The sequence below is a fragment of the Enoplosus armatus genome, chromosome 15 (genome assembly GCF_043641665.1).
Source record: "Enoplosus armatus isolate fEnoArm2 chromosome 15, fEnoArm2.hap1, whole genome shotgun sequence".
NCBI classification, from domain to species: Eukaryota; Metazoa; Chordata; class Actinopteri; order Centrarchiformes; family Enoplosidae; genus Enoplosus; species Enoplosus armatus.
Window position 1 is genome coordinate 11,987,662 of NC_092194.1, and position 121,981 is coordinate 12,109,642.

The 121,981-nt window shown below is 40.0% G+C and overlaps 7 protein-coding genes across 9 annotated transcripts in view; 2 read left to right on the plus strand and 5 right to left on the minus strand.

The window, feature by feature from the left end:
• LOC139298167 (doublecortin domain-containing protein 2C) overlaps positions 1-1,168 on the minus strand; it is a 12,384-nt gene extending 11,216 nt beyond the window's left edge. Inside the window, exons 1-2 of the mRNA XM_070921060.1 lie at positions 891-1,168; positions 326-374 (exon numbers count right to left, since the gene is read on the minus strand). Coding sequence (XP_070777161.1) covers positions 326-374; positions 891-1,168 — 327 coding nt within the window. The remainder of the gene's footprint in view (positions 1-325; positions 375-890) is intronic.
• Positions 1,169-4,451: 3,283 nt separating this feature from the next.
• On the minus strand, positions 4,452-6,259 carry colec11 (collectin sub-family member 11). The gene is made up of 6 exons (XM_070919798.1): positions 6,127-6,259; positions 5,961-6,032; positions 5,418-5,489; positions 5,257-5,310; positions 5,032-5,127; positions 4,452-4,843 (listed from the first exon to the last, which is right to left on the minus strand). The coding sequence occupies exons 1-6, from the start codon at positions 6,257-6,259 to the stop codon at positions 4,452-4,454; spliced, it is 819 nt and encodes a 272-aa protein (XP_070775899.1).
• Positions 6,260-12,679: 6,420 nt separating this feature from the next.
• Positions 12,680-45,768, plus strand: myo6b (myosin VIb). Of its 3 annotated transcripts, none has more exons than XM_070919797.1 (32): positions 12,680-12,796; positions 15,117-15,186; positions 15,293-15,366; positions 15,802-15,931; positions 16,371-16,476; positions 16,824-16,879; positions 16,987-17,084; positions 17,194-17,358; positions 18,060-18,140; positions 19,161-19,169; positions 20,129-20,309; positions 21,248-21,392; positions 22,759-22,916; positions 23,297-23,388; positions 23,795-23,867; positions 25,228-25,355; positions 26,346-26,441; positions 26,964-27,134; positions 28,988-29,026; positions 29,238-29,331; positions 30,237-30,367; positions 30,605-30,682; positions 30,812-30,941; positions 32,245-32,335; positions 34,529-34,679; positions 35,924-36,132; positions 36,246-36,324; positions 38,790-38,950; positions 41,764-41,867; positions 43,198-43,332; positions 44,333-44,551; positions 45,569-45,768. In XM_070919797.1, the coding sequence occupies exons 1-32, from the start codon at positions 12,680-12,682 to the stop codon at positions 45,766-45,768; spliced, it is 3,771 nt and encodes a 1,256-aa protein (XP_070775898.1). The 3 variants fall into 3 exon arrangements, with proteins under 3 accessions (XP_070775898.1, XP_070775896.1, XP_070775897.1); XM_070919795.1 differs by lacking the exon at positions 19,161-19,169 and adding an exon at positions 39,047-39,097; XM_070919796.1 differs by lacking the exon at positions 19,161-19,169.
• A 2,362-nt stretch (positions 45,769-48,130) lies between these two features.
• impg1b (interphotoreceptor matrix proteoglycan 1b) lies at positions 48,131-68,530 on the minus strand. The gene is made up of 18 exons (XM_070921014.1): positions 68,464-68,530; positions 64,614-64,829; positions 63,217-63,383; positions 63,049-63,077; positions 62,651-62,685; positions 62,496-62,542; positions 62,239-62,388; positions 60,856-60,914; positions 60,369-60,568; positions 59,896-60,267; positions 57,280-57,923; positions 56,721-56,810; positions 51,505-51,724; positions 50,845-51,055; positions 49,722-49,907; positions 49,419-49,602; positions 48,748-48,831; positions 48,131-48,214 (listed from the first exon to the last, which is right to left on the minus strand). The coding sequence occupies exons 1-18, from the start codon at positions 68,528-68,530 to the stop codon at positions 48,131-48,133; spliced, it is 3,045 nt and encodes a 1,014-aa protein (XP_070777115.1).
• Positions 68,531-84,374: 15,844 nt separating this feature from the next.
• htr1b (5-hydroxytryptamine (serotonin) receptor 1B) lies at positions 84,375-85,508 on the minus strand. The gene has a single exon (XM_070920233.1). It carries the CDS (start codon positions 85,506-85,508, stop codon positions 84,375-84,377), a length of 1,134 nt encoding a protein of 377 aa, XP_070776334.1.
• Positions 85,509-96,387: 10,879 nt separating this feature from the next.
• Positions 96,388-102,349, plus strand: LOC139297975 (snake venom 5'-nucleotidase-like). The gene is made up of 9 exons (XM_070920788.1): positions 96,388-96,732; positions 96,867-97,089; positions 97,362-97,550; positions 97,806-98,003; positions 98,470-98,624; positions 99,000-99,108; positions 99,203-99,352; positions 100,268-100,468; positions 101,888-102,349. Exons 1-9 carry the CDS (start codon positions 96,388-96,390, stop codon positions 102,043-102,045), a joined length of 1,728 nt encoding a protein of 575 aa, XP_070776889.1. The 3' UTR covers positions 102,046-102,349.
• Positions 102,350-104,238: 1,889 nt separating this feature from the next.
• Positions 104,239-120,378, minus strand: LOC139297685 (sorting nexin-14-like). Its single transcript, XM_070920455.1, has 29 exons — positions 120,283-120,378; positions 120,067-120,187; positions 119,565-119,638; positions 119,106-119,184; positions 118,980-119,023; positions 118,802-118,889; positions 118,635-118,719; positions 118,382-118,538; positions 118,107-118,182; positions 117,838-117,882; positions 117,633-117,713; positions 117,265-117,379; positions 116,735-116,890; positions 116,489-116,613; positions 115,728-115,786; positions 115,141-115,167; positions 113,321-113,453; positions 111,795-111,981; positions 110,628-110,711; positions 110,220-110,320; positions 108,631-108,742; positions 108,403-108,443; positions 108,074-108,193; positions 106,818-106,941; positions 105,825-105,989; positions 105,637-105,732; positions 105,422-105,513; positions 105,043-105,099; positions 104,239-104,515 (listed from the first exon to the last, which is right to left on the minus strand). Exons 1-29 carry the CDS (start codon positions 120,375-120,377, stop codon positions 104,477-104,479), a joined length of 2,778 nt encoding a protein of 925 aa, XP_070776556.1. The 5' UTR covers position 120,378; the 3' UTR covers positions 104,239-104,476.
• Positions 120,379-121,981: the final 1,603 nt, after the last annotated feature.

Consider the following 121,981-nt stretch of genomic DNA (forward strand, 5'->3'; position numbering starts at 1 on the left):
AAAGTTTAAAACTAGGGGTCAGAAAATGTATATGGACCAGTGGTAAATAAGGAATGACGCATTTTTAAGTCTCTGACTCAAACACTGATGTTATGTGTGATAACTTGTGTTTATTATCACTGTTTGGTATGATTATTGTCATTTAGACCACTGTAAAGGAAACTTTGTTGCACTAGTAGGTTTTAGGCTTCAGGCACCTGCGACCTCCCAAAAAAGCTCCGTATAAGACAATATGGTCATATACAATATAGCACCTGAAAATAAAGGTTATACTTAATTTAATCGTTTTCAGTATAACTGATCAGACATAAAAAAGTGGCATTACCTGTTTTTTCTTCTTATTCTGTGGCTTCTTGGTTGTTATCTCACAGTAGCTGGAAGGCATTAAAAAATCATGTAAATGACTCAAACCCAGGCCTCAGGTGCTGCAGTTACTGATGGCCTATAAAGATAGATGGAAGACATCTCTTGACCTGATAATGCCAATTAAATTAAAACACTTACCTATAAAAAAAAAAAATCAGGTTATACAGCTGAAGGTCGAATAGAAAGTGATTTAGGCATTTTGCTAACTGACGTTACACTTTATTATGTTAACGTTATACTATAAGCATACTGGACGGCACCTTAAACTGCAACAGCAGACTGTAAACCCACATTTACACTTTCTTTAAGACACGTCAAACCCTTAAGCACTTATGTTAATGAAATGGAGATATGTTTTAAGGACCATGGAGTAAGTTACCAAGCCAGTCAAATGCCCACCCAACAAAACAATCAAACATATAGCGTTTTAAAGTTAGCTAGCTTAAAGACACCTTCTCAGGGGCCAGGGTGGAGCCCGTCCCCACACACACACACACACACACACCTTACAGCATGGTACCTACTCCAGCTTTTTGTACTGCTCGTTTCCGGCTGCTACATACACACTCCCATGCTTCAGGTCGTCCAAATGCTGAACCTTGTGGCCCTCTGTGGGAGTGTACAGCTTCCTCACAGCGCCAAACGGAGCCTCAATCCCTCTGGTCAAATAGGTCAACAAGTTGTCAAAGGTCGACACCTGCCGCGGATTCACAACTACTTTCCTTCCGGGAAAGAAAGCATCTCCGTTCCTGTAGACAATTATTGTTTTTGTCGGCGGCGTATCACCTGTTGTACCCGGCATAATTATATCTAGCTAACAGAAGTCGTTTAAACCATAATGGCTGCCTGGTGTTTAAAGTAAATGTGTCGCTGGCAGGTGTGTTGAGCCTCCAGAGACGTAACTGGAGATAGCATCTGATATGGAAACCACTTCTTCCACGAGAGGTGTAGCATCAAGAAACCTATCCACTATCCGTCTGTATTGTTGTTTGCTAGTTTCTTCCTTCTGAATGCAGCTAACGTTAATTTAGTGTTTGGTTCCAAAATTTAAGTGTTACCAAGGCAACCAGGAGGGAAAATAAATCAAGAATTAAGATCAAGACTATTTTAATTAGACTTCTGTTATGTACAGGGTATCAAATGTCCAACAAGCTAACATATTTGACCTATATTTAATGTTTTTATTTCTTTGCATTCTTTGTTTATTTATGGCTGTGATTTTTATTTATTTTAACAGGTGTTTGGGGCCATTTTATTTTGTCAGTGGCCCTGAGTCCATATTTCTGGACCTCCATTAAGTGAACCAGAATACTTGATGATCTGCAGTTTTGAGTACTGACGTTGGCATCATGTGCTGGAACATGGGGTGAGTTAGTGCTTTGCAAGATAACCTTATTATTGTATTAAAGTTGCAATAGATGATAAATCAGTTTGACCATTTTGGAACAGAAAGACAGCAACACGCCTCGATATAACATACCCTCTATTGCCAACTGAATAAGGTTACAGTAGGGCTACTTTACACTTCAACACCACCTTTGTCCAACCCCTCCTTTGGTATGTTTTATATGTATGTTTTATATATACTTTATCTACACTGAATACCTTTTTACCCCTTTACCACTGTAGCCATGTGCTGTAGCCATATCTCCCATTTGCAGGCCAGTTTTTCATCACAGATTATGTGCCAGTCCACTTCTAGACAGAGCTGTCCAAATTGTTTACCACAAAGGTAACCAGAGATTGCACCAACAATGGCACCTAATTGGTTTATGCCAGACAACTCCTGGTCAATTAAATGCATAATTCATCTCAGCATTAATTATTCATTTCTTAAGGGACTGGTGCTGTGCTTTATTAGGAGAACTGCATCATGCATATTCAAATTCCTCTTTTTAGAGGGACTCAATAGGATATCATCTCAGCTGGGATGCCCATCCTAAAAAACAATAGCAGCCAGGGCTGTAAGACAACTTCTATTAATCACTAAACCATAGAGGATTTACAATGATGAAAATGTCATATTAACCTAAAGTATGTAATGTCTTGTTTTTGTCATTCAGGAAAAAATGTTGCCTTATTGTTACCAAGTGTAATTTATTATTATTTTAAACTCTCTTGTGTTTATACAGTACATTATTTTTAAATGATAGTCATGTCACAGTGAAACTGTGTGCTAATTTAACTCAACACTGTATGCCAGTGTGTTTAGTCCACACCATCAGATTTAAATCACTGCTTAAGATACATTTCAGCATTTCCTTAAAGGAATATTAATATAGAAAAATCACCAATAATTATGTCCAAATAAATATCCCTTAAAAAAATCAGTTAAATCTGCTGTGCAGCTTTAAAGTCCATATGGTGTTTTGTTCAAGTGGTCGCATTTTGTTCTTACTGATGTTCTTCCAATATAACAGTAACACATGTGTGACTATTCAAAGGAAAGACTCCTGTGTCTTGTCAAGTGGAGAATCGAGGAGTAGCAGTGGGTGAGTTTCCTTTGTCACATTATGTAATCACTGTGCTGTGGTGGGTAAAAGTTCCCTGTGGAGTTTTATTGTAAACAAACCAGAGTTGTGTTTACATTCACTATTACTCACCCAAACACATTGTGTGTGTCCATGAGGTCTAACAGATGTGATGAATGCATTTTTCCTTCCTCACAAAACACTTGCAAAGCAGATTTTTCTTTAAAAGTTTTAATCCTGAATTGTTCACGTCCATGTTTACTAGCAAACTGTCTTCTTCGTTCCTGCCTTTGCGTGCCATTGCTGCTTGTCTTGGTGCATTACCTGTCGATCAGTAGAATAGTGTCAGACAAGACACACAAAACAGGAACCTACTCACAGAAAAACGGCTCCCTAGCGCTACTAGAGGTCAAAAAGAGGTCACTGTTTAAAGCTAGAAACTGGAAAGTGGCTGTTGTAAGATGTTGGATGTAATTGCGCTGCTCCCTAGACAACACATGAGACAGAGATTTTGTTCACTCATAAGATCTTTTGCATGCTCCAGTGGGGGGAGGTCTTATCTATTGACAGTGGGTTAGGGTTTGGAAATGTAGCCATGTTTTCGGAGTTGTGGTTATATGCTTGAACTTATATCCAGTATGTGTATAACTTAGTTTGGCAGAATATAACATATACACAGTATTTATGCAATACCACATAACAGCTTTAAAAACGTAATAACTAAGGTAACATAACAGCTGTAAATAATTAAATGAATGGCTGAATTTTCTACTGCTTCAATTTCAGGGCCCTGGTATTGTGCATACTGTCACACTGTCATGGCGTACCGGAACACTTGAATAGAGCGGAGCCATCATTAATATTTTTCTGCTATGACAAGTCAAAATGTCTCGGGTGAAAAAGGCCCATGTAGCAGTCACAGCCACTAACGGTACGTCCCATTACAATGCAATACAGTTTTCATCCACTGGGTGGAGGCTGTCTCACACTGCTGGATGTGGTTCAGCTGCTGCACTACATTAATGAAGTCCGCTCAGGGGCAGAAAATAGTACATTGACACTGTTTCTCCTTTTCAAATCATTAGTGAAAATTTATTTTACAACAACCACCACATAACTTATTATATGAATATGAATATAGAATGAATATTGCTTTCCATTTCTCTGATTAAAAGCCCCCAACTGGAACCAAAATCCTTCTTTAATTTCATGTTTTATGCACAGCTTTCTACGTTTGCTTATTTGTCTTGCATGTTCATGGCACTGTTGCAAATATTGCTTAGTAGATAGTTTGCATAACATAAAAACTCAATACATTGCCTGGCATGCTGTCTGAAACACTAATGAATCACAGAGTATAAGAATAAGGGTGTACTTGAAATGAGTAAAATTCTCACACAAAATAACAAAACCTCTGGATGTTTTGTGAGTTAAGAAAATAAATAGCTGACAAGGTTAGCCTATAAGGGAAGGAGAAAGTAGAAAATATACTAGTTTGCACAACTTGCATGTCATTTTGTCGTCCTATTCACAGATAGAATATATACCAACAAATACCTTTTGTTCCGTTATATTTATCTGTTCTTTAAGCAGCATCTTTAGCATAGACTGAACTCAGGCACTGTCTTTGTCAAATTCACAAATAAAATACATGGTAGGGTGGCACGCCACATCAGTCCACTCCCCAGAGGCCACCATTTCAGCACAGTCCTCATCGTCATAGGCGTTGTTGGGCTCCCCTTTTCTCCATTTGCTGAAAGTGGTCATGGGGGAGAGATCCACGTAGGTGAAAACACCCTCACGGTGCAGGTCATGAATGCCGATGTAGACTCTGTTCAGGCCTGCTTCAGTTATGTACCCAGCGATGGCCGTGTTGGCTCCCTCATCCTTGGGCATGGCCAGGTGCCCCCCCCTCGTCTGACAGTAGACCTCAGCGTCGGAGTAGCGTTTCTCCTCCTTCACCAACAGATAGACCTTACTGTCTGTCTCTTTTATGCCAGCAACAGCTGCAGGGGAGGGCAGTGCTGAAAAATGAGCACTTGTATTTCTATACATTTCACATTGACATGCCCAGCATTTGAGGATAACAGGTGAAGCAATAGCATGGATACAAGAACTGATAATGATGGAGATTAAATGTCAAAATGTTTTCAAAACACACAAGTAGAATGAATGAAGAATGCTACGATCATACCATTTTTAATGAATTTCAGCTCAGAGGAGAGCTGGGTCACAAGAATGTCCATTTCTCCAATCATCTTTCTCATTGGTGTGCACTCACATGATACACCTGATAAGGCAAAAATGTGGGGGATTACCACACGGCTGTCTTCATTAGTCCTCAAATTCCACCAAATGTGTCTGTCTAATCCTGGAATAATCTGTTTGACAAATGGAACAACACGGTATAATATCTCACCTGGATCTCCGTTAGGGCCCCTTGGACCTGGATCCCCCATGTCTCCCTTTACCCCTGAGATATGAAATGTAATTATTCATAAAACATGAAATATATATAAATACACTTCATTCATTCCTAAACAACTACATATGAAGTACATTCCTGCGTGTTCGAATTACCTTTCATTCCACTTGGTCCCACTTTTCCATAACGTCCCATTATGCCTTTCTGACCTTTGAGCCCAGGTTGACCTGAAAAGAAAAATATGTAGTTACTGTGCAATCTATTTAAAAATCTATTCATGTTAGACAACATTTCTGTACCTTAAAAGACCACAAATTACTTTTAGTGCAAATAATAACTGAAATCTGTGTAATCTCCTTTTAAATAGTATGTCAACACCCTCCACTCCTCATTAAGTTCTTCAGTAAACACTTGTCCACAGCAGTGGATTCTGCAAACCATTTCTCCTCCAACTTCTCACCCAAATGTAAACACTTGGCCATCTCTGGATGGCCTGGTAGTGATGTAACAGCACATTATCAGCCCAAGCAATGTGATCTTTACCCTTGTTGTTCTTTTTCTTTCAGCTTAGTGGTAGTGGTAGTGAAGAAATAAGGAGCATGCATAAGTTTAGGTGTGTGGTAAATGTTTTTTTTCCCCCCTGCATCGGGAAACAAAAGTATTCTGCAGTTGACTCCCTTTGTTGCAAAAAACTATACCAATCTCTCCAGGAGGGCCAACTCTTCCCGGTCTCCCCGGTGCGCCTTTTTGTCCTTTCTCTCCTGGTTCTCCTTTTGCAGAAGAACAAGAAAAATATGAAGACAGATTCCATATTTTTGTTTTCTCTGTATGGTGTGCGTAAAGAAAGTGTGTAGAGCAGCATGCCTTTGAGTCCAGGGACCAGGATCTGAACAGTGCAGGGCTCCTCTGCCAAGTGCTCTCCATACGATGTCTGTAGCGTTAGTAAACTCAGCACAAACATAAGTATCATGGGCAATAACTGCTTCTCTCCTATCATCCTTTACATGGGCTGGTTGGTGGGTTACACTTGAGAAACAAGAGAGATAATACAAATACAAATCATTTCACAAAATAACTAAAGAGGTAGTAAAGATATCTTCATGAAAAATACAGTATTTCACAACTGTAACAGACTAATTGTTTCAGCAGCAAAACGGTAATGCTGTTAAATCCATAATATATTACTTTAAAGTCATTATCCATTACATCCAGTTTGCAGGCTGCTGAATTCCTGAGAGAACATGCCTCACTTGCAAAAACCCCCATCACAGATTTGAAGCCATTTAAGAAAGAAAATAATTTTTTTAAACCCATCCATACATATCCCTCTAGATGAGTTCATGCTTGATATAGATAGTTAAGGATGGAAGCAACATCCAGAATCACATTTGCCTAAACCAAAGACATATTCAGCTATTCAGCATATTTTTTGTTATAAACTTTGCCACCCCTATAACAGGAATAAATATAAGCCCAGAGAAAATAGGTTTAACGGTATATTGCATTTCAAAATCTGGACAGCCTACCTGTAGAGGTATTTCCACACAGAAGTAGAGAAGTATTGCCAGCTTGCAAAGACTTGCAGGAGCTTTGAACACTGGTGGTCCTACAGAAACATTTCATGTTCCTCCACAGGCACAACAGAATGTGTGTGATAGGACATTTCATAAACAGTTCACAGATAAAGTCCAAAGCAGCTGGGGCCCCACAGATAATTGGCTGGGAAAGTAGTCGAGTGATTGACAGTGGAGGGGCCTGATAAATATACTGACACAACTTCAAACTAACTTCAAACCAGAAATTCAGAGAAACAAGTTAATCTACAAAACCTCTTAAATAATTTCACAGAATTTTTCCAAGATTCGTAATAACTGTATAACATTTTAACATAGCCACCCTAAACTTCTCTACCCATGTAGCTGTAGTATTGATTTATGCGTGCTTCAGTTCATTTGGGGTGTCTGAATTCTTTCATGAAAGTAAAAATGTATTATGGGTTGTGTGACACTGGCTGATGCGTTTCACTGTAGAAACTGAGAGTGCCAGTTCCATGTATGTATCCTATGTATTTTATGGTCTTTACTAGCTATGTTCTTTTAAAGTGCACTATATTTTGTGTGTCTCTGCAAGTTCTTACTAAAACACCATTGTGATGTGTCAAGAAAGATTATTCCTAAATTGCAGTTTTTGACTGTCCTAGAGTCAATCCAAGTTAAGCATTAAGGATTTCACATGAATACGATACTTCGCTTATATAGCATTTCTGCCACTATCTTTTCTCCAGAGTGCGCTGGTTCCTTGTGATGATCAACTCTCCAGTGCATCTCCTCTCTTCTCTCCTCTGCCTTCCTATAAGCAAGTTAATTGGTTTGGGATTTGGCTTCACATGTACAGATCTGCTTATCCCCCTTGTGGCCACCTGAGGGAGCCATTGTCCGTGCAAGTAGTGGTATTAGTTGGAATTCCACAAAACTACTGCTCTGGATCTTAAATATACAATTACTTTTTCCAATACATTGATTAGAATTACTGTGACTAACATACTACATGATCAAAATGACAAAATAAATATTTGTAGGCTTTAAATAGACTTTAATTCTAATATTTGTCTTGACCAGAGTAAAGAAGAATGAGCAAAAATACAAAATGGTGGATGATGAATAATTCCTGTTCATATTTATGCAATAGTTGTGGTTTGGAGACTAGGATGCACTGTAGGATCCCAAAATAAAATATGTAAGTGGTGCTCGTCTTTGTTGTGCATGTAGGATGTCATGCAAGAACGAACTTGGACGTTTAACGAGTGAACAAAATATGTCATGTTAATGTTTACATGCTGTCAACTAGAGTCAGTAAGCAGATATGGTCCAATACAGGAGTGTCAGATATCCTAATTAGATTTGCAAACCCAGTGGCAGCTTTCAATGGTGGATTGGGTGTCTCCTTCAAAAATCCCCCCAAAAGTTTTAGATTACCTGCCTCTCAAATATTCATGAGTCTCAAGGCAACATTTGCTGTCTTTTCATTGCAGCCAGTGATGTAGTTGTGTGTGTGTGTGTGTGTGTGTGTTTGTGTGTGTGTTTGTTTGTGTACTCAATGTATCCTCTAACTCCAGTTTTACGATTAAACAACAATACTGTTCAAGCACACAGTTACCAGAGGTGAGTCAATATGTTAGATTTATTTCATTTTTTTACCGTATCTCACTAAAAGATTTTTTTTTAAAGTGGATGTTAGAACAAAGTCACGTGCATAGCCCCACTTGTAAATGGGTTTAAAATGGCACATCACTGTGTTCGCCGTTGCTATGAAGGGGAAAATGCCACATTTTGGAATTTGGTGATAGTTTGGAGACTAAAACACAGCCAGTAAAAAAAATAACCCGACACATGATCTTACGAGCAGCACTTCAACGCACCTTCAGTAGAGTACAGTCAGAGTGACGTCACCCGGACTCACCGGTGCGCGAGCACAGCCTGTCATCCAGTCAGCCTGCAGCTCCGTCCCTCCTGTCCGTCCTGTCCTGCGCCGGGAAGAGAGACAGAGAAAGTTGGACTGCGGCTTCAACTACGCATCCGTATGAAGGACTTAAAACTCATTACTGTCGCCCTGAACGTGAAGTTGGCTCTCTGAAGCATACGAGTTGTAAGTGTCCCCGCTTTTGTCTAACTTTTACAGTTTTTAGCGAATATCCAGGGTCAGAAACGGCTTGAGGCACTTTGTATTATCTGTACAGTAACGTGGATGGAGTGAGTACCGTTGCTGGGTATGCTAACTAGCTATAATTCTAGTGGGACTTTACTTCTATAGTAGTCATAATGGCTTATTTACAGTTTAAGGGTCTTAGTACCGTTACCCTCTTATACAGAGGGTGTTGATATTTAAGACAGGAAAATATTCTACCTCTTTTCACCTGCATGGCATCACAAAAAATGTTACTGGTTTGTCTTAATAGAAACTCATAGTTTTCTTGTAATATATTTATAGTAGCCTATCCATGATACTGGATAACCTCATAAACATGATTACATAAGGCGTATTTATTTTATTTTTCATTTGACTGTCTAATCTACTCTGGGTGCTTAATTCTACTATTTCTGACATGTTGCCACCCCTCAGCCAAGTCAGCCCCTCTTAAACCAAAACTCTATCTTGTCTGACCATGTTTTTTAAAGATAGGCCTCTGACAGTGTGACCTCTCTGTAGTTGGCCTGTTGTCAATATCCAATGCATTTTCCAAGTCCCCGTTTGCCTGGTAGAGAACAGGAAACAAGAGGCAGGAAACAAGAGGCGTGTTTGTGTGTCCTGCTTTAACTCTGAGCCGGTGTTCATACATGTATGTGTGTTTCCTTCTCTCTGTACTATGTGGGACTCTGTGTTTCATGGGACACTCTTCTGATTTGCTTTGTCTTGCAACTGATCACTTACTTTTATTTGTTAGGCTTAGATCTCACTTGATGCGTCTCACCTTTCCTGTCTGGATTAAGGTCAAACACTAAGAGGATTTAGGGCTGCAGAGTCAAAGTTACTCGTGAGGGACTGGTCTCTGTTTTGTTGAGAGGAGTCAGTGGTGCCTTTGCTTTGTGATGTAGACGTTTAGGCTGAAGGCCATCTGCCTAAGTGATATACCAGATTGGTTGGAGGTTTTCTTTGAAAGTAGCATGAGAATCCCAAAGCTGTCGGTACATTGCGAAGTACTGTATATTATGAAGGCAGATGTGTTGTGTGTGTGCAGACCTGCATAGACTGCTCTTGGTGTATGACTAATAAGCATGAGTTTTGTCTTAATTGTACAGTATGTGGAGCATTTCCATTATAGCAAAATGTGTGTCGTCATGTAGGCTTTTGGTGGTTATGTAGTTTGAACTGAGTGTATTTCCCATGTGCACATACTGTAATTACACTTGGACTGAAGTAGGGAACTGTGGGAAAGCTTTGTGGTTATCAGTCACTGAAATAGTCGGCCAATGGCAGGCTTATCCCAACAGCCTACTTCCTGTGAGTCAGACTATCAGTCATCTAACACAGACAGTCTTGAGGATCCCTCCATCCTTGATCTCACAAGATAACAGACTGGGAACGTAATCTCACCCTCCCTCCTTCTGGTGCATTTCCCGATTATGTTTGAATGTGGTTGAATGCTGCGTCAATTCGCAGTTGACAAACCTACAGTTTTAATGTTTGATTATCAATGGTTACTACAAGATGGAGCCTTTCCACTTGTTGCAGCCTGCTCTAGTGAATGTTGTAGAATCAGATTTGTGTATTGGCCTTGAGGTCAATAGTTGGCATCCTGTGAGTGTGGAGACAATTCTTTGGCTCTGCTTTCTATAACCAATGTTCAAGAAGCTTCTAGTATCTTACTGAATCAAATTCTACTATTATGGACCCAACAGACTGCATTTATGAGCAGCCATGAAGTTTCCCTCTCAGTGAATTGTCTTTTGTGCTAGTTTTGGCCTTGACAGTGGGTCGGTCCTTTGATGTGTGAAATCATTGTCTTGGCAATGGCCCACACTGGGCAAAGACATCTATTGTGAACAAAGTTTATTCCACTAATAATAGATGGGCCGTATAACAATATCTTGAGATAACGGCATGTCATTTGTCTTAATAAGTTCACTTTAAGTGGAAGCATTCAGCCCTAATTAAAGATAATTTACTTTAGATGCAAAGCAGATTTTCATTCATTCATACTTGTATAAATAAGTTGATTAATAAGATATTTAATACATTCTTGAATTTGGTTATTTTGCATTCATGCTGGTAGGCATTCCCCCAAATCATCCCATTTTTGTTGAAATTCCTAACATACCTGCATTCTGTCCAGAAATAAAGCATTTGAATAATTTCCCACAACTGTAACTTATATCTCCATTTGGGTGTGTTTACCATCTGAGCCTCATGTTACAAGGTTGATGTGAGTATGTGACTGGAAATTGCTGTAGCGTATTGACAAAAGCCAGATGGAGGTGTGTTGAACAGACATGACGTGCTTGATAACAAAGCAATAAAAGTCTGACTGCTGTCACCTTGGTACTGTCAGCACTTTTTTATAACACAAAGGAATCAAATATTCCAAAAAGTCTTTCAGTTTTTGTTTCTTGTCAACTGCGCTGTAGAAGTACTATCATGAACAATACCCGGAATATTATCTAACAAAAATGTTGCATAATGCAACATCATTGTTTTGCCTCATCTAGGTCCAAAAGAGAGACAGAAAAGCAACAGAGATGGTCAATGGTGATTGGATCCACCATTATGCTGAGTTAACGTACCTACATCAGCAGTCTCCAGCACCTATCCTCGCTGACATTTGACCCCAGTCCCTGAAGCTAATGGGATACTCAAGCAAAACGTCAGCACTGTTGCTTTGAAGATCTCTGTGGTTGTAGGATTAGCTGTCAAGAACCGCTAATGACACAGGCGCAAACACAGCTTTCACATTTGACTGAAGATGCTCTGAGATTGTCAATACAAGACTCAGGCAGAAATGTGGATTGTACTCTGCATCTGACAGGGTTCAACTGTTGTCAGTTACAGAATTAAGTCTGGTGACTTGGAATATCTATACTCAACTTTAGAAACTAATAAATCAAATACAAAATGATTTGATAGCAGTATCTCAGGACTAGCTGCTTTAGCTTGGACACTGCACAGTCCAAATATACACCGACAGACTTGAGATGCTCCCTACTGGATTGTTTGGCTGGGCAGTTTATGTCAGGTCACTTGGGGTAGTGTTCACTCACTAGAGATTGCAGGAATCCCTCAGGATCCTCTCTTACAGGATCAGTAGGAGGAATAACAGGTTAATGGAAAGTGAAGCAGACAGCAGGTCAGGTCCCAATCACATCATGCGAATGACTGAGGAATGTCACTGTGCATCACATTCCCATCTTGTTTTTTTCAGTCATACCTAGCTGCTTTAATATTAGTCTCCATGTCAAGGAAAAGGTAATGTTTACTGACAAAATGTTATTGAGTTAAAATAATTTTCATGACTTGGAGAGTGTAGTTAAGACTGTGACGATATGAAGGGGTGAAGGAAAATGTTACAGTGTAAATCAGGTTCAGGTACTCAACAAAAAAAACAGAACAGTGGCACTGAGAAATTACCCTCACGAGGGACTAATGCTTTCTCAGTTGTTAAATTACCAGTGCTGATATCAGCTTTTGTTTGTCAGCTGTGAAGAAAAGGTGAAATACATATTGCGTAGCTGTACAAGGCTTGGGGGGCAGGCAGTGGGACTTAGCTTAGAAGCAAATTCAGTAGTAAAAATGCAAAACTGTGTATTGTACTTTGCATTTCTATTTTAAGCCACGTATGTGCTTTCCTGTGTTCATGTTGCCGCTCTTCCCCTTTTTGTCTTTCCTCCTCTCCCAGTTGCGTGGTCGTGCTGACTGGAGGTAAGCCATGGAGGATGGGAAGCCAGTGTGGGCGCCCCACCCCACAGACGGGTTCCAGCTGGGCATGATCGTTGACATAGGAGCCGACACACTCACCATAGAACCACTGAACCAGAAGGGCAAGGTGGGTCATCACACACAAACACACATGCACATGCACACACCCCGGCTTTCTGGGCGGTGTGTAAAGCAAGGCCAACTGGGAAAATGTGAGGGTGAGGGGCTGATGCTTGTTTTCCTTTCATGTAGCTCTGCAAGTTGATGTGAGAATTGCACATTCATTAAGTGGGTCACATAAATGGGACGTTGTTTGCCTTAATCCCAGGAGGGTGCTCGCAACATACACAAATACATTCATGTACAATACTTTCATGGAGAATTACAATACAGTGTGTAAGAAATGAAAACGTGTATTTTCTGTAATTTTGTCGCCGTTGGTCTGAAGTAGAAAGGCGTTAGCACAACAATGTGTAAAATGTGAGAAACATGAGAGACCACATGTACAGAGGCATGAATAAATAAAGAGAGCAGCAGCAGGTGCGCTGATAGTGTTGCCTAGAGGGAGAGCTGCTCATTAGGAGGTAAAGTCCACCTGTTACACCTGAGCTGTCACGTGTCCCCAGCTAGCAGGCCTCTGATGTTTACAACAGACATATACTCGAGCAGTAGTCTCTGCATTTGTTTTGTCTGAAGTGTTCTCACTACAGCTACTGTGTAGACCTTTCTCACCTCAGAACTCGTAACATTAATGACAGCACTTTTTCATACGCCTTTATCACAGCAAGCTTTGTGACTTGTCATAGTGGGAAAAGCACATTTGTTACTAATAACACCTAATAACAATGTCTCTCAAGTGTCCCAGTCAGCCATGACAGTGTGACAGTGAGCCAGCATGGGCAATACCAGGACACTGAAACTGCAGTGGTGTTACCTGTGTTTGACCAGTCAATATGTCCATTATAAGAACGTTCTATTACTAAATTTGATCGATTAACGTTTCTCTTGATCTTTTATGCAGAATAGCTTTATGTTGCTCTGGTAAAGTCATGTTTATATACTGCAAAAATATTTGCCCTGATTAAAATACGTTAGTAGGTCCTCAGAAAACTTTGTGTTTGTATTGCAATACAGTCTCGCCTTTTTTGAGAATAATTTTGTAGAAATATTGTGACGTTTTTAAAATTGTTACTGTACTTCATTCTTATCTCAAGATGTCACCAGTTACGAGGGACCTGCTGAATCAAAGTTGCATTGGAAATGAGCAATTATCTTACCCAACTGACAAACAACTACATAATATGAAGACTCCGCACCACACTAAATGACTCGTGAAGATAAATATTTAAAGTTGTGCTACACTGAGCTGGAGATGATTTGAATGAGTTTGAAGTGAATCTCATTTGGAATAGCTGTGTACTTTGAATGATCATGATCAGTTTGTGTCTCATTGCGAGGCAAGAACTATACCCATTCAGTGAGGGTATAAAAGGCCCATTGAGTGTTTTTATTTTACTGCAGTGTGGAGCTCATTAGTGCCTCAGTTCAGTACACGACCCGCGGCCTGGATACCTCTTCTTCTTTGTCAATTTTATTGGTTAGACATTTCTCACATGGTTATTATTGTGGGCATGGGCATGTCCAGATTGAGCCAAGGCACTGTAGCAGGCACACAAAGCAGATTCTGTTTATGCTTACAGCCTGTTTGTGGTAATAAACCATGCATCATAGCACAGACTGGGTCACACACACACAAACACACACAAGCAGGGGTATTGATATAGGGAATGTAATGACATGTAAAGAGAGCAAAACAGTGCTTATTATATTGATATATAATGTAGGGAATAACCAGACACAGTCATTGTTCTGCTTTAATAATGTCACTTGGTCTGATTGACTTGATTGGTTCCTACAAGATCAGCGCAGAGCACCACTATCGTTTCTTCTCCACACACACACACACACACACACACACACATACACACACACTTACTCACTCAGGTGTTCAGATCCAGTTGCTCTCCTACCAAATTATTCATTACCCTGCCATGTCTCCCCTTGTTTCTCTCACAGCCGGCTTGTTCCATTGAGTTTATTTCCATTAACTCAGACTCTTAAACAATAGAGGGAGAATATCAGTAACTAATTTAGCCTGGGAACATGTCGCACCAAACATCATTACTGTGATCTTTAAGCATGATGAATGATTCATGTTTATGCATGCTTGCTTAGCTTTTTATATCTAATATGTCTCCCTTTTTCGGATGCTAATAAACAATTGCTTTGTGTCGTAAGCTTGTCAAAAAACAAGAAGTAAACAATGAATAATCTTGTACATAAAGTTGGCAAGGATAGGTAGAGACAGTGTCACTTGTAGCATGTCTATCTGTCCTGGAGATTACATCATGTGACTGTTACAATAAGGAAAACTGTTCGTGTTACAGACCTTTCTTGCTCCGATGAGCCAAGTCTTCCCAGCAGAGGATGATGTCAACAAACATGTCGATGACAACTGTAAGTCAACACTCAAATGACTGTTATGACATTTTTACAATCATTTTTTTTCTCCAAGAAATAATTTCTTTTTATTTGTCTTGTTTGTTTTTTCTTCTCTTTTCAGGTTCCCTTATGTACTTGAATGAAGCCACTCTTCTCAACAATGTCAGAGTGCGGTACAATAAAGACCACATCTATGTATGTTTTCTTCTCCTTCTACACTTCTAAGTATAAATCCTTTTATATATGTGCTCTTGTCACTATCCATTTGCATCATAAGGAGATACAGTAACAGGTTGGAAGGCAGAAGGAGAGAGGATCCCTATCCTTGTTTCCCTGAGGGAGGAGAGTACCAGGTGGTAAAGAGGGAAGGGAAGCTAGAAAAGGGTCATAAAGTCAGACTGGCAAACCCAATCCTGATCCCAGTCACTCACTTAGGAAATGAGGGACAGCTGCTAGATGGGAAAAGCAAGACAGGGAAACAAGTAAAGGTGTGTCTCAACAGCCTCCACTGGGCTAATTTTCACCTCTGTTGTCTCTCATTATTCAATAATTTACATGTATTTTTTGCTATTTCTTGACTTTTTCTGAATGCAGTGACTCTAATCACACCTGTATTTATTACTCTTACAGACTTATGTGGCCAATATCTTGATAGCTGTGAATCCTTACTATGACATCCCCAAACTGTATGGCCCTGACGCCATCAAGTCGTACCAGGGGAAGTCGCTGGGAACTCTGCCGCCTCACGTCTATGCTATAGGTGAGAGCTCAACACCTTCTAATCACCGTTTAGTAAGGGGGTAACGTATATAAGCTGAAGGACTTAAAAAAGAGTAAGACAATTGTATTTGAAATGCATTATTTTTTTTAAACTGATGAGAGGCTGTAATAGTACTTTCCAAAGAGGCTTTGGTGCTGGGTGTTCCAAATGTATTATCCAAAAGAGGAAATTATTTTGGTCAGAGGTGGAAATAATACAGTACTAAATAAAAAAAGAAACCTGCTAAGTCACCTTGTTGTTTTGTGAGCCTACTTGTATAAGTAATTCAAACATACAGTAATTCTCAGTGTCATCTTGAAGAAGAAACCTCCTAAAGACTTTCAAATTTCTTAAGATAATTTAAAAGCTATTTCATTACGCATAATTTGATCCTTGATTATTATACTACAACGTGAAGTGATTTTCTTTTTTGTTTTAGCCGACAAAGCCTACAGGGACATGAAGGTTCTCAAGATGAGCCAGTCCATCATAGTTTCTGGTGAATCTGGTGCTGGAAAGACTGAAAACACCAAGTTTGTTCTCAGGTATGAGCGCACATGAATCATGCTGCATCCCATCTTCATCTTCCCTTCACACTCACCTTTGGTCCTCGTCCTTCTGATCGTGTGTTTGGTGTTGAACCTTCCCCTTTCTTTCCAAACCAAGATATTTTACCACCATACTTTGACTGCAACACATTGCAAGTTACTGATATAGATGAATAGATGAACAGCTGTTTGCAAAGGAAAACTATTGTAGTGACCATTAAACTGTAAACTGTGGATTGGGTTTTAGTGTGAGTGCCTGTTTGTCTTTTAAACTTTTTTTAGCTTCTGGTGATTTAGTATACATATTCATCATTGTTTATGACAATTTCATCCCCATCCTGTAGATATCTCACCACAACATATGGAAGTGGTCAAGATATTGACGAGAGAATTGTGGAAGGTAACAAATAACATCCAAAAACCACAGCTAGTAGTAACTATCGATACTGTCTGTACTATATGAGGGCAGTGTGATGCTGATTCTGTTTTTCCCATTTCATATCCCAGCAAATCCCCTCCTTGAGGCCTTTGGAAATGCAAAGACAGTCCGGAATAATAACAGTAGTCGCTTTGGGAAGTTTGTGGAAATCCACTTTAATGAGAAGGTAATAGATGATCTCTGATTACGTTGTAGGTTGGTCTATAATTTGCTGTGTGTGGACCATGAATTTTAAAATCTGATTTTAAGACCTGATTCTTCTCTTGTGTCATCAGAATGCAGTTGTGGGCGGATTTGTCTCCCATTACTTGCTAGAGAAGTCAAGGATTTGCATGCAAAGTAACGACGAGAGGAACTACCACATCTTCTACAGGCTGTGTGCCGGGGCCTCCGAGGACATTAAGAAGAAACTGCACCTGGACTCTCCGGACAGCTTCAGGGTCAGTGGGCTTAGACAGACACCAGGGTGTCCACTCTGAATATTTCTCAGAAAAAGATCACATATCATACTGTATTGTGCAATGCAGGAGTTTTTGAAAGAGACAGAAATAAGCATTTTGAGAGCAGTTTTTTATGTAATTAAATGGACTTTACCATTTTTATTTCTTAGTATTTTTGGAGTAGAGATTGGTTAGCAGTTCTTTGAAAGCCCACTAGTCACATGAGCTTATTTTTAGTGATGTAAGGAGGTCCTCCCAAGTGAAATCAATATCCCCCCAGTAACAAAATATTTCACAATTTAATTATTTCCCTTTTGAATGCAGTTATCAACTCAGCAGGGGCAAAGTCAGAGAGCATAAAGGTGTTTACCCCACTCTTCATTTTCTTCTACAAGCTCTAGAAAACAACATTTAACGGAACAACAAGCAGCTCAAGCTGTTCCTTTAGATGTTTATCATAGTGTCATTATATCAGGTCCCTGAGGTGACACCCACATCAACAGAGGCAATTACTTCATGTGATTCACTACTAGTCAGCTGTGGAGCAATATTGGAAGACAGCAAAGTAAATCTTTTAGATGATAAAAATCAATACAAATATCCCCAGTAGGTTTGAAATGTTTTCATACTGTGTCTGTATTTAATTTATCAAAATATTAATTATGCTGAAATGTTCTAAGGCTGATTTTTCTCTGTTGCAGTACCTGAACCGAGGATGCACCAGATACTTTGCCAGTAAGGACTCTGATAAACAAATCATGCAGAACCGCAAGAGTCCTGAGGTAATGTCACGTTCAGTTGTAACCCATTACATGATCAGTCTGGACACTTGTGTTACACTTGCCTACTGCATGGCAACACATTTTATGTCAAGGAGCAAAGCTAAAGAATGTATTGTAATGCAACACTTTTGGATTTGTTCCTGTGCGATAAATCATTTGGATAGTTTTTGATCCTACATTATTCTTTCCCCAACAATAATGAGGAAGCACTAGACTGAAAGCTAATCCCAGACCATATTCAACAAAATCAGCTGCAAATGTGAAATGATACGCAGGAAACTGGTCAATAAGAATAGTTCAAGAATTGAGTTCAGGAAGTTCATGAGTTATGTATGACATGAAAAAGAACCAGTGCCCTGTTGAGTTGCGCTGCAAAGCCTTCAGGAGATGTGTAATTAATATCATGAAACAATTAGAATAAGTGTGACTCTGTTGCTCTCTCAGGGACTAATTATACACGTTCATTTCACTTCTTGTTTGCTAAGATAGAAAAATATCTTCCTTTTTGCTCATCAAAGTTTCAGGAAATTCAGGTGAGATAGTGGTAAACAAAGGAGGTGCTTTCAGTTCTCTGTTAATTAATTTACTCAGAATGAGTTTATTTATGTATATATGCTTTTGCACTGAAATGCTGCAATCATACAGAGGAAGCTGGTGCTGTGCTTCGGTTTCATTGTCACCCTACTCGCCCAGCTTTTTAACTGCTCTATCTTTCAGAACAGCATGTAGTTTGTATGTTCCTCTTTAAATAATATGCTGATCAAAATTTGTTCCATTTCCCCTTTTTATAGTTGTAAGAGGTATTATTTTACACCAACATTGTTTTGTTTTTTATTGTAGATGTCACTTATATATTGTATGTGAAAGGGTCTTTATTTAACATGCTTACTATGTGCTTACAAAATCAATAACAGTACCTTAATGATGGAAGCACTTTGTAAGTACATTGTGTGTTATTGATATGTTGCTAATGAAGTCATTGTACATCTGTCTGTCCCGCCACGTGTCTGTGTTATATAGGACAATAAGGTGACGTTTCCTTTCTTATCAGAGATTTGTGCTTCCTGCTCTTCATCCCGTATTTTTCCTAAAGTAAACACTGAGAGACTATCAGCTTTTACGTGCTGCTGTTTGTTGTGCAAACAGGAAATAAGAGCGCATGCTTCCTCTCTGTCTGCATGTGTCTGCCAGATTGGATTGGGACTGGGTGGTGCTTAGATAGAAACATACAATGGGTGTTTGCTTATTCAGCTTTTTTCTGTCACACATTGCAGGACTGCACAACTATTGTATATTTTCCATAGTTTATAACCCATATTTAATTGACATTTTATTTTGAAGGCTCACTGTTTTTGAAAATGGTCAGCATGTAAATAAAACATGAAAAACATCTGTCCACCTCAATACAAGAACTGTGAATGGTCTCTTAACTTACAGTATAATCAGGAGCAAATATTTAGCAATAATTGTGCAGCCCTCGTTAATTTTCACTGTGTGATTAATCTACAGACTTGACTCCTAATGAATCTTGAAGTGCTCTGTTCCAGTTACGTTTCACATTGCATGTCTGTTTTTTCTGCTTTCATCATCGCTGAGATATTGCTAGATATTACATTGGCTCTGTTTTTTCTTTAATTGTATAAATACAGTACTTGTCAAGACATTTGGAGATGAGGCTACTGTAGCAGAGCAGCCTTATAGTAGTTCATAGGATGGTCTGTGTGCTGTGGGAGTTTTTTTTTTTTTTTGGTTTGTCAAAAGTGCAAAGTCCATGTTAAACATGTGGCTTTTATAGTTTGGTGTGGGCTCCTCCAATTCAATTTAGAATCAGATTTACTCAATATTTAAAGAATATTTAATGAAATTGCTAAAATTTAAAACATAGATTGCCATCTTGTTTGAGTAAATCATGATTTGAATTGAATTCTCACTCGTTGTTGTTTCTCTCTTGATCTCAACTTTTTCTGACTCGCTCGTGTGTTTTATAGCATGTAAAGGTCGGCGCTCTGAAGGACCCTCTTCTTGATGACCAGGGTGACTTCAACAGGATGTGTGTGGCCATGAAGAAGATTGGTCTGGACGACACTGAGAAGCTGGACCTGTTCAGGGTGGTTGCTGGCGTTCTGCATCTGGGCAACATTGACTTTGAAGAAACAGGAAGCTCCTCAGGTTAGACAGATGCTGTAATTACAAATAGATCCAACCTTTTTAGAATAATCTGTGAGATTCTCAATGTTTTGGTACCGGAAAGATCTTTCTTGAGAACATTTATTACTGTTCATGCAAACCACCAAGGTCTTCTGTTTTTTTCTGCAAGAAATAAAACTTTACTTCCTCTATGCCAGAGATGCAGCCCATTTAGATGAACATAACAAGTTGGTATCAATTTGGTTTATTGATTACTAATATTGATACGAATATTTAATTTTTTTCATTACATGTGAGCACATAGAATTCCACAGATTTGTGTTACAGTATTAGATCAATATGAAAATATTGAAGAATAGATCTACTGTGTTTGGATATCACCACCATTTAGTCTCAAACGGTGATAAAGAGAACCCCTGTTACCCTGGTAACCAAATCCACGTCTCTCTCTATTTTTTCTGGCTCTTTCTGTTACAAACAAAGTCTCTGTGGATTAAATAAGTCAACTTTCAGCAGTTTCTCCCTCACTGTGGCTTACACCCAGTCAACCTGAATCTGTATCAGGCTCCTTCATTCTCCCGCCTGTATAAGACTCTCTGCTTGTTTTTGGTTGGAAAAAACATGACTATGCATGTTACATTGTGGGGCAAAGCTACATAACTCTGTGCATAATCATTTAATGATGGCTTGTAAAGTGTAGATTCATGACTGCAAGACCCTGAGTTCTGATCTTTACTAAGTCAAACTAGTGCTAAAATGGATCCAGCTTCTCTTCATGTACAGTGCTTGAATCATGTGAGCACATTGTTGTTTTGGAGGTGATATGAAATGTGTTTGTAATGATTTCCCTTAAAGTATGGTTGATACAAAGAGAAAGAAATTATCTTGCATATTTTCAGAACCACAGATTGTAGTAGGATGATTTTTTTAAGGCTTGTGTGCCTTACTGTATGTTTCAGGTGGTTGTGTCCTGAAGAACCAGTCAGGCCAGACTCTGGAGTACTGTGCTGATCTGCTGGGTCTGGACCAGGATGATTTGCGTGTCAGCCTCACAACCAGGGTCATGCTCACTACAGCAGGGGGCGCCAAAGGAACGGTTATCAAGTAAGAACAACTGCACTCGGCTTCAAAGATCTTTGCAACTTGTTTTTAAAATTGTTTTGTCTCTCTTAGTTCCTGCAGATGTCACTGTCATTGTTTCTGACTACTGAACTCTCTGAGTGAAGGCAGGAAGTTCATGGCTAATAATCCTACACAGAGATTAACCAACTAATTTAATTCAATTGACACGGGCAGTTGTTGCTGTTATTGTCGGTAGTATCCTGCAAAGTATTAAAATGTCTTTTTATTATAAACAGTAAATGATAGATCTGATCATTCCCTGCAGGCAAGTGGTCTACAAGCAGTAACACAAATATAGATATTTTGCTTAGGTAAACTGTAGTTATACATGATTGCATTTGGTGCAGTATTGGCACTGCTCCTGTGTACTTTGGTGGTGATGTGGTGTTTGAGTGATGGGGCCAGGTTTGATAGATTAATATTTCAGAAGGGCCAGATGCTGGCCTGGCCTGGAAGTGTTTTCTCCACATAAATAATGCAGCCTGTATCTGAGCAGGCAGGCGAGCATGGCTGCAGTACAGTAAAGGCCTGGTATCTGGGGAGCAGGTGGAGCAGAGGGGGCCTGGCTTTGTCATTAAGCCCCAGACAGATCCACCCTACCCCTGGGAGGTTGAGTGTTACAGAGGGGGTGGTGGACGTGGTGTTATCAGGGATGAGTCTCTAACTAGTGCATGTGGAACATTGCAGTGGATAAAAATGCCTGTCACTGAGATGAATTGTAAAGATCTCATGTGTTTTACTGCATTTAACTCATGTCAGTGAAATGGAGAAAAGGTTGCCTATTGTCTGGCTGAAAAGGCTACTTTAGCCTTAACAAAGGTGGACTATTCCTGTGTGTAATGGATGAGATTTTTTTTTTTTTTTGTATGCAGGCTGGGTAGGTGGAATATCAAAAGTGGGTAACAATCTATCATAGCAAAAGACAGACCTTTAATTTAAAATTCACCTTTTTTCCCAGCTGGGACGGCTGAGTTGAACCCTGGGTCACTGTGGAACTGCACTTTGTCCATACACTCAACCCCTGTAAATAATTTAAAAATAAGTTGTGTTAAAGCGCCATTAGAGAGCCTAGTAGAGTTCAAGGTTCATATTTTAGTTTTAATACCTCATCTTTGGCTCAGAAACCCTCATTTTAAAACGATCGCCTAGCTTGACTGTAGAGATCAGAAGGGGAACGGCACTATGCGGCAAAAAGTGTCACATCAACACAACAAAACTTTTGCTGCCACATGAAAATTGGGTTGATTAGGGGAAAAAAAAAGAGAGGGAGAGAGAGAGGTTTAATAAGAGACTAGCTTGTCCCAGTTTCGGACTGTCTTTCACTGCCCCACTTTGTTTTTCCCTCCAGGGTGCCTCTAAAGGTGGAACAAGCAAACAATGCCCGCGATGCCCTGGCCAAGGCTGTGTACAGCCGCCTCTTTGATCATGTGGTCAAACGAGTAAACCAGTGTTTCCCATTCGAGACTTCCTCCAACTTCATCGGGGTGTTGGACATTGCTGGGTTTGGTAATAAAATGCTGCTAAAGTGTTCGATAAAATGTGGAAGTTTCAATTAAACTTAATACACTTAATACACACATTTAGCCCAACATCACTGACAATATAATGGACTAACTGAAAATATTTGTTTCTGCAACTTCCCAGATGCATTTTGCTGTTGTGTTTTTTCATTGGTTTGTTTAGAATTCAGACTACTAAAGAGACACTTGTCTGTGCAGCCTGTTTCTTAATATAAGTACCCTAATGCATACATACACTTCATTACCAGGACTCTTGCTTGAGAATTAATTTCCCCCGACTGCCTTAATTAACACAGGCTTTGCAAAAATTTTCATTTTGGAAAATTAATTGAAATATATGTTTTTTTTCTGCTTCTCTCCTCTTAGAGTATTTTGAACACAACAGCTTTGAGCAGTTCTGTATCAATTACTGCAATGAGAAACTTCAGCAGTTCTTCAACGAGCGGATTCTGAAAGAGGTGGGTGTGGATTAAGGTGATTTGGTGTGGTTTACTTCTTCATCCCTGGAAACCTGCCATGTCATGTCACTCGCAAGCCAAACTTACTGACTCTTTCACGAGCCAGGAGGAAGTGTTTGGCACACTAAGCTTCTCTGTTTCCTCACGTATATTTTCCCTCCGTCTCTCCTGCGGTCTCTCATTAGAATGCTAATTTCTCAAGGGACGTGATGGGGCTTGTTTCTCCTGTGATCTCTTAATGTTATTTTCTTCCAAGGTCTCCAATTAATGCGCCACAATTCTGGTTTAAGCCTCTTTCTCATTATCTGAATCGTGTGTTATCGGTTTGATGGGGTTTGTTTTTTGAGGTGGATGATGTTCTGAAGCCACTAGTTTTGATTTTTGACATTTGGCCATGTCTGTGCAGGAGCAAGAGCTGTATCAAAGGGAAGGGCTGGGAGTGAATGAGGTGCACTATGTTGACAACCAGGACTGCATAGGTAAGTCTCCATGTCAGCTTCCCTCCTAGCACCCTGTTCATCCCCAAACAGTTTTTAAAGTTTCACTCCTACCCTGTGTGCACAGTCGAAAGTTTGAGAAGTTTTCCTGAAAAATGTCACAGTTGAAATTGAAAAATGTACAAAATAAAAGTAAAAAAACTTAATGTAGGACTTTGATCATATTTCTTTTTAAAGCTGATAATTTGTCTGACTTGAGCTGGTTTCAAATGACCAGAATTAATGGTATTTGTGTGTAGGAGTATATGTATTGATATCTACGTGCATCTGTACCTTGGGTGATCTTTGGAAGTGAAAACAGGGCCGATCGAGTGACACTCAGGGACATCATTAAGATGAAGTGTTGCCTTTGAGGGCTTGTGTTGCAAAACACAAAATTGACTGACAGAGGCTGTCTGTTGAGCCCACACACCACAAATGTACTGAGGTTGGTTCAAGTGTAACATCATCTCACCCACATGGCATTCATTTGGGCCATTCCTTGTGCTCAGGGCTACACGTCGGAGCAGCGAAAATACACCTGTCAGAGGGACAAAAATACAGACTTCTCATTATCCAAGAAGCTGCCATATCCACGTGTCTGAAGGGAGCAAGAGTAATGAGTATTTGTGGGTTTTATGGCCTCTTTTGTGCAACGAGAAGCCGGAGAAATAATGCCCCCTTGTTTTTGTTGTATCTGTCCTCAAATGAATCCTCGAATTAATGGGATGAAGTAGTCAGTGTATCAAGGTGAAGCAGTTTGATTTGTATTTCAAAGGCTGTGATTATTCAGGTGCGAGGTTAACTGACAGCCGTGAATAACATTTATGACTTGCAAATGACCGTTTGGGTTGGCCATTAATTCACTCATCAATCTTCAGGATTTATGCACAGGTGCTTGTTCATGCAAATTTTTTCCGAGGTCCTTGGCTATTAGATTATATTCTAAACACAGCATGCCGTATGAATAATTCAGGTATATGGCTAAATGAGCATCTTGATGAACATGTTTTCTGCTTTGAATATTCACATCCAGAAACGGTAAACAGTGGAAAGTTCCAATAAATGTCATATTCAGAACCTGAATGTTAAGTAATTTTATAACTTCTGTATCATAATGGCCACCGTGATTCCCCCATAACCCCTTCCTTAATACCTTAGTAGAGATTCATGTGTTTTATCGTTGTCCCTAAAAAAGCATTTGATGAAACTTGTGGATTGGAAATACTGCAAGTTTGGACATAAGAAGAAGTATTTCAGGTTTTGTCAACATGTGGCATCTTAGGCATTAGGATTACTTACTACTGGGCTTAAACATGAATCCTAACACTGTTGCTGATACACATATAATTGTTGTTTCCAGACCTAGTGGAAGCAAAGCTGGTGGGAGTCCTGGACATTTTGGATGAAGAGAACCGTCTCCCTCAGCCCAGCGACCAACACTTCGCACTGGCTGTTCACAGCAAGCATAAAGACCACTTCAGACTGACGGTCAGTCCCCTTAGCTGTGCTCTCTTCCCCTCTCCCTCCTTCTTCTTTCACCATGTTTCTTATTCTCTCTCTCCTTCTGTCTTTGCTTTCTCTTCAGTATTCTGCCATTATTCCCTGTCTTTGTGTGCTAAGTTCTTTTGTCAGGCCAGGCAGCGATGCTACTGCACACTGGTTTTGTCATTGTGATCATTTTTTACTCTGCCTGTTTGTAACAGCGGTTATGTGAGTGACGCACAGTCCCAGTCCCTCCCTCTGTCTCTGTCATTGTCCCTATTGTTTATCCCTCTGCCTGTATTTCTGCAAGCATGAAATCCTTTTAGAACTGCAGCCTTGACACCAATTCAAGCTTAAGATTAGAGGTGGCTGGCTGCAACCACACTCTACCGCAGGGAGAGTTATTATTCAAATAAAGACGATTCTATAGATTTAATAGGGCGAAAGACATTAATTTTAATCTAAAGTGCTTGAATGTTGAACATTTCTGCTATACAGTGTTCACAATTTAAGGATGATTTATGTTGGTTCTCCTCACCGATGAAGTAAATGGAGCTTAAAAATGCTGGGTGCTACATTTTATTTTTTATCCTAAAGAATAATGCTGGTAATGGGTTTGATAATGGTAAGGGTCCTTTTATTTAATACCTGAGCCAGATAAGAGGAAAAAAAATATATCTCGACTGTGTGCAGTTGTTATTTCCTTTTATATCCATGCAAGTAAACATGTTAAATATCTACAAATTACTCTGTGCAGAGTTTGTGAGAACATGCCTGTATTTATTACATAATTTCTGGCTTTTTTTGTTGGATTTCACTGCATTTCATTGATCCAAATGTTTCATTCTGCAAAGCAGCCCTCCTCATTCAATAGTGGTGTGGATAAACAAGATTCTGCTGTAGAGATGGTGATGGATAGAATTAGAGTGAAATCAATACATATGTGTTTTAGCACTGTCATTAAATTTGATTTGCTTGCTTCCCTCCCCCACTTAGGTTCCCAGGAAGTCGAAGTTGACCATTCACAGGAATCTCCGGGATGACGAGGGCTTTATCATCAGGCACTTTGCTGGAGCAGTTTGCTATGAAACGGTAATGCTTAACACAGATCTTATCATATAGGGATGTTGGGTGTTTACAAAATCCAGTAGGAGAATATTTTTCACAAAACACCTTTTTTTTATAATATGTCCTACATAGTTACCAGCTACATACAACAGTGGAGTTACTCGTTTTTTGGGTTAAAGCTAACTAAAACTCGATAGTCAATGAAGCCAATCACAGGTTAAACACATTTTCAGCCGCCAACTCATGATTATTTTTGTTGTTGATGAATCTTCTGATTATTTTCTCAGTGAATCTATTATTTGTTCCATCACAATTTCCTAAGGTGATGTCTTTAAACTGTTTGCTTTGGCTCGCAAACAGTCCAAATAGTTGCAAATTGATTGTCTGTCAGCTAATCAATTAATGAACTAATCATTCCAGCTCCAACACATTTGTTGCCCTGGTACAAATGTCACAACAACACATCACTTACACTTATAAAAAGTTGCTTTGGTGAAGTGTATGGTACGCTACATAAATGTAATGCATTTGCATGTGTGTCCGCAGACTCGGTTTGTGGAGAAGAACAATGATGCCCTCCACATGTCCTTGGAGAGTTTAGTGTGCGAATCGAAAGACAAATTTGTTCGAGAGCTGTTTGAGAACTCCAACACCACCAAGGACTCCAAACAGAAGGCGGGCAAACTCAGCTTCATTAGCGTCGGCAACAAGTTCAAGGTCAGAGTGGCTGTTAAAGTTTGTCAGACAAAGTCCCTGAACATAAATACAGCTTAATAAAACCTCATTTTAGTTTATGGTAATACTTCTTAATTTCACTATCGCAAATAATAATAAATAAAATGTTATTTTTTCAAACTAATGATGAATTCACTGAATCTAAACACTTAGATGCTACAATACTTTGTGTGATGGTAGATCCTAATGTCTGTTATTGTCAGAGACATGTAAATTATAATTAGAATAGCTTTATTTAATTTTATTCACTTTGTCCAACTGGATTGGTGAGAAACTGTTAAGTGCGTTGTCCAAATTAAAGATGGAATACATAAAACCAATTTAAATTTAGTTTAATATTTGGTTGTCCAGGAATTTTGCAAAAATGCGATTATGAAGATGTATTATTTGAAATACACTAATTTGCTGTATTATTAAATGTACTGTTTTCCTATTTAAAAGTGTAAAGTGTAGAATATTTCTCAACACTCTTAGCTTTAGCTTAGCTTTTTCGCTTCTTTTCAGACTTTTCTAACTCTAATCTCTAGACTTCTGTAACTTTTCACCTTTCCACTCTTCTTCTTCCCATTTCTCTTTTTCCTCCTTATTCAGAGATCCCCTCTTTTAGATTTCCTTCAGTCTCCCACCTCTTTCCTCTGAGAAAACCTTCCTTGGTGGATAAAGCTGGATAAAGTCAGCTTGAGGTATAATAGAGAGGAGTTAGAAAACAGGGGGAGTGAAGGAAATAAAAGGGAAAAAGAATGAAACTGTGTTGAGTGACCCAGAAGTACACAACTTTCAGCCACATGTCAGCAGTCTTATTTTGGCTTGAAGTTTCTTTATCACTGAAGTAGCTTCTTTGCTTGCATCACTAATTCACCTGGAATGGACTCAAGCACAAAGATGATGTGTGTGTTTAAAATATTTACTAAAAGCTGGAAAGTGTTATATGAGGAGGACACGTGGGACTAGTTGTTTTAATTTTCTACATTTGGAAACATGTTAAGATAATCTAGCAGTATTAAGCTGCTTTACAAGTATTTGTATCTTCCATTCATACACAGTATGCCCTATTTGCAAAGTTATTTTTATGGTAAGATTGTGCTTGTCGGTGCAGGCAGATATCTTATGGAAAATTTGCCTCTATGCACCATATATGTGGAAATTGAAATTGAAATTAAAACACACACACACATGACCATAGACATGCAACTGGGGGAGAGATGTTTGAGTGATGGGGCTGCCACGTAGCGGCGCCCCTCGACACTGAGCTCCTTCCATCCCGACAATTGACAAATACTCTTTATTTACATTGCGCTTTTTTTACAGCAGAGCATTGATGCATTGCAAACACATACTAAACCAGGAAATGTTGTCAAAGTAACAGGCCTGTCATATGAGGGAAATGTAGGCTATGCTTCAGCCTGTAACTTTACAATTTAAAATGTTCTCCAGCGGAGCATGCCCCCGGACCCCCCTATCTGGCTACTTTTTCCCCACTGGCTGGCTACTCCATATCCTTGTGAAAAGCCCTCATCTATTTTAGTTTATTTTATTCTTTAATCTTTAATCTTTGTTTTAACACTTGTATGTGTTTCTTTTTATATTGTCTTTTACATTGCCTTGTGTGTCTTTTATATCTTGTCCTACATTTTATGTAAAGCACTTGGAATTGCCTTGTTGTTAAAAGGTGCTATATAAAGAAGTTTGCCTGCCTTGTCCTTGCATGACTGTTAACTCTGGTTGCTCCCTTCCCTCATCTATGACGAGGAGGCATTTCACTGCTGCCTGATTTGAAATGTCTGTCTGTGCTCACAAATCATTAAACATTTCCTTTTGTCTGCTTGCACACACAGACCCAGCTGAACCTGCTGCTGGAAAAGCTTCGTAGTACAGTGAGTAATATGTCTGTCAGTTTCATTAGACATTTTCTAGAAAACTTTTTTTAAATCACCCTTTAATATATGCAGTGTGTACAGGAATGTTTCAACTTATTGCAGCCCTACATTTACATACATGTTTTTATTCAGATGCCAATTATAAAGATGGCAGTCTGAGAAGTACTGTGCCGACACAGGTTTTCCTGACTAATCTTTGTGTGTGTAGGGCTCAAGTTTCATCCGCTGTGTAAAACCCAACCTGAAGATGGTCAGCCACCAGTTTGAAGGAGCACATATTCTCTCACAGCTGCAGTGCTCAGGTAGGACCAAAATCAGTTTGTACAAGATGTACTGTGGAATTAAAAAAAAATATGTTATATTCACAATATATATTATCTTTAGGATGAGTAATTATACTAATGATACATTCATCCAACATAGCTCTGCTGTTAGTGGAGCAATTTAAGTAGAAGACCAGAATTGAAACTAAATTACTAAACTTTCCTCAAAAAGGAAAGCCTCCAGTCTTGAGGGAATGCAGGGTATGTAAATATTAGATTTCTTCCTATTGCTTCCCACAAATGTTAAATTATGTTAAACTCTAGTGACTGGAAAGACCTTGTAAGGCATTTATTTATTATACTATTTCAGTGCAGTTTGTCCTCGTTTGGCATACTGCACTGCACACTGTCATGACTTTTTAGACGTTTTTGTAAATGTTTCACCTGGACTTGGGGCAAGAACTACAATGAAAGTGGAAGTCTGCTTCATGGTGCTTTAAAAAATCATATGAAACGGTGCTAAATTATGTATTTTGACACCAATGCATACTGTTAATGGATGCAGAAGTTAATATGATCCTGCAACAGCCTTTGTGATTACATGAAAGTAACATTGATCTTTCATGCAGTGTGCTGTTATTTTATCCCTCTCCTGTAGAACTTTATCTTTATAACACACACATAAGACATTGATAAGGTACTTGTCACGGATGAAACAGAATAGTGTATGCTATGTAAACAAACAGATTTCTGCTTGCATCCATTGATGCTCATAATGTTCCTTTGATAGTCTGTCAGTAGTGCACATTTTACAGTGTGCTGTAATTCCTCAGACAATCCTGTTTGTCTTTAATAGCGCTTTATATATATATATATATATATATATATATATATATAGATGTGAAGACCATTGTTGTCTTTGTTTGTGTGTTTCTCTTGATTAGGAATGGTGTCGGTGTTGGACCTGATGCAGGGGGGTTTCCCCTCCAGAGCCCCGTTCCATGAGCTCTACAACATGTATAAACAGTATATGCCTGACAAGCTCACACGCCTGAATCCACGACTCTTCTGCAAGGTGGGATTACATAAACTGAATAGTTTTCTCCTTCACTGGATAAATACAAAGTGTACTGTTAGATTTAAATAATTAGCTAATCTGTTTAAAATAAAGCCTAATTAGTTGTGTAAAAAGCCTATAGCAACACTGACCCATTTGGGAACTGATTAACTAACATGAACAGTTAAGTGCCCTACATTCTCACCACATATACAGGGCTGCTGCGTCGCTAAATGTGAATTTGTTCCTCTGTAGGCTTTGTTCAAAGCTCTGGGACTAAACGACAATGACTTCAAGTTTGGTTTGACCAGAGTGTTCTTTCGCCCTGGAAAGGTACAGAGAAGTCAACAGATTTTACTCATTAATGCTGCAGGTTTTTTTGCGGAACTCTAGAGAACACAAATATGCCTTAAACTACAAGGATCATAGCTTAACTTGTGCATTTGTGACTGTGTGCATCAGTTTGCTGAGTTTGACCAGATCATGAAGTCTGATCCAGACCACCTCGCAGAGCTGCTGAAGAAAGTCAACACGTGGTTGGTGTGCAGCCGCTGGAAGAAGGTCCAGTGGTGCAGCCTGTCTGTCATCAAGCGTAGGTTGAATCCACTGAACAGCAGAACTTGTGATGTGTAACTCAAGCAGCCTCAAGATTCTGCCGTGTAGATTAAGAATGATTCAGATTGTCTTTCTGTTTTATCAGTTCTCTAATGGAAATTATGTTGTCAAACTTTAGTGTATTTTAGTGTGTTTTGGGATTGAGATCATTTACCACTTGGTCAGGATATTGAATATAATATGTAATGATTATTTAACATTATGTCTGTTTCAGATAGAGACCGTACCTATAAAGTCATGATTTAACTTCCATCTTTTAGATTTTAGCACTTATACAATATACAGCCCGATCTGTGTATCTGTCATTATGCTGCCAGATGACACTTGGCCTGAGTCAGTTCTTTCTAATAGAGAGGTGACAAGCAATAAAACCATTTCTGAAAAAAGTCTCCAATATGCCCCCATATTGGAAAATCAGCCACTTCACATGAGACACAAAAACTGCAAATGAATCAAAAAATGAATGATTGCGAAAAGGCCAGCAGCATAACTTTTTGTTAGTTAATCTTTTTCACTTTCCGGTGGTTGACTATAAGATGCTTTGTCATTTCCTCACAGTTTATTATACAGCTCTGATAGCTATACTAAATCATATTTCACACTTTTCCATTCATTCTGAATATTGAAAGCTGCAGCCTCTAGCAGTATGGAATAGTACTCTAAAAGCAGTTCCTTGAACCATTACACTCTGTGCCAAGTTATTGATTTCCACCATGTAACAGTGCAGGCTGGCTTCTGCTCATTTGTGTAAAAGCATCGAATGAAATTACATTAAAGTTATAACAGAACACTGCCTCTGCTTTACCAAACATTTCTTGCATAAGTGACCGGGGGGGATTTATGTCCCTGGTCCTGGTCATTTATTTCTTTCAACACTTCACCTAATTATTGCAGTTTCATATGTGTGTGAGTGTGAGAGAGAGCATGTAAGTGTTTATACGATATTCTGCACTACTTGTTTTTGTGCATGCCTGATCAGCAGTACCCATTATAGCAGTTTAGCTATATTAACAGTTTCATCATGTGAGCTTTAACTTTTCAGGTACATTTTCCTCATGCCTTTCTGATAATATATATAATTATCTTATACTAAAATGTTTTACATTGTTTTTGAATCTAAAGAGGGCATTGCTGAACTATTTCCATGGAATACCCTTTTTTTTGCAGATAAGCATCTTCATTTACTGAAGAACAAATAAGTATGTGAATTATATAAGAGTAGACCACGCTATAAGTATTTTTATACGTCTTTGTTCTTTTTTTCTTCTCGTCTTCAACAGTTCGGAACAAGATGAGTTACAGAGCTTTGGCCTGCATTAAGATTCAGAAGACTGTCCGCATGTGGTTGTGTAAGAGAAAGCATAAGCCACGGTGAGTCTCCTCCTGGTTCTTGCACCCAACACATTGTTCTTTTTGTCTTATTTTTGGCTGGACCACAGCAAAGCGGACGCAAAAGTCTGTCCGTGACTTAATGAGTGAGTGATGAAGTTGACCATTGGTCAGTAGAGTGTTGGGAGTTTCCCCACTGGGAAAAATGAACAGGCGTTAGTTATGTACCGGAACTCCAGATTCTGTGAGTATAGCCTGTCGCTAGTGGGTTCATCCACCGCTCACGCAGCCTTGAAGACTTTTAGTCTAGGTCCACTTACAACGTGGGCCCCACCTCGGTCTCACCTTGTGTGTAAGTTTAGCGGAGACCAGACACTCGCAGGGGCGCACAGCTCAGACGGCTATGCCTGTACTCTGGAGTTACAATACATAACTAATGTGCTATTTTGTATAGGCTTCTCCCTCTAAGGCTATAGCTAGTGGGATAAGGGATAAGTCCTCGGTGGTCTATGCCCCACTGAGTCCGTCCAGTACCCACAAGCACAAACACACACCCACACACTCCACACCTCGCCAATGAGTCACAGCCCAATGGTGCATCACAGTAGGCTACATCATATACGCACAGATGGCACAGAGTCAGTACAATACTTGATATTCACCATGAGGGAATGAAACCAGAAAACACCATAAAACCTACTGCTGTAGAGTAGGTAAGTAGAGACGATGGTTACGCACTGTAACAGTCCAGCAGAGAGCAGAGTTGGAGAGAAAACAGCTCTCCATGCGCTGAGAGGCATGAGGGAGAGCGCACAGTTAAAGCACCCCAAATAACCATCACTCTGACAAAACACTCAAAACAGAGTGAGGCATAGAAAAACGAGAGACATCCCGCAGATAGAAACAAATGAAAGAGCAGGGGGAGTTAATAGATAATCAAAATAGTTATAATTAGAATAAGTTCTCTTTCAAATCAAACATCTTAAGATGTGAGTGGAAAGTTTTGTTCTTGTAACTGTACTTATAAAATGTTTTGACTCAAATGTTAATCATGTCACGTGATATTCTACTTCAGTGCACTTTAAGAACAAGTATTACTGGGACCACTACAGAAAATTGCAGATGAACATTTAATATCCAGGAATTCACATTATAGACACTACCGCTGGCTATCCGTGTAACAATTTGGCAGCATATCACATTGGCCATACACGGTCCAGCCATATACTAGCCTTGTTTTCTTTCACCCTCTACTCTCTGTGTGCTTTTTATTTAAACTGATTCACGCTTGGTGGGTTTTGATGGCTTCCCCACATTGTGCATTTAGGAGTTCAAATCAATCTAGAAAGTCTTGATGTCTCACTGTACTGCTTTGGGAAATACCGCATGTCTTGCTGTATTGGGTTGCATTTGGAAAATGGCTCTGGTGAAAGCAGCCATCCAGATGATGTGTTTTCTGAATCATATTTTGATTGTGAGTGGCAGTATGTGTATGGATGCATGAGGAAATGTTTTATACCAGCAGACCCACATGTAGTCCAATATGAAGGGTGTTATTTCTAACAGTAATATGTCTATTTTTGGTGAAAAGTAAAAAAGGAAAAAGGTACCTAAGGTGTCTTTTAAATTGTATAAAATCCCTACAAAGGCCAAACGTTTCTTTTAAAGTCACGATAACGCAGGGCTTAGCGAATATGGAACGATACAGAGCTGTAAAGGAATGTTGGCGTTCTCCCTCACCCGCTTTATAGTCAGGAGGTGGACGATGGGGGGAAAATGAACCACACTTTCCTGGAAATATAAACAAAAAATATAAAGTTTTTGTGGTTTTGAGATTTAAACACACATCTCTGACCCATGACCTTGCTCTGGTAGCTACTATGACCCACAAGCTCACAGTGAAGTGCGATTTTATATGATGGGCACGGTTAGCTTGTCGTCCCAAATCACATCTGATTGAAATAATTGATGTTCATGCTGAGTTCAAGATAACTCCTCAAACATGTTTTAATGTCAAGAGAATAGAGAGGGATTTTCCCCAATAAAATGTTATTATTATTATTATTATTATTATATTTGTGTATAATATAAGACATAAATGAACAATTAAGGACACAGGATTAGAACTATGTTGTTATTTGCCTCAGTTGCATTTTTTTTGTTGTCATAAAATCATAAGCTCTCATTTGTTTATGACATGCTTATGAGTAAGTTTGCATTTTTCACTTCTCTTAGCATTGACGGTATGGTGAAGGTTCGACACCTGAAGAAACACATGGAACGGTTCAACGAGGTGGTGAACGGGCTGAAGGAGGGCAAGCAGGAGATGGCCAAACAGGTTCAGGAGCTGGCTGCCTCCATAGACGCTCTGTTAGCAAAGATAAAGGTGAGTCGTATAACCCAACGATTATTGCTCTGGTGATTTTAAAGCTGCTCATGTCAACAGTGTGATACAGTGTGGGCAATAGGGTGTCCAGGGAAGACTTTTCAGAGCACATACCTTGCTTTAAGCATGAATGCCTCACATTTATATGGTTCTCTACATTCATCCCTGTAGCTCCCCGGCACAACCAGTCTTCTCCTGTTGTACGCTTTGCCCTTTCCTACGTGTGCTGTGCCCTTTTCTCATTCTTTCTCTCAGGATCAATACTTTCAATCACCCCAGGATAAAAAAGAAGAGCTAGGTGAAGAAGAAATCCTCTCCTCTTCAATAATATAATTTAGTGAGGCTGTTTCTCTAAATTATCAAACTTGGTTAGTGAAATCCCAGCTCTCCCTGAGCAATAAGCACCCATCTTATTGGACCCTGTAGGTACAGGAAGTCATCATAAACACATCCAGACATTGAATTCCCCAATAGTGTTGATTTTCTTGAAATTTTGTACTCTGCCGTAAACTGTACACGATCAACAGGTATGATTAGAGCTCATAGGTTCCTCGAGGTATCCTGTTTGACGCTGATGCACCTGTGACTCCTGAGCCTTTCTCTCCCCTCTACCCCAATCAGCCTCTCCACCTCCCCTACGTTCCTCTTTTAGCCTATTAGCAGCCCCGCTGTCCACACTCATGGCGTCCTGAGTGCTTAGAAATTGCTCCTGGCATGGCTTCTGAGTGAATAATGCATGAGATGCCAATGGTTGTCATTCAGACCTCTATACGTTGGGGACAAGACCTTGTCATCTTCCCTCACTGTGTCACTGTTAGAGACTCCCTCTAATGAATCTTCACAATACGGTGACCTCTTCTCCCCCCGCTGATTGTCTGACAAGTATTGCAGGGAATTGAGCACTGTGGCTGTGATGTGCAAGTGACAGACACACTGTCAGTCTTCCCTTGTTGCCACATGGGACGGTTGTGCCATGGTAACAGTGGAGTGTATGCCAACTCAAATGTTCCCTCCCCAGATCGAAAGTTGTTATTCAGACAAATTCAGAATAACATCCTGAGGGAATGTCATCAGTTTTTATTATTAATAAACACCTGGTAGTAATGGTGTTCAAAGCAACCCATGGCTTTGAGCTCCACTGAGGCTTAAGGCTGAGGATTGATTGAACAGTTGGATAAAGAAAAAAGCATTTCTTCATTTTGTGACCATGACCCGCCAGTATGATCTTTCTCTTGACCCCGCAGGCCACAGTGATGACCCGTAAAGAGATAGACACGGAGTACCAGGGGCTGGTGAAACGCTCAGAGCAGCTGCTCTCCTCAATGCAAAAGAAGAAGCAGGAGGAGGAGGAGAGAGAGAGGCTGAAACACATCGAGGAGGAGATGGAGAAAGAGAGGAAGGGGAGGGAGAAAGAAGAGCAACGACGCAAACAGGAGGAAGAGGACAGAAGACTGTAAGTGGTGGCGAGGGGGGAGATTATCTGTAGAAGTTTTAGTAAATGTAAAGGCTGGAAAGTATAAGTAAAGTTTTCTCTCAGTAAAGATTTCCTTTCTCCAAACACTTTAGGAAAGCAGAGATGGAACTGAAGAGGAAGCAGGAGGAGGAGGATAGAAAAAAGAGAGAGGAGGAAGAGAAAGTAATACAGGTTTGTACCATCCTCAAATGTTAGATTCTTCCATGGTCTACTGTTTTACTCTCCTGATATAAAGTTTAAGAAGATGACCTTGGAAAATCATGAAAACTACCATATATTAGTTTGAATATCAAGTTGTGTACACAGTATGCCTCCTTTTAAGATTTCTACTGGAAGTAGATTTAATTTATTTTTAGGTGCACATGACTATGAACTCATGGCTCCCTGCAGTCTCATCTAAGCTTCATGTTTACCCCCCATGAGGTAGCTGACCCCTGCAGCGACTGAGAGCTCATACCCTGCCATTATAATCACATTTAAGCAAGATGGTTTCCTCGACTTAATCCTAATCCTAGACTGAGCAGGACCTTCACTGGGTCAGTTTCTACAGTATAATGTGCAGTATTGTTTCTGGAAAATTGAACCCTGTCACTGAATTGTTTTGGTTTCTCCTTCCATTTCCAGGTTAAACACATGAAGACATGAGTCTTATACTGAGTTATTTCAAAAAAACGATGACTAATTTCAAACCAAATCTCTGTTCCTCTAAAATAGGTTTCTGTGCTAGTGTATAGTGTATAGTATAAGTGTTAGTGTTGTTGTAGAGTGTGTGATTGTGTACATAATGGCAATAAATCTAAAACAACTATTCAATTAATGGATTAGTAAATCAACAGAAAATTAACCTGCAACAATTTTGATAATCCATTAATGGTTTGAATCATTTCTTAAGCAAAAAAGCCAAAAGTTGGCTGGTTCCAGCATTTTCATTTTCTCCGAATCTCTTTGGGTTTTGGACAGTATTGATGTCACTGTGGACTCATCAAACATTCAATGTGCATTTCAATGTCTTCTGACCTTTTTAGAGACCACTTACTAAGGTTAATTGATTAATCAAGAAAATCTGTATATTAACTGAGATTGAAAATACATTATAATCGTTAGTTGTCCACAAGCATTAGCAAATTTCATGTCACTTGAGGTTGATCTTCATACAATACCATAATGGCCTTACAAGTGAATCCCATGGCTTCTAATGGCTTCTATGGATGTAGTATAAAGTATGTGTGTTTTGTAGTTAATGGTCAGGAAAAAGAAATCATACAAAACCACCAGTGTGGTTCTTATGTCTCCTCTCAGGCTCTGTCTGCTCTCCCTTCTGAGTGAAACACTCATTAGCTCTCTGGTCTCCCACGGCAACAGCGGGGTCATGACATTGGTCAGATTCCCAGAGGGTTACCCGCAGGGTCTTGATTGATGATTCTACTTCCTGCCAAGTTTCTCCTAACTAAATTATTTTATCCCTCTGTGTTCTGTCCCGTGTTTTATTATTATGCCTTTTACTCATCTCCACTTTGTCACCTTTTATCTATCTCTGCCTGTTTCACTCACTCACATTTTTTTGTTTCATGGCTATTTCTTTCCTTAGTTTTTCTCCTCTGGCCTTTTCACTACACTCACCTGTTCCTCTTCAATTTTGCCTTCATGTCTCACCTTTCCTAACCATCCATACATCCATCTGTTACACGTACATCACACCTTCTGTACATCTATAGCCCTTTTTATTCACCCAAGGCCAGTTGGACATTTGCATGCTGTCATTTTTTTTCTTTCTAGTAGGGAGACAGTTGACACCAGGCTGTCATAAGCCGCATGTCTCAGGAGGCTCTTTGCAAAGTTTGTTTACTCACAGCTTTAAGGCTGAAAGCTGCAGCAGCAAACTTTCAGGGTGTCAGCTGTGACTTCGATTGCATTTTACTCTGTGTTCTTTGCTATTTTCTGCTGTGTCAAAGGTTAGTCTAGCACTGTATCCTGCTCCCTTCAAACTATGTATCCTGGTGTCTTTCAGCCTAACCTTATTTATTGTACCCCACCCAGGCTCTGCAGTATTTATTTTCTTAAAGGGGAACAACACTCAATTGAAGACTTCCAATGTGTCATACCATCAGTCACAGTAGTGTAATGAATATTTGTGAACATGAATAACTTATGGAGCTGTTTTTATGTCTTATTTTACAGCATCCTCTGGCCACGTATCACGGCTACTATGGGCTCATAGTATGAATAATATATTGTCAACATTCATATTTAACGCTCCTCAGGGAAAAGTATCCATTGTGGACTTCATTAGTGGCTTTCTGTTAGGAGATGGATATATATAGATACACATACAAATAAAAACCTGGAGTTTGAATCTGGGTCAAGCCTATAAGAAATGTTCCTACTGATTGTTGTTGAGTGTTTGTCTGTTGTATGCCCTGTTGTGTCTAGACAAAGTGAAGTGAAAGCTTCATTAGCAGCCCTACAACCTGGATAAAGAGGTGTAATCACACTTGGGCACATAGCAGAGCTCTAATGGCTATGATTTTCTGGCGCACAGGGCAGCATTAGTATTTGGACAGGATCTAGGTTTATTTAGATTTTTTTGGAAAATCACATTAAAAGAGGAAGTGTTGTGTGTTTGTGTGTGTTTCCAGGCAGAATTGGAGATTGAGCTGGCTCTGCAGCGTGAGGAGCAGGTCCAGCGTTCCACCATACTGGAGCAGGAGAGAAGAGACAGGGAGTTAGCCATGAGAATCGCTCAGAGTGAAGCGGAGCTCATCACTGAGGAGGGGCAGATGGACGCAGGCCTGCGCAGGTATTGTATACGTGAACACAATGCACATCTTTGATTATATATTCCTCAGCATGCGTGTATAACTGCATTTTTTTCTGTTGCTGTGTTTTCTCCCAGTGATGAGTCTTTTTCAGATCTTCCTATCTCTTCATCCTCAGCCAGAGCCATGTAAGATATCAGCTTAGGTTTCTGTTTCTGCCCGAGTCCAAATGTGCCTAACACAATCAACAACCAAAAATAATCACTCACTCACTCCCTCGCTGTCTGTCTTAATCTCTGCCGTAGTCCCAAATGTCTCCGCTCCTTAATAGAGATGCAGGATTATACCAGCAATGCAAAGCCAACATAAAAACCCTTTTGGTTTTAAGAAATCATCAGTCAAATTTAGTGTGTGTTATGTTATGTGGTATGAATCATAAGATAAGCCATTTAGAGGATAATTATGTGTGATCGTTGGTTACTCAGAAATGAAGACACCAAATCATAAATGAGCGGTGGATCAGAATGTGCAGTACGTTCATTGGCTCTGCATGAGCTCATCTGTGTCCTTTGCAGTGCTGGTGCACAGCACAAGCTCATGGGATGAGCTTGACTATCTATGTGCTTCTGCTTGAATATCTACGTGCTTCTCCTGACACCTACATTGAGTTTTATTAACTTGTTAGATGTTTATGTCCCCTGGATACATGTATAGTTTATAACTGTCTGATAGTTACATAAGAAATGTTATTGTCTTATCTTATCTCACTCACTCTACTGTACCTCTAGCTTAAATCTCATTAATGATGTCAGTGGCTTTCAATTACCAGGTGTTTAGAGTCTTACCTATTAGTGAAGATACTGTAGCTGTTAGCAAATGTTTCCTTTATTCTTACCACTGCAATAAAATAGGCAGTTTACAATATTTATAATGGTTCAAAATAGTACTATATTTATTCACTAGAGTGAGCTCAGTACTAGAGTTGACATACTCTACTGTGTGTAATACAAGAGGTGTCCTGATAGAGACAAAAACAACTGACAAGGTGAACGAAAAGAAGGCTTCATTATCTTCTATATCAGGACACCTCAGGTTGGAAACCACTAGTTTAACTCATGGGGATTTGGTCTTTGGTTTAATGCAGGTGAAGCCATTGTAGTTTCACTAAAGAGGGTTAACAGGTTATGTACAGGAACACAATGTGTAGTACTGCTCCCATGGTTATCTACAGTTTAATGTACCTTGTGCACTAGCTGTGTTTGAAATCACTCCCTTGTCCACTCATTCCTTAGTCCTTATATAACAGACACTCAGTAGTTTACTCTATGTGGAGCAGTAAATTGACTATGTAGAGAATAGGGAGTAATTTGGGACACACTCATTGATTGAGAACAATGTTTAAACTGTTAACTGTTTAACAGATACGTCTGACACCTGAAGTATATCACTACCCACTGCATACTGCTAAACCTTCCTCTTAATTTGAACCCCATGGTGTAATTGGGACAGAATTTCCACAACCCCACTCTGTGTTTGAAGCCAGGAGAAGTTCTCTCAAAACCTGCATGAGCCTTATCTGCAAGTCCAGTGAGCACAAATGTACATTTGATCCAAATAGCCTGTAATCTTGTCAGTGTTGGCTCGGGCATCCAGGGGCCACATTGCATGTCTCCTACTGTCCCTGCGAGTCAGCTGACTCCTGGAAACCAAAAGGAGATCTGTTGCAAGAAAGAAGCTCTGAAGGCCACGTGTGTTACATGTGCACGCCGCAGAGCTTAAGCAGATGAAAGCATGCGCACAGTAGAAGTGTACACACTGGCTGGCATTGCTGGCGTAGTAGTAGAGGACCACCTCCCTCTTTCTACAACCACCCATTTCCTGTTCACCTGCTGCCAAAAGCAGAGTCCTGGCCATCGCTTCACTTCCTTTTTTCCTGGATGCAGCAAAAGTAAAGCCTCAGCCCTGGTTCATCACCATCACACACTGGCACATGTCTCAGCCGGAATGATCCTGAATCAGTTTCATCTTCCCAGTCAGTATGAATTATAAATGGTAATGGTAATCTGGCTAATGATTCGTAGATCAGTAATCCTCTACTCTGAAACATTAGCAGCTATGCCGACTGTAAATAGAAGAGCTAAATCCTAAGTATTATTGAATTAGCAGCCTCCACTCAGCAGGGTTGCTGGAGACGCAGCTGACATGAGCTCAGACTACGTAGCTTACACTCTGCGCCACCAGTTTGATTCATATGTTATGCTGCTGCATAATTTCATTCATCTCTCTTTCTTGTTAAAATAAATCTGGAAATACTCAAAAAGCCAGCAGATGTAAGATGGCATCTGGCAAGTTGTAACATTAGAAGAGCTTTGCATCATTTTAAGTGGAGTTGAAACAGTAGGCTGCAGGGATATGGACAAACTCCCCTGCTGACCGGCCTCTAATGTGAAATTAATCGGCTGAGACAATGAGGAGGGCTTGAAAGAAGTGAGGCATCTGTTTTAATTTCTCACTAAGGGCAGTATACTTAAATCCTGTTTTCCTTTTAATATTCATGTATTTTGTCTGCCATTGAAATTCCACATCACACTACGCTTGAAAATTATTAGATCCAGTATAATTACACATCAAATGTTGCTTCACTGTCACTGTAAATTCTGGATTTTGTTTTCAAGTAAAGCACTTAGTGCTGTATTTATTGCATGTGGTGTTTCTGCTGTTCTTTTGCACTTGAATCACCTGCAGCGTTGAAAATTAAGAAACATCAAGCCCTTAAACTTTGTTACTCCCACCTTGTCGTACACTCACCTTTCTTTCCTCTCACACACCCACGTTCATCTGGTCCTTGCTACAGGGGTCCTCAGGTGCAGGCAACCAAAGCCGCTGCTGGTGTGAAAAAGTATGACCTCAGCAAGTGGAAGTATGCTGAGCTGCGAGATGTCATCAACACTTCCTGTGGTGAGAAATCCCAAACACACCCAAGTTCAGCACGATGCCGCCTTTATCAACTCAACAGTGTGTGTGCTACAGCCTCCTCCATTCAACATTTATTTACAGTTTTCAGCCCCCACGATAAATAATTCAACAGCAGCTCATGTTTTGACACTTTTGGTACCTAAAGTCACATGCGGTACCATCTCCATACATGCAAGTTTTTCATCTGTACTCTGTGTCATTTTTCTCTCCGTAATCTTTTGAGGAGCCAGAGCGAATGTTTAAAAAGCTGAGACTGCAGCTGTACAGAGTGTGGACACGACATGTCTTGCCTGAAAAGTTAAAAGACCGATCTGAGGATGATCCCACAGCTGCTGCAGCTCATCTGCATGTGTTTTAGTGGTGGAGAGAGGAAATGATCACCACTATGGAGGATGGCAGACTTCTGCCCTTCTTAGTCATTCCCAGCCAACCCTCTCCTCAGTCAGCATGAAAAGCAGATGCCTTTCTGCTGGCACACTTGTCGATGCCTTTGTAATTGCCACTGTATACAGTACTCTGATCAGTATTAGTGGCTCTGATATCCCCTGTGGGATTCCAAGGACATCTGGCTAATTTGTGGAACCCATTTGCTTCGGTGGTGGTGATACCAAAAAGCTGTGTTTGAAGTCTAACTGATTATAGCCTTATGCTCACTAAAGGACTGTGTGTTGTGAGTGTTTTCTTTGTGTGTCATCATAGAGATACAAACATGGCCTCTAAACACTTGTCTCCAATATATTATGCTTTATCCCCAGAATGTTTCCGTCTGTTTTGCCTTCATCAGGGTGGTATATGAGGTTGTTTCCAGTTCCTTTTATATACAATCCATCAATTAGTCATGTGGCTTCCAAATATTATAAACAATATTACAATCATCCTTTTACAGAGAGTTATATGAGAAGATACCACTCTTGTATCTGTCCATTCAATACAAAGCCATAGCCAGCTGCTGGTTAGCTTAGCTTAGCATAAAGACTGGAAACAGGGGGAAACAGCTAGCCTGGCTCTGTCCAAAGGTGACACAATTCGCCTACCAGCACCTCTAAAGCTCATTAATCAACACGTTATATCTCGTTTGTTAGGGCTAGGTTAATCTCTGCTGGATTATGGGAATTGTTATTTTCAAGATGGTAATATCACATTTTACTCGTCCAGAATTGGACTTTGTCTTGTGACAGATGTAGAGTAAATCTCTTGAGACCAGTCAACATAGGATAGCGTTTCACCATGTTGTCATCAAGTTCAGTCACTTATTTATTTATTTATTTAATCATTTATGTGAGCACTCACTGGTGTCATGTGGTGTGCACAGACATCGACCTACTGGCGGCCTGCAGAGAGGAGTTCCACCGTCGTCTGAAGGTCTATCACGCATGGAAGTCCAAGAACAAGAAGCGTAATGATGACGGAAGTGATCAGAGGGCTCCTAAATCTGTCACTGACTACGGTTAGTAGAGAGATTATTCCCTGTGTTATCTTTTTGCTCTTTAATGCTCCACCAGTGGATATGAGCACAAATCTATATATTTACCAACACAGCACATAAACGTACTGTACATTTCACACCTCACCCCAGGAACAGCAGGTTACAGGTGACAAGTGTTTAGTTTCTCCACTTCTCGCCTCTTGCTGTCATTGGCAGGAATTAATTACCTGCACACAAATAACCTGCCTGTGTTTCCTAACATTCAATTAGCTGATGAAAACTCCAGCGCCTAAAAATGCAGCCGCCTTCTGTCTGGCTCTGTCAGAAATATTTGTTCTAATTAGCAAATAACTGCCAGCCATGCCTTGTCAGGTTCAGTAGCTGTGAGTATGACAGCTCGCTGCTTTGCTCATTTCATTCTCAACTCATCCAAGCATGGGCTGTGCCACAAACACACACACACATACACAAATGTTATTTAGCTGCTTGAAAGCTTACCGGTGCTCTGCATTTCCCCTCTTTTTCATACAAACAAACAAATATTAAATTTGATGGGAATGGGAACATTAGATTCACTGTTGCTTCTGCTTGCACTATATTTACTCGCCTTTCTCTTTTGATATGATGGCTCCTGAAAGCCGTACTGGCTGTGCTTTGTTTGCCTTTATATTTGGATCTTGTTCTTGGCCTCAGCTGATGCAGCAGGGGTCTTATCAAGGCCATTTCATAAGAGGCTAAAAGCTGCTTCACCTGGCTTTTCCATGTGATGTTTACTTGAGCATTTCCTGGATCCTCTTTGATCTCGTATGTTTTGAAAGCTGTTTTCTGCCTCAATCAGTGTGTTAGCAAAACATGCAAACATATGAGTATAAGGTACATTTATTAGATTTCCCCGCTGTGGGATTAATAAAGTCTAAGTCAAAGACCAAATGATAGATTCTTTGTACTCTGGAGATAAACAGTAATCTCCACTTTTAATACAAATTAAGTGTTTTAATGATCACACTCTGTCCCACTGCAGCTGAACAGAACCCAGCTCCTCCGATGACGGCCCAGCATCAGGAAGTGGCCATGAACCGACAGCAGCGTTATTTCCGCATTCCTTTCATCCGGCCCGCCGACCAGTACAAAGACCCCCAGAATAAAAAGAAGGGCTGGTGGTACGCCCACTTCGATGGGCCCTGGATAGCCAGACAGATGGAGCTTCACCCGGACAAACGACCTATTGTGTTGGTTGCAGGTGAGTCAGCAGCTTTTACTTCTTTCTTTTTTTTGCCATATTGTAAAAAAAGAAAGCATCTCTAGAAAATCCTGTTCATGCATTGCTTTACATTAGGGCTGCAACTAACCCTAACCCATTATTCAATTCATCATTTAGTCTAGTGGTTCCAAACCTTTTTGGCTTGTGACCCCTTAAAATTAAGCAATGTCTATTTGTGACCTCATCTCAGGTCACGGTTCAACCAAATACTGACCTGAATCATAAAAGTATCTATTCATTCACCAGAGAAATGCAAAAATAAAGAAAAGTTAAAGATACATTTACATAAAACATTTGTTTTCCCTTTAATGTGATCCCTGAGATTTATCTTTGGACGCTGAAACCCAAGTTGAGAAACTTTTGCTTTAGCGTGTAAATTGTCAGAAAACAGTGAAAAACTGAGAAACATCCACATTTGAGATGTTGGAACCAATTAACATTTTGCATTTTTGCTTGACTCATAAATATAAATATATTAGATTGTAGATTAATTCTCTGTTGATTGTTTCAGCCCCATTATAGTGTATTCTTTTTGCACAGGTGTGAGTGAATGTACTTTTAACTGTAAATTAAAGTGTTGTGAGCAAATACAGTTTTTTCCCCTGCTCAGATTGTTTAATTTGAAGGATTTTTGAAGACATGGATCATAAAAGTATGTAGTATTTCACAAGAAAAATGAAAAAGTCAGAGAAAATAGTTTTACAGAGTAAAAAATGCCTGTGGGTGAAGGTGACGTCTTCGAACCACTCGTTTTGTCTGACAAATAGTCAAACCCAAAATATACATTAATTTATGAAAATGTATAAATCAAAGGAAAGTAGCAAAATCTTAACATTTTAGATTATGTCAATGAAACAATTGATATGCTTTACATGCAGGTGTTTGTTGAGTAAATGCACAGTAAATGAATGACTCTGGTTTAAGATGTTTGTGTTCAGGTATCTGTAAGTACACGTCCTTTAAGTAAACCTCTGTCCTTATTCGACCACCACTCAGGGAAAGACGATATGGAGATGTGCGAGCTGAGTCTGGAGGAGACGGGTCTGACCAGGAAGAGGGGCGCCGAGATCCTGCCCAGGCAGTTTGAAGAAATCTGGGAACGCTGCGACGGAATTCAGTACCTGAAGAAAGCCATCGAGAACAAGCAGGCCCGCCCCACGCACGCCACCGCCATGCTCCAGAGTCTCCTCAAGTGAAGCACGGCGGCAAGATAAGAGCACGACCTCGAGTTTGGTCCTGAGACTCGACACTGATACACAGACTCACAAATATAAACATGCACATTCAAGGGCAGCACGGTGTACCTGCGGTTTGTAACCACAGAGAAAGCTCCCGATACATTCTTACTGTTTCAGTCACTGAATCATCTCCTTTTTAAATACCTGCTGTTTATTTTCCTTATTTTGCTGTGTAACACCTTATTGGTGCATTATTTGTGTTCAATCTTCTTCTCAATCTATGCTTGAATGGATAAAATCCTACTGTGAGGCCTTAAATTGCAATATCACTGCACTACACCAAGGACGTCTTAACTGCAGCCTATCTAGCTATTAACCTGAAACCTGAAACAGTCTGAAATAGAGACAATAATTTAGACTTTTAGAGAAAATACCTAGAGAAGCTTTTAATAACAATCTTATCTTTCAAGTCATGCTTTGTGGTCGTCTGGATATTAAGGCTCTAATTACTGCATTCAGCATGTACAGCTGACTTGATTAGTAAGATTTTAATTTTTCACATATGCAGCTTAAAAGGGAAGAAAAAGCTTCTTTTCCCCGGTATTGCTTAGAGCACTGAAAGAAGACTTTAATCATGAATAGAATATCATACAACTAAGAGACAGTGATTATATTTTATACATATTTATATTATTATATATATTATTATATAAAAGTTATTATATTTCAGTCCTCCATCTACTACAAGTTCGACAAAAAATGGGACAAAGTCACGTGATGACTACATTTTCCAAACTTTTTCATGTATTTTTGCATTAAGAAAGATTAATTCCTCGAAAGAAGGTTATTACAGTCTTAGAAGTTTCCTCTTTTTATCCGTCCATTATTGTCTTGTTGCGTATATATACGACTCTGTTAACTGTTGAAATGTTTCTTTTTTTGTAATGTTGATTTGTTATGCAAGAGGAAAATGTAGACGTTTGTTTTCATGTTTGCAGTTTTGTGGGTTTGGGGTTGTTTTACAGACAATAATGTCATTTGTGTGTGTGTGTGTGTGTGTGTGTTGCGTGTGTGTTTTGTTCATGTAATATTTTATTAAGCTGATTACTTGATTCCTCTGTTGGAACAGTTCAGTCATCTCATTGGACAATCATGCAATACCTTTTATTTAGGCTCACACTAGCCTACTGTAACTAATGATGACGCTTCCTCCTGGATCTGGTTGTAAGTTGGCCTTTGCACTTGAATACTGTAGAAAATAAATGTGTGCCCCCATTGCTTTTTGTGGTTGAGTTACTGCAGATAATAGACGAGTTAATTCACAAACTTAGTGAGATAGCTGTTAGTGGTCAGTGCTCTGTAAATGGATCTAACGATAACAGCAGCAACAAGATTAGAGTGCAGATTAATTAAACAACAAAGGCTAATGTGCTGCTGGTGTCGTGACTGAGCCGAGGCTCGCTCCCAGTGAGTGATCAACTGGATTAAAACAGATTTGAAGTTCTCTTTGCTACATATTTGTTTTTCTGCTTTTTCTGTAAATCAACACCAACACACTGCAATGTATAATTTTAGCTATTCTAGTGAATTTACAGTAACAATCAGTACCCAACACTAATAAACAATAAGTAGATGAGTCCTTGATTTGACTGCAAACACTTTTTTTACTTTCATCCCACACAAAATGGTTGACTTCAGCCTTTAACTCATCAATTAGACCTAACCGACTTTGAGCCTTCAAAAACAAACAAAATGCATTTTTTAATGCAAAAAAAACATTTTATTCTTTGCCTTTAAATGCAAAATGTGTATAAAAAAAAAAAAAAAAAAAAATCCAAAAAAGTCCACATCTCCAAAGACAGATGATTCATGGAAAGAGTTGTTTTGAATAGGACAGACTGGTGGAAATAGCAGCCAATATTTCTATAAACAACATGTCATGACCCAAGTCAACAGCTTATACATTCATTCTCTTTTTGGGACACAACAATGGTTACGCATTAAAATAAACAATATTTTACAGTCTAGACTGAAGATACCACCACGTGTATCAGTTTGTAAATAATAAATACCTCATTGTGAGGAAAGAACAACCTTTGCCAAGGGTATACAGGAAATGTTCCTACCATTCAATACATAAAATAAATATTAGGTTCCACTTTAAGACAACCTAAGTCCACCTTAACATCCATAGCTCTCTGTCTAACAAGACACTTTCATCACTATGAACAATTGACATCAATCAACACTTATAACACCATTTGACTGGTCTACTGTACCATGCATCCCGCATACAGTTAAACAGCAACTTCAGTCTCTGCTAACTCGTGTTTTGCACTGTGTCAGCGCGTTGGCTGCCCCTCAGACGAGCAAGGTGTCATCAAAGAACGGTTACTTCGAAACATTCGTTATCTGATGCCCTTAAAACACAGCATGTTCTGTATTCATTTGGCCGTCGCCACGTCTAGAAAGAGACAGGGAGAATGAAAAATGGCTCACTTCAGATGGAATTATACAATAAATGACAGAATACCCTTGTAACTACGTCTACAAGATGAGATCTTTGTATAAATCAATCAAATTTTTACTGAAACTCAAGAAAGGGACTATTTTCCATTGCTCCAAGTACTGATCAACACTGAGCACAGAGTCGTTTCTACATGGAAATTATTTCAAGGCTAATATTTGATTTGATATTTTCCCATAATGGTGTTTTTAGATCATGTTAAAGCTATTGTTTAAATGCTTAAAAGTCAACAGTGATTTGGTTTGTAAGTGAAAAATCAGCGAGGGTTACAGTACATGAACAGATGTTTTACCTTTGCACACATCATAGAGCTGTAAAATATTTCATGTAAAGGTTATTATTATTATTGAATATCAGCAACTCATAGACCATACAGTAGGATACCATACGTTTCTCCCTTTAACTGTTCTGGCAGGATCTTTAAATACACTACAAACTCAACAATCTGATTGTGCTCTCTGGGTCCTCACCTCATTGTGTGGTATACAGTGATGGAAGTCCACCATTTCTGAGACTAACTTTTCGGATCTTGTTGTGTAGAGTTGTCTGGGGATCTGTGGAGAGAGAGAGCAGACGGGGCTCAGTGTTTACGGTGTGCTTCATTAATATATTATAGAAACCAGAGGCACTTCAACCAGATAAACAGATGCAATGTGAATAAAAACAGGCAGCACACTGACACCAGAGAGAAAGATCCACTACAAGAGATTATACCTCCAGTATAGTTCAGTGTTAAAACTCTGCACCTTTGTTGGATTTGGCACAAAGCCTCTTCAAGGTTGTGGATTGTTTTTACCCTAAAATGTTTAAACTGCATTTGATTCTGTGGATCAAGGCCTTTGAGAAACTACTGAAGCTACCCGAGAACCTTGAGCATTACACTACATTTAATTGCCATTAAAGAAGAGTTTCAAACATTGTTTAAGTGATACTAAGAGATACATCAGACAGATTGTCAACTTCGATGGAGAACTTAAAGTTCTAAAGATGAAATATGGAAGATAAGAGCTACACAAAGTTTGCTGCAAGGAAAAGAAGACGAGTATTTACAGAGAGTTTGTTAGAGCGTATTAGTTTATATTTCTGTTTGGTTTTAGTCGTTTAGTCAGTTTAGTCATTTGTGCTGTGCAGCACAGTGTACCTCAATACTCAGATGTATATTTTCAATTGAGGCAAAATGTTCTTGCTCAGACTGTTGGGATTGGGAAGAAGCAGAACTTGAAGGACATGGCAATGTGGACACTTGAGTTAAGACACCATCGTCATTCTCAAACACTGGGTTCACCCTCAAAGTATTCTCAAAGGCATAGGGAGCAAGGGTGTGCCTACAATGTAAGGGGAGAGGAGGTGGTGAATGAAATGCAATACAAAACATCACTGCAAAAACAACACCCTGCGACAAAAAATGGTTCAAAATATAGATAATGAAAGAGCTCGTACTTACACTAAAGTCACAGCCTTTCTGGTGTTTATACATTTCTTGTTAATGAAAATCAAAATGCCAATGACGGCACACACGAGGCAGAGGCTTCCCACGAGGCAGGTTACAATTAAGGGAGGGTCTACCGGCATAGACACCAGCTCGTTGCAGTGTTCTCCATGGTAGTGCCAGTATTTACCTACAGGGCACCTGAAAGAGAAAAATATATATCTATATATCACCCTGAATACACTTCAAGAAAACTGTTTCACTTTGACTTGACCTTTTTAATAATAAGTAATACATTTTTTCTTTCACATTTTCAAGCTTTCCAATTCAAATAAATCCACTAATTATCAACTGAAGGATCAATGCATTAAGTCTTGCCCCAACATCCTGTTTCAACATGAATATATCAAACTAGGGAGGCAAGATGATCTCTGGATGCTTTTTCATTGAGACTTTAAATACACATTGCAGCTGCAAGCTACTCTTGGCTAATATATTCAAGTACTAGAGTTTTGATTGGTTTCCGAACAGTTTGCACATTGGACAACACCCGTCGTATGCCGAATTCAACTGTAAACCAGGAATGAAAACAACACCGAAGGAGTATATAGGAAGCCGTTTTGGTTAGTTAGATTCAGATATGTCATTTTCGGGGCTATATGCAGAGTCACTACATTTGCCAGACAAGTTAGCTGACCTCACTGTTTAATTCTTATTGGTGTATTCAAGAGAAGTCAGTCATCCGTGCTTTAAAAGTTGAAACTAATAGATAGTCATGATCCTCTCCACGGCATCAATATTTGCTTAACGTTTATCTTCTGGGTGTGATAACATAGTTCAAGAATGCAATGTTTTCCAGCAGTCAACTCTCTAAACTTGAATGTCCTTGAATGCACCATCAAGGAAGGGTTTTAAATACAGTCCCTGCTTGTGCTTACAACTGTATTACAACACAATAAAGGTAGAGAAAGTCTAGTAGTGAAACGAATGCAAAGTAATGGCTGCCAAACAGAAAGGAATTTGTAAAGACTCAAGGTATGCTTTCTGAAATGATTAGCAGTAAAAAAAAAAATCAAAACCTCTAAACAAGCCAAGGTCATGTTGTTTCTTTTTCTGTCTTTCGGCAGCTTTTGTGTACCTGCAGGTGGCTCCATGCCCTGGGATTATTTCACACTGGCCTCCATTCAGGCAGTAGTTTGGCTGCACAGTGCAGGTACTCTGACACGGCAGACCGTCCACGGTGCTGTATCCCGGATCGCACAGACACTCGGCCTCCTCAGTCCAGCTGTTCACCACGCAGCGTGAAAACTCATTGCAGGCCAAGAACTTGCAGGGGTCTGCCTGGTCAGCTGAAACCAACAGAGGCAAGAGAGGAGAGGGAAGGTGGGAGGGGTGAAGCAGACGGAAAGAGAGGCGTAGAGGAAACACAGAGCAGAGGGGTCACAGCTCATTTACATTAATGCAGAGTCCGCCTGTCTCTCACTGTCTGAAGATTCAGAGGAGAAATTAAAGGGCACTTTTGATTGATGGGAATGAAGGTGTCTGCTTTCAATAAGGTGTGTTTAATGAGGTCACACACCGTCGTGAACTCTCCCTAGCAAAGAGATGCATCAGATTTACACTGCAAGAGACAGCAGAGTGAGTGTGTGTGCTGTGGACAGGTACTCTGACCTTGTGGCATGAATGAGCATGTCACTGCAAGAACAGTATGGATTTTTTTTTCTTTTTTATGCATGAAGTACTGTGAATGTTTTTAGGGCACAACAGTGATTATACAACATAAGCAAGGACATTTCACCTGGCTCTACTTCCAAGGAGCGACTGTCAATCTCAATGTCGAGCCGCTTGGATGCGGCGCTGCAGAAGTCTTCGAGCACACAGTGAACAGCTTCTGTGACGTTATAAGGTACGGGTTTGTCCAGTTTCATCCTGCTGTTCACCACAACACTGCCGTTCCTAAAGTTGAGAATTTCCAGCTGCTTAAATCCAGTCAAATTGGATTGTAGATATGGCAGAAGCTGCGGGGGGGAAGGAAGAGGAAACAAAATTAATTCAGATGTAATTAGTTTATTCAACTATTCTCTTTTAATTTTTCAGAAGATGCACTGAATTTTCTAATTTCTCATAGAATATAGCGTTCCTTGAAAGCAACACTCATACAAGATTGGTTTCATCATCCAGGGTAAAAAGGGAATCATTCTGGATCTTAGGAGGACAAAGATTTCCACTTGGATGTTTGGGTTAATGAAACGATGTCAGATTCATGTCAGTGTCAAGTGTCAGTAAAGATCTGTGTCCTCCTGAGAGGAAGGCCAGAGACCACATTTACCTGTGGTTGTACTTCCACAACGACAAGGACTGAGGTTGTCGTAGCACGGCTGATTTTGAATTATTCAGGTCACATTTTACAGTGTGAATGCTATGAATAGTTCATAATTAAATTTTGATGCAAGCATGAAATCCTGCCATTACTGCGCTGACTGTGTAATTAGATCCAGAACAAAATTAGGGTTTGGTTTATAAGCATTACTATAGGAACACAGAACGTGCTAATTCTAGTCACCGAAGAGCCCCGAGAACACATAATGAAAAAAGATCAGACACTTAAAAAAGACTTGCATGACATCAAAGCTGTCACAAGTCCAAAAGAAATACATAATGTATGCTGTTTGGTGAAGGCTTTCAGCAGTAACACATGCATGCTATATTGTTGGGTCAAGTATCTCTGCATTATCCTACCTATGCTGCTCTGCAAAGCTAAAACGCAGGAACTACATAGGTGTTCAAGAGAAACAGAAATGTGGAAGTTTGGGGGAAAAAAAGTAAAAACCAAATTGCAGCAAGACTCCGGCTACAGGCTACCTGGTGAGCTAGCCCTAGCTAATGCTAACTTAACCACCTTTCCCCACCCGTTTCCTGCAATTGATGCACAGCATCACCAACACCTGGTTAAAAAACATCTGTGCCATAAAAACAAACCTATACAGCCACATTTTACCTCACATCTTACCATGTTCCACATGGTTGTGTTTAAAAAATATTCCCACAGACTCAGACTTGCAGCTCAGAGAACTGAGAAACCAATCTATGAAGACTATGGACTTGGACTGATGACAGGGATATTTAGGCGGGGAGGAAGTCAACCAGCTCAAGTAATGGACCTGCATCAATGTTCATCGATCTGTACCGCTCTCCTTCCAGCCACTCCATGTTCACTACAGACGAGGCAAACATCAAACTGCAGCAGTGTGAGGGGGAGAGATTACGGTGCTTTAGCTGGCCTGGCTGTCGAGGGGGAGATAAGAGGCCTTAAGGAGCTCTGCTCTGATCGGGTTACTTCACTTATCACTTGCAGACAGTTTACTGAGGGCTAGTTCCCTATAGCTAATAGTCTCTGAGAAAAAGAGGGGAGTACAAGAGGGTTCGACATCCCGAACAGTCTGTAGTACGACTGGGCACACGGCTTGCTGTTTGGTCATCCATTTGTCTCAATGCAGAATGTCAAGTATTACATGTATACTGTAGATTAGATACTTATCAGTAGCTCTGTTGTCTTCCACACAAGGTCAAAGCCGAGTTCTTTCGCAACAAACCTCAGTGCAGTCTGTTATGTGGACTAAGGAATGATAGAGATACTGTAGATTTCTTTCTCGCCTATATAGGCTACAATTTAATTTAAAGAAATGTGGACAGCATGGCACAAACACAACCATAATTTCAGTCTCTGACACAATCACATATGCTTCTCCGAGGTTACACATGTATCTACTGGTTCTTGTTTTGGAAAAACCTGATGAAACATCCCGTCTCTGATGTCAAAAAAAGAAAAGTCACAAGGAATATTCTGCTGCCGTGAAAATGTTAAATAAAATAAAGTCATTCCAACCTCCATGTCCAATTTTATTGGTTGCTTCACAAACCAGTAGGTACAGGAGTAATGGTGGCAAAGGCAAACAGGGGGGACTGCAAGCCACTGGAGGCTAATGGTTCATATATATATATATATATATATATATACATGAGCGACAGCGAATGTACAGTATCACAAATGGGATCCAATATCCAGCAAAACATTATGTCCATTTAAATGGGCTGCAGAATATATATTATTTAACATTTCTTCATTATTGTTCCTGCTATTTTTCTGTGATTTATAAACCAGCTTGGACCAGCTTTAAATATTTGTCTAAAAGTGTCCCTTCTCTACCTACATAGCCCATTTAAAGGAAGATATATTGACTATTCCTACTGGAATAGTGACATTAGACAGTATACGGCAAATACTCACCAGTTCAAACGTCTGACCACATTTGTTTTGCCAGGAAGCTAAATACATTGATTAATGAGGAGAACTGCAGAAACCACGGTTTGGGCAACCATTAAAGATTGGAGATGGAGTGTTATTTTCATTATTGCTTTGGATTTCTGTCTGTAATATTTATATGTGCATGTAATATGTGTCTATGTCTCCCTACTACTTCATATTGTATTCTCTGCTCCAGTGCAGACATTGATTTTTTCTACATCTGCAAATGGTAATCAATCAAAACAGATACAATTCATATCATGAGCCATCAAACCTAAACTCTATTATTGAGAAAATTATCAAAATATAACACATTATTACCAGTTTATCTTAACGCAGAATGCTGGTCACTCTCTATGAGAAAACTAAGCCCACCTGCCCCAGTAGCTCACATTCCCTCTGCTCCTTGGCAGTGCAGCAAACACACAATCCAATTTGTATCGACGCACCTCCTCAGTTTGAGGCTGAGGCCTTTACGTAACTCGGAGCGCAGGGCACCTCTGAGCGAGCCTAAAAATATGTCCTCTCCGTCAACCTCGGGGTAAGCTTTGAAACTAAATGGGGATGTCAAGTGATGCTTCTTGCTTTGATGTACGCTAATAGGTGCAGGTTTAAAGAGACACAGTCCTCACTTGCTTGCCAGCAGCTAATGCAAATTTAAAACTCTTACTTAGAGAAAAAGAGCCACGTAGCCTATTAGTCATAACTAATGGAACAAAAGCATTGATTACAAGTATGTGCATTGGGTTCATACTCAAATTCTCCAAAACAAAATTACCTTGACCAATCTGGGATCTATTTTATTATTTTATTTCATTGTCTTGTTGCCTTTCGGAGGAAATACAAATAGTATGTCTATAATACCAGATAACCAACACAGTAATACTACTGCAACATGCATACAGATGTCCACACAAGCCTGACTGATGTCGCACTAAGCAGATTGGAACCATTAATAGCACGATGTGTGTGGTGCTGGAACTGACCAGAATTACTTAAAGCTTCTTACCACAAGTCACAAACCTACAATGACAAAGGCAGACCCAGGTCTCATGATTCAGACTATCCCTGGGCTAGTTTGCACTCTACCATGTACAAAGCATCACAGTTTTAGCAACACAAAATGCATAAAGCTGCATGACTTTCCTCTTAGGTTTACTAAGCCTATTATCACATTATTCTGCTCCGCATTGATTTATTTATTCATTCATTCCCTGTGCAAGTTTATAAGGCTTCAAACATGTACAAACACTGTTATAACAATCATCAGTACATGCTACATTATGATACAATGCAACTTCTACAAGCAGCATCTCTATAGTTTATCACACCAGAGAGCTTGTCTGTACAAAGAAATGACAGCAGATGTTTTGCTTACAGTGTTGTTCTTTAAAGGAATATTTCAACATTTTCTGAAATAAGCTTATTTGCTTTCTTGCCGAGAGTTAGATGAGAGTGTTGATACCACTTAATATAAGGCTACTTCAAGCAGCCAGTTAGCTTAGCTTAGTATAAAGGCTGGAAACAGGGGGAAACAGCTCATCTGGCTCTATCAAAAGGCAACAAAATCCACCTACCAGCACCTCTAAAGCTCAATTTTTTCAATCCACACAAAAATCAAAGTGTAAACACGACAATTTGTGATTTTACAAGTGGGTTGTGGGAATGTGTCTGATCATTTCTTGGCCAGGCATTTCCCTGAGTCTTGTTGCCATTGTTAGGTTCCTGGCAACTTGTGGTGACGCTATCAGAGACGAGTAAAGAGCTTTAGAGGTACTGGTAGGGAGATTTTGATAATCTTTGGATAGAGCCACGCTAGCTGTTTCCCATTGTTTCCAGTGTTTATGCTATACTAACCTAACTGGCTGCTGGCTCCAGCTACATATTGAATGAACAGATATGACAGTGGTATCAATATTATCATCTAAATATATGTGTCCAGACAGAATGCGGGGCGAAACGCATGATTGGATATGAGGTCGATGGTAGGATGCGAGTGGGCACAAATAGACACAAATTTGCCCGAGGTGGCGCAAACTGAGGCGTATATGCATCTGTGTGAGTTGGAAACGTTTCAACTTGAGAGAAAAATATGCACTTATTCCGGTATGAATCTAGTGCTACTTCATAAATGTACAGAGAAGGAAAAGGAGAAAGACTGGAGTAAAGTAAGAGAAAGAACTCGAGCACGAACAAAAAATCATGCACCGACCACAGACATGATCGGATGCTACTGTAGCTACCGTACAGCTAATACTTGTATAAACAGCTACAAACGGCCCAATTGTCAGATTTGCGTGAATAACACGAGGCAAAAATTAACTTTGCTTTCTGTCTGTTTTTATTTTTCACAGCCTGAACTTTAGGCAAATCCCTTTCAGACACTTTACAAAATGACTTGCTGAAATATGAGTCAAACAGAATCTAAACAGTCCCTGAAAAAGCAAAAACAATTCAAAAAATTAAGGCAAAACACGCCATAGCAAGCAATATCAGAACCAGACTCAAAGATAAAACCAATGGACAGCTGCAGCATGAAGATCTAATGCCTAGTGTAAGGACAAAAGCAAAGCTGAGTATTTCAGAAATGTTAGGTGCTTTCAGATTGTTAGATACTGCATTTCGGAAAGGTTAGTTAAGAAATAGAAAGGTCATATGCTCTCTCTGAGGCATTGGAGATGTAGTTCCAATATGGAAAAAAAAAATACCGGTATGGAGGCTAAAGTCGTCTGTCTCCTAAGCCCAGATTTACTGGAAGCTCCAGGGTTTGGCGAGTTTCTGGACCCAGAGTGCTGTGTCTGAGTGGAACAGAATCATTCTTTACACTGCTGACACAATGGCTCCTCTGAAATTAAAGCATTAGCATACTGCAAATTTGATCAAGAATTTGCTCATTGCTAAAAAGCCTTATCACACTTTTTTTTATTTTTTTTTTTTAAAAAATGAAGAATTGAAGAAAAAATATATAGATTTATCATAATTTACTTTAAATTTTAGGATTTAAAAAAAGCAGCAGTGAGGATAAGGCTTACTGCAAAGTGCATCCTCACTGTGAAGGACAACAAGATTTAGACTAAGCAACAACCAGGGGCTACAACTAAAATGTTTTTACTCTTACTGAACTATAATCTAAAACCAAAGTTTAACAGTAAACTGTATATTGCACCAGTGTACTTATATCACACATTTCAGCTTGGACTACAAAAGCAAATATGAGAATGAAGCATGCAAAAATATGATATCCAGCACAAAAGCTTGTGTACCTACCAGCTCAAGAAAGGTATTCTCCAGTGATTTATACTCTGGGGAGCTCTTGTTGAACAGGTCATCAGAAAACATCATGTTAGTGACCCTCAAGCTAAAGAAAACCACTAACTCTTTGTTTTTATCCATTGCGGTCATCAGAGGGGTGCTGGCTTGTCTCATGGCCGGTGCGGCCGTGGATTCGTACGGGCGTTCGTCGGACTCTGAGGGGAATCCACTACCACTCTCTTCTTCCAGAGGTTCGGTCACTTCCGCCTCTGTCCCATTCTGACTTGACCCTACATCCTCTTGAATGTTTGAGTTCTCAGGAGGCAGGTCTGTTGAGGCCAGGGTCGCTCCACTGTGCCCTCCACTAGACTGATCTCTGTCTTCAGGAGCTTCACCGCTCTCTGCAGGGGATGGCCAAGGCTCCACATCTGTTTCTGGTTCAATGCCCTGAACAGCATCCTCATGAGATGACGAGACTGAGACTGCTGCTTCTGTGACAGATATTTCAGTAACTGTGGGATCTGTAGACTCTGGCAGGTCAAGGTTAACCTCAGGAGGTCTATTAGTAATTACTTCTTCTGGTTGAGAGTCTGGAGTTGCCAGGGGAAGGTCCTCATTCTGTGGCTCTGAAAGTTCATCAGGGACATCTGGTTCAGGTCCTTGTAAAATAAAACATATCAGAAAATAAGTTTTATATCCAGAGGGAGCTACTTTGTGCATGAAAGAAATTTACAGGTACACTATTGTTATGTACAGCTAAGATTGCAAATGTAGCCAGGACACATCTGTTTCAGCTGATAGTTAGCTTACCAGAACCCATTATATCTCACTGCTTGGATGATGCCTCCACTGCAGCCATTGTGCTATGTATTCCATGTTAACCCATTGATGCACAGTTTCCACATTTTGTTTCCCTTGAAAGATATAGTTCGACATTTTTCCAAAAGTCAGATAAGAAGATTGACACCACTCTCATGTTTGTGAGTTAAGTAAAGAGCTAGAGTCAGGAAGCAATAAGCCTAGCATAGCATAAAGACTGGAGGCAGACTCTCTCTAAAGTTCAAAAATACTCTCACCAGCACCTCTAAAGCTGAATAGTTAGCATGTTTTAATGGTGTTTGTTTAATCCACACACAAACAGAAATGTGTATTTTTGGGAAGTAGTGTGCTGTAACTATTTCTTAGCAAACAATATCCAAATGGCATTATTAATGCGGAGTCTTGCTGTCAGAGTGAGGTTGCCGGCCAACTAGCACCTCTGCTACTTACACAAATAGTGACACAATGTAACTCAACGTTTTTACATTACTGTATGTCTACAGATTGACAGATGAGAACAGTGGGTGGATTTTTGAATTTTTCCCCCCTGCTTCCAGCCTTTATGCTAAGGTAAGCTAAGTTGCTAAGAGTGGTATCGACCTTCTCATCTAACTCTCACAAAGAAAGAGAGAAAGCTTATTTCCCAAAACTATTCCTTTAAGGTTCTTCTAATAATCTCATGTCACTGCACCGATCTATCAAATTAAAATACTGTAGATGTCTTGAGCATCATTTTAAACACATTTCCCAAAAATTCAGCTTCACAAGCCACATTTGGAAACTCCCCTAGAATTTAAATTGAAGTCCTGCAGGTTTGAACAAAATTTGGCTGCACAGCAGGAGTTTGTAATGACTCGACCACCAGCAGGCCGCTGCTTTTTAATGGGTTTTAATATGATGTATTGCCCCAGCAGGGAGCATCTCCATGCCCAAAACCAAACCACCAAGTCTAATATTACTGCCATTTCTATTTCCTATGAGAGGTGAGTGTTCAGTGCAGATATGTATGGGTAAAAGAAAAAAAGAAATAGGTCACTCTTTATTTGGACAGTCCGGTGCTGTTACTCACTATCGAGTCTGGAGTTTCACGAGTAGAATAAAGTTTACAAACATGTATTACACAGTTAAAGTTACTCTCAGGGTTGGGGTCAATATCAAAAAATGGGCAGGTGTTGATGCATAATGTGTAGATATAGACAAAAAAAGGGAAAAGATACTTTTTCATCACCCAGTAAGTGTGGATCAATACTTGACTAATCAAATAAAGCGTTGTTAAATTGTAATACAATAAAATGAAGCACAATTTAAGTTCAATCACTAAGTTAATTGTTTACTCTTTAATGCTCCACTCCCTCTTTCAATAAGTTACTTTCTGGCTTTTTTCTATTGTCCTGCTTTTATCCAATTACTTTTAGATATTTAGAATTTTCTTTGCTCAACTTCTTACCTTCTTACTTTTCTAGATCAGAGATGTTTTCACTTTGTATACCCTGATCAGCTGTATTTTTGTGTCTCCTGTCCATAACAACAATGAGCTCATCCTCCCACCGCTTTCCCACCATCAGCAGAATCAAGACCAGACCATGATGGAAAAGTGTGGGTTAAGTTGCGGTTAAATCCTGAGGTTCTCTCTGTTTTCTGTCAATAGCTCTAAATCGAGTCCACACCACAATCTAAAGTTTTGTTAATCAATAAAGCTTTGAATTCTTAGACATGTCTCTCCTGATTGAACGTCAACATCCTGCTTTAAAAACAAGATTTAACGTGAAGTAACCTTACCGTCTGTCACCTGCTCTTCAGGTTCAGCCTCACCTCCATCATCATGTTCAGTTGGTGGTGTCTCCTCCATCTCTGGCTTTGCTTCCTCTTCTTGCTCTGTGATAGTTTCCAGTGTTGTGCCAGGCGTTATAATGCCGCCGGGCTCCTCAGCAATATACTCTGTGGATTCCTCCTCTGCTGCTGCCATCAAAGGAGTCTCATCAGTGGCAGCAGAAGTGGTTTCTGGGAGGATGTTTGGGATGAAAGGCACAAAGGTGTGTGTTTCAGGTTTGATTGTAGAAGCTTCCAAAGAGTTTTCTATCACTGCCACAGTGGGGAAGAAACTTTGGGTGGGGGTACTGTCCTCAGATACAACGCTCTCAACAGGGTTCATGCCGAGCTCCCCAACTGGATACACTGTGGTTACTGAAAAGGACGAGTTAAAACATTTATACAGCTTTAAAATCATACTCTGAGCACTAATTTATTACTTATTCAGTTGAATGTGAGTATAATATTGTGCTTACCAGCCTCAAAGCTGAGTGTCTGTATGTCCAGCGGTAGTGACGGCTCCTGTTTTAAGGCCTTCACGATGATTTGCTTCAGTTTAGGAGCGTTTACGTCCTCGTGTGCCTCTGTGTCAGGCTCCTCAAGACCATCAGGTTCATCATTGAGCTCTGTTTCTCCATTAAAGACCACAGCGTAACGCACGGACACATCCTCTGAGCTGATCAACACAACAAATCGCGTCAGAAAGCCTCATAACAGACAGACATTGCTGGTAATGGATGTCTAAGGCAGACATTTCTGAGTCACATCCCAAAAGAGGATATTTTTGGGGATGTTATAGTTTCTCTGGAGACTTGAGCAAGAAAACACTTCAATAAAAGTCAGTCTAAGAAATTTATGTTTTGAGTCTCTTAATTTATTTACTGTGTTGTTTTGTCAAAATCAATCATTATTACAAAGCACAATTATAGTGCCAAACCTTTAATAAAACTTGATTCAACCCACCGAAATCCCACAACACGAATCTCTTTGAATCCTGGAACTTTTTCAAACACATGAAGCATCTATACAAAGAAAAACAAGACAGTCAGAATGACATAGATGTGAAAGAAACATGAGCATCAGTAAAAACGTATATCAATATTTAGTGATTTTATAACTGAAGAATTAATGCTGCTTTATGGGTTTGGAAACCTCAGTCCTACATTTAAGCCTTGCTTAGTTGATTGACAGAAAACAAATAAGTAAGTAAAACTGGCAAACATTCCCTGGTTTTAGTGTCTCAAATGTGAGAATTTTATGATCTTCTTTTGGACGGTTGCTTGGACAAAACTATACAAACATCACCTTGCACTGAGGGAAATTTTGAAGGCTCAGTGTTGCAGGTAACGGATCTAAACGCGTGGCTTAGAGGCACACAGGTTATATTAAAAGGATCACTGTGTCCACAATTGAAAAAAGGGAAGAGAAGAGAAGTGAAGTGGCCTGTATGTGTGCCAGGGAGCTGATTAGGGGATTGGGAACAGGTGTGTATTTGGGTGTGGAAGTCATGTGATATCTAAAGGTGGAAACACTGAGAAGTAGTGCAGGAACAGGGCACGGGAGGCCAAGCAGGTTCTGACATGACGGCATGAATTAGCGGCTGGCAAACTGACAACACGTAAAACGTGACAAAAGTAATATTAAGAACTGGTAGTAGCCATGACAGCCACATGTAGATGCAGTAACTCGACAGTATGAGCAATAAAAAAACAGTTGTTGTTGAATAAGGTTATCATTTTTGCATCACCTTTCCATAATGGATGGCTGCACTGTTTAATTCTTTCAGCCAACACACAGTTCTTTAAAAAAAGAAATGATATGCTATAATGCTTTTACACCAGCAGAAGTGATTCCTTAGAGCTGTGGTTGGAGTCTCAGTCTATGCCTTCTTTAGTCGGGGATAATCTATATGATTAGACCTTACTATTTCAGGCTTGTGGTCATCTAGGAGTCTTACCTAAAGTCCCTCGGTTGCAACCTTAAAGCTGTTAAATCAATCAAGGTGAGTTTTACACTTAACAATACAATGCCATAGAAGCTGGCAATCACACTGATGTCATCTTAAGACATCTTGCATGATGATACAACACTGCTGTGAGGGAATGGTTTTGTTTTGAAGGGAAGGATATAGGCGGAGACAGAGGAGGATATTTTGTCGGCGGAGAGGTTCCAGGTGATAAAACAGCTGTTGTGTGAAGTACTGTCTCTCAGTAAGATTTTTTTTAAGCTTTTAAAACACAGCTCTGCTATCAAGGGGCTTCCTGTGTTTGAAGGAAGGCAATGCAGACAGCTGGGAGGCCTGCTAACATTTGCTGTGGGTCTGTAAACTCACACTTTCGCTCTCACCTTGTCTGTGAGCTCCCGGGTGATGTCATTGTACCTTGGAGAGTCTGGGTCACTGAGCAGCTTGCTGTACGTCGGGTCAACGATGATGACGCTGAACTCAACAATGTACTCCTCGTAGTTCTCTTTTATCATGTTGGGATCTTCTAGGATCTGGCAAAGAAAATCCAAATGACGCTGTTATTAGACTGGTGCCTCCTGAGTTTAGTGAATATTCAAAACTGTCGAATATTATTCTGAAACTTTGTGTGTTAACTTACCACGTCGGCCTCAGTTGGTAGCAGAATCAGTGGGGGTGTCCAGGTGCCTGAGACAAAACAGCAACTCACCTGGTCATTTATTGACAGCCGTTACGTTCATCAAGTAATTCAATTGCTCTCATTGAACAGTATTGATGCATTAGTGTCCAACTCACATTCCCTTCCTGGCTCTGGGGTTCCAGCAACAAATCTGGAAGTAAAATAAGATACTTAGTTATGAAAATTTTGAGCATTTGCTGTACTTAATGTGTAAGGTAGTCAAGAATCCTTATGCTTAAAATCAATATTTATTTTTGCATAATATCCCCAATTTTCCCTTTGGTGGCAAAGGTTTACTTGGTTTGAACGTCTGTTAGGTGCTAATAGCTTTTCTGATGCTTTCATTGTCTCGGGAAATGAAAACATTGATAATTATTTATCACTTTGCACTGTTGAAAACAGACAAATAATGTTTTCTATGAACAGATTTTGGTTTAAAAGTGTATTCTAAAAGAAATTACTGCATAAACACAAAGGAAGCTTAACACAATATGGGAAGGAAGTTTGCACATACCCTTCACTTTCAGCTTGCTCGGCTACTCTCTGGAAATAAGAAACAAGATATCAGCTATCACAGATTTACACTGAAGATTGACAAGAAAGTAGGCATGCAGTATGAACTATATTGTCATAAAAGTGGACTGAAAGTGAAGTGAAAGTATTTGGGGTGTATTGGACTCACTCTGGCCACCATGTCCAGATGCTCCTGAGAGCTGCTGAAGTTCTGGGCCAGGTCGTCCATGCAGAGGTTTTCATGCTGGCAGGTGTAAACCCAGGCTCTGTACTCCTCTGAGTTCGGGACTCTGTCCAAGAAGATCCGAAATGCTTCCCAAATCGCTTCCTGACAAACTGAAGAGATATCACATAATTGTGTGGATGTTTTCTTTTGACTCTTCTCAGAAAATATTGGAAAATACATCAAACTCAAAAAAAAAGTCATAATCTTGTGTTATGAAATTACATACAAAGGATGATTAGACATGGCATTTCATATATTTATAGCAAGGGAACACAGGATGGAAATGACAGCATGGCAAAATCAAATAACTGAGGATAAAGAGGATCGTTGGTATTGATCTTGGCATCGCTGCTTGTGAGGAGGTTGTTGTGATTTAGCAATTTATCTAAAGATTAGCTTTTCAACATTAACATTTCAGTGCAGTTTACATATGAATTCACAGCACATAGCAGTCTACAATGCCACAACGCTACAATAAATCACAAAATATATTCAACATGATGTGATTGGGACAGCACAAAAAGGTAGTAATGCCTGTTTCAGGAAATGTCAAACTGTATATTTAAGTCTCTGCATGTCCGTGACATTTTTTTGTGAATATTAAAATCATGAGCACAAAGACCCCCTCAAGCTACAGTATGTTTTATCTGCGTCTGTGGGGGGAAACAAGCTCCACATTGTCCAATATCTTGATGCCTGTGGGAAATTTATTCTCTGACAAACTCATTTCTGGAGCGATGCGATTACTTCCAATACACCAAATTAATCTGCCTCATTTTAAAATCACACGCCACAGCAGCTGTCGTGGAACAATTTGAATTACTAAGCATTTGTAGCAGCCAGGGTGGCAATTTTGCCTCTCAAGCCATCTCTCTCAGACAAAGGATATTTGCATATAACTTCATTATATCAAGTGCTTCACTATATGTATCCCTAAAGTCAATGAAACGGCTTCAGGACATCATTCAGTGGTATCATGTCAACATCACCAGGCTCTAAACAATTAAGACAAACAACAAACATCTACATTGAGCTACATGCATGTGTGTGTACATGAATTGAAAGGATTTAGAGAATCATACACATCTGAGAGGATTAGATTATCTTTTTTATCCTCTTCACAAAAAGCTCCAACTGCAAAAAAACAGAGCCGACAGCTATTTATCCACCTGCTGATACATCTCTATTTGAGATGTGTGTGTTTTATTCTCTTTTGATGGAGAGTCAGTGTTAGGAAAGGCTTGTTCATGTCACTGTACGATGCTCAGTCACAATTATGCAGAAAGTTGAAGTTCAGAGAGTTAATTCACAGTGTAAGCTCACATCAAAGTTCCTTTTACCTCTGAGTTTGTAATAGGTCCGGTGGCTGCCGATGACTGCTTTCATCGTCTCCTGGGGACACACTTTGACCCCCGTGCTGAAGAGCGCTGACCTCTTCGTCCGATGTCCGTCCTGCTCCACTCTGACATTTGTGGTGTGTCTGACCGATCTGGAGGCCTCTAGAAAGTGTCGGTACTTCACATCCCTGAGTCCAGAAAAACCGTGCTCGCGAAGGTCTGTAAGAGCAGTGAAGCAAAACGTTTAGGAAGAAATATAATAATGTGGCCTCGTTTTTACAGCATTCAGCACATGAAATATAAGTAAACATAAAACATCTGAGGACTTTGTGATAAGTAACTGAAATGTTATTGACTATCATGAAAGTGTGAGGTTTCTCACTCAGTAGTACAAAGTGTTTCTGTGGATGATTGTTACAGTTACAGCTGAGAGGTGATAATACAAAGCCAAAGCACTCTTTGTGGTAATTGCTCTGTATTAGTGACATAATTTAATTGCTCTGTATTAGTGACATACTGAACTTACTGGAGTAATTGAATGATGTGTATTAGTTTGTTTCACTGGCAATTTCAATTTAACAGCTTCACAATTTAATTACTTGTTATATAAATGCTGATACAAACACAAAAATCTTGGATTCCAAAAATCCTTCTAATATTAGATTATTGATGAAGTAGCCATTCATTTAAAACATGTTGCCTTTGCCTTTACTGCTGGCAACAGAGTACTCTTTAAGTTTGCTTTATCATAAGCAGAGCAAAGTGTCGTTTTAAAGGGGCACACAAAGATCAGTTTAACTGTCACAAGGAGTACTACTCATCCTGTGAAAACAGCAACAACCCTGGCGATGTCGCAGTGATGTCATCAGGGTCATCTCAGGTTGGGCTTTAGACTTTAAGGTTTTAACAGAAAGCCTGTCTTATGAACTGGGGCGTTAACCAGGCATGGTTAAATTGTGCAAGAAGTGCAATACTAAATCACTGTAGTACCCTTTAAATATCAACCCTTGTTAGTCTTGTAGTGTGTATCCAGGAATCAGGCAGTCAACAAACTACCACTCAGGAGTACTTCATTTGACAGAAACTTAATCCAACAAATTACCTAATGGCATCTGTCCAGCAGTCTTACTGTAAGTTAACTGCTGCTTGCTCTGCCACTGCCTCTAAATAGCATCTGGCTTTGCAGTAAAAAGTATATTATAGATGGAGGGTCCCTCAGAAACAACTCTTGATGCGTGATTTTTGTAACTCTTTAAGATGCAATGAGTGATTTGAGCTTTTAAATTCACTGTAGTGCCCTGAAGCTTTGAGGGGCTAGTTTGTGACTGACAGGATATCATTTTGAATGCTAGGAAAAAGCACAGATGTGTAGAGAGTAAGTTACACCTCTCCTCTCTAAGGAACGGTTGAGGCGACTCGACCCACGTTGCATCACCGAAGCTGCTCCGTGGCCAACAGTGTAAGGAAGAGTTTGTACTGGGGAGCGTCCAGGTGTGTGCGGAAATGCACGCATGTGGATTACAGCTGAAAAAAAGATGTGCGTGCAGAGCAATCCTTAAAGGGATTACAATGAGGTGCAGGTGGATACCCAGCTGATTTTTAGTGGTTAACAAAAACAATTCTGTCACACGTAAACATTCGAGCAATAACACAGACACAGACAGGCCTATTTCCATAAATTACATCACTGAGATGCTGCACACATTATGAGGAGAAGTGCCCCAATTTTCTAATCACCTTAGTAAAGAAAACAAGCTCAGTCACCCTGCTGCGGCATTACAGGAAGGTAATTCCACACCATTACACAAGCCAGCGTGCCAGTCAACACTCTCCAACACAGTCACCCCATTGAATAAAGCTATTTCAGAAAGAAAGGCACTCATTGTGATGCCAGGTGGCAAACCTCAGTGGACTTTTTAAGACAATAAACCAGGATTTATAAGCCCCAAAACACAAACTCGAGGTCATCGGACCCGAGTAACGTGCCTTCTCTGGATTAGGGAACAGAATGAAGGTTACAGAAAAATAAAAAGAGCAAATGAGTGTAAATAATGTAATCACTGTTACACTGGCATCAGACACAGAGCTTTTAAACTGGAGATGAGGCATTTTTGTGAAGATAAACAAGACGGGGGAAATCTTTCTGCATTAATACTGCATCTCTACGACAGACATTAAGTTGTGCTAACTAAACGTAGCCATGTCCAGCATGGTGGACGAAGAACAATAATACAAGAAGAGTCCAGAGAGTGTCAAGCAACAGCATGTTGCAAGCTGCAAGTGTGTTTATTTGCATTTGCATGAGTGGACACAATATCATAAACACGTGTGCAAGCAAATCAATGTGCTGGATATGTCAGACATTTAATGATTACAGTAGCGTAACAGTGATTCATTCTCTCAGACTGTTTATGTCATTTGTTTTGTTGAAGGTGATGTTACATTATTATTATCATTGTGAGTTGTTGCGAGACGTGGGTGGTCAACCCTATAGCACTATTATAAGTCATAGTTTACAGCGGTTGTTGCATTGCATATATAGATTTGTGTTGTTGACATTGTGTCCACATATGTATTGTGCCATGTGTTGCCATAGCATAACTGAAGTAGGAATTAGAATTGAACTCAAATTTAAGCGCAGAAAATGTTCACAATACAGGCATTCATTGATGTTTCGCTTGACAGGACAAGAAAAGGAAAAAAAACAGTGTTGTTGAGAGTATTATACATAAATAATAACCTCTACAATGAACAATATTGTTTTCCTCAAATCCAAACATCGCCCAACACCAAGAACATGCAAAGAATGTGTGGGCACTGACATTGTAGCCTTGTGGGCAAATATCCCCCAGTTTAGTGTCAGTCAGGCCCATTCACCAGACAAAAACCTTCCACTTCCAAATATTTCTGCAAGTAAAGGGGGTGGCCTGAAATTTAGCCAAATCATGTGTGTTTTTATCACAGTCACGCCACCGAGACAACATTTGAATGGGTTTTTTGGGGGAATCGGTAAGCTTGAAGCCTGATTTGCACATGCAGAGACACGAGGGCCTGAGCGAGAAGAGGAAGTGTTTGAGCGGGCCTTAATGCCCAGTGCAGCAGCAAAAAGGCCTCACAGCAGAATTACAAGCCAGAAAAGATTAGTGTCCTGCGACACTGGGAACAGAATGGCTTTTGTTTCCTTCGGGATAATGAGCTCACCCGGGCACATCACACTGAACAAGACAACCAGTGCGGACGCAAATGTTATCACTGGTGAAATGATGCTATCTTTCCCAGTCAGCATGCATTATATGTCTCAGCCCGTTTTAATTCATGGTGAATATTCATGACCGAGTGGCTCGCTGGCTGCTTGACATTTTTCTGAAAATCTCCTGTTTGAGGATGAGCTAGCATTTAGTAGTTTGCAGAGGGAGCTCTTTAAATAGCAGAGTCACCAACATACTTCTAAGTGGGAAACCCTGTTGCCCTTGAAGTGGATCACCACCTCTCTTCAAGTCTTATGTCATGCAGTAGAATCTCATTGTTAGAAAACTTGCAGGAAGGTCCTTACACCAAAGGACGATCTGTCATCAACTGAAGTTAAAGTAATATGGAGAGTGACCTTTTCAGTCATCCTTGTGGCCGGTGCGCCAAAAAAGTATTTAATTGACAGAATTACATCTGCACTCACTAAAGCAGAGTTAGATTATTGTAACTTTGTTCAGAAAGCGAGTTTTGCAGCAGTCACACATTTAACTACTGCAACCTGCTATGTGAAAACAAACAGCATCTCATTCCCCAATCATAAAACAAAGGCAATAACTGAAAGAAAAATCTCAGATATGTTAACGGGAAGCCGCTGGATTCTTACCTTTGATTCGACTTGCTTGGAGGGTAAACAGACACAAAGTGAGGAATAGTCCTGACTTCAAAAGCATGATGGGCTAATTTATGTGGTTTTCAAGCCCGAAGTTGTCATTTGTAAAGAGACCGTTGCAAACAACAGTAAAATCCAGAATCTCTTTATCTTGAGTCCATTAGCAGAGTGTGCAAAAGTCTCCTCGTCGGTGCTGACAAGGTCTTCAGCTTGTTAGGAGTTCAGTCCACTCCTGTGTGTGTGTGTGTGTGCTCCAGCTCAGTTCTTCAGCAGCAGTTATTTCCTGGATGCTGTTGGATCCCTGTAGACAACAGAGGTGGCTGCATGGATAGATGAGCAGAGGGGAGCGAGGGAGGGAGGAGAGACGGTGAACGGATGGAGTTTTGGCTCAGGAGTTTCCTTCTGCGTTGTCAGTGTGACAACAGTGACGAGGTTAAAAAAGCAAGCTCCGTTCTGAGTCTAATCTCTTTACCTTCTTCTTGCTGCTTGTAATCCCTGCGGGGCCACGTGGCCGCCCGGCCTCATCCTGTTAGCCACCTTCTGGACCCTCATCTGTCAGCTGAACAAACTTGGAGAGCTGCCAACCAGCCCGGACCAGATAACTACTCCCCACAGTCTCCCCCAAGTTGATCAATGACACCCGGCCTCTTTGAGTGTCCGCCTCTGCATGCCATTGTCCCACCGCCTAACTCATCCTCCTCTCCCCTGGGTGCCCACAGCAAATCCCTGTCTGTCAGGCCAGCAATTTTGGGTGCCAAGTGAGGTCAGGTTTGCGGTTTTGTTCTGAACTGTACACCCAGCTACCAGTTAAACAATGTGGCTCATTCTTACTCTAGCTGGACAACCAGGTTCAGGCTTCTCCTCTGACTGTACAGTTCAGTGTCTACATGTAACCCTTCCTTTCTCCTGTGTTTTGGCTGGGGGAGATGCGCCTGTTTGATCCTCCTCCCCGTTATCTGCACTCTCCACTGTGAATAAGGCTCCTCTCTTGTCCCATCCAAAGCAGGATGAGGACAGTCTCTGCTCCTCTACATGTCCTCTCTTTTCTCTGCAGGTTTGATGGCTGTGCTGAAAGAAGTGAGTAGAGACAGTGGAGGCCTGTGTGGCCTCTCCTGTTTTGGTGTATCAGGGTGGGAAGGCTCCACCCTCACCTCTTTTTGTGAGGAGGATTAGCCGCCCTTGTTGGTTGTTAACAATTTGCTGCAGTAAATAAGCCTCTTCAAGAGCAACATAATCCGTCCAGGCAGTTTTTCCAACACAGTAATCTGAACTCTGAACTAATGATTGTAGCTCCTTTAAGTGACACATTTTAAAACAGTATTAAAGCAGTTATTTTTTTTGGCCACATCACACACACGTTTTACATATTATCTCCTTTTGTTGTGACTAACGTGTTGCCTGTTACACATCCAGTACACATTGAGCAACATTAGCTTTCATTTGGAGTTGTGTGTCTGGCTCTAGTCTTCATCAATCTTCGGCTACCCTCTGTAGAGACGTGGGAAACTGAAGAGTGAGTTGATGATTATCTGGGGGTTGATCTCTATGAGCAACACCTTTCACATTGCATGTAGTATTGATTAACCTTTGATTATCAAAATATAGTAACATATTAAAGGAGAGTGTCAAGCTCAAGCCTTTCAAGCCTCTTTTGTGTATTAATGTCACTTATATTGAAGAATCATTGTATACACAACCTGAGCAAATTAAGTTTTGCACTTTTCACATGCACTGACTATTATCATTATTATATGGAACATAGTCATATTCAATATTTTTTGTGATACTGTGCTGATTACTGAGGCAAACATTTTGCTTACCTCCCTCCAATCGTTGGTCACAGGTCAGGGTAATTACTGTCATCTGCAGTTGGTAGAATGATGATAATATGATATCAACCACTCGTGGACCAAAAGCTCCACACGGTTCTCTAACTTTGCATTCATGAGAAAAGAGAAAACATTTCATTTGGACATTAATTTTGGTATGAAATAATACTTGAATCTTTTTAATTCTCTTACATTTTGTCGTGAACAGTTTGTTGAGTTAATGCAAGACTTGGACATTTTACAAAAGCAGTCAGAAGAACTTTGCTGAAGCACAGTAATGAATTCCTCTCTGCAAAGGATGACAGGTCGCTGAGTTATTTTACTTGATCTCTTCTTCACTAGCATCGACTTCAACACTTTAACCAGGTAATATCAGGTACAGACTGTTCTCGTCACACTGGGGTTGAGAAGATTATAAAACCAAACCATCTTAATATACATTTATATACTGAAAGAGGCTAAAGTTCACCCACACAGACGTTTGTAGGGTCTGCTTTTTTATCACTTAACATACAAGACTTCATCTCCCTATGTAAATTAAACTGAAGATTTTCATGTATCAACAAAGTTCTTCTCTTGCATTCTTTGCGTATGGTATATAATCAAACCTGACCACTCCTGAAGGATTAGGGTCAGGGTCACAGATCAGGTCTCGGTCAAGCTTAAGTCGAAGATTTTTGGTTCAGGGTGAGGATTAAGAATACATTTGACATTCAGTCCTACGCATTATTATCAAGTTTAAAGCTAAATTAAGCTGACACTAATGCAACATCATTGTTGGATTTTAGCATAATTTATGCATAAAAGCAGTGTAATCTTGTTTCTGAGTCTTGTAGATTAATAATGTATTTTTTGGCTCCACTGTATATTCATGAGTCACTTTGATATTTTTCCCAAGATAAACAAATCCTTGTCAGTCTCAACCAGGATTTTATTCAGACAAGCTTGACCTTCTCTCACTGGCTGATGACTTGAATCATTGTCCAATTAGAGAGGTCAGTTTAAATTATGCAACAGAGGGAAAGTGGTACTTGCCATCTGTCAGAAGGGGTTATTTCATTAGGGACAGAGCCGGGGTGTCTCTGGCTGGCAGAGTCTGGCACAGCAAAAGACACCTCTGCTGTTACATCCATCATCTGTAGCTGTTACAGTATCTATGTGTGCACGTGAGTGTGAATACCTGTATGTGTGTGCTAATGTGTTGCCGTCATTGTTTTGTGTAATTTTTTTTGGTGTATCATTTTGATTAGTTATTAAATCAAAACACTTTTCACGCAACATTTGCCTCTTCAAACAGTGGTTGTCAAATTGGCTGAACAGACAAATGCAATTTGATTGTGACCTGATGAGTGGAAAATCAGTCGTAAAACAAACACAGTTAGCATTAATCTCTTCTTAGCTGTAACATGTTATTGTATTATTATATTTTGATGAACCAGTGTTTTGGTTAGTCAGTTTGATATTAATGAAATTAGGCAGTAGCTAAATCAAATCATGATGGGAAACAAACAAGCTAAACTCTTGCTAAGGCTAACTAGCTGGCAAAGTAGCAGTAACTGCCATCTCAGCTTTTTACTCCACTGGAATTCATGCAATGTGATGAGGTTGCCTACCACCGTTTAAATCACGTTTAAATGTATTAAATTGTAGATTTAATGTAAACATTAACAGCAGACACAAGCAAAACAGAGCTAGTTTATTTTCTTTAAAGAAAATGTGAAAGAACACATTTTGTTTGTACTTTAAACATTTTTTCTTAATTTTACTGCTTGCGTAGATACTCTTTGCCCGTGTAGAGCAGTGAAGCACAATATAACCTCAAAAGATTTCAATACAACATAAAAACCTGTGTGATTCATTTCCGGTGAGGTCCCAGCTTTTAACCTTCCCTTGGAGAGCTGAGAAAGACGAGTGCCTCAGGACTGCAGTCTAATATTAGAGTCATGTTTGTCGTAACGCTCCTCTTTGGGAAAATCCACTCTGGGCTGATAATCAGTGTGATCCACTCTACTAGACCTGCAGCAGTGAAACTGCCATTGCTGTGGGAAGTCTAAATGCCTGTGCCAGCATCAACTCTGTGGCCTGGTACTGGAGTACATACGTGAGGATGTTCTTCGTCTTCCATAATCTGTGATGAAGATGTGTTCATAAGTGTAGCAGCCTTGAGATTAATGAACACTGAACTTGTGACACCACTGAAACCTGTGAACACTCATGCAGATGCATATTAACTGCTGTGTGGACATGCGAATGCTAAAGGTCAGTTCTGGCAAAATGTATTCCTGGATAACCATCAGGATGTGCACTGGCAGTAACATATCTGAGATGTGGACACTGAGATACTCTTTTCTGCATTCAAGCCTTAAAAGAGTGGAAATTAAAATGTAGTATTTGAGGTTGGAAGGGAAAAAAATCCACTACTTTGCCCTGTCCTCCAGGAAGGCCATGGTCAAGCAGAACAAGTTGATTGCAGGTTCAACACCTTGCTCAAAGAAACTTCTTGTTGACACATCAGTCTTGTATTCAGATTCTCATGTTCAGAGCCATTAAGGACACTGAGGTCAAGTCTTCTGTAATTTGGGGGGTTTAGTGACCTGTGGGGAGTTTAGATTTTACATGTGGTGTGCAGTTAACAGGCTCATTCCAGTAGGCCTATGTTTAGATTCAATATACCTAAATTTGACAACTGTTGCATCAACAAAAATAAATAAAGGACCAGGCGGGATATTGATATCAGTGCCTATACAATACTTAAATAAAAGCTTTGCTAGAATAAAGTCCATTCTAAAATTAAGTTTCCTGGTTTAAATCAGAAAATATTTGATCAAAGAATAAGTAAACAAGCCTCAGAATCTTGCCTAGCATTTGATACCAACCTTTGATACTTTCGGATGAATTTCGGGCAGTACTCTACACAGCCCAGAAAGGATTCTTTCTATTTCTACACTAGAATATTATTCAGTTCAGAATTTGAGTTCAGAGTTAGTTCATCGTTTTTTCGGGGTTTGAAACAGCTCTTAGACCTTCACATTGGGGAATACATTTACAGGGAATACATTTAGTTCACAGATAACAGAGTAAATTAAATATGAAACATCAAAACAATTATGGGGGTGAATTGGGGCGACTAGGATTTATGATCACAGTACTTCTAAAATCTTCACTACAGCTAAGACATTGCACTTGTCAAGTCAGTAGTTCTCTACAGATATCCAGTATTTAAGTATGTCACAGAGGGTTTAATTGCTTCCTATTCACGATGTTGTGTACCAGTGTGTCCCAGTTTGCAAAAACACCAACAGAGGGCAGCATGTTGAACTGTCCTGGCAGGAGGCAAAACCACAACTGTTTGAAGTCAGCAAGGAGGGGAAGTGTGTTCAGGCTCTGCAGACACACAAATAACTCATTCAGAAATAAACCTCTTATTTCCAAAGCTACTTTCTCCTAAAACTCATGACCCACTCACTCTTTTAAACTCTCAATAAAGGATATTTTAGAAAAAAATCAATTATTTTTGTTGGATAAATGAATTTAGAAACTTTCAGTGGATGGATTATGTGAAGCGGAAATCTTCTGAAAGGATGAAGTTGTCAGGAACCTACAGCAATGCATTTCAGTATATCCGTCTCTCTATACAGTAGATTGCTTATGGAAATTTGGTGGTTAATGATGCACATATGAGTGTGTGTGCAATATGAGAAGCATCAGTTCCTTTTCCTGCATTTTTTGCCTTCCTTAGAGAGTGAGTAAAAGAGAGCTGACAGAAAGAGTGAGGAGAGAGAGTGGGGTAATTACATTACATGTTCAGTGCCTTAAACCCCTTGGCCACCAGGACGCCCCAAAATGCATCCATTCTGATGGTCTTATGATGGTCGCAGGTGTTTGTAAAAGCTGTTTGTAGATCTTTGATGATTCAGTCTGACTCAAACTCGAAGAACCAAGGCGCAGTGTTGTATGTTTATTTCACTGGGGTGTTAAAAACCAACTTTTCAAGAGATAAAACATGTGAAACACATTATTGTTGGAAGGCAGTGCAATGTGGACTTACAGCAACCGTAACACACAGTGACAGCATGACTGACAAAAAAGCCGACATGATGGTGATTGTGATGGATTGCCAAGTGTGCAACTTTGAAGTCTAATAGCTGATTTTCATACATAAATTAATGGAAACCAAATGTTCTCTGGGATATGTAAAACACACCACGCTTTGATTTGGAAAATGATCAACAATGGTGTAAGAGTATTTCATCTGTAGTAAACATGCTAAAACCTGCCCTTTGAAGGACCGTCTGACTCAGTTGATAGTCAATTCCCTCTAAATGCTCGGACTTGTAATGGAAAGTAGCTGAAAATTACTCTGGATGGAGATAGTAGCAGTTTAAATTATGAGCTGAAATTATATACTCTGTCCTGCGGAGAGCTAATAACTTCAAACTGTGATAACTATGAGACTGCTGCCATTCACAACACTTCACAATTACTTGTCTTCCACACAGAGTTATATTTAGAGAAGAAGAGAAGAGGAGAGGAGAGGAACAGTATACCTTTGGTTGTTTTGTTGTTATCAAAATTCACATGCAAGTGAATTGAAGTTTGCTGAGTTAAGACATTGTCTTTCTGTATAATAAATGTAAACATCTTAAAGGAATAATATGGTTTATTACAACATTTGGGTTTTATTTTTGTTGCTCGGGCCATTGTTTCTATCTCTTATGATAATACTGTACTCAAGTAAATACTGACATTGTGCAAACCAGCGTCATCGCTAACAATAGGTTGAGAAACACAGCCAATCATAAATGTTGTAAATAAGTCAACAGGATAGTGAAATGTATTTGGCAGAGAAAACAAAGCCAAATTATAAAATGATTTCCCAAACTGTCTGTTGTAAGTATCAATCACAGTTTGCCACTTTAAGCTGTCGTACCTGCTGTAGTTGTGCGCACTTCACAGTTTTCCAGTAAAATGAGGATTAGAGACACATACTTTCAGCATTACCTCCAACAAAATTTGTGGCTAATGTGGTTAAACTATTGGTTTGTTTACAACTTGTCTGATTGCTCCTGTTTGTTGCCTCAGTGGACCAACTTATTACAACAAAAATATTGCAGTGTTCCAAGATCTCTGCAATACTTTAATGTAATGTTAACGCTTTCATAACTAAAATAACAAAAAATAATAATAATACACTTTGTTTATACAGCACTTTAAAACTTAAAAAGTGCTTTACATGAACCAAGATTAAATCTTGTCAGGATTGCAATGAATTGCAAATATAATCAGACAATTAAAATACTACAAAGATAAAATGGAATAAAATACGCAACAATAACACAAGATAACAATAAAACTGGTAAGATATGTGGGAAATAAAACGGTTTGCCAGTATTATTAAAAAGCTTTTGTCTCACTAAACCATGTACAAAGAGCCATATGCATCGTACATAATATGTGACAAGTTGACCCTAAACTCACTTACAGGCCTTGAAATCACATTTATCAAGAGACTGTATCATCTTTACAAAGCCTATTCAAAACACCCAGGATGTCTAGATAAGCCCTCATATGATAACATTGCACAAGGACAAATCATACAGGAACGACAAATCATCTTCCAAATCATATAGGAAGACACTTCAACCCAGCAGGTAGAGAATATCAATCACTGATTAGATTAAATATTGAAAGATGCTGCAGTTCTGAAAAGACAATGATGACATTGAGTCATACATCAGGGACTTCTCTCCTGAGGAGAAAATGATTGAGTCATCTGCATATTACACATGAGACAGAATATCAGATTGAGACAGCTTTGAGATCAGTTTTCAATGACCTATTAAAGATGTCACATGCAATGAGAGCCTAAAAAGGCTCATGGCTTTGTGAGGAATTATATCCAAAGCTCTCTATAGTTGACAGGTGGAAGTCTAGAGATTAATTGCTCCTGTCTTTGTTCTCCGTAAGAGGTGCCAGTGTAGATGCCCAGGAGGGTTTCCTCCAACTGTCCGAGATGAAGAGGAGTTAAAAGGCTGCGTTCCCATGCTGGTAGAATGAAGATGGAACCGTGACTCCTGGTATCCACTGAAATGGAGCCTGTTTATCATGTTCCCCATGGGCAGACTTCATTTTATGTAGTAGGAAGGGAGGAAAGCAGCAGGACAGACAGACAGACATAAAGAAATTGAAGGAAAATGGGGAAATGGAGGAGCGGAAGAGACAAGAGGGAAAGAGGATGGGGGGGTATGGCATGATGATGGAGGGGGGGGCAGAGTGAGAGGCGGACACAGAGGGAGGAGAAGATGGAAAAACATATAGGGATGAAGCTGGAGAAACAGCGCTGTATGGCAGGGGAACAAAGAGGGAAAAAGAGTGAGAAGGAGGTCAGGTCCATTGACAGCCCATCAGGGATGCATTTTCGTCCCGGCATATTAATCCACACCTGCTTACAGCCCACGGCAGCATGACCAAGTCAGTACAGAAACCATGACTAAATCCAATGCAGAATATAAACCTGCATCAGACCAATACATGTATTACTGCGGTGCTGCTGTGGTTTTTGACAAGCTCAATTACAGCAAATCTGTGAAAAGTCATGAAAGCATAAAACAAATTTAGAGACTGATGTGATGTCCCTCATATTTTTTACGCCAGTCAAAGCAGACAATGCAGAAGCATATACCTGATCTAAGAATGGCATGAAGGTTATCTGTGCTCTCCTTCATAGGTGCATTTACCCGTTTGTGTGTCTGTGTGTTTACTTTGAGATTAAGTGGATCAGACATTTTTAATCATGTCAGCGTGGCTTCACTGAGAGCAGAGAGCTCTCGCTTTGTCTGAAGATGCTCAGCTTTATCCCTGCATTTAAATTCTGAATGGTGAAATGGCCAACACGCTATCCCTCATTTCTGGATATTTTCACATAGAAAACACACGTACCAGTCAGAATACAGAAATAAGGGTGCCCGATTACGTGATGATTATCCACTAAGAGACTTGAGCTTTGTGGCTAAAAGAGACCTTTTTAAAATTAGCTTTGGACTAAGTTGACCTTTTGATCTTGGCCATGCACATTTTGGTTGTCAAAACTATTTGGTTTTACTGAGGTTTGGATAATGACCAGAACCAATCAGACGTCACAGAAGGAGTGACATGATAACCTCAGACTTTTCTCATTTCTCATTGGCCTACATGTTCCTGCTTCCTTCTTTGGTAATGACAAATCAGTTACCTACTTACCAGTCAGAAAATGTGTTACGGAGAAGCGTCAGGGTTGGCCAGTTAAGATTCCTGTGAAGCTGGTAACCCCTCCGACCCACCAGGACACCAATCCTGCAGGCAAATTGGGCTGGAATTAGTTTTCTCTGCAGGGTGAGCTGGCAGGATGACCTGCACCTCCAAACTGAGACACATCATTTAAGAAGGTTTGGCATCTGGTAAGGATGAACTTGTGGACCTTGAGGATGAGAAGAGGTTGACCTGGAATAGCAGCTGCAGATGAATGGATGGATGGATGTGCAGTTGGTAAATAAACTAGATTGCATTTTATCCACTCCAAAGACTCACACTGAGATTTATTTCTATTACAATGAAGAAAAAAAGTGATGCTGAGTTCACCACTGTTTGAACTCCAGATTCAATGGGGCTGTGAGTCCATAGAGCAGAAGGCCTCTCTGTCCCACTCTGTCCTATGAGGGAAGCCGAGAAAGAAACTAAGAAGTTGGTGGTGGATGTTTAAGGTTAACATTAGCATATTCAAAGTAAAGCATCCTCTTGATCCTGAACTTAAATACCAAACCTGTGTTAAACTGTGTGACATGAGCAGGGGGCTTGTTTTGAAGCAAGGTGGGGGAAGTGTGAGGAGGTATGTGAGGAGAAAGTTGCTTATTAGAGTGACAAGAAGCTCGGGGGTTTGTAGACGAAGAAAAAAGGCTGAATTACGTTGTGTCAAGCAAATTTCATGCTAATAGCTTCAGTGACATTTTGTGTTGTTATTGCTTGTGAAAATGGGAAATTACAAACATGCTAGTCAAGTTTCCATCTCAATGCACCGTCTCATGCTTAATGTGAAAAGGTTAATAGACAATATGTAAATTATCCCAGAGGTGAGGGAAAACCCTCATTTATATTCTTCAAGGCTCTTGATGAAAAAGAAATCCATCTTTGTGTGATGTTTTTATTCACTAATATATTGCTTTATTATTGCATTGAATTGTACCTCTGATAAAATGGCCCATTGGTGCAGCCAAATAGTTATAACATAAATTATTTGTGTGCGACTGTATGCATCACAGTCAGGATTTTAAATGTTTGCAACAATGATCACTTTGAAAACTCCTTTCATACCAAAGTAATGTATCAACAGATGCACATATATTTGAGCCTTGCTGCTGGAGAAGTGGAAGGAGATATACGGAGAAACGAAATGACCTCTTGTGTTGAACTGCCATCTTCTATGTTGTAGCGGTCTCTGCACTCTGCCTTTTAACGAGGACTGAATAAAGTTTAGTGTGCATGACCTCTGAGCAGGGGCATCTCAAGTTCAGCACATATGTCAGCCAAGAACAAGACATCCAACTCCCACCGGCTACTTATTAGACAACAGTTGAGTTTTCTCTCTTACTTTTAACTTTGTGTGCTTTGAAAGTCTCACTAATGGAAAGATTCAACACACCGAAGTCGTGGCAGGATGTTTGTTAAAGGCAGCAAATTAAGCTCAGTAAACAGGTGATGTGCAGATTATGATCAAACTCTTATATCTGTCCATTAAATATTAAGCTGGAACTAGCTGCTGTCATAGACTAGCATAAATACTGGAAACAGCAGGAATTACTTTGTTAATTAGTAAGCTTTAGAGGTGTTGAAGTGTATTTTTTAACTTTGAAGAAGACCAGGCTGGTTGTTTCTTCCTCTTTCCAGTCTTTATGCTAAGCTAGGCTAATCACCTCCCACCTCCAGCTCCATGCATGGCTATGAGATTGGTATCGATCTTGCATCTATGCATTTTGATATCAAACATTTTCAATGTATCTTTCACTGGAAGGGTAAAGTCCCCTGAAGTATATCCCACATGTTGCATCCAGAGTAACAAAGATACAGTATATGTGTGTATATTTTACCATGTTATAAAATATATTTGGCACAATTAAATTATATTTCCTGCAGCTGGCAAAGGACACAGAGGACATCCTTCTGTCTCTCACTGGTAATTGAGCGCCCATTACCAGAGACGCACATATACAGTATAGATGGATGGATCATTTAAAAACCAAATCCTCAGCAGTATGCACACCTCCTCTACTACCTCTACATATATAGTAACTGCCTAATTTGGTGATATATTGCTTGTCCAGGCCAGAGTGGAACTTAAGTGTGATAGATTCACCAAGCTCCTCTAGTGACGGTCTCCCACATGTGTACACACAGCCAGTCAATCGGATCACCAGCATGGTGAGATTATTTTACTCAATTCAGAAATCAGAAATCAGAATCAGAAATACTTTATTGATCCCCGGTGGGAAATTGTACAGTACCGATGCTCCCATTCAAGAGTAGAAAGTAGCATACATTTTTTTTAGTATGTACAAAATATAAAAAATAAGAAATAGAAAATAAAAATATACACATTTACAATATTTAAGTGAAAAATAAAAGTTAAAAATATATACAATAGCAATGTATATGTATGTACATATATATATGTATGTATTGCACTATTGTGTATGACTATATATGTATTGCACTGACATTTAAGAATAAGTAATAGTGAGGTAGTATATGTAGAAGCAGGTCCAGATTTCCAGTCTCTTTCTTCTGAGTGTCTGACTCAGAGGGAGGAGTTGAACAGTTTGATGGCCACAGGCAGGAATGATTTCCTGTGGTTATACTCGGCTGTACATTTGGGAGGAATGAGTCTCCCACTGAAGGTGCTCTTTTGCCTGACCAGTACGTCATGGAGAGGATGTGAGACGTTGTCCAAGATGACCCGCAGCTTGGACAGCATCCTCCTCTCTGTCACCACCAGTCCAGGTCCACCCCCACAACATCACTGGCCTTGCGGATCAGTTTATTGAGTCTGTTGGAGTCCGCCACCCTCAGCCTGCTGCCCCAGCATGCAACAGCATAGAGGATAGCACTGGCCACCACAGACTCATAGAACATCCTCAGCATAGTCCGGCAGATGTTGAAGGAATTATTACAGTGATTTTAAAGGCCGCCATCTTCTTACTTGGGCCGCAGGAGAATCCCGTTGTATGATTCAGGATGGGAGCGACACATATTATTACACATATAGGTGAGCTGGGGGAGAGGCTAATGCAAAGTGCTGTGAGCGTTTAAACTAACCCACTTTGTTGAAAGGCAGAGATGCTGCCTCACTGGGTCTGCTGTGAAGCACGGAAAGAACACACATGACTGAAGGCTGTGATTTAACACACACACACACACACACACACACACATACACACACACACACTCACACACACAATGTTATATAGTGAAGCCTTCATCCACACATGAGCTGAGATTCGTTTGTGGGCATAAATAAGGCAGTGAATTGCTTCACCTTTGACTCTGCTGTCCAATTTTAGCTCCATATTATCTTGTTATCACCAGGTATTGATGAAGGTACAACAGAGATGTATGGTTCTGCCAATAGGTTTTGATTACAATTATTTTTATATGATGAATTTCCATTTCCACGTACTGTCTGTGCAATTAACCATACAGGGCTATTCCTGAGAGACCTAACAATAATAATAGTAATTCAGTGGTCAAACACATAATATGCAAAACTATATGTAAGCAGATAAATCACAAAATGTACATTTTCACAAGTAAACCATACTGGCCTATTGTTTCATACCAACTTTTAAGAGCAGACGCCACACCTTGTCACATCAGCCCATGTGCTAAATATAATAAGATTTCTTACAAACTATTGGCGTCAGAATGAGTATTGCTGAAAACTAATATCTGAATCCTGTATTGTTATTCACCCTCAATCTCCTTACCTTCCCGTGTTGCCTAATAGGTGACTTGCTGACTCGTTTTCCTTCCTGTCAAGGTCAATTGTTATCACCTTGGTAAGGTAATTTATTAATAGCAGATGGGCTTTTGTGCCTCCATTTTTCAGGTGATGAATGCTGCGAACCTTCTCTGACCAGAAAGGGTGAAACAATAAAGCTGTTAACCCAAACTGCATTCAGCGAAAGAATATTTTATAGGTTCATTATCCATGTGTTCAGCCTCACTAGCTGTTACATCGGCAACGTCCTTCACTCCCCAGCAGTCCTGTGGCAAACCAGTAACGCAGCATATTCAGCTAATAGACAAATGGTTGTATAATTAATGCATTTATTTGCACGATGCAATCTTCCCGTGTCAACAAAATGATGATGTGTTCTGCTCTGCAGCTGGAGGTGCCTACATGAGCCTTGCAATACTGCTACTTTGGATACACACAAATCATAAACCCTGTTTGTTAAACATCAACAATCTCTTTGCATGAAATATTTATCTGGTCCATAATGGATCAACTCTGTCCCTCTCCATGCATTCAGAGGGACTGTGTGACATATCCCGTATGTGTAAAGACATGGCATAAAATATTCAAGCTCCTGACATTTGAAAAGGGAACTGATTTTACACACAAGTCTGTTTGCAGGTCTTGGGGAGTACTGCTGCATATGTGAAAAAAGTTGTGTAAAGCCTTTTGTGGCTTTAGACTAGACACAACATTGTAGCCATTTTTCTCTTTAAAAATATTTTTTTTAAAGTGTCCATCATTGAGGACATTTTGAGCCTGTGAGTCTGTTTTTTTGTTCAGATGGATGTTTGCCTGACGAAGACCTTGTTGGGCGAACTTTCAGTGTGCAGACTGCCTCTGCTTTTACTTTGTTTGTTGTTTTTCATTTATTTGTTTTTTGTCCTGCACCTGGATGTGCACACTATTCACCATCTTTGAATGAAGTGACTTCATATGAAGGTCAACCACAGCTGTGTTAAGAGTCTTGTTCAGCGACTCTCTTGACTCACTTTTGTGTTTTGAGCCTCAGGTGAGTGTTTTCAGATGTTTGTATCTTTATTTTTTTCTTATTGACTGAGGGAAAATGTGACAAATGTGTTTCTATAGTCTATACAAAGACTTTTTCAATACTGAACCTTTCTCTAGGCTGAGAAACAAGCTTTATTATTATGGTCTCGGAGTCAGTGTTTATATACTTTACAGATGTTCTGCAAGGAGTTTGAACCTGCAACTCACTTCAGGAAAATACAAAGAACTTGCTATTGCTCATTGTCCAGTGGAGGCCCCTGTTTATGTCCAAGAAGATATGTGTGTATATTATATATCATAAGACAGAAACTCTGTGAAAATGCTGTGCTTTGAATGTCTGCCTGCTCAGGTGCACTCATCTTTCATGCATGATGAGCCATATGAAAATTCATATATGGAAAGCCAAAGGGTGTGCGTGTGTGTTTGCATGTGTGTTGTCAGTATGAGTGGCCCTCTGTGTGTGTGTGTGTGTGAAGTACACTAGAAGATCATCCTCATGACTTATTGAACTGTGACAGCCATTCACTACACAGATCGTGTCCCCCGCTGCCTGCAGAAAGGCGGCAGAGAGACGGAGAGGGCAGGAGGACGGTGGAGAGTTCAAACCTCAGAGAGAATCTCAGCCTAAACAGAATCTCATCCTGCCATGAGAGAGATACGTCAGGAGGAGCTGAGGTGAAATGACGCACATTCATCTGAACTGATCTGTATTGTTTAATGCTCTGCCACATCTTGCAAGTGCCTCAAGAGCTTGTTGGATTTCATTTTGACATCGTCGAGATTCAATGGGGCCATTACTCTAATCTCTCATTACGTTTCAAGGTAACACTTTACAACAGTGATAAAACAACAAGCCGTCTGTCAGAACGTCAGTGCTGCTTTCAACATGCCGACGACAACGAAAGAAAAATAATTTATTTACTGCTGATTTGGAAGAAGTCTTGATTTAGAAGTGCATTAAAACTCTCACTCATAGAACAATTGTGCCAAAGAAATACTTCAAAGCCTTTATTGCACAGCATCTCTGAATGGGAACAGATAAATTCCTAGAACAACATACCTGTTTTTATAGCTCTGCAGGCCATAGACTCTACTATTCTCTATAGATGGCAAACCATTCCACACGTGAACATAACATACTGTAGATACAGATTTAATGTAGCAGCAAACACACACAGTAAAACAAGGTGGTGTTTGTTCTGCAAAATTGAACTTATGATCAGCTTTCAGCTCTGCTGGGTAAATATCAGCTACAGTTTCTTTGTTTGACACTGATATGAATCTTTTCTTTTTTTTCAGTGTGCCTTTCTAAATAGATAACCATACAGGGCAGCAGCAAGCAGTCCATGTTAAAAATATATACCACTGTTATAACTTCTCAGAATACAAAGACATATTGTTGATCTCTGAGCTTTAAAAATACCATGTTTGTACACATAATGCCAAAGGGATCCTGGGTAGCCAGATTTTTATATTTTTGACTTATCTTGTCAGATGTTCATGATCTCTGCTGCTTACTGGCATTAGTGGGTCAGTCGTGGCATGGGAATAACACGCTGTGCGTTGCTTTAATATATTGTACCATCCAAAGAGGAGACCATACAGAACTCTAACAACCCATCACTGAATTTGCCCATCAACAGGAGCTTAGTTTGAGTGATTTTATGGGTGCGTAAAGTTGTTTTTCTCCACCATCTAAGTAATTTAGCTTTACATTCATTTTTATTAAAACAAGCTTTTTGCCTAGCAGTGTTCTGAGCTTTAAAATGAAGGAAATGATGTGGAACAATTTCACTCCAGAGTTTCTTTATTTGTTTAATAAAAACTGTCCATTCTGGACCGAATGACTAAAGATGGATGTTTTTTTTTCTTTTGCATGCACAACTTGTAATGTCAATAAGTCCCAGAAATTATATTATTTATGCCATTCTTACTATTCTGTATGCTCATACACTTTTAGAACTTGATATCCAAAAATAAATACATACATAAATCTCATTGGAGACTGGAGGAACATTCGTTCACGGCCTGCAGCATCTGAAGCGCACAAGTTTATGGAAAGCTTTCTTGAAGTCCTCATTGGACATGGTGTATATGATGGGGTTGATGAGGGAGTTCAGATATCCCAACCAGGTGAAAAAGTCAAATAACTCGGGGTTAAAACACGTGTCACATGTGGCCACCACCAAGGTGTAAATGAAAAACGGCAGCCAGCAAACGATATAGGCGCCGAGGATTATCCCCAAAGTCTTGGTGGCTTTTCTCTCTCTGGCTGCTGAAATGCGCTTTTTCTCCAAAAGCGCGTCCGACACCGTCACTTTCACCTGGTTCTCGCTCGTTGAAGACCCGGTGTCGCTTGACGGAGTGTCGTGTCTCCCGCACTGCAGGGAGGATGTGGACGCCACTGATCCAGGGGAGTTGGTGACCAGGTGCGCCGAGGTGAGTCTCTTCCCCACCTTCTTGGGGGACTGCTTCAGGATCCGTTTCCGAGCCTCGACGTATATCCGTCCGTAGAGGACTATGAGCAGCAAGGTGGGGATGTAGAAAGCCCCAAAGGTGGAGTAGATGGTGTAGAAAATATGATCCGTGTTGACGCTGCAGCTGGTCAGCTCCTCCGCCTTCACCTGCCTCCAGAAGAGAGGCGGCAGGGAGATGGAGATGGCGATGACCCAGGCTGTGGCCACCATCCCGGCCGCGCGCCCCGGCGTGCGCTTTTTGGAGTACTCCACCGCGTCCGTGATGGCCCAGTACCTATCCAAAGCGATTACGCACAGGTGGAGGATCGACGCCGTGCAACACGTTATGTCCGATGAGAGCCAGATGTCGCACACGATTTGCCCCAGCGTCCAGGTGTGGAGGACCGTGTACAGGACGCAGATGGGCATCACCAGGATGGACACCAGCAGGTCGGTGATGGCCAGAGAGGCGATCAGGAAGTTCGCAGGAGTTTGCAGCTTCTTCGACTGGGAGATTGTTGCGATGACGAACGCGTTGGATAAAGTGGTGGCGAGTGTGATAGCGGAGAGAATCACCGCCAGGCTGATTTGATAGGCGAGACTCTCCGCGCTGACACCCACTGTGGACAAGTCTGTGATAAAACTGTCGTTTGTGGTGTTCACCGGCGGAGTTGGCTCGACTTGACCGGTGCGCTCCATAACTTTTAGTCACTTTTTGTCATTTTTTGTGTCACCCTCTGAGATGTGCCCCTTCTCCTGATGGACGTCGCCTTATCTGCGCCATCCGGTCAGATTAATGGCATAATCAGTCTGAAATATATCAATGGATTCCACCTCATTTCCTTCTGTTCTCATTTCAGGTTTTAATGTGCAGATGCTACATCGTGGAAGCAAATATCCATTCCCCGCTGTTCAAACTTTTGCGTTTTGTAGCCATAAAAGAAAACTTCTCAACTGTTGGACACAACATATAAGAGAGAAAAGGTTTGTGTGTAAATGGTGAGCAGTGCGTCCTGATGTCCCCAACATCTGGGAAGATGTCACAGATAATCCGCATGTAGGGCAGAAGTTCTCCAGAGCTGCGTCTCCTCGGGCCCCCTGTGGTTGAATGGTGAGCCAACCCAAAGTCTCAGTTTTATACAGACTCTGACATCAAACAAGCACCACTGATCACAGCCTTGTTTTTTTCTCTCTCTCTCTCCCTCAATGAAGAGTAGGCTATCTGCTGGGTCATAGTGCCCAGTGTTTCCCATTTGTCACATATTATGCACCTTAAAGATTATGATTCTAGTTGGAAAAAAGAGTTTCTTTTATATCTATATTCAGAATGCAAAATCTGCCACTGTCACTCATTTTACCACACCAGTAACACTTTCTACTAAGTCACCATTTATAAAGGATTTATAAGTTGTAACTAATGGCTTTATTAATGGTACCAATGCTTTATAGTTCCATTATAAACCATTGGGAAGAACAATTTTTGGTTGCCAGGTTGGGAAAAATCTCTCTTGCTGTTGACTCATTAATAAGGCATCAAAGGTCTTTACCTTTCTAATAAGCCGTCAAGTCTGCGGTTATAAATGTTAATAAGGCATTAATAAAGGATAATATATACATAATATAAAAAGATAACATCAAGTCAGCATTTACTGTGTCATATGCCTGTTTGGTCACACTTTACATTAAGTCCCCCATCACTGTAAATGTACACAGCTGTTTTGTGGATGTACAGTATTTGTCAAATGTTATAACTTCTCCTATGATGACATATTTTATTTTATTACTATTTTCATTTAGCCTCCACTGTTATAGTAGTAGTTATAGTTATTGACAAATACATTAATACACATTTATATCTCCTGACATCTACATTATAGTGTGTTATAAACCATATATTACATGTTTATGTACTTCTTATGAGTGCTAAATGTAGGGACTTGAAGTGGTTTATACCTACACTACAAAGGATTTATAGTACATTACATTTAACTTATAAACCCTCTATAATGGATGACATATTAGAAAGTAGGACCACCAAACCTCACACATTAACATTATAGCACAGGAGTTGACGCGCATTGAATCCTGCCATTTCTGGCACTTCTGATGTGTGAAAACGTCCGTCATTGATCTTGACATTGGGTCAGTGCCTTCAGTGTATGATGTCAGTTCTCAAGTTCACTCGTAGCCTTCACTGAGGCTACAATGGTCCAATAATCTGTTCAATAGCTTGATGATATTTCTCAAATAAATTTTTACCCTGGTCAGGAAATGTATAAATTATGCAAACTCTGACCCTGAGGCTGCAGAGAAGTCTGAAAAAGTAAAAACAAAAGTCTAAACAATGTGCAAGAAAATAAAAATGAGGTTCCTGTGTGAGTCTTTTCTGCATCTTCAGCAACTCAGACGAAATGAACCATGGACAGCTCTTGCTTTTTCCCCTCACCAGCTTTAAGTTTGGGTTATCCACTGATTTTAAAGAGGAAATGTGTTTTGTTAATCATTTAGGGAGACTTTCCAGAACAGCAGCTGATCAAATGTCAGATATAGGAGGTATTTCTTTTCACAAATCTTTATGTCAGTCAGCTGACTTCAGGCCAGTAGTTAATGCTGGACCACATCACATGTTTAGACCACATGTGTAGCACACTGATGGAACAAAACAAAAAGCTCAGGGCTCAGTCAGCACTATATAATCAATGTTATCCTCTGCTTTAAATAATAATTTGTGTGACTGTCACGATGTCCATTTGATGATGAAGCATTTTGTCAGAAATGCCACATTATGAAGACGTCATGTGATAATGGACAAGGTGGAGATGACGTCTGTTATTTTCTATATGGGGATGGCCAGTGTCGATGTCTGCATGAGTCTGAGAGACACCAGAGATCTCTGGTGACAAACTGCAGAGATATACTCTTCTCTAATATTTTTCTAATCTTAAGAAATGTTATAATACAGTGACTGAATTGTTTATGTCATCTTTTGAACCCATGAGCTGAAAATAACATACCACTGCGTGTTTTTTTTGCACTTTTTGAGAAAAATATGAGCCACGAATATGAATATGTTTTTTTTCCCCAACAGTTGATTTCAGTCATTCCTTCTCCTTTGCTGGCAGGGACGAGGTGAAGTACTGAGATCATGAGTTATAGGTCACCAGCCCACCCCAGACACCAAAACTAAAGTCTCTAAAACAAATGATTTTTTTTTTGAATTTTTTTTATTTGATTTATTCTGTGAATTACTTAATCACATTGTATGTAACCTTTTTTTAACATTAACATCTAGATGTGTTTTAAAACTTTTTACACAGTACCATTAATTATACTCTGGTGAAGAGATACCGAATCTTCTTTTTCAGTCAAATTTAAACAAAAATACTGGAATCAGCCTTGCAAAATATCCACCAAGAATTCGTTTTTAATTGTAGATTTAAATTTAATTGAATGTTGTAAAGCTCCCAAATCAAAATAAATAAAATAAAAATTGCTGAAGACATAATCTCAGTGTCTTCAGTGATAGCTACGGCCCTGCTTGCTGGTCATCAGTTAAATTGACCTTATTGATGTTCATGAACAAACGTCAGACAAGCCAATTAAAAAGATAGTAAGAGCATTTGTTGAACATCATTTAGAGTTTGATGTAGCACGAAGGTGCAAATTAACGATGCATTCGTCTTAACTCACGGGTGTTTTAATAAATAATCTATGGCAGACAATCAAAGTCTCTCAGAGACGTGCTGCTGGGAGGAGTGTTTCCACAGGGGGTGAATGTAGTCGCAGTGCCCTTGAGAATAGCAGTATCAAAGTTGTTTTGTTTTTTTTATTAAATACAGATGATTGTGTTTGGCAAGCGCCTGTGTCGGTGCATTAAGGTGAATTTCACTTTCTGAGATTCTGTTTTCCTGCACATAATCTTCAGTTTATACCTGCAATTACGCATAAAGATAGACATTTACAAGGCTGAAAAATACTTTGCTGGGGAGAGTGAACATTACCGAGTGTTGTGATGTCTCTTTCATTAACTCAAACACTAAAACAATCCATACGGTGTACATAAATACCTTTGAAACTTACATTAGCAATGTGCTAGACTGCATCTGTTGCAGAAAGCTGTCATTAACTTTGGTTATACTGTATATTTTGCTCCCGTTGGACATCCCAAATTGTGTACTTTTCAGTGAAGTCAACATTTATGTTGGTAAAGTCATTCCATGTCCTCAGTGATTTCCATGACTGTTGCTTCGCACTTGAATTTGCCTGCAGACAGTGACAAACAACAGTCATTCCTCTGTATCTGAGCTCAGCAGAGAGTAGCGTCAGGCAGGGCTCAGTGAAACAGGCCCAGCTTCGAGTTCATGATTGCACCCCTTGACTGACCATGACTGTCTAGCTCTGCTAATGCACGGACGCTGGGCACAACACAGCCGCCATTACCACCGTTTATACACAAAAACACATGCTCTGTCCTGTTTTCACAACCTCTCTTCCACACACAAGCATGCAGACACCCACTACAACAGGCTAAAGTGAGATTATAACATATCATCCATCCAAAACTCAGATTTTGAGATGTGCAGGGAAAGTTACAAGCTGAAAGAAGTTGGCTAAATTAGAGGAAATCACCTAGAACACTTATCATATATCATGAAATGCTGGATCCATTCATGTTATCCCGATGCGATACTTGGTTTTGTTTCCTAGTTGTAGTTTTCTGTGTGATAAGGCTTCAGTGTGAGTGACCCAGTTCAGTGGCAGCAGCAACAGCAGCAGCAGCACGAGGCAATTTCTGTGACTCTGTTTCTGTTATCTCCCCTCATCTCTAAATACATTGCAGCACAGCACAGTAGCTGGCTACATCCAATCTCACACTGGCCCTATTTTTAGTCAGGTAATAAGGTATCCAGCAAGCCTTAAAGTCGATACATTATACCACATACAAGCACAGGGCGAGGCGGATTTTATTTAAAAAAAACTAAACCTTTTTCTTTACAATGTGAGGAATGTTACATGAACATCATTGTTCAAATGTGTTTTTCTTTTAGAAAACTATGTTGTGATGAAACCTGAGTAGGTCGGTTAGTAAATGGTTCAAGTTCTTGCCAAGAAGCTTCCACAGGAGAATAGTAGGCTTGGATTATCAGCTGTAGTAGGTCTGCAGTGCAAGCTGTCTGAGAGTTGTAAAGTACACTGTGTTCCAGGTTCAACTTTAGAGGTAGAACTGAGCAACATTGGCATTTATTTGGACTTGTGTTTCTGTCCCGGGAGAATATAAATCAATATTCACTCTCCTTTTAGCTCTGTTTTGGTCTCAACCAACTCCTGAGTGATATATCAGAGTGTTTAGCTGCTGAATGCTGTCTGTCTGACGTGTGGGTACAGTGACTTTATTATAGTCTTTCTGCTACATCAGGAAACTATGCTGATGAGAGCGGTGAGAGTGAACAAAGACAGTGAAGTCACAGCGGTAAAAAACAAAGAGAAAGACCCTAAAACACACCATAGAGCTGAGGTGAACAGCAGAGTCAGGTGATAATTCTCTATGTGTTTGTGGCTCTTAGTGACATATTTCACATCACCATTTGACCCTTTGTTCACATCAAAAACTGATCATTGCATCTTTTAAGTGACAGTAAGAAATCACAAAGGTGAAGTTACATTAGCAAGAAGAAAAGCAAGAGTAGACTGCGTTTCTACAAACACGTATTTACACTGTTACACTTTGTCTGACTGAAGTTCATAAAGAGCACTTTCAACACATTTTTTTGGGGGTGACCTTTTAGTTATTGTGGTCATCTATTTCTATCCTTGATAACTGACAGCTGTAGTGACTGAGACCAAATAGGGCAAATCCAAATCAGGGCAGATCCCTCGTTGTTCTGAGATTCAAGCCTCTCCCTCTCCACCTACCCAAAAACTCCTTCCTATCAAAGTGTTTATGAGATGAGACACGGGAGAAATGACCGAGCAGAGCAGCTAGGTCAGCCATGTTTGGAACCTGCTTCCTAAAAGTATCTCATGTGTACAGCTGTGCAGCAGCAGGAAGTCTGCATTGAGTTTGTGTGTACAGAATTCCTCATGTCAAACATCCCTCCATGGGTCAGTTCCATTTAGTTTGAGGTAATTTACAATAAAACAAAAGCTTAATACTTCTCAGGTCACAGTATATATATATATATATATTTACTTCCTTATCATTCTTTTTCTCATTGTAGGATAACTATACAGTACAGTTAAACTGCTTCAGCAGCTAATTTAATTATAACAAATAAGTTCAATAGCGTTTGTAAACTTTCACTGGAAGTGCAAATATTTATTAAGTGTATAAAATGTCCCTCAGCTTCATCATGCATAGTCAGTGGAGTAGCAAAGCAGATTTACTGAGGGACTGAGCTTAAGTACAATTTCAAGCTACTTCATAGTTTTACTCCACTACATTTCAGAGGAAAATATTGAATGTTTTACTTCATTACATTTGCCCCGTGTACTTTTAAGAGTTTACATCCAAAACATATAATGAACGTATTAAATATGACTTATTGTTATAAATTAAACACCCTGCAGTATATAAATGAGTTCAAACTAGCTCCACCTCGACCGTCTACAACATTTAAAGGGGAAGTGCGCTCATTTTATCCATCAAAGTCTGTTAGCAGTCTTTGGGTGGAGTATTTCTGCATAGGTTAAAACATATGTATGAGCCTTTTGTGGCTCCAGAGGAAACTGTGTGAAGTCGGATAAATTGCCTCTAGTGATGTCACTTTAGCGCCTACTAGTATAATCTCCAAAATGTCGCCTGTCAAATCTTGAGTCTGACAATGTTACAGGAGGACAATGTTAAATCGGTGGAGTACTCCTTCAAAATGCTGTTTACAAATAATATACTACTACTTACTTTCTATACTTCAATATATTTTGCTGTACTGAGTGAAATTTGAATGCAGGACTTTTACTAGTATTTTTACAGTGTAGTGTGGTATTTACTTCAGTACAGGATCTGAGTACTTCCTCCACCAGTGTGAATACTCTGAGGGCTGCATTTAAGTACAATGAGAGAATCAAATATAGGACACATGTTGAGTTGCAGTGTGTCCCAGCCTGGTCTGATGGCATATGGCGCCTTCTGCTCCGCCAGTCAGCTCTCGAAGGCCTCCAGCTAAAAATGTATTGGGAGAGATACGGGCTTCTATTTGCAACTGGGGACTTTTTGGGTTCAAACTTTTCAAATCTGATGATCGGATAAAGGAGCTGGTGCCACTATGTAGGGGACTGTGCCACTTTTTTTGGAGGTCTTGTGCCCCATTTTTTGGAGACCCTCACTTATGTGGACATTGTCAAGTAAAGGGCTGCTCGCTTGTAGTGCATTTCAGCACGCAGCTACAAGGAAGGAGAGGGGAGGAAATCTATACTAAATGCAGCGTATAGAGCAGAATTGTATTCCCAGGAGGGAAACGTGACAGGAAAAGAGCTAAGTGGTGATGGAGACTGCTGATTGATAACAGGCCTCTGTTACTGCGGTCAAACTCAGTTTAGCTTGAGTGGAAGTAGCCCAGTCCATTTAGAGACTGAATGGTCAGATGGGAAACTGACTGCAGGCGGTTATGAGTTTTATCAGCAGCTTTGGAGAGCTGGAACTGGTGCACACTTTGAGGAGAGAAAAGCAAGCGTAGAATTGATTTATTAAGCCCAGGCAATGATGCTGCAGTGATACCATTGTGTCAGTCACTGAGGTTTCATTGCATAATGCATATCATTCTCTTACTAAGTATTCATAGCGTGCAACTACAGTATCACAGATGGCCTCATTTGAACAATTAAAGGAAGATTACCCGGCGGTATAGATTGCAAACATTGTAATTGGCGTGTTGCTCTGAGATAGAACAGGGCTTGATTATGTGAGCGTGTGAGATGAAATTTGATTTGTGTGTGTTTGCGTACATACTGTATGTGTGAGGTTTGTGTGCTGAAAGAGACAGAGGGTGATAGCGTGAGGAGGCTCATCTTCAGTGGGCAGACAAGTGCTAATAGCACACATCAGTGCTGGTGTGGGTGATGGCTCGTGGAGTGTGAAAGGGAGAGGGTATTGATGAGGACGGGCACGGGGGTTGAAGTTAGGAACAAGCATCACTGAAATTCATCACCCTGTCAGCAATATCCAAAAATCAAGGCTGTGGATAATCCTGGAGAAACATTATATTGTTATGTATGTAATGCAAATGTTAGAGATGCAGGGCTGCAGTCACAGCTGCTGCTTCACTTCAAGAACGGCGTGTGAGAGACTGCGAGAACAGATGATTTATTGGGTAAACACTGCTCACCTCGCTACCCACGAAGACTCGCTTCCATCAAGGATAGCAGAAAGTTAACCCGCTTTATCGCAGCTGCATTTGCTCAAAGTTTCCTCGACATGAAAGATTATGCTATCACAGCGAGCGTCTGCACAATTAAGTGCTTTTAGCGGCCCAAAGGAGCACTAAACAGCAGAAAGCAGAGGGCACAGGGATCCAGTGTTCCTAAAAGGCTAGAGAAACCTAATATCACTGTGTGTGAATAATGTTTAGGCTGTAGCTTCACCAGTACAACGCCATCTGTCTAACTGTGTCAACTCCTTTGTCAGGCTGCACCAGATGCAACCTTTAGCAGTTTTGTGGACTGTTTTACACCAAACACTGCGAGCTATTGCACGTCAAGGCTACCCACTTAGTGAACTGCCGGCTTCCTGGTGGAGTACTTCCATTTTATGCAGCTTTAAACTTCACTACATTTCAGAGGGAAGTCTTGTACTTTTCACTCCAGTATATTCATTTGATATATTTTATCGCTTTGCAGGTTCATATTATTAATACAAAATAGAATCAACAACATACATTATGATGTCTTATCATAGGTTAATATACTCTGCAGTTAGAAATTAGCTCCACCTTTACCAGCCGCAACACTAAAGTGATGCTTTACTTGCTTTCATTTCAGTCAGGGGAAGTATGGATGGTTAGCTTCCCCGAGTGGAGGTGGCAGAGTTCAGTAAAGAAATGGCCTCAGGTATGAAGGTTGCTCTTTTCCTATTTGCTCTACAAGTGGGGCGGCACAGGTCGACCAGATGGGAGCCACTAAAAGTCCTGGAACAAGATGTGTGTGTTGGGTCATAAAGGATTTCACTGGCCTGAAGAGTGTGTTGCTTGTACATTGTGGCCAGAGACCTTAAAGGGAGACCCATGATCTTGGAGCATGTACTGCATGTTCTGGATGGCGAGAGACTGGCACCAGCGAGTCTTTGAAAAGGTGATAATAGTCTCTGTGAAGCAGTAAGAAGTTAACATGATGTGGGGACCACTCCAAATGAGTTCAGCTTCTTCAGTAAGTACTGGTGCTGCTGCTGCTGACGCTTTTGAGCTATGTCATCTGTATTACTGTCAAATTTCAGATGCTAATCAAAAAACTGTACCCAGGTACAACTGACTGGACATGGCTTCAAATCTCACACATTTCTCTATAATATTAAATATGTATAATTAAAAACTTCTTGTGCGATGATGCATGTCACTTTTGATCATGCTCAGTGGTTCTATTATTATATAGTTTTTCAGTTTTCATTGCTCATCGGGTTCTTTCATGCTGTATTGAAAGATCAGTATCAGGTTTTGTTGATGTTGACTTCACTCCCTGAGATCTGTTTTTGTTTCTCATTCTGTTTCTCACACTGTAATTGTTTTCTAAACTGATATTTTCAGCGGCATCTTTTCACTCGGCATTTAAAATGTGACAGAAAACACATTGTGTTTTATTTATTTCCTTAGTTTTCCTATCTGCAGAATAGCTCAAGGCTGTCACAAATAAAAAGAGTCTTCAAAGGCCGATCTCACCTATTTCCTCCAAAATGTTTGTTGATTTCTTCAGTGACATTAAGTCCTTGTTGTTTACTAGACTTCCTCACCATTCACATGCCATTATTATTCCATTATTGAATTATTGGCCTATGCTGTTATAGTATCTATCTTTAAAGTATTTCATTCATGAGGAAAACATATTTGGGAGCCACAGTGCTTCTGTTTGAGTAACCTTTGATTAACCTTTAGTGGTGTAGTCCCAGTCTCTCCACTAAGGGGTGCTGCTGGGTGAGGGGCACCTTGTTCAACAGAACCCCTTACAGACTGCAGAGTGTGGTGATTCATTCAAATATACTGCTGGAGAGTTGTAAATAGACATTACTTTGTATTTGACCTATTACTATGATTTTGTGGAAAGTGTGTATTTGTATTTTTTTCTAGAATTACTTTTTCTCTGGAAAAAGGAAGTATATTCCATGAAAAATACAAATGAAATAGTCGTAGTTGAAGTAGATGAAGTTGAAGATGTTAGAATTAATAAGTTAGATTAGTTGCTAAATTAGAATTATCACATACTAAGTCAAAATTGAGATAGAAGTTAATATTTTGACTTAAAATCAAAATTTTAACTTTCTTAGACAATGTTATTCTTGAATTTATTTGTCAGGGATGGCATTAAAACATTCATCCAAGCAAAGAGATGCTTCTTACCATCTGAAGTCCCTGAGCAGAGAGACTACAGAATACAATAAATAATCTATTACCCACAGTGACTCCCGTGCTTTCTTTCCAATATAACCTACCCATCCCATCTCAAGGTATCTTATGCAGGTGTATAAAAATACGGATCTCAAATTAACACTGAGATGACTGGTTAGTCTTCTTACAGTCCACATTTCAACATCACTAAAGAAGTTTTGAGATACTATAACTATAACTATAATAAGTCAGAATTCTGACTTACTTAAGTTGAAACTGTTTCTTATCTATCTCATAATGTTGACTTACCACTAGTGTCTAACTTTGGCACCACTTTCTAAAAAGGTACCCTTTATAAAGGATTTGTAACTAATGACTTCATTCATGTAAATAATTTACTGTTGCTTTATAGATCAGATGTAAGGCATTAAGGGACTGTATGAAGATTATTAGTGGTAGGTGGGGTCAGGACAGGGGGAGGGTCATGTATTTCTTTTTTTTGTTGTTGTTGCAGTTGCAGGTAGGGTAGTCTGATTTTCTTTGGAGGGCAGGAGGTGGTCTTTATTATTTCATGCTCCAGATTTATGTTTTATTTCACACTTTTGTTTTAAATGTCATTATAATGCTTCTCTTTGCCTGTGTAAAGCATTTCCTCTGTTATATACGTGCTAAGCTGCCTTTACCCGTGAGATTTACTGTGAAAATAGTAACGTTATGTGAAATTGTTTTATGAAAAACATGCATTTTGCCCTTTTCTAGAAGGTATCTGGCAACCCAAAAGTTGTTCCTATTAACTGCTTGAATCTGACCTTTAAAGCTTCAGTAAATTTGGGGAAATTGTGTAGGCTATTGACCATTTATAAACTCATTAGTTACAGTTTATAGACCCGTTATAAAAGGTGCTCTAACTTTTCGAGGGAATAATCTAACATACTGTGACCTCCGTTTCTTCCTCTGTGCTTTAACACATCCTACTTCGGCGGAGAAGCCCACGCCTTTCTCATGTGCTATACATTCTTTGGCACTGGTGGGTTTTTACGCACAGCGCCACGATGAGCGTCTGGACCTCTCGGTGCGCGCTCCTCACCTGGCTCTGCCTCTCTCTGCTTTTGAACTGTTCGGGCAGTGGGTCGACTTTCGAGGTGACACTGCTTCACACCAACGACAACCACGCGCGGATCGAGGAGACCAGCGAGGACTCGGGGAAGTGTCCAGCCAGGGGTCCTTGCTTCGCTGGGGTCGCCAGGAGGTTCACCAAAGTATCGGAGATCCGGAAAAAGGAGAAGAATGTGTTGTTTCTAGATGCTGGAGACCAGTTCCAGGGGACCGTCTGGTTCAACTACTATAAAGGCGCCGAAGCAGCTTACTTCATGAACAAACTTGGTTATGATGCGATGGTAAATACTCTTTTAATTGTGATGTGTTTTTAAGATAAATTGCTGTAATAGTAGAATTGTAGAGTTATTCTTTTGATTTGATGAACTTATTGGAGTCCATCGGTTAATAAAATCCATGTCCTTTTGTATTTTAGGCTTTTGGAAACCATGAGTTTGACAATGGAGTGGAGGGTCTCATCCAGCCCTTCCTCCAGAATGTAAATTGCTCTGTGGTGAGTGCCAACATAAAACCTGACCAGACTCTGGCCACAAAACTCAGTGGCTACTACCAGCCCTACACTGTCATAAATGTGGGCTCAGAGAAAGTGGCTGTGGTCGGCTACACCACTGCGGAGACCCCTTTCTTGTCCATGCCAGGTAAAAGCATCATGTGTTGTTTGATTTTAATGCTTTTAATGTCCTTATTGGCACATTGCTGTATGCAGCAGTTCATGTACACAGTGAGTTGAAGCTTTGTTAGTCCAGTACAGACCAATTCACTTAATGAAACTCTCTAGAGCTTTTTCCATTGTGGTTTATAGTACTTTTATATTTTATTTACACCCTTATGTCATTTGATCGTAATCTCACCACTGAAAGTTTGTGACCATGTGAAATAACCCTAGTTCCCTTTTTCCCCTGTGTGTTAGGCCAACACCTAAAGTTTGAGGACGAGGTGGAGGCACTTCAGCTTCAGGTCGATAAGCTGGAAGCCTTAGGCTATAATAAGATCATCGCCCTGGGCCACTCAGGGTTTGATGTGGATCAAGACATCGCCAAGCGTGTGAGAGGGGTCGACGTCGTTATTGGAGGACACACCAACACATTCCTCTATATAGGTGTTTTTATCCTATTTTAATCCCTTCAGCTCTATTCTAGTGGCTGAGGTTTAGAAAAGACGGACTTATTCAGTTCAGCTTCAGAAATCAGTCTCTTTTTTTACCATTTCCACTATGCTCAGATACCTCAACTGTGTTTCACAGATGCAAAAAGGTTCGGTTAAAAACTGAAAGAGCAAAGCCATGGTTTCACCTTCACCATAACAGGACGTGAGAAACAGTGCACTACTAACCTCAAAATGTCTTTCTCTGCAGGAAAACCCCCATCCACTGAAGTGCCAGCAGGTCCGTACCCTTTTATGGTGAGGTCTGATGATGGGAGAAACGTGCCGGTGGTCCAGGCCTTTGCCTTTGGGAAGTATCTTGGATACTTGAAAGTTTCCTTTGATGAGGCTGGGAACGTGATTAAAGCTGCTGGAAACCCCATCCTCATGGACAGCAGCATACCTCAAGGTAGACTGCAATGACAGCCTGAATGTCAGTAATTACACATGGCCCATGTTTGACTTTTCAGTTGTTGTTTCACTGGTTGAAAGGTTGAAACAATTAATTGAAACCAAATTAGATTTTATCATGTTAAAATGACTTTATGTGACATTAACTGTCTGTGTGCAATGCTCAGGTAAATAAATAATTAGTGCACATCTTGGAATAATTATGGTAATAACTGTGATGTGTACACAGCTGTTTAAACAAACTGTGTTAAAACAAAACATCTGCCTTGTGGATTATTCATAAAAAATCCAAATGCATCCAGATTACATCTGATTATGTTCCGAAACAGTTTAATGCATGCTCTGATTGTTAAAAATGCAACATAATCCATTTTCCGTTGTCAAGGGTTCGTTCAAAATAAAATAAACGTGTCTTGTGTTTTCATAAAACCTTTTTTATGCAACTCTTGCTGCAACTGTCTCAGACCCAGATATCCTTGCTGACGTTGAGAAGTGGAAGAAAAACTTGGCTCAGTACTCCTCACAGTATGTCGGACAGACCTTGGTCTACCTCAATGGGACGTTTGAAGAGTGTCGATTTCGGGAGTGTAACCTTGGAAACCTGATCTGTGATGCTATGGTAATAACTCATTCCTTCAGTTATTAATTTACAGTATATTTAGAGAGCCTTAGCTACTCCCTCACTTTGTTGGCCAGTTTTATCAACAACTGAAACAAAAGATAAACATTTTCTTTTTGTTGACTTCACTCTGACTGTAACATCAGATTCTGTCTGTGCATGTTCAGTGTTATGCAACAAGTGGGAATTTGTGGAATTGAGAGGGCTGCAGGGGTTTGGAGGAGGCCGACGTAAATACCACTTAGCAGTCCACAATCCACTTTAGGCTGTGCACAGTGACAAAAGGTCTCCACAACCACAGGAGAGAAACTGTTTCCAAGACGTAGAGTTTGACTGCTGAATAACATTCATTTTTTTCCCTTTCTGCGTTGACAGATTTATCACAATATAAAGTATTCAAGTGAGCTGCAGTGGAACCACGTGGGCATATGTATGCTGAATAGTGGGGCCATCCGGACAGCTATAGACGAGCGCTACAAAAATGGTACTTCTCTTTTCTTTCTACAGAATTACTGAGTCACTTTGCACTGACTGTGGTTGTAGTTTCTTTTTATAGTGTAATGGCGTTTACTTTTTAGGCTCCATAACTATGGAGGAGATCCTCACCGTCTTACCATTTGGAGGAACCTTTGACTTGGTCCAGATAAAGGGATCAACAGTGAAAAGGGCCTTTGAGCACTCCATTCACAGATATGGAAGCATGTCCGGAGAATTTCTTCAAGTCTCAGGTCTGTCTTCTGGCCCCTGGGCTCCTGCTTCATCCAGGGATAATATTGACTATTACCTTCTCTGGTCAGGTTTTGTATTTAAGGAATAATTTGATATTTTGGTAAATGTGCCTATTCACTTTTACGCTTCTTGGATGAGAAGATCTATACCACTCTCATGTCCATCTGGTAAATATGAAGCTACTGCCAGCAGCCAGTTAGCATAGCTTAGCATAAAGACTGGAAACAGGGGTGAAACAGGTGCCTTGAAACAACTCCAGCACCTCCACACCCACGTACGTGTCACTTCGTCTGTGTTTAACAACAAACAAGCAACAAATGGAAAACAAGACATTAAACATATAGTTTAACTGCCAGTTAAGATATACCGAACATCAACAGCTAACGTGAGATGAACCCTGGTGACTGACCACAGTCCAGAAAAGTGCGGTCCTCAACTGATGGCTAACTAACTGAATATAGGCAATTTTGAGAAATACGCTTTCGAGAGTTTGATGTTTGTTTTGTTGTTTGTTTTTCCGTTGAAAATGAAGCTACCACCAGCAACCAGTTAGCTTAGCATAAAGACTAGAAACAGGGGGAAACAGCTAGCCTGGCTCTGTCCAAAGCTAACCAAATTTGCCTTCCAGTATCTCTGTAGCTCACTATCCTGTAAAATCACAAATTGATGTTTTTACACGTTGGTTTTGTACAGATAAACAAAACAAGACGTAAATTGTTAAAAAGCTGTTGGGCAGAAACGCAGCGCATGGGCAGGAGGCAGTTAGCTTCTACTAAAAGACGTGAAATGCAATTCCCGATCCCGGTATCTGAAACGTTGCTGTGTCTTCTTAGCTGCCAGCTAGCCACCAGTAGCTTATGTAACACTTTTTTAAGCAAAAAAACATTTCCTAATTTTCTCTGTGACATTTCTAGGCATTCACATCGACTATGACCTCTCCAAACCAGTGAACCAGCGCGTAGTGTCTGTGTCCATGCTCTGCACTGAGTGCCGTGTGCCCAAGTATGAGCCGCTAGACCTGGAGAAGACGTACACTGTGGTCATGTCTTCATACATGGTGGCCGGAGGTGATGGTTTTACCATGATCAAGGAGGGGTTACTGAAGCACAACACAGGTGGGCAGCAGACGAGGTTCAGTAATGGTGTGTGAGATATGATGAGCATTTACTTGAAATTAAATGCAAGTTAGTGGTTGTAAGTGTCACTGCTTGATACTCAAGTGAAAAATATCTAACAGCCAAGCAAAGAGACGATTACCGACCAATGTTTCTGATTAAGATAATTCCTTAGAGTTGGCAGATTGCTAAAAAAGCTCGCTCCAGGTCTCTGATGTTTTAAAACTCCTTCCTCCAGTGCTTTTCTTTCCAGTTGGACGGGACCTTGAGTAAGCCCTTTAATGTTTTTTTAATGTCAAATCATTTGAAGGGGCTTTTCATTGATTACACTTATTTAGTCAGTCATTCAGTGTGGTGCTCACTGGTAATCTTTAAATGTCCCTGAATGGACTCTCTGGAAGAATATTTGGAACTTGAAGTGTGTTTTATAGATCACTTAAATCATGAGTGGGGGACAATCTATGGGAGCCATGAGTTCCAGATGTGAATCTAGAATTAATTCTTCCCACTTTCAGTTTCCTGTGAAACATCTTGAGAACATATGGATGCATATAAGTTGTTTTACTACAATAAACTGGTTCTCTAGCTCAGATTTCTCAAACTTGGCACCTGGTGTCACATTCAAAAGTCTATCCAAAATAATGGAAAAGTCCATTTTAAAAACAGGAAGAGCACCCAGAAGAAAGAGGGGAAGCCGTTCAGCGCAAAACAAAAAAATATATGAAAGGGAGGATGTTGCCTTGGGAAGAGCGCCAAGCTTGAAACGTGATGAACAAAACTTGGATGGATTGCCATGAAATTTGGTACAAACATCATCAGCATGTTAGCATTGTCATTGTAGCGTGTTAGCATGCTGATGTTAGCATTAGCTCAAAGCACCACTGTGCCTAAATGCAGCCTCACAGAGTCGTTAGCATGGCTGTACACACTTGGTTGTGTTTTCTCTTTCTGTGCAATAACATGATAATGATGATGATGAAACATGATAATAATCCTTAATACTTTTTGTATTGGTTTCCCCTCATTCATCTATACATTTACATGTCTTTCACTGTATTTACTCACTTGAAATGAATGCAAGGACATTATGGCTGCAGCTGTCCTATAAGCAACACACTGCAGGGTGCAGTTTATCCATCAGTGATCACATGTCTCAGGAAAGAGTCCCTGTCCACTCATTTTAAGATGAATACTATATACTGTTATTGTACATTTTGGACTCTTGGGGAACTAATTTAAACTCACTCTGGTAGGAATGATTTATTTAAAGCAGATGAATAGTTTTAATATGGCTCTGCAGCTGTCTCTAATGCTCACACAGCTTACAGCACTGTACAATTGAGAACAGGTGGTTTTAAGCATCAACAGGAAGGAGATACAATTTTATTCAGCAAGCTGTCATTTTCTTGCCTCTTGCAGGTGATATGGACATTGCTGTTTTTTCCAAATACATCTCGGACATGAAGCGTGTGTACCCTGCAGTGGAAGGCCGGATCACCTTCAGGAACTCAGCTGTCTTCGCAGCCCACAGCCTTGGTTTGTTGCTGCTGGGTTTATGTCTGTCCCTGGCCCTCTGATTGGCTTTTTACTCTCTGGGAAACTGTGATAAACTGAAGGGCAAGTTTGGCTGCTTGGAAACTCCTCTGGGACTTGGTTAACTGCCTTTCCATCTCGCTGCCTTGAAGGATAACTAGAAGATAACAGGATTGCAGGTTCAGCCTCAGGGTAAATTCAATATCCAGGCAGGAACTTGTCTTATCCCAAAAGGAGCTATGTGTAATACGATCTTACAGACAAGCCTACAAGATGAACAATGTAAATATGAAAACAGTATGTATTGGATATGAATATTGTTGACTGTGCATGTAAGTCATTTGTAGTATGAATGTGTTTTTTCTTGTGAATCTAAAGGAACTGAAGAAATTATTGTGTTATAGTATTTTGAATCCAAGGCAACGCTTCACTGCCGCTATATCTCTGCCTTCCCTCATTGACTAGAAATGGATGGAAACAAGCCAAAGCTTTCAAAATCAAAGTATTTATGCACCTGAATGTGCCTGAATATATTGATCTATTGCAGTTTAGTGTAGACTGTCTTCCACCTTAAACTGAGGTCCATTTAATATGACACCACTCATTCAGATAAACAACAGAGCACTGTGACTGCTCATCAAAAGTCATTTTACAAAGACTTATATTACCCTAGCTATTTGAGTACGTTCATCAAGTATATCAAGTCACAGACTCAATATATTTTACATATGATTTGAAAATAAACTATAGTTTTTAGTACCATTTTCTCCCAGGATGCATTAGTTGGCATATTCCTCTACACAGAGAACAAACTTGAGTTGATAGAATCAAATACTTTTATTCAAAATGTATTGAACACTGCAGTCCTTCTGTTTTTTGTCATTTCATCTGCTTGTTGCCCTTGTTTACTCATCTTTATAAAGTACTTCTGTAAGCTTGTTTGAATGGATTGAAAATGTAAATGGAAGGAGCTTTCTCAGACATTCTCTTCTTTTTATGCATTGAAAGGTAAATGGCATCATGACAACAATTCATCAAAATGAGTCATGAATTTTGACATTGTGACATAGTTAATTATTACTTTGATTATTCATTTAATCTTAGTTGACAAATACCATGTTTTTTTAATTATTAGCCTAAATTATTATGGGTTATTCATTGTTTCAATGTATAATTTATAAAAAGGTCCTTCAGAAATATCTCTCAATTGTGGAGGTAAAGGTAGAAATTGTGTTTTATAAGCTGTTATATATTATTATTATTATTATTTAAATATAATTACATATATCTTTCGAGTCACCAAGCCTGACGTGACATTGTCGAACTGTCACATATCCCATTGTATTACATTTACAAAGACATAAAAAAAAAAGATGAAAGCAACAAACTTCCCAATTTGAGAGAAACTTGGTTTGAGAATTTGAGAATGTTTGGTATGTTCACTAACTAATAAGTTAGTAATCGTTTCAGAACCATTCGCAAATATTTTTGAACTGCATTTTGCAGTAACTCCTAGATGTTAAACTTATGTCATGGCCAGTAGCAACAAAGTGTCATAGCAATTCAGTTGTTCATTTACTCATGTTTAATGAACGCTTTTCTTAAATCAAAAATAGTTTTACCTTTATCATAAAATTCCCACTGCTTGCGTTGCTAGGCAACATGTGGCCACACACCAAACAGCTGCTAGCAGGAAGTGGAGGTAGCAGAAGCCTCAACTGTTGCTCTCTGTTCGAACACCTGCATCACTGACACCAGCCAGCCCATCAGACTTAGCTTCCAAGTTACAGAAGCCTCAGCTGATGCTGCCTGTCCCTTGCCCCGTCCTCTCCCCTGTCACTCAAAAATGTAACAATCAATTAGCCAGTCCGACACCTCAGGGTTCTGGAGTTTAAATAGATAAGAGACTGCATGTGTTGTATATGAATTTTTTTCTTCCTTTCAAATATGAAATTCAGTAACAATTAAAAAAAACATTTTGACTTTTGGAGTTTTCCTATTTTGATTCTGTAATAACTCCACAGTGACCACTTTTTATGAGGTGTTACAGGCTATAAAGTGAGGTGATAGATTCATAGCAGGTGAGGTATTCCCATCTGTGGCAATAGTGTGCTCAAAAGTATCAGTGTGAAATAGTAGAACAAAGTAATTTCATTGAAAGTTTTACTACAGCTACAATCAACTGCAGCTGTCAAACAGATGCACGCTTTTATAGCTGAGAATAATTGAACAAGGACGACTGTTATGGCAGTTATTTATATCATTTTTTTTACAAAGTAAACCACACATACAGCAAAAGAAGCCTCCTGTTTCCTTTTCTTGTTGTGGAGTATCCAGATCAGATGCTGTACATGTCACTGCATGTGATCTACATGTTAGTTTCAGGAAACCAGACCAACAAAAGTCTCTGCAGTTGTTTAGGCTTAGTTTAATGCCTCACACGAACGTCAGCTCATGTCCATTGAATTGTTCATTTTACATCCAAGGAGCCATCACGGAGGTCTCCTTCTGTACCTGCTGAGGAAACAAAAACATTGTGGCCGTAATGCTGCAATTATTCACATTTAATTTGAAGATATAAATATAAAAAGAAGAAAAAACAAAACTCCCTATAGGTACTCTGGCTAAAACATGCAGAAATCTGAACTTTTCTCACACTCTTCAAGATGGTATCACCACAGCCAGTCTTGGCTCTGACAGCTTAGCTAAATATAACTGCATAAGAACAACAGGTGATTTTATTTCCACTTCCAAAACACTGAAATGTTAAATGAAGACATTACAACATAAAATCCTCTATAGGATAACTACAGGCACATTTAAAGCCTATAATATAAATGAAGAACTGCAGTGATTAAATCAATCAGTGTAGTGTTCCAATCACTTAAATGGAGTCATAAATGCTTTGGCATATGTATTATTAAGCATACTTACTTATTGGAATACTTTTTTATTATTATTACATTAAGAAAATAGATAGACGTATGGATGGATGTTCAGACTCTATATTTCTTTAGAAACCAAGGCTAGCATCTGTTTACCTTGTTTAGCTCAGGGAAAAGTTCTTGAATGGCGATGTCTAACAGCACATATGTCAGCTGAGGAAGTGAAAAAGCATTAAGGTCACTGACCTTTGAATACAAACAGAAAACACATTTTAAAACAATATCCAAATACTGAATTTCAGTAGACATCGCAATCAAATTACACAAAACACTCAGATTTTTGGATTGCGGTTAGCCACATCCCGTGTTACAGAGTGTACCTCCACCCAGGTACGAGTGTAAACATGCAGAAATTCTCTCACACATGACCTGTCACATATCACAGGTCAATGTCTTTTGTCTTGACAAGATGCGTTCTTTCCAGCAGTGAAGTACAAACATGCTGGGATAAATGAGTGTCACTGTCCTTGTGTACCTGTTTGTTGAGAACTGGCTGTTGCAGTCCATCGAAGAGGAGACGTACTCCTTCATACTTGGCCTCTTCTCCAATACACTTGGCCAGAAAGTCTAAAGATAAATTACTAATGAATTTCATAAAATTGACCACATCTGTACATTTGTCTTGTATGTAAAAATGTCAGCAGTAAGGCGGTCTCACCCCAACTCTACATGGAAGACCTGAATGAATACCTGGAATATAGGTCATCATCTCCTCAAATGTCTTCTTCGCCCTCCCTTGCTTGTCTTGAGGCGAGCGGGGCAGACTGCTCTCACAGAAAACAGTGTCTAGAAGGGCAAAAGATTATGTACAGATTATGTACGAAGATCAATACCACTCTCTTTGCTATCACATTCATGTGAATATCACTGCAGTATACCTCTAAGCAGGGTGATGAGTGAGACCAGCCGGTGCTCCTGGACCACCTGGTTCAGTTTGTGCTGAAGGTAATAATCTGTGTAGGCTTCCAGTGTGTTCTTCAACAGGATCCTGCCCGCCATTAGGAGATGGTGCAGCCAGTCGGGGATGCGGAAGATGACTCGGCCTGACAGCCATGAAGAAGAAGGAGAGGTCTACTTGTCATGGTGGTGATTCATGAGGGAACACCAACCCCTACTTCAAGTACAATTCTGCAGCAAAGCCTTGTTACTGTATATTTTCTTAATACCTGTTATGTGCTGTATTTTATTTACTTTTATTCCTTGCTGTAAAGCACGTTGTAACTTTGTTTTTGAAAAGTGTATATAAATAAAGTTATTATTACTAGACTTAACAGGTCTGAATACTGTTCAAATAAAATAACATTTTTTTCAATATTTACAATGTACAAACAAATGATCATAACAGATCAATGCAGATGTCCCATAAAAGTTAATGGCATCGCTTTTACTTGCTGCTAGCTACTATGTGACATCTACTTTTGTTTTTGCTGTAATGGTGTCAATCAGCCGTCATATATAAATGATTTTTACGTGAAATATGGAATTTGATCATTTCATGTAGAACTGCTACTATTTTGGTTTAACTAAAGGCAAGCTTATTTGTATTCTTGGTAAAAACAACTCAATTTTAAGATGCTTTCTTCAAAATTTTCACTAATAAAATCTATTTACTGGCAATGTAGGATGACCTTGCATTTAATTAATTTCCCCCCACATATACAACCATGGGGGAGCAATTTGGGGTTTGGTGTCTTGCTCAAGGAGACTTCAACATGCAGACAGGAAGATCTGGGGGTCACAACACGCCTGAGCTACAGCCACCCCTCATACAAGAAAAACCAACCCTCACTTAAAAAATCTCAATACACAACCTCATTGATATCAAATAATCAAATGAATGTGATAAATAAACTCCAGGAGAACTCACTTACCCACATACATTAAGTAGTCATACACCCCTTCAACAGTGATCATTTCCATGAAGTAATTCTGATTGTGTCTCTTCTCTGTCATCTCCGATCGGTTGGCGTTGTTTTTGAAGAGGTCATTGAAGAGCTAAGAGAGAGAGGGATCCATTTTTAAGACTGAAGCCCATTTAAAACCATAAGACTGCTACACTACAACTCTGAGGGACTGACAGAACTCTGCTGAGGTAAATACGCAATTTCTATGTTCTATGTTCTTTTTCAAAGACAAAATATGAACAATGTAAATATTGCAACAAAAGTATTTTTTTCTCATTTTAAACTGTGTGTATTAATCCCTGCATTTTGAGGTAATGACACATTTGCTCCAGTGCCTTAGTTAAGTGGACATTTATATTTAATGAGCCAGAAATGGGCTGAATTGTGTTTAAATAGGTCATGGCTTGTGAAACCTCTGAAAAGTTGTCGAGTTAAATGCACTTTTTTGGCCAATAAAGGGGGTGAGAATGTCAGTGCACATCAGAGCAGATAACAATTTTGTTATTGTTAATTTTGCTATTTTAAATAGATGACCCAGTATTTGCAAAAAACAGCATGCATTGACATGACTTTTTCCCACATAGACAGAATAAAATGTGCATTAAGTTCAAGTGGCAAGAAAACTAAAATAACCACTGGTTGTGAAGTTGCCTTTGAACTGTGTCTCTTTAAGGTCCAGTTAAACTTCCTTTTTGAAGACAGCTGGACCAGTGGAAGTCATTTCAAAACAACCCAAAACTGACATCATAACAAACACATAGATCCCACAATGATGTCTTGGCAGACTCTGAAAACTATCTCTAAAGCTCGATTGGATTGTGGGTTTCGGGCCAGAAAGTGGTAACTGGGCAGTGGTGGCCTAAAGGTAGAGAAGCAAGCTTTAAGGTCACTGGTTCAATCCCTCACACCGGCAGGATAAATCTGGGTGTGGAAAGTGAGAAGCATTATTACCACCTTGAGCAAAGCCGTGAGCTCATTGGCCAGCAGATCAGGCTGTGGTGTGAATATGATCAGGGCGTTCCTGAAAAACAGAGTATTGCTCTCATTGCTCCCCCTGAATGAACTAAATACATAAAATTCAAAAGAAAAACTGGCATCCCTTCAGTGTAAACAGCTATTAAACCAAATTTGAGCTTCAGGGAAGACTCCAGCTGTACTCAAAGGATAACATTCCTGGAGAGAGTGCGACAGAATTTGGAAGTTATAAAATTTGAATCACCAACCTTTTTATCATTTTCCGAGGTGGGGCTCAGGATGGTGAGCTCAGGGCGGCTGGGTTTGGGTTTGGGAGATTCACAGGAGTTGAAGAAGGACTGGATGAAAGGCTCCAGGTGCTGCCCTTTCTGACAGACACAGAGCACAGGTCACGATCTGTATAAATTACTATGTCAATATTATTTCTCTTACAGGTGTATTTGTCATATAAAACGTCAGATGGAGTGTGGAAATGTGATGGGAAACATTTGTACTGTAGAAAGATGAGACGTGTGAAATGGAGAGCGTTCCCAGATACACAGACAAACACACACACAACTAGGAATGCATTTCTTACCTCTTTTATCAGTTTGCTGGGAACTGACTTAATGATTTTCCCTGTGAAACATAAACACTTTATCTCAGTGATGTATGGATCTGTCACATTGTGCTTCTGTCTGAAGCAGAAATATCTTTTCACTGCAACCCAAGGTCAGGCTGACCAAACATTTTCACAGTGCGTTTGACATGTTCTGCTGTTCAAACATAATTCATCACGCTGCTCTTTGTCCCACTCATACTGTACCAAGGTTCACGTCAGGTAACATCTTGTCCAGGAACTGAGACTCCATACTATGAGGGGACAGGAAGTCGGCAAGGAGCTGACTGTTGCTCAGCTCCGGGTGCTGCAGAAGTTTCTGAGAAGAAAACACATGTAAATAGACGTTAGACGTAGATGTTGATGTAGATGTCAGTGGAATATTATTCAGAGGGCCTTGACCTTGAATCAGTGTTGCAGCTTTTAAATGTATTAGACATAAGAAGCAAAGCAGAGTAACGGGCTGCCATGTGGACACATTCAGTCACAGATGCTTTACACATTTTGACACAGACTGTAGTTTTTCAAGGACCATAACTGTGGTTTTGGATGTTTGATAGCCTATCAGAGTTTATATTATTGGCGACCATTTTCCACAAAATATCATAGGCTTTTAAATTAATTTCCAACCTTCAAAGTCAAAGCCTTTTCAGTCCATTAATTTCAGCATGGTGTAAAAAAAAAACCTGCCATGCCTAGAGCCATGGCTCTAGAGATGGTAGTCTCAGTCTCAACAACTACTGGATGGATTGCCATTTCATTTTGTACAGACATTCATGTCCCCCTCAGGATAAATTGTAATAACCTTGGAAATCCGCTGTCTTTTCGTCTAGGGCCACCATGATACTGATTTATGACCAAATTGCTGCTAACCTAATGACATTCCCATCAGCCTCTGTCGTACATGTTGTGCTAATTAGCAAATGTTAGCAGGCTAACACACTTAACTAAGATGCTAAACATAGTAAACATTTCCTGCTAAACATCAGCATGTTAACATTATAACTTTAAGCATGTTAGCATGCTGATGTTAGCATTTAGCTCAAAGAACCACTGTGCCTAAGTACAGCCTCACAGAGCTGCCAGCATGGCTGTAGGCTATTTGTCTTGTTGTTTTGTCAGTTATCATCTTGTGATGAAGCACTTCCAAGCAGGGGCCATTTAAAAATCTTTCCTTGTTGGTGCATTCAAGGACGCTCCAGTTCCAATACATCTGGGATTTGCGAGTCAGCTACTGAAAACTTCATGAGCGACGTTTCAAGAAATAAATCTCAGAAGACAAACAAGCTCCGGACTCTGAACTGTGTTTTGAAAAGCTGCAGCTGCCTGACAGGGAGATCACTTCTTTGGAACAGTGATTGAACATGTCCATGGTCCTGACATACAGTACTGTTAGTTCTTCACAATCTCATAACAATCACTTCTAAAAGCCTATTTTCTGAAACAGGACATTTCTGGAACAAATGCTCAAAAACTGAAACTGTTGCAGTTTAATCTTGATGTCTGGTCACTCGAGTGCTGCCTGTTCAGCCAGACGCATTGAATAGAAAGATGTCAGGAGCAGGAGATGTGTTTGCGTGAGTATGTGTGTGGGGGGGGGGGACTTGACAATTATATGAGCCCACTTTCATCGCACAGCTGTGTGTTTAAATAATATTCCTCTCTCTGCACAGGGCCATTATATAACCAGATTTTTCCATCGTCTCCATCTCAAATCAATCTGTATTGAATATGCATGTCAAATAAAATTCAGACGAAAAGGCTTAAGTGTCATATTTTCTCATCAGGACATCTACCTGAAGGTACTCCTGGAACTCCTCCCGCTTCGATGTGAGGAACTCGTAATTCTTGGGACCGATGATTCTCTTCGAAGGCAACTGCGCATCTGGAAAGGAGCCTACAGAGGGTATAAGGTTTCACAGAGAGGAACGCTGAAAAAAAATAATTAAAACAAGAAGCTTTCTTTTACTTCAGCAGGAAAATAACAGTTGTGTGGTTTTACAAGTCCCTAAATGATGCAACATGGCCATTAAACTGGCTTGACTCCCAAAATGAAGGTTCACTTGGAAGCAATGGTTTGTGAAGCCTCTGGAATCCGTGAGACCATTTTGGTGGGTAATTCCTTCCTTATGACTATGATTGAAAAAAGAGCAGTTAACATGCCCTCTGATGCAAACTACAGCAACAATATGCAGAAATATTACCATGAAACTCAGTCAGCTTTGATTCAAGAACATAGAACTCCAGATATCTTCTGTAGACGGACCAGTGCTCAGTTTCATGTCCCACTGAAGACAAACACAAACAGGGAAAACATACAGTAAGATTAATAAGTTAGTTCGGCTCACAGTTAGCATCACTGCCATTCGAGGGAACTATGCATGTTGGCATGTTAGCAAACTTCAGTCTCCATATTCATGTTATGTGATGTCAATAATCTGCAGATACAATGCTGATATCAACCAACTTAGTGTACCACCAAAAAAGGGAAACATGAAAGAGAAAAGATGTAACACTGCTTTTTTCACAGCTTCTTCTGTAGCTGTTACATATATTTTACTCTTATTTAACTTTTTGTAAACAAGTGACGAACCAGAATGCCACTTGGGGCAAATCTATGAAGTCTTTTATAGGTTATTGGCAATAAAGTCCTCTTGTCTGTCTTAGCCCTACTTTTTCCACTAAAGGAACAGTTAGACATTTTGGGAAACATTCTCATTTATTTTCTTGCTGAGAGTTAGATTAGAAGATTGATATCACTCTCATATCTGTACAGTAAATATGAAGCTTGAGCCAGCAGCAGGTTAGCTTAGCACAAAGACTGCAAACAGGAGCTAAGCTAACCTGCTGCTGGCTCAAGTTTCCTATTTACCGCTCTACTACCGTGCAAATAAACGCACTTCTAAAAATGTGGAACTATTCCGTAAAAATGACAAATTTGCTTTTACATAAAGATCTTGCTAAGTCTAAGCTTTAAAGGACAAGAAAACCTATTTTCTCACTATAAAGTTACCAGAAAGTTGTTTTTCTGTTTCCTAATGTTGCCAGACTGCTGTCAGTCAGCAGTCAGTGTGATCAAACCACACCCATACAGTCCTGGGTTTTTCAAACTTTACTTTTGATTGGTGCTTATTTACACATAAATATAAATGTTACAAAGAAATATTTTTAAAAGTTTTCAGGGGCTTTAATAATTTTTGTGAACAAGAACTAATATCACACAATTCTGGTTGAATTCTTACTCTGAATGCAAAACTATATCCTACAGAAAAGGACGCCACAGTTCACTCTAAAACGCCACGCAGCAAAGCAGGATGACCGCTCTCAGATGACAGTGAGTGAGCCAGAAGGACGGGTCTGCTAAGCCTCACCTGCCTTCCGGTCGTTGCGCTCTACATCGATACAGAACACAGGAATCCTCTCCCTCTTCACATCGTCGTCATAGAAATCAATGTACGGGATGGTGATGTTCCAGGCTGAGAGGTTTCGGGGGGTGCTGGGGGTGGAGGCTGCCTCCATGGGGGAGTCATCCTCCAGCACCATCATGGCTTCCTCCACCTTGAATGGAAGGAAATGAGAGAGGTTAAGGTCAAGTAGAGCAAGCGCCTTCAGAAGAAATAGGTCATGGTCAAAATGCTGGTGCAAAAAACTGTGTAAAATCTTAAGATCGCTACTGGCTGGAGAGCTGTCTTTTAGTTCTTGGATTTATTTTGTTCTTTGAGTTCAAGTTCTGTTTATTTTGTACTGAATTACAATTCAAGTGTGTTCATTTGTCTAAACTGTGTGTTTCTTCACGTTGTAGCTCAACCTGTCAAATTTACTATGCAGGAAATAAGTCTTTAAAAATAAAAAGGTTGGCTGTGACTCAGCCACAAAAAAAGGAAATCCAAAAGCATATCCCCCTACAGGAAGTGCAATTAAAGAAATATTTCCAAACATTCAGCTATCAGGTCCTGTTTTACTGCACCAGCTATGGAGGACAGGTCATTATATCTATAGATATGGTTGATTTTCTGATTTTCTAAAAATAATCCAAAACAGTTAGGCAGAAAAAATAAGTCATTAGATCAGAAGAGTAATAACAAAACACACATTTCTCTCAATCAAAGCAGAAGTTTAGTCATTATCATGAGTCTCACATGTTTTCAGAGGGAAATACTTGCTCCCTAAGCCCACACAACCTTCTGTCAACTAAGCACAAACTCATGCTGGGCAGACAAGCATTGTTAAAACCAACTAACAGAACCTTTTTTTAAAATTCATTTTCCATTTGATGTAATTGTGCAGCCATAGAAAATTGGACAAAATATAACTGATAATGTTTCAATGCAGCATGGAACAACTGGATCTACTTAATGTATTTGATTATGTCTAAACAGTGTGCAGAAAATGTTTTGTCAAACTAGCAACAAAGGTAGCAAAGTTCAGGAAAGTCCTGGGAACATTTAAGTTCAACTGGTTCTTCAGAAGAACACAATCACTTTCTGGAACCATGTGAATGTCTTGGGGAAGCCAGACAGCAGTGATCCAAGACTAAAACCTGTGATATCATCAAAACAGAAAACCCTGGAGTCAACACATGGGAGGCAGATTGGGTGAACAGCGTGGCTTTCCTTTCTTTACTCACCAACGCCCCCAAGTGGTAAGTACAGTGATTGTGTAAAGGAGCGCTTTAGATTGAATTTTACTATTTGCAGTAGCTTAATTGGTTACAAAAAAATCAGTATCAACATTTTTATCACGATTTTTTCTTATTTTGAAGTATTGCTTTAAAGTTTACATGCAGTATGAATCTGAGGCATCTATAAGAATGAGAAACACACACAGGGCTATTTGCATTGAAATATAGACTCTATAGGAACATAATTCATCTAAATTATTTTTAGATCAGCCTCACCATATCATCTTCCCCCTCCACCAGCCCATAGGATGGCAGCATGGCCCCCTCCATGGTTGTGCTCTTGAACACTCCTTTGATCTTACTGCCAATGCGGCTGATCCCAAAGGACTCGCCCCTCTTTGACGTGTTCCTGCAGGCCAAACAGGGAGGTTATTAGACAATGCGTGATGGAGGAGATGCGCATGGCTCCTGCAAAGCGCATGCAGCTTGAGAGAAGTGACAGGGAAGGAACCGTAGAGGAGAGCAGGGGGAAGCAAGGAACAGCGTACTGCATCGTTATCATAACTGTACGATGGGGAGAAACAGCTAAGGTAGCCAAACCCAAAGCCAAAATGTCACTTCACAGCCATCTCACAATGAAATGCATGGGTTGTTGTTTAAGGGCTGCAGGGCCAAAAGCAAACACAGCACACAGCAGTGAGCAGTGATTTCATGAACAGATGTCAAATTTTAATGAAAAAAAGGCGTATGATCAGTTACCAGTCAACCAGGACAGACACACAACATCACAGGTGCTCTGTGTGAGTGCCTGTTAGAATTTGTGACATAAAAAACACCATATGATATATGATGATATACCCAATACACAAGAAACTGAACATTGAAAAGTCACTGCATTGTCAAAAACAACAGGCGAGTCTTTAGTCTCAACAGCACAACAAAGTTGGAGGACGGACACATGACAAATAAAAACAGGATCCCATGCATCAGTCCCACCATGCAGGCGTCTGGCTGGGACTGGGGTCACGTAGGGGAAAAGTGGACAGCATGACACCACACTGAGCAACCTGTGACACACGGATGGACCCTGACTTACTTGGGTGATGAGTGGCGGTGGGATAACGAGCCGTATGGGAAAGTTGTGAACGTGGACTGGGCATGGAGGGAGTTAAAAGATGCAGGTGAAGAGCTGCCAGAGGCGGTGAACAGTGAGGACGGGGACTCGGGGCTCCAGTCCCAGGAACTATAAGCAGAACAGGGTCACGTTCCCCACGGGCAAGAGGAGGGAGAGGACCGTGGATCATACCAGGGCAGGCAGTATGGTGGTTACAGAATCAGAGTGGACATATAGTCACAGACACAGCACGGTGGTGGCAATACATAGATGGAGTAACGGGCAGACAGACAGGCAGAGTGGAAGGGGGGGTTACTGAATCGCAGACATGGAGGGAGTTGACGCTCATAGCTGGTCAGTGTTTACGAATGGAGTGCCAGTAAGAGCCATTATCTCTTCTATCTCCTTTGAGAGGCATAATACATGCTGCTTTGAAAACTTCCTTCATAACAAGATTGCTTTCTTAACCAGATGAAATCACTGAAACATGAAACCAGCCTACATCCTTCCTGAAGTTCCCCTGATTAATTAATTCTGTAATTTTAGAAGCAAGTTTGAAAAATGTAAAATAAATCCTAAACCTTCCAAAACTAAGATTATATATTGCATGTGTTCAGCAGCATGACTCTTGATTAGCTTGATTAATGATGACGCTATGATTAACATGATTAGCTGATTAAGGTCACTTTTCTCAGTCTTCTCTCATTTGCATTTACAGCACAGGCACCAAATAAAACCCGTATTTAGGGGTGAAATTAGATTAGCAATAAAATTATATATAATTATCGCATTATCAACTAGTGCTCATTGAACTGAAGCTCTGATTGCAGAGGGCCCAGAGCACAGTGAATGTGTTAAAAGGGCAGCACATGTTCCTCTGCAGACCAGTCAGGCAAGAATGAAGTGTCATTTGTATCTCGCGTGCAGCAGCACTGCTCAGCCAGCCACTGTTTTCATCAGCACACTGATGCCTTATACTCACCGGATGTCATCCAAACTGAGGCTATTTCTGGAACAATATGCACAAGGAGTTAGTGGCAGGGCCCCGTGGCCACATACACACCGCACCCCGTGATAGAAACATGACAGTCGATCCCTGGCCTCAGGTCACTTCACTTGTTATTTAAGTTGCATTATACTACTACTGTTTATTGCTGATTTACATCTTCTTTTAGGCAGTATTAAGACAAACGTACAGTGAATTCACATTTAGATTGGATGCAGCTGGCACAAACTATATTCTGCCTTTATACTGCAGTGGCTATTGGGATACAGAGAGCTGTGAACATTAAAAAAAAGTTCAATAAATGATCAGTTAAAGATTAAAGAAGAGATTAAAGGAACTTGGGTTGCATGTGGGTGCAGACTAAGCAATCAATTTTCTGCCTAAAATAAATAAACGATCAGTGTGGCATTCTGTGTTTTGATTGCTTTCTGTGACTAAATGATCAAAAGTCATTTGTACCTTCTGTCAAATGCTAACAGATGAATCAAAATACTGGTAAAAAATATAGTCAATCTTTTATTTTTGTTACACACAAAAGCAAAAATTGGTAAAGTGAAACCTACCTGCTCATCTTGGAGTTCCTGGCAGGGGACTCGGCCCCTCTCAGAAGCTGGCGGAAGTACTTGAGAATGACATGGAAAGAGCAAGTAAAGGTTAATTTCACGTCAATCAAACATATGCAAATTCTGGGACACTATATAAGCGACACTCAATAAACATAGTACTGTATGTATCGAGTGACCGCTTTATGTCTTAATAACAATCATGGCTGCAATGTTTATTTTGGAGGAGGAACAGGAGTGGCAACTAAATATCAAATAATATCATTATTTTCCAGACACACTATTCATGTCGAGCAGTGGCCTGCTGTGGACAATGGCCGAGCACTGGTCCACCCAGCTGTATTCAATGAAACAGCCTCTGAGGGGTGAAATTCGGCTTGGCAGCTTGGCATAACGCCAGTGTCGGCTCATTGGCCATTTGCGCGTCTGGTAATGATGACATGGCCAATAGTGGTTGGTGGCTGAGAGATCGGAAGAGGATAGCACAAGGGAGTCCAAATTAACTCTAATTCCAGCATTTGGCAGATATTGTTTCGTTACTCCTCACACAAACAAAATCCAAATGGTCGAGGATATTAACATTCAGTCTGTGCTAACACAATCTTCTGTTGAAAGGACTGTGTTTAGAAAGCAGAGCATGACAGACAGATAAAATACAGATATGAAAGAAGTGATTCATTAATTGTGTTGAGCCTCAGGCATGTGTTGTCAAGATGGGTGACAGTGAGTTGAGTGATTTATTTCTTGGTGTAGACACTAACCTCATCACTGTGACAAAACAGGGGGGTGAAAACATTCTCCAGGAGGGACAGGACATGCTCGTAGGCTTCAAACAAACACCTCATGGTCTGCAGTTTCACCACCTCCGAATACGGGCCCTCTGCAACTGGGAAGATAAACAAAAACGACAGACATGTTAATAGCATACACACTCGTTAAGGTGGGTCCACTAGGTAATAATAGGTCCTTCTTCGAGAAATTGTAATTTCAGTGATTCTGTCACATACTGTTGCGTATTTCTTCCACTATAAAGGGGTCAAAGCGGATCTTGTCGACACTCTCGTCCAAACAGTAGGTCTCATAGATCTTCTTCACCTCCTCGTGAAGCATCATCTTCTCTGAGTCAGACAGCTCCGGGCGCAGTATCCTGTCGTTGAATTCCTCTGGGAAGTTAAAAGAGTCAGACTTCTCAGTGTCACTGTGTTAGGACCTTTTAAGAATGTGAAAGAATCACGGTGGTATCCATGAGTGTCAAGATTATAGACAGTCTTTAGTGATTTTTGCTGATGATTTCAGACTGTGAGGCTGAGAGGTGATAGAAGGGCTGCTTCTATTAAATTTCTCTGCTACAGAGTCAATGGTTGACATTACAGCTACTACAAAGTAATAATAATTAGTAATTAAACCAAAAAAGGAGAAAGAAGATACTAAAGAGCATTAAAAATTTGAAATTGAAAATTGAAAAGCTGAATTTCGTGCAGGTAAACGCAGCCAAAGTATCTTTTGAAAACTCCTGAAAGGTTTGGGAGACGCATACCGACTGCAAGGCAGAACTGGAGCACATGAACAGCCCCTTCTTGCTTCAGGAAGTTCATGAAACGGAAGAGAAGGTCTTGCTGTTCTCTGATTTCTTTCAACTCCAGCTTCAGCACCTGATGAGAGACAGAGCGAGAGAGAGAGCAGTAGGGAAAGAAGACAACATAAATCACAGTTAACAAAGGCAGTGCTCTTTAAGGAGTTCAAAGATGTGTTCTTCCAACTTTTCGCTAAGCTCGGCAAGGCCTAACATGCCGCGCTAAAACAGTCTGCATATTGTGATTACAGCATGTACTAGATGTTATTGCATACAGTATCTGGTGGCTCGCAGTGGAGGATATGTTCCCCTGGATGAGAGAAAACACTTACAGAGGGCTTTTTGTTGCGAGTATCAGAGTACTTTTGCAGGAAAGGAACCAAAGTTGAAGTGGGCTCTGTGGCTTCTTCGGGCTGGAGGGACAAAAATGTTCATTATTCACCCACAAATTATATCCACTCTGCAGCAATACGTTAAAACACAGAATCTAAATGGAACTGCCTGTGCGCATCAGTTCACAGTTCAACATATACTTACAGGGGAGTTGTCGATGAATATCAAAATCAAATGATTCACTGTGTCCTGAAATAAAAAAGAAATGCAGCCAGTAAGTTCACAAGTATACCACTATATGTACTTTTGATGTTTTGAAAGACACATCTTTGTCTTCCATTCGCATGCTCGTGGTAAATAACTGACATGCTTACTAAATACAAATCAAGTCTTAGTCCTCGACTGATAAATTGTATCAGCAGAGGGCTTCAAGTAACAATACATAAAGTGGCCCTTAACTTGTCTACACTCACAGGATCAGCCAAGTAGTCCATTGAAGGAAGGAAGACAGAACCAGCCAAGACTTCTCTTATCAGGAGAGTAAGAGATCTGAGAGGAGCGAAGAGATAAGGCAGCAGGAAATTAGAGAATGAAAGCGTAAAGAGTGATCTTTATCTACTTGTGTATAGTGTCAGTACTGTCAGACTCTCCTTGGGGGACAACAAAGTGCATTGATGCTGTAACGTTTGCCACTTTGACAAATGCATGTAGGCACGGCGTGGCCTTTGTTGTCAATGCACTGAGTTACCTGCAGTCTGTAGCCTTGGGAGGCAGGATGTAGGGGAAGAGCATCTCAGTCAGCTTCCTGAGGTAGAGGAGCTCATCTCTGCGACTGCGAAGGGCTACGTGGAGGTCAGGACCGTATTCCTCCAGGGCAGCTTGCTGAAGATACTCTGAGTTCTTTACTACAGAGAAGAGAAAGAGATCAGAGAGGGTTGTTGTTTTGCTTTTTATGGTGAAGACTAAGAAAACACTCAGCGGGTGATGCGTATCTACAATACCTTTCTGTCTTGCTTTGCTAATTATTTCAATGTGCTTCATGGAAACTTTAAGAAGCTTTCGTGTGATGAGGGATGCCACATCCACCTGAGGAAGAAAAAAATTAATTAAAAATAGTTCAGTCAATCAGCATCCCAAGATTTTACCTCCATATAGTCTAATTTGTCACCTTCTGGGTTCGGCGGACCAACACAGCTGCAAAGAAGCGTAAAGTCACTCTCAGCTCGTCAACAAACGCCTCATCATCCGTGATGTCTCTGAAAAGAAACACTGCACAATCACATCTGTCACTATGTATAACATATCGTAACTCATCACTTTGTAGAAAATATAGAAAAATGGCTTACCTATACCAAGGATACACAAAATTTTCCAGAACCAGCTCCAGAATCTTAAAAAAACAAAACAGAACTGACATAATTTGGTCTTTAATAATAACTTTTAAAAATATGTTTAACCCATGTATGTATTACCTCTGAAAGAGAAGCATCCACCTTAGAGGGAACTTCCAGGTCAAGCCATGGTTGATAGTTTTCCAGTAATAAAGTCGGTCTATCAATAAATTGAAAAAACAAAAGAAATCACACTAATATACATAAAGAAAAGCGTAAGAATCCTTGATGACCACTAGATGGCAGTGTAACCTCTTCCATAACTTGATGATAAACAACTGTGTATTATTGAGCACATCGAATGCATGTTGACAAAACAAATGCAATAAGATTAAGGCAGAATTAAATTAAGAGTCTCTCTTCAATTATTCCAGAGGACTGTTTTCCAGTATATATTACTGCTTGCTTCCAAATTAATCACTTTGTTTGATTTTTACCAGCACCTGTAATAAGCATAACAACTGTTGACACAAATGATAAGGTCACAACACAGCCACTTCCTCAACTACCACTGCACCCCAACATAACCAGGCATCTCACCTGTGCCTTTTGCATTTGATTTTTCCACAAACGGCACAGCTGTGGCCCAGTGGAAACAGCTCCTGTTGGTAAGACTGCAAGATGAAAGTTAACATGCTGTAGATTAACAGCTTTTACAGGGGTCCTACCCATCATTCACTGCAGCTGCAAAAGCCCCTCAATCATAGGGAATTTTGTGTCCAGTCACTTAAATATCAATTCATATATCCAGTGACAGCAAACAGCCAGTAATTTATGTTTAATTTATCTGTGATTTCTGTCCTAGAGCTGGGAAACACTGAATATCAGTATAATATTGAGAAGTTATAACATGCTTATATCAGTACAGATCTGTCTTCAGAAATCACTATAAACCTTAGATATATTATGTAAAAGCATCAAAAGACAACAAAAATGATTTGTCATAGTTATGCTCAAGGCACAGAGTCACAAATACTGTGAAATCTTAATGTTGTTATTATCAGACACCTCTATTCAGTAATAGAGTTGCTCTCTGACCTACCTTGGTCTTTGGTTTGATGGAGACAAAGATGTTGGGCAGCAGAGACTCAGGCCCCAGCGAGCAGTAGAAAGTGACGACTCCAGCCAGGAAGGACCAAAACACCATTATAATGTGAATATATCTGTCAAAACAGAGGACATATTAAGCATATTGAAATTTAGCATATAATTGAAACAGATGATGGAGTTGATGGAGTAATAACCACTGTGCACTTACCTGTTTAAAAGCACAGTGGACAGCAGCAGGACCAGCAGCAGAAAGCAGAAGACTGGATACTGTCGGCCCAGCTCTCTTAACCGGTTTAGTTTCATCCTGCGTCTTATTTTCTGCAGACAAGCCCTGATGCATCCCATCTTCGTCGCTTTGGGAGCCTGCTCACATGTAGCCTATTGCATATTACTGTAAAATAAAGACGACATCATGGAGCGACAGTCTAAAAATAAATAAGGGCGTCTAGCAGCAACATATAACAGCGTCAACTCAGAATCGTGTTATTTTTGTTTCTGCTTCTTTGCTCTACATACCAAGACAGGTTGCAGGGATTTTATTTACCCACTCCAGCACTTACTGTAAATGTACGGTGGATGATATGGGCCATTTTTCACTGTAGTCCGGCAGCGACACCATCATGAATTTGCAGAATAAATGCGCAGGCTGCCTGTGTGTGTAGGATCAGCGTAGGAGAGGCGAGGTGCCGTGCACAGCTGTAAACCGCTGCAGGATTAGAGGTAATTACAGAGCATCATCTGTGTATAGACTGTCCCAGGACTCTGATACTGTTCGGCTAATGGCTGCGGTGCTCGGGCTGTCATTGCTGTCCATTGAGGGGGCAACGGTTGCTGCCTGGTTGTCAGCGCTGGAGACGCGTGATGTCACCTCCGCTGCGCCCACAGCAGCTTGTGTACTGTCTGCTGTAGTTTATAGACAAACAAGTAGACCAGCTACACCTTCTCTCAAATAAATAAACCACAATACGCGACGAGGTGCCCCGATTCAAGAGACGGGGCCAAAGTGGGAGTTGCGTTCCTACGCCATGTCGATTTTTTATAATTTTCTTAAATGACGGACTCGTTGTGCATTAGAGTTAATATCAGTTTGGTAAACAACTTTCCAGGATTATTTACCGACGAAACTACACACAAATCCATTGTGCGTTTTTTTTGCTAGCTAACGTACGCTAGCTTAGAAACAACAACCGACAATTAATTAGTTCCGCTGTAGTAGCCACATCAGCGCTGTTGCTATGGTTACCTGCAGACTTAGAATTATGACCATGGTTACACTATGGAGCGGAAGTGTTGTGGTGTTACGATTGACCTAAAAGACAATTTTAGAGACATCGGCCCGCTAATGAGGTTTTTTTTTTTGAGTAATAATGGCCCTACTCGCCATATACTTACACAGTTAAAGCAACACACTGTATACAAATTTGTTAAGCCTTAAATGTCACTTGAGACCTTTTAGAATTAAGCCAAACATCAAAATAATGGTCTGATAGGTAGCCTACTGTGCTAACAATCAACAGCTGGCCTACTCTAAATGAATAGTGAAGTCCCTGAAGGCCCAAGTTGGTCTCCATTTAATACATCCATGGATGGATGTATTAAACATTTGAAGTTTATGCAAGTGAAAAGTGGAGCCCAGTAATTGACCTAAAGTGCCTTTGGGTCTTATTAACCCTCTTCTCAGCAGTCTTTTTGAAATGTCACGAAAGGCAAAACATAGGTGTAATTAATAGAAATACTAAACTTCTGACAGTTTCAGGGCCAGTATTGTGTATAATGGCTCACTTGTATGGCCTCCCAACTTAAAATGTAACTGAGCCCTTGTTAATGATATACTAGTTCTACCAGTTTTTTTTCTCTGCTTTGACTACAAATGTCTGCTTTTAAGTCCACAGCATTTCATAGATTTA

Bases quoted from the DNA above. Each gene is read 5' to 3' on its own strand.
- LOC139297975 (XM_070920788.1), top strand. From the start codon at position 96,388: ATGAGCGTCTGGACCTCTCGGTGCGCGCTCCTCACCTGGCTCTGCCTC. The intron at 96,733-96,866 runs GTAAATACTCTT...TTTGTATTTTAG, and splicing joins AACTTGGTTATGATGCGATG to GCTTTTGGAAACCATGAGTT. The intron at 98,625-98,999 runs GTAATAACTCAT...CTGCGTTGACAG, and splicing joins ACCTGATCTGTGATGCTATG to ATTTATCACAATATAAAGTA.
- impg1b (XM_070921014.1), bottom strand. From the start codon at position 68,530: ATGCTTTTGAAGTCAGGACTATTCCTCACTTTGTGTCTGTTTACCCTC. The intron at 62,686-63,048 runs GTATGTGCAAAC...TTTTACTTCCAG, and splicing joins GAGCAAGCTGAAAGTGAAGG to ATTTGTTGCTGGAACCCCAG. The intron at 60,569-60,855 runs GTGGGTTGAATC...TGTGTTGATCAG, and splicing joins ATTCGTGTTGTGGGATTTCG to CTCAGAGGATGTGTCCGTGC.
- myo6b (XM_070919795.1), top strand. From the start codon at position 12,680: ATGGAGGATGGGAAGCCAGTGTGGGCGCCCCACCCCACAGACGGGTTC. The intron at 23,389-23,794 runs GTGGGTGTGGAT...ATGTCTGTGCAG, and splicing joins ACGAGCGGATTCTGAAAGAG to GAGCAAGAGCTGTATCAAAG. The intron at 25,356-26,345 runs GTCAGTCCCCTT...TCCCCCACTTAG, and splicing joins AAGACCACTTCAGACTGACG to GTTCCCAGGAAGTCGAAGTT.
- colec11 (XM_070919798.1), bottom strand. From the start codon at position 6,259: ATGATAGGAGAGAAGCAGTTATTGCCCATGATACTTATGTTTGTGCTG. The intron at 5,311-5,417 runs GTAATTCGAACA...TTCATATCTCAG, and splicing joins GGGACCAAGTGGAATGAAAG to GGGTAAAGGGAGACATGGGG. The intron at 4,844-5,031 runs GTATGATCGTAG...CCTCCCCTGCAG, and splicing joins GCTGAAATTCATTAAAAATG to CTGTTGCTGGCATAAAAGAG.
- htr1b (XM_070920233.1), bottom strand. From the start codon at position 85,508: ATGGAGCGCACCGGTCAAGTCGAGCCAACTCCGCCGGTGAACACCACA.
- LOC139297685 (XM_070920455.1), bottom strand. From the start codon at position 120,377: ATGAAACTAAACCGGTTAAGAGAGCTGGGCCGACAGTATCCAGTCTTC. The intron at 119,185-119,564 runs GTGAGATGCCTG...ATTTATTGATAG, and splicing joins ATCAAATGCAAAAGGCACAG to ACCGACTTTATTACTGGAAA. The intron at 104,516-105,042 runs GTAAACAGATGC...TTTCCTCAGCAG, and splicing joins TTTTCCCTGAGCTAAACAAG to GTACAGAAGGAGACCTCCGT.